Source organism: Patagioenas fasciata, chromosome 13 (assembly GCF_037038585.1).
Source record: "Patagioenas fasciata isolate bPatFas1 chromosome 13, bPatFas1.hap1, whole genome shotgun sequence".
NCBI classification, from domain to species: domain Eukaryota; kingdom Metazoa; phylum Chordata; class Aves; order Columbiformes; family Columbidae; genus Patagioenas; species Patagioenas fasciata.
This window is the reverse complement of record NC_092532.1, coordinates 11,250,587-11,394,765: the sequence shown is the minus strand read 5'-3', so window position 1 is coordinate 11,394,765 and position 144,179 is coordinate 11,250,587. Positions and strand designations below refer to the sequence as shown.

The 144,179-nt window shown below is 41.0% G+C and overlaps 1 long non-coding RNA gene across 2 annotated transcripts; it reads left to right on the top strand.

Annotated features, from left to right (window-relative positions):
• The first annotated feature begins 49,971 nt into the window (after positions 1-49,971).
• LOC136107488 (uncharacterized) lies at positions 49,972-130,387 on the top strand. 2 transcript variants are annotated; one of them, XR_011741201.1, is made up of 6 exons: positions 49,972-50,026; positions 71,564-71,643; positions 122,083-122,917; positions 124,965-125,064; positions 125,890-125,991; positions 128,585-130,387. It is a non-coding gene; the product is annotated as an uncharacterized lncRNA (long non-coding RNA). The 2 variants fall into 2 exon arrangements; XR_011741202.1 differs by lacking the exons at positions 49,972-50,026; positions 71,564-71,643 and adding an exon at positions 120,153-121,582.
• Positions 130,388-144,179: the final 13,792 nt, after the last annotated feature.

Here is a 144,179-nt window from a genome sequence, read left to right as displayed (position 1 = left end):
TTGCATTGGGAGTTTGATGAAGTCTGGCACTTTTGAGGTAAATGAAGTAGCAAATTTTTTGGGGGTACATTTCCTATTTTTGGCTAAGTTTGTATTTTCTGCAGTGAATGTGATACCTAAAATGCCAGCAACATTTGGTTTCCATTCTCCCCAAAGAGACATTTGTCTCCAGACTAATAAATCTGAATCTTAATGTGCAGCCTGGTAAAAAAACTGGTGCCAACATGACCTGTTTATTTCTTCCGTGTCTCAGTTTTCTCATTTGAGGAACAAACTTTCTGTTAGAAGGTTTTGTAGGGATTAAAAATGAGATTTTGTATGGGCTAGGGGTTTCAAATCAATACATCCACTGAACTAGACAAAAAAGACACATGCAAGAAACTATTTCTTGTATAAATGAAAGTATTTTTATGAAGGATCTGTCACCAAGATGATTTGGATGGTTTCGCCTCAGCAAAGTGCTGGCTGTTGAATATTTTCTCTTGCAAAGAAATGCCTCGACAGCAGCTAGTTAAATATTGTGATTTCATATGGCGCCTTTATTTACAACGTGGCATTATCTTTAACAGCATCTATTTATAATGATCTCTATGAGATAATAAACAGTTCTATCCTATTAACAGAGACCTCAGGGTTCAGCCAACAGCAAGAGGAGCCTGCCAAAAGACCTAGGTGGCCTTCTATGCAGCACAGAGCAGCACAGCTGATGCTATTTTTTTATGCCCCTATATTGCTGTGTCCCTGTTCAAATAAATAGGCATTAAAGGTGTGAAGACAAGTTTATTGATGCGTGTGCAACCCCATGACCATCTGGGGTACTCCAGAAGGGGAACAGTGCCACTAACCCTTTCTCACCAGTCACCTCCATAAGAATAAGCCACTGAGCAATCTCGGACGTTTAATGAGAAAAATAAAAACATATTATTTCCCTGAGAAAACTCTCTGCCTCTGTAGCCACCCAACAGGGAGGAACCATAGTCCTTCACCTTCCCCATCCTGAGGCTGGGAGGTTTTGGCACTGAGGAGATCGAGGATGAGCTTTGCCACATCAGAGGCTTTGGGGACAGAGCCCATCTCTACACTAAATCTCTTCCCAATTATAAAACAGAATAAAAGGACACCTTTCTGCCAAGGCATAGCCCACCTGGAATGTGGAAGCTCCTCGCTTCAACACCAACAATTTGCTGTGAAGGCTGTTACATTTCAGAGGTCAGATAGAGGCAACAGCGATGAAGGGTAGCTATTTTTGGTGTGATTTCCAGGCTTTTTGGGTTGGGAGGTGCTCTACCTACTCCCTGCTGTGGCTGTTCCTGAGTGTTGGGTCCACCCCACCTGAATCAGAGTTTCAGAAGCGGATTGGGCCCCTGCAGCAGTAGCTGTGACAGATGGAGGCATAGGTTGGAAACCTGTCTGTGGCAGAAAGAAACCCCTGTGTTAAGCCAAGCAGAGGGTTCCCCAGGCTGCCCGCACAAACAAGTCCCTTTTCATGCAAACACCTGCCCGGAAAGCTCAGTACCCACTACCAGGGAAAGCCCACCCTGTTCCAGTACACAACGGATGGCATGTCCCACCAGCTTTCCACTCATTCCATCACATTATTTATTGCTTTGTTCCACTCGTGGTGGAAGAGATGGTTTTACCCAACATCTTCCATTTTCAAAGCTAAACAAACCGCTATAAATGCCTCCTGTCACTGCTGGAGTTTATGCGTGTTATATATTTGACATCATCAACCACAGCTAATTGCGACTATAAGCTGTAATTATGCCACTGTGTTACACAGGAGGTTGTGTTTTAATTACAGCCCTAATTCAGCCATGGACAAGCACCTTGGATCTGCTGCTCTTTCGAGTCAACAAGTCCAAACCTTCAGGAGACCTTTCCATATCACACAGCATCTTCCATACTGCACCATCCTTAATACTGAGGTCACCTGGGAAGCAAGATGCAAGCGTCCCACTGAAATGGAGCAATGACCAGAAATTTCCAGCCCTGAATTTACAGGCAGATAGTTTATCCTGAAACAAGTCTGGCAACAGTAAGGGTAGTCATGGGACCAAGCAGCCTGGGGAGGACTTTGCAGACATAGGGCACAGGAAGGGTTATGTTCTGTGTTTCTTCTCAGAGATAACACAGGAATGTTATCTGCATTGTAAAATAAATGATAGCTTGGAGAAATACGCGTATAGGACATAGTTTCCGGGAGTGATCCCTACCAAAAACTGAATTTCTGAATACCTTCAGTTCCTGATGATACCATGGTCCTTTTCTCAAGAGGGTATGTTAATATATTGTATATTAATCCCATTTTCCAAACTTCTTTTCAAGATGAGTTCAGTCCTGTCCAGATCTATAGTGGAAATGTATGAAAATAATTAAAACACTCTCTTCTCAGTTGCAAAGCAGCAATGAAAGCGAGCTGGGAATGGTGGCCAGCTCAAGCACATCATCTTGGAGGCAGCTGAACGGGTGTGCTGAAATGTGCTCCACAACCAGGGGCTTCAGACTGTGCCTTGGGAGCCCATGAAGCACAAGATGTTAAGATGAGGACTTTTTGAGATGGGCGTGGAGGGGATTTATGACCCTTCACTAAGCCTTTCCATAGGTTTCCCTGCAGTTCACATAACAACAGAGTCCTAATTCACAACCCAGCACTAAAAACTTGGATTTCCCTCAAAGAAAATGGAGGAGAGAAAAAATATATCAGAGAGATCAAAACTGTGTTTGGGTTAACATCAGAAATCAGATGGTGGCAAGGTCCTCTGAAGGAAAAACGCTTCAATCTTTTCCTCTTAGCAGTGTCCAACCTGTAAAAATTAATGTGTCAACATCTCCAAGAAAATATTCTTTCAGTGACCTTTCTATTTCACTCAACTGGAGGCGGCTGCTCATCATAAAAATGTTTTCTTTATGTTATTTCACATGATAGATTTGTAGGAAAAGCAATTACGTTAATACGGTGTTAATTGCTTTGCTGTGTAGAATTGCCTATAAAAGATTTTTCTACTCAGGGGCTAAAAAGACCTAAATTCCCCTACAAACCTTCTCTCCTCCACGACATGGGGCCCTGAAATCCTTTTGCTGCATGACTTGAAATATTAATTCTTTTTTGGGGTGGGAGGTAAGTTTATAATGTGGCTGAAAGGATACTTCTCATCTCCTAGCCAATGGTATCTATTTATTTATTTTATTTCTTTTTAATGAGACTCCAGCTGAAGACTAACACTTGACTTTAGCAACTGCTGAGGAAACTTATTAGCAGGGTGATATATGGTATCTTTTTACTTTGCAGATGGGCTCTCCCTAGTTCAAAAGAAAACGAGGTCTCAAGTAGCCTGTCCTTTAAAAAAAAAATAATAAAGCTTGACTTCAGAACAGTGGTATGTGCCCTTAGGACTGCTTTCCAGATCACGAGGGGGTGTGGGAGAGGCAAAAGATTTGCCCTGAAATACACGGGTGAGCTCCTGTCCACAGCCCTGCAAGCGCTGCCATGCAGGTTTGGCAAAAACACTGAAGATCTGCTCAAAAACACAGCAGTCGATGGTATTTGGCCATTGTTTCCAGGGGAAAGAAATCCTTACAGTCTGCAATTAGCTTTGTTCTGACCTAGCATAAATACCCGAAATCTATATTCCCCCGTATTGCAAATTTTGCAGTCCTAAGACTTGACACAGAAATTACCAGATTACTTAGCAGATTGCTGTTGGTGAATTTTTTGTTCCTAGGCAAAATGAGTGTCAAAGAGGTTTGTCCCTCAGTTTCAAACCTTTGTACACTTGCTGGAGTGACATCAGACTTAGAACAAGGGGATACACTTTGCCTTTCCTCTCAGGTTATGGGTGTTCTCAGTGAGCAAGTCAGAAATTCAACATTTCTGCTATAGTACAATAACACTGTCTATTAACAATGCACTTATAAGTAGTGAATAAAGGTTAAGTTTATTTATCTGTATGAAATAGTCATTTTAATACCTGGCAAATCATTTTTATAGAGACCAGAAGGTTGCTTATAAGCCCGGCTTATAACTTACTATAAAAACTCCAATTGGTGTTTTTAAACTGATGTTTGACACATTGTAATCCTGTTTGCAATTTTCATATGAGAATCTCTTAAATATTTATTTGCCTTTTACAGGTAATTTACAAAGGGACACATTACTATAAAATATGACTGCTGTGTACAGATTTCAGATACCTGAATAATTTAATTGTTTATTTGCTCTGTGTTCTCATTTCCAAATAAACTGACACTCCTTTTTTAAAAGAAAAAAATTTTTTTATCTTTTTTTCCTTTTCTTTTTTCATTTAAGGATGGAATGGAACACAAGGATTAGTGCAATATTTAAGGTCTGGACTACTTGTGATTTTGTGCCAGTCTTGTTGGTTAAGGATGTGCAAATTTTTACTGATACTGCTATAAAAGTTGGCCTTAATGTGCTGTGACCAATTTACAAGGGAAATTAGCACCAGTTCAGGCTCCAGTCCACATCACCACATTGCAGCTTCTCCACCTTCTCTCCCCAACCTCTGCCAACCCTGTGCTGCATTTGCAAACTCACCTTGTCTGTGCTATTTTTACACACATCTTACACCAGAACAGCTTCCTCCATGGATAATCTGCACAGATATAACTGCCTAGATGAAATTAAATTCCATTTTAACTCCACTGGTGTGTTTGCAGCCAGTCTTCTCCATCTGGCACCTAGTGCTTTGGATGTCACCAGTAGGATGCCTCCATCTGGCCCCCCAACAATTTTCCACCATCATACAACATTATAGGATATTTACCATCCAGGCGCAGAGAAATCTGTCACAACAGAGAACCCAAGGGCTGCTCTTTGGCTTCTCTAACCTCTCCCTGTGTGCTGAGATGGACCTTACATGGAGCATCCCCCAACATGTCCCACCAGCGCTGGAGGGAGATGGTGCAGTGGATCCCTGGATGTTGACTCTGCCTCTTGCAAGCAGCAATGTAAAAGTATCAGCTCAGTCTTTTTGCCTCCATTTCTGCTGGCAAATACTGTGATGTGATATACTTTGATGCTTAGAAAAGCTTTTTCTCCCTTTTATTTCCTCACCATGGAAAAGCAAGCAAAATCAGGCAAGGCAAGATAAATAAAGAGGACAAGAAAAAAGGGGGAGGAGACAAATCAGACAGAAAATTCCTGTCCAAACCTGGGAACAGGACAGAGAGGGGGGATTTCCACCAGATACATCTGTTCTTTGCTAAGATCCCAACATTTCTAGTGCCTTTCTCAAACAGTTCCCTTTCTGAAGGTTTTTAAAACATGCCAGGGACACAAAGAAGCACTCACAGTGATTTTCTTGTGCTATTTACCTCCCGTGGGTAACACTACAAATCCTCCTGCTTCCGTCCCAAACTATTGCAGGGAATTTAACCTGTCTTTCTTTAAGTAGAAACATTCAAAATTTCAGTTCTTCAAGAAAATTTGATGAGCTCAGGCTGCATGATGGACTTCTCTTTCTGCAATGATCCAAAAGATGAAAAGAGGATTTTGGGTTTTTTTCCCAGGAAAATACACATTTAAAATAAAAGCTCACACTCTAATAGCAGCATACATTATTTTTTCCTTTAACTTGGATCTGAAATTTATCCATAGAGGTGTAGGTGGTGTTGTTACAGGTGAGAGTGGATGTCAGGTGTTTGGAAGGACGCAGCTATACCAGGTTTGGCAGGTTCTTGGGATACAAATTGAATTATATGTTAAGACACTGACACTGTCCAGACGTACAGAGGGATGTGGAAAGTCCAGAGCTGTTCCACAGTACAGCAAACCAACACGTCCTCATGCACAGCAGGATGTCTCTAAGGAGGTTTTAAAAGGTTACTGCAGAGCTATTAAAATTGCTTTTCATTTAACCCTGCCAAGAGAGTCAACACCCCCAATAACCTTTGATTTCATACTGCCCTTATTGAAGTCAGTGGTAATTTTTTTTTTGTTGCTTGCAGTTTAGTTCATGACTCCATAAGTATACAGGGCTCAGAATTACAGAAAGAGCAATTTCAATAAATACGTTTAAAATACATTTTGTAGGCTTGTCAAGGCTATAATCTTGGTGTCTTCCAGAGCTGTAAGCGGTTAGGAAAGCTAAAGAATTTACCCAGGACCAAATCTGACCTCTTGTAAGTCTCCAGTGGGTACAGGGTAGGGCACAAACACCACATGTGGAAGAAATGTAGGTATTTTACTGTGTATAGCTTGTTCTTAAACTTCTGCAAATTATCAGTACTATGAAAAGCTCTTTGTGAGCTGACAAGTCCAAGTGAGAAATATATTCTTCCTGAATTGTTTAGCCTAGAACTAATAATAACAATAACAATAAAAATAAACCTAAGAATTAAAATGGCTGCTAGGGTCTGTAATCAATTCTTCCCTCATTGTAAATCTTGTGTGGTCTCATTTCTGTTCAGCGAAGAAACAGGAAATGTTGTTTTCAAAGGAATCTTTACAAAGAACGTCTTTGTTATTTGTCCATGCAACGTGTCGCACAACGCGACCTTAATCCTGGATTAAGTAGGTGCTACTGTAACACAGTAACTAATTGCATCATGTGTGGGAGCATTATTATTGATGAGCATAACGACAGTAAAAATAACAATATTAGTTGAGGTTTATTAAGTACAAGAGCTTCACCTTGGAAGAAATTTCTCAGGAAATCAGGCCATGTGGCTTCTGAGCAGTTACAGGTGCCAAAAAAGAAGAAGAAATGTCCATCATGAACCCAGCGGATGCCATTTCTGCTTTTCTTCTGGGATTTTACTTAAAGGTTTTGCACTGCTCACATCATGTTCTGCAGAGCACAAAGCTGCAGTGGCTGCTTGTCCTCATGTCTACAAGATTTTTGCTGGAAGGACAAATTTGCATGGAAAGTGTCTGGTCCAGGTAGGATGTGAGAGCTCAGGAACTGAGTTCGCCTCTCTAATTCTCTTCTAAATCTGGGAAAGGGGAAAGGAGTGTTCTGGGCTTTGCCCTGGTGGAACTTTAAATATTTGAATCTCTTTCCCTAATAAACTGCTTTCCTAATAAACTGCTACCATATGTAAATGCTAACTGTTCACTGACTCCCAATACCCACCCAATGTTGCTTGCTGGGGTAGTGCTACCCTTGTACATGACACATATTCACATCACTATAAAAAGTAGCAGACTGTGTCAGTTTAATAAATTACACCATAAATTTTACAGACTTTACCCCAGTGGCTCTTTAAATCTTGTTTCGGTTATGCAACATCATCTTGCAATAGGAAACATCCTTCAAACGTTTAGGTTAGGGGAACAGAATTTAATCCACTGAAGTTATTTTAAAGTGTAATAAATAAATAAAATGTACCCTCTCTTCAGGATGAAATATGACACACACAAAAGGGAGACAAGCAGCTTTGATAGCTGATAATAAGGGTCAGTATTTCATTTCTGTTTTATTCAACATCTGTTTTTTGTCCTAAAAATCTAGTGTCTATGACACTGACAAATTAAGAAGTGAAGTACTGGAAAACTTGTTTTGCCCTGAAATCTTCTAGTCTGAGAATTAAGAAGAAAAAAGAATCAAATTATTTCAATACTGGTACAAGACTCCCACTCAGAATGAGACTTCAATTAATTGTCAGTGCCCAGGACCTGAAGATGAGGAGAAATAGAAAGCTTCCAAGCCAAACGACCACTCTTCTGTGGTCGTCTTCTGTGATCTTCTTTGTGCCCTTCTGTTAGTCCATAGTAGGTGACTATCAGCCAAAAATTGAAGAGTTACTTTTGTCAATGTGGTGATAAATTTTGGGGCTTTGGATGAGCCCATTCTGCCTTGCATGACTGCTACCACAGGTGTTCATAGTGATGGCTCTGGTACTGGAAAGCCTTGGTCTCCACCATGGAGAAATAGGCATTTGTGTTAAATTCAGAGGCAGATGGAAAACTAATCAACCTATAGAAAGCCATAGAAGCCTATGGAAACCAAGACACAGCGCTGAAAGGAATGAGCCTCATGACAAAAAATTTGGCAGATTCAAATTAATGTTGACATCAGGTTTTATAAAGAGTATGGGTCAAATTCAAACCTAAGAAAAGCAACAGGTGTCCCCATTAAGACCAAACCTAAACTTGGACACTATTTTTGAACTCTTCAGAAGTAAATACAATCTCTTCAGCCATTCATGAATAAAAAAAAAAAAAACAAAACCAAACCAAACCAGTAACTGTTGTGACTTTCAACATTGCACTCGATCCTGCTTTCCATTCTGCTGCAGTTCCACAGGCAAGGTTTCTGGGCATGGGTACCAAGATGAGGGGATGCTGATTGCTATTCAGAATTAGGAGGAGGGAGGAAGGAAAAGCTGGTTACTAAATACCATTGCCCACACAAACACATGTGTGAGCAACCTCTCACAGTAAGCATGATACCACCACAGCCTTCTGCGGTTTTTCCCCTTTTTCATAGGTTTTGACCATAATAATATTATTTATAAAATTGTGTGATTGTCAATGGGTTTGCCTATAATTTAATAAACACAGTTAAGAAATTTCATGCTTTTTCCAATAAATGAAGAGTGAAAAGTTTGCTTTAGGAAGATGCAACACTTGAGAGTAAGCAGAAGATGTGTTAAGGTTGCCTGTGGTTGTTTCCACAATAAAATCTAAGAACCACAAACAAATGAAGCAAAACCCTTGAAAAGGCAAGAAAACTGTAGCAGAGAAATTGCTATTAGTGGAGAACTGAGAAGCATATGTGGGGAATAACAAGATAATTCCACAGCAGAAAAGGAGATACACTTCACATGCGGGTCAGACTGACTTAGCCTTGCCTGCTTCCAGCCAGCACACTGATGGACTATAAAAAATTGATCTGAAAGCCATACAAAGAGCAATAGGTGACCTGGGAGGGAAAAGTGGTCCTTGGAGCTTCTGCAAATGTTACAGTACCATGTGGTCCCACTCATACACCAAAGTTGTGAGCAGTAATTACCTTCAACACAACTTTAAACCATCCCTCTCTTCTGAAAAGCACACAGGTTTTTAGCAATGCACCCAGTGTTGACCTTGAGGCTTTTTCCTTTGCTTCAGCAACATAAAGGGGCCTCACCTGGACCTCTAAATCTGTCCTTTGACATAACAGAGTTAATCCTGATCTGGGAGGATTCATTAATTTCATGCACCTTTGTTTACTTTGAGAGCCAGCTCAGGGCTCCCTTTGAGTCCTGCTTGTGACTGTCCTTTCTGTGTGCTGTACACAGTAGTTGGACACAGTCTGTAGACCTCTGTAGTTGTTATTTTTCATCAGGAAGATGGCTTTTAGCTGCAGGGGTAAACCTCACTCCATGCTGGGCAAATGTTGGGTGGAAAAATATTTCACAATAGGAAACAAGTTGGAATAAGGCAGAGAAGAGGAAGTCAACCAATCCACGACGCTGTTTGGTCTTGGTGTAATATTTCAAAGTTCCCTGTTTTGAAATTATTAGACCACCAAAAAAGTGAAAGGCTGCCAAAAATTACTGTAAAAGGTAATAATTGTTAATAACTTGGCATCAGCTTGCTCATTTGAGCTGCATGGTTTTGGCATTCATTAAAGACAACATTGTAAGCAAATAAAAGAGCAACTGCCTGGCACATAAAATTTTTAACCACATCATAACTAAATATTAAATGTGAGGTTTTAATTCAATTTCTACTTTAAATAAGGATCATTGCAGTAACTTTAAAAAAAGGAAGAAAAAGAAGAGTCAACCCCATAAACAGTCAGTCATAACAAGATTTTAAAGAAATAATTGCAGTGTCCTTGACCTTGAAATGATCCTTTTTTCTGAATTAGGACAGGAATTTAATTAAAGCTTAAAAAAAGCTTTCATTTTAGATTTGAGTTACCAAATATTTAGAGATCCAGTGCCCCAGCAAGCCAATGGAAACATTCCTGCTCATTTCAGTGAGCTTTGGATCAGGCCCCACATGGCTTTGGGTATCTCATTTCATGGGATGGACCCAAGGTCACTGCAGGAGAAAATGTTCTCCCTTAGCCCAACGTTATCTGAGGTTGAACATCCCAGGGACTGCAAAAGCAGCTGCGCAACACAAACAAGCCAGGGAAGGAACAAAAGCTGAGACATCTTTATCCATCTTGCCTTACCATTACTCTGTAATAGTTTCAGGTGATTACATGAGGCTCTGAGGACTCTTTTTCTGTGCTTTCCAACAGCTGAGACCATTTTGACCTGCTAACGAGGTCTCTAAATCTCTACACCCAGCTGCTGCCAGAGAAGCAGCTCGTTCCTGCCAGTGAGCCTGTATCTCCCTTTGCTTTCCAACAGTTGTAGGAGTCACAGCTCCAGCACATTAGAGACTCATCCAAAGGTCGCTGATGTCAGGGGACACCTTTTCTATTGGCTTCAATGGGCTTCGGACCAGGCTCTTAGTCACCATTAACAAGTCAGCATTTACCAGAAGTGATATCTGAGGCCTCCAGCTCTTTCCTGTTCCCAGTATAGGGTAAGTGGTGACAGCTGGGGTGTCATCCAGTGGTTGCACTTGGTGTTTCTGACCTCTGCATGAGCTATACATCCCTGTCCTGTATGTCCAGGGCTCTACGCTTCATTATCCAGTTTACAGGAGGGAGGGGAGCTGGTTACAAAAAATGCATTTTTCCTTATTCATCCCCTTCTTATCATAGTCCCCAGCAGAGGACAACTTTTAGGAGGCTGCAAATAACAATAAAAAAAAAAAGTGCTGGTGAAATTCCTGCCCACTTTCTCAAGTCAAGTTCACAATGAACTGGGTGAGAATTCTGCTTGAGTCAGGACAAAATGATGACAAGCTGGGAAGAAGCCCTCAGTCCCAACACACAGTCAGCAGTGTCATCTTTCAAAAGAAATTTCTGCATGCTCAAAAGGATCAATATCTGCTCATTTTGGTTCAACAGAGGCCTGGTTTATTGCACAGCTTTTGTTTTTATTAGTGAAATACACTAAACTGTTTTCTCAAGACTTGCCAAACAGCTTAAAACGTAATACCATTAAATTTGAGGTCCTACTGGGAAAAGTAATGCAAACTTAATTAAAGTTAACCAGAGTTTTCTCGTTCTGCAGCCCCGTGGTTCACTGTGTTGGAGTTCTCTCGTAAAGCACTTGCTTACTCAGACCTCAGGCTGGAAAGGGTGATGCAATTTGCTGAGGACTGGCAGTGGGAGATGGTGAGAAAGGAGGAATAGCGAGGGGAAAAAAAAAAAAGACTGTTTTCTTCCTCTGGTGTAAAACATCCCAATTTTCTTGTTAAGCTTCATGGCATCCCCACAGCTTTCACAGGGATGGGGTCTGGAACGCAGTGTGATGTCTCCGAAGGGGGTGATGGCTCAGACTCCAGAAAACAGCTACAAGGGTCAAATATTAATCTTCGCAATGCAATCCTTGCAATACTAACCTTTGTAATGTTTCTTTTGTAGCATCTTATTATTTCTAGCCTTTTACCCACACGATGTCCACACCGCTTCCTTCGGATGCAGGTACCCATCTGTGCGGGCAGGAGCCTGGCAGACAGCAGGCAGAGATTTCAGGATTCAAGAGGAAAGATGAGTTCTGCCTACAAGAGCCATGATGTTGCACCCCTCAATAAGTGAGCATGGTATTTGGAGGTGATGCATAGATTGCATCTCCATGTTTCAAGTCAGAAATAAAGCTCATACCCTGGCTCCTTACAAAGCATTAAATAAATATCCCCTGGTGTTTTAGGGTGCAGGTATGAATGTGACACCTGATGATTGGCCAGGTGCCAACACGGGTGATGTGATCTTTTACCCATCAAAGATTTGCCTGTTGTTTTGTGATGGGTGCTTGTCCTAGGATCTGCTTAAAAAGCTGCTGTGCAGACAAATTACAGCAAAAAGTTCCCCCTAGATTGCATCTTTTTCCTCTTGGTATTTGTCAGTCAGAATAGAGTAGGGAACCGTGCAGTGAGAATGAGAGAACAATTCAACTGGCCAGTCGAAAAGTCCTGAATGCCATTAACCACCATTGCTAGGACAGGCTGGAAAGCAGTGGTAGGAGATTCTGGAAAAATGCAAGTTATTTTCTGACAAGTTGTTCTTGGATTTTGCCTCATCCTCATCCTCCACCTATTGTTTGTCTTCTGAGCAAAGCTCACTTCTGCCTCAAGCACTGTAGCGCACTTTCTATAGCGTGAATGAGCTTATTACATAGTGTTATTAGCAACATCAGAAAAAAAAAGTGAAAAATTCCCGTAATAAGTACATTTTTAAAATAGAACTCTCTTAGAAGTTTTTCATATGCCTGCTTTTATCACCACTCTAAGGGATGAGTTTCCAAGTCATATATCCTGCAATGCAACAGTTAATGATGAATATATGTGTGGAAAGTTTAATGTATAAGTTATTGAATTAGAGTTCTGCTTCTCAGGTCAGAAAAAATAAAGCTTTACTATGAACTATTTGTCCAGTTAAAATTCCATGAATTTTGAATAATATATTTAAAGTTGTTTGGTTTGAGTTTTTTTGGTTTTTGTTTTGTTTTGACTTAGTAGGAGTAACTAAGTAACTTAAACAAGAAGTATGCAGAAAATAAGCAAACAGAAATGGAGGTGACATTCAGCAATTCTAGGGTTTATAACACCTTAATTTTTATAGAAGATTTTTTTATTGTTAGCCATTTACAGCAGATATCTATAATACCTCCAACCAGTAACTTCCTAACTATCACAATTTCTCAGCTAAAATTTAGAACTATAAACATATGCACAGTATCTTTGCATTTACAGGGAGTCTGGAATACTCTATTACAAAGAAGAGTCTCACTGCTGCTGAGGCTGAGATTTTTTTTTACTGATCGGATGGAAAGCAAAATGATGTGACCTCAGACAACACACTGAATCTGTTCCTTCTCTCCCAAATTGTAAATTGACTCTGCTGTGTTCCCTGAAGGCAGGGGAAGAGGTTGGCTCCGGGTATGCTCATGAGTCACCTGGATGCTGTTGAGATGAGGGTGTAAAGAAGTGTGACATATTTACTCTGTGTAGGCAGAATACATTCTGGAATTAATTTCTTGTAGAGAAGTAATTCATGGGACCTTTTTTTTTTTCCTTGCTGCCACCTCATGGAAACCCAGGGCAGCAGCAGTGGCAACTTGGTTTTGTTTCCCTCCCCCAGCACTTAGACATGTACGCCGTGGAGAGCACTGTATGGTGTCTGCATGTTGATAAGAGGGACAAGAATAGCATTTTGGTGCATAGAAAATATATTTATTTCCTAAAAACTGCAGCCATTGTGAAGCCATCACTTTCCGTTTTACCCAAGCACGGATAACACCAGAGGTGATCAGGACTGAAAAGCCACACGTCCCTGTCTGCAGGGGCCCTTCCTGACCAGAAATGAGTAGTGGGACATCTCTTTCTTTCCACTACCCCCGGAGAACAACAATTTTTTGGGAGCAAACTACGCCTACATGGAAAGTTCCCATTTCCTCCTCAAAACAACACCCAAAAAAAGATCAAAAAAAATAAGGCTCTTGTCTCCTCTGTTCCCCGGCCGGGGCAGGTTCCCTCTCGCGCTGTAGCGTGGCCCTCGCCTTGGCCGGCTGCCCGAAACTCCCGTCTGTTTTCCAGACAGGAAATATGAATCAAAATAACATGACATAAAAACAGTAATTAGCTTTTGTGTGTGAGGCTGCTAAGGCCTTAACGAGGAACAGGCTTGTAATAAAACTCTTGGCTACTCTCTCCAAAACTCACTCGCTCGCTCTGCTTTTCAGTTCATCATTTGTTTTCTTGTAGGGAGAAGTGAGGAGAGAAAGAGACACTATCTGTAAATTGATCCTCCCCACCCTAGCTTAATTATCAGGGTGTCTATAAATGTTTTGACAGATTTCTCCATTTGTTTGGGGCTATTTCTCTCACACCCACAATGCTCATCCTTTGCTGCTTCTCATGGCATCTTGAGAGCTTTGGCTTGAGCAATAGCTGAGATTTTAATGAAACTGGGGGGATCCTACAGGTCATCTGGGGCTACCACACTCTCCAAGGATATTTTCTGGATAGTTGCTCCATCACGTGACCTGGGGTAGTTGTGGTGTCTCCAAGCATCCTTGTGCCTTTGAGCAGAGTGAAGGATGCTGTGGAGCAGTAGGGTCACCATGAAGCCCAGGGAACTTTGCCAGCACCAAAGGGTCACCTCATTGAGCACCCTTTGCACAGAAAACTGTGGTTTCAAAAGGCAAATATCTACTCCAGCTCCTTGTGTGCATGAATGAGTTGAATTTCTGCAGGAAGAGGTTTCAAGTTGTAGTAGTAGACTCTTGTCTCAAAATCTGGCACCACGTGGATTCAGATTAACATGTGAAATGAGACCTGCATTGGAAGCAACACTGCTAAGAGTGCTTTCTGCGAGGACTCAGAGGTGTGCAGAGGTTTGCAAACTCCCGAACTTGTCTTCAGCAAGACAACAGTTTGCTTATAAAAACATCTGTGCCTCCTTCCCAGACAGATGTTCCTAGTGACGAGTGGCATGATGTTATAACTCTATAGGAACTAAGAACCAATAAACACCCTATTGGTCTTGGTCCAAAGTATAAACCTTACTTTGATACCACTTTCCTTGATATAACCATAACAAAATCTCTTTGTACAGATCCTGATAACTTTTTTTTTTTTTTTTGTACATCTCTTCCTGTACCACTATAGGCTCCCCTCCAGTTTTAATGAGTTGTCATTTAAAGGTGATGTCCCTTCATGGTCAGCCTGGTCAGAGCTGTAGGGCACTGATGTGAACCAGCTGCACAGTTTCTAGTAATGAATAGTAAACTTTTCTAGGATCAGTCACCATCCATGGACCTAATGCCCTATTGGTAGCAGATCTAACAGGGTTCATCAAGTGGGAAGAAAGAGAGAAGTTGTCTCCCTGTTTCCTGAGGTTGTTCTCTCACTTCCCACTTCTTTATGGGGTGTTTGCTGGGGTATAACATGGCAAAACACATCAGGGACTGCAAGTTGCAAGTAGAGGTGTTTGGAGAGAGTATCCACAGATCATCTACTTCTGTGGAACAAACTATGGACCCTCCCAGAGAGCTTCCTTCCATGGTGGGACTAACCTCATGCCAGTGCTCTGTAAAGTGATGCTTACCAATTAATTAACCATCTGTAAGAGCATGTTGGCTGCCGATGGATATTTTCCAGTGCTTAGGGCTCTACCTCACAGCTGATAAAGCCCAGAAGTGCTGCTGGAGTCGGACAAACTGTGTTCTGGGCGACCTCAAAATGTGCTTTAATTTCAAACTCCAAGTGCTGCTGCACATGACAACATCGGGTTAGAGCTAGCAGGCAAAAAAAACTTTCCCTGGCAATTTTTCAATGGAAAATGCCATCCTGTTAAAATCAAGACTTCTGATCAGAATATGTTGTTGTCAATGAAGCTTTGTTCCAGTTTTTTTAAAATAATTGTTTTGACTAGGTTGAAGTATTGTGTTTGGACCTTGTTGGAGTGAAATGACTTGATTGTCAGTCCTAAGTGTCTTTTCATAACAAAAGTTATTTAATTTTATGCTTTGAATCATGTATGTTAAAAAGAAAGATATTATGTTCTAATTTAGTTTTATCAGAACAGGCTATTCTAATTAACCCCATTTTTTATGTTGTTGAAGACAAAATGTGATTTTTTTTTTTTAAAAAATCAGATTTGGCACTAAACCAAATTTTGAAATGTCAGAATTTCAAGTGGATTTCCAGTGAAGTTCAACCCATTCCATTGTGTAAAACAAGAAGAAAACCCACATAAAACAATCAAATTGATGTAGACATTTATTACTTGTGAGAGTTGTAAAAGCATCACATGGCATTCTCATAAAAAGTCATAAACCCTATTTGCAGTCCCTGCATTATTATTCTAGTAACTAAAACCAGTGACTCTATGAAGTGCATGAGTGTTCAGCTAACTCTCTCACAACCAGTTTGTCAATGCAGAAAATACTTACTGTATTTTACATGTATTTGTTTATTGTGTTTACCTCTTTCACTTACAGCTTGTCCGCTACCCAAAAGTTCGAAGCTATCATTATTTATATTTAATTATAACAAATGCAGAAATTAAATCAGTCAAGTGCACTCATGCTTTTGTCAAAACTGGTGATGTTTAGATTACATGTCAGCATTCAATAGGGTTAAATGCTTGAGCAGAGAAAGCTTAACCCTGGATACAATGGAGCATCCAACACAGCTTCCAGCAGTGTGTGGTTACAGGTAAAATTTATTTGAAACTATCATGAAGTCTGTAAGGCACATGAAAAAAATTCTACAAGGTCCAGGATTTTCCTATTAAAAAAAAAAAAAATAAAAGAGATGTTCAGACAGATTTGTTTGCTGTTCCATGCTCTTAACTCAGTGAAATCAATGAAAAAAGGTCAGCTCCGGAGTGAGAGTTTGGTTGTCTTGTTAACGAGCAGTGTTGCTATTGCAAACACATTGTATTTGGGTGTTGTCATCTCTGGAATAAAGCACTGAAGCTTTTAGGCTGAAGCCAAAGCTTCCCTCAGACGTTCTAATGTGGAGAGCTTTTACATTGCCTGTAAAAATGACACCCCCCTCCTTCTTCAGGGAAAGTTCAAAGCAGCTCTGAAGCAGGATCAGCTGGAGATGTTTGCAGAGTTTTGCTGTATTAGGGGTGTAGGCGAAGGGAAGTCCTGCTCCTCACACTGGCTTTGAACCTACACAACTTGGACTGGTGGAACATGATCCTCTTGACTGCAACATAGCTGCTAATATTTTCTTACTTCTATATTATCCCGTTTATCATCCTTTATGGAGTCAACAAGTTCACCTGAGTGAGCTTTACTGTATGTCAGTGGAAGATCTCGGTGTCAGGCTCTGTCTCTCTATCTCATTTCCCACTGGTGTCACTGCACTGGCATCAGCATTGTCACTCCCAACTACAGCAGCTTTTTATAACCTCGACTTTGTTATTTTCAACTTTTTGCTTCTATGCAGAACCCATACATGAGCCCAGGCCTAAAAATACTTGAATCCAGAATATTTTCCCTACAGATTTGGGAACTTTTTTCTGTTGACTGAGCTGAGCCAAATGCCGATTTCCAGAGCCCAGTGTCTCAAAAAAAGATGAAATATTGGATGGCAGCTCTGGACAGTTTATAGTTCTGTCACCACTCTCCCATGGATGTGGTGTAATCACTCCGTGCCAGCTCACCTCACTTGAGCGTACTCCTGGAAACAGCCTGTGATGATCTGATAAAATTGTTTTGCTGGCTGTTAGGAATGGTTAAAAATATCTGAGCCATGCAAAGGAAACACTTATGTTTTAAAAAATGGTTGAACACCTGGCAGACCTCCCTTTTTCAGACGAAAGGTGTCTCTTGGGCTGCGAGGGTGCATGTATTGCTTTCCCATCCACTTGGGAAAATTCAAAGATAACCATGCCATGTCCTCCTGTACTCTTGCGCCCACCCGCAGCATTCCCTGACTTGTGTACACACTCAAAAGACACATGGTATTAGTCCTTAAGATTCAATTATTCTGCGGTAGAGCTTGGACGTGTGCAATATATTGAAAGCCTTTGGGACACTATCAAAATTTAATAGGGAAAGCATGGCATTTTTAAATTTTTACCTCCAACCCTTGCTGTCAAATGATTTGTTTGCTATTTTTATAAACACACTGCAGTACCACTGGGGAGGTATGGGGACAAGGATAAACTGAGCTGACTAATCCAGTCGCAAAACGTAAGAATGCTTTAACCCCTTGAGTACCACTCACTGGGATTTCCAGATGTTCAAGAATAACAACCAGGTCTGCTGACATCCTGCGGTGGCAAACTGCCTGTTCCAGGTCATGGTTAGGTGAGACCAGTGGGTACATTGATTTGTATCTCAGATGCCCTAGTTGCTAGGTTTGTGGTTAACCATCCATATGGATAATATTTAGTAGACAATTATTCTGCAGCCCTGATTCTGCTGTCACTCAGGGTTTCTCAGAAATAACATTCAACATGGAGATGTTTTCGTGTTGTGCCCTTTCTACCACTGGCACTTCCTTTTCTTCATGCTCTTGACCTCCTCTTTGGCTTGTTTCTCTTGAAATTGCTCATCCAACTCTTCAGTGTCTCCTGGTTCTCCCAAGTTTTTTAAGATCAGTTATTTAGCATCCTCTATCACCGTATTTCCTAAGACCTTGAAGCTTGTGTCTTTCTCCATATGCTTCCTAACCAAAAGTACTGCCTGATCACACAGATGCTCCTTGTTCTGGACAAATGTCCAAATCTGCTGTCTTCCTTCTTTATTTTTTTCCTTCCATTTAGCAGCTGCTTATCAAGCCAAACTTACTCTTTTCAAACTAGTACTTTTGAGGTCTTGTTCATTTGCCACATGATAAAACTCACTTCTTCCTAACCCCTCACCCTCAGGGCCCCATTTATACCTCTGTCTACACAACCCCTCTGCCAGCACCTGCAGCCTTCAAGTTGTCTTTTAAACAGCTCTCTGCTTTCACAATTCTTGCTCTACCTACTTAGACTCTCTGCACTGACATCTGACAGGTGCAATGTGCAAGCCAGAACTTTATTTTACACTGAGATGGTCTGAAGTCCACCCTCTCACTGCCTCATGACTTTTTCCTTTGAAATGCGAAGGCACAAGTCTATTTTCCCTTTCCCGTTTTGACTACTCTTTTATGCTTGGGACGAGTGGTATTCCTCCATCAAACACTCAGCACTTACCCCTTTTCCCTCTTATTCCATTCAATTCACAAGGAATTTGCTACGCACTTCCTTTAGGAGGTCCAAAAGCTACACAACACTAATGTAGAGTTGGACTCGTCATAGGTTGGCAGCAATGAAGTGCCTCTTAGTATTCAGTACATTTAACTGGCTGCTTTAACACCACCTGTTCTCCAACCCGGTCTACTTCTATACCACAATTTATTTTTGTATTAATGGCAAAATACACTGAAAAATAAATTGTGTGCTTTTCATCTACAGTTATTTCCTTGAAAAGATGGCCTTGGAAGAGGACTCTGAGTGGGTCTTTACCTATGAATCACTGGAAAAAGTCTGTAGCTCCAACTGCAAATTTCAGTGTGTAAAGAGGGGTTATCCTTGTGTTTGTGCATTTGTACAGACAAAGAAACATTGACGTTTGCATCTGCCTTTGATTCAAGAAAATGGCAAAAAGAAGCAATATCACTTTACAAAGACTGGAAACAGTTCCAAACCATCTTACGTTTTGTATGATAATGGTTTTGAAAGATGACTCATTCAGGCTTGTCAAATGAGTGATTACATTTGCATAGCTCTTATGGGAACAGTTCAAGCTAGCACAGAAAGTTAAAAAACAATTCACACCCACAGAAAGCAATTTAAATGGCTCTTTGCCTTTCCTCCTTAGCACTTAAGACTGTCTTTGTTTCCCATAAGAGTGGTAAAAGTACAGGTTAAAAATGAGTAAAACAAGTCTCCCAAACATCTTCTTTGAGCACACTGGAGATTTGAAAACTTTTTTTTGCAAACTTTATTTAATGTCACGTGTGTGTAATTAAATAGCAGCTTTCTGACAAAGAAGGAGAAGTTGTTTTTCAGGACACAAGTACACTGACCACCTGATTACTCAAACACTTGTACAATATTGTGTACACATCCAAGCCGTAGCATCAGGTCTTGGCACCGTGACTCTGGGCTCTGCAATCAATCCATAAAACATCTTTCCCAGTGGACCCCGGTTTTCTGCCAAGGCTGAAGTTGAAGGCTTTGGGACCTTTTAAAGCCAGATGTCTCTGTAAACCGTAATTCCTGTTAACCTCTTCGCTTGAACATCTTTGGAATGATGAGAAAGGTTTTCCTAACAAGGATGACAAACTGACAAGAATTGAACCACATGAAAAACAGACTCTGGAGGGGCCGGGGGGGTGCGGCGTCTTGTTGAGTTATTTCACTCAAATCTGAACATTAACACGCGGACCCAGATCAACCAGTCCTTTGTGCAAATGCCTGAGTTACTGCCTCAGAAAGATGCTTTTTGAAGTCATTCCTGCATGTGCTGTGGTGCAAGAGGTGGTGAGGAGGGCTGGCTCACTGTGAGCATCATCTCTGCAGAGAATTTCCAGGGATGAGGTGGGGCTGGATCTGACTCTCTCAGCTGTCACTGCAAAGATTTCCAATTATCTTGCTGGAAATTAGTTCAAATATAGAGCATGATGGTTAGCATAGGAGCTCTGCCCTGTGCTATCTGTATGTCTTGTCACTCCAGCCTTAGGTATGAAAGTCGATGTTAGAAATCTGTTTTAATTACTTTCTGTTCCACTCTTGGAGAAATATGAGTCTCAGTACAAGCAGCGGGCAGAAGAAACAGAATTTTTTCATCATGTCTTGGCATTTGTCTTTCTCTTTTATTCCCAATCTCAATACTTATAACCTTTTTTTTTTTCTTCTTTTTTTCATTTCAGCCATGATTTGAAAAGATTAAAGCATGACGTTACTGCTTAGAAAAAGGGACTCCTTCCAGCAGAGTATCCTGCAGATTGCAAATGGGCAGGAGCAGTCAGTGACTGAAGCTTTTTGAAACAATAGCATGAATGCTTGGTGATTGCATTGCACACAGCCTTTTTTGCCTGAGGATACCAGGGCTGGATTGTCTCTCCCTCACTCCTGCTTGGTAATAGTTTCATCCATGACCAAACCTCAGAAAGACAACTTGCAGAGCAAGGCGGCAGGTAGAGGCTGCCAGGCTGTTTAATTGTGTAACTTTCTTATTTAATGAAAATCTTGGTTCATTTGAGAGTTTTTATAGCATGCATTCATATATATGTAACATGTCACTTGTTTTTGTGTCTTTTTAGTGTGTCTGCTTTGCTTAACCTAACATAAAATAAGGTTTGGGTAGGAAATCACAAGAAAAATGGACTCTGTGGAAGGGAAGAGTATGTTCCGGTGGAAGAGTGGAGAGAGGTGACCAAGTGGTCCAGTGGCTGGAGGAGATTGAGCTGCCCCAGCCAGCTGTTCGACCAGGGCAGTGACCGACTGTTGTCACAACCCTACCAAAGACTTCTTGTGTGGCCACCATTTTAAAAAACCTTACAGAGGAGCTCTGGCAAGTTTAGTTCTTGTTGTCTGAGATCTTCCTGACCCTTGTCTTTCTGCCAAGGATCGCTATCCAAGTAGCAAGTGCAGCAGGCATATTAGCATTGAAAGCAGTTGATTCAAGGGCAAAGCCTCTGGGTTAGTCCTTGGTGCAAAGTGGTGGTGATTAGTACTCCTTCAGCAATATCAACGAGGGTCAAGTATGAGCTGTCATGCAACCACGGGGCTGAGGAACGCATTTCAACTCTCTTCCTGTCATTCTCTGACTCGAAGTGCTGGTGTGTGAAAGCTGGCTGGTTCCCCGATGTATTGCTAGTTCTCTTATAAACTTGTCAGCCTCATGATGTGCTACACTGAGCAGTCCCCTCTGCAAGGGCTGGGAGGCAATCGTTTGTTTATCACTGATATGATTTGCACAGAAATCTCTCCTGCTTGTATCCACAGTTCTCCTGTTTAACAAAAAGGGGGTCTTGTGCTTCAGGTTTCCCTCTGACACCCCCTGTTTTTGCCTTAGCAGTGGAGGGGCTCTCATCTGCCTCAGCTGCTGCCCCACAAAAGTGGGGAACAACGCAGAAGAGCTGGTGAACGATGGCAGCATTTTGGGAAGATGCTGCTGCTGGCTGGTCATTTACATATTTAAATATTTTCCCCCTTTACATTTACATGTCATATTTCATTTACATCTCTCCCTCTATCACAGATCCTCCTTTTAGAGGTGGGGCTTTAATGAAGTTGCTCTTCAACAAGGAAGAAGATATATGAGCATATGTTAGAGAAATAGTCTAACTTCTCAAAGAGGAGGAAGATTCTTCTGTGAGAGGAAGAAGAAAAATGTTTGTAATTTGTTATAAGAAAAGGCAAAAACATTGACAACTCCCAGTGGCAGATAGTTTTACTACAAAGGCAGAATTTTGTGCCCACCTTGCCCTGGTGCATGTTTGTTTTACAGAGCTCTGTACTGCTGCACTGGATCTATTGGTCTCAGGTTCACTCCACCCAGTATCTCCTTACCCCACCAGAACATCCATCAGTCTAATTCATGTAGTCACATTATTTAGACCTTGAACAATTTTTCTCAGATATGGTTATGTACGAGGTCTAAATATTTTCGCTGCGAAGCACAAGCACCCTTTACCCTTCTGCTTACACATCCCCTTGAGGAGCTCACATAAGAAGATTCGATCAGCACCATATTTTGAAGACAATCTCTTTTCTATTTCTTTATTTTTTCTCAGAAAAACACACAGTCTCTGGTCCATGCTCACATTTTTATTTTCATGTTGCTGTTGACACACAGAAACCTGACACGTCAAGTTGTATTAATTTCCTTGATTGGCATCAAAAGTAAATTTACAGCTCATATTTCATTTCCAGTCTGCTGTTTGGAATTTCAGCCCCTTCATGGAGTAGATGCAACCAGAAGAACTTGGTGGATTGTGTTTGTTTAATGAAGACTGGGCTGCTAGAATTGTCAGATACTTATTCTTCCATTTGTTCTTACTCTCCTATTAAAAGCTGGGATTGCAGATCACCTGAGCTGAGGGGTAAAAAAAAAAAGAAAATACTTTTTTTTTTTTTTCAGGAGAAGAGGTTCTTTTTTGTATTTCAAAGAAAACAGATATTGCAGCAACTGTGGTTTTCCTCAGACCCTGGAGACTGTGGTGACCTTTGAGATAGAATTGTGGGCCACCAGAAGCTAAATATGCTTACTTTGGTTAGTTTGACATGAGTTATGATTCTGGAATGCTGAGATCCATGTTCTTGATATATTTAGGTATAACGAAGCATTGTAACATAAAATTAGATCAACAAATTGCTATCTGGCAAAATGAAGGCTGAGAAATTATACATACCACAATGTAATGGAGTTACAGTCAAAACCTGGTGGCTCGTTTGCCCACAACTACAAAATCTGCAACTTTTTAAACTAGTTTTCCCCAAACCCTTCCTCACTTCCCAGCTGATTGGAAATAGCGCATCCTACACAATCCGTTGAGCCAGGTGGGGATGTGGTGCTGAGTCTGCTCTTCTGTCACCCACTGTGGCTGCTCTCCAGATGCTCCCACTTGTCACGACTTCATCCATCTCATCATATTGTCATGAAGAAGAAAAAAGAAGGAAAATCCTCCCTAATCACTCAATACAGTGGAGTATAAACCAGATCTCTAGTGTTCCAGCCAGATGTCCTAATGTTTGGACTCTAAACAAATGCTGGGATTATTCCACTGAAGACTTGTGAATATGAAAAAACAATAATGATTTTTTTTCTTTGGTGTATTAGGACTTTAATGTGTATCATTTCATTCTGAATCTACCACTGGACTGGCCCTCATTTGCATTTGGACTATAACCAGCATCCTCCATAACCTGTCCAAGGAAGACCACCATGGTTCTATGCTACATATGCGGCCAAATCTAAACCATTAGAGTTCTTTCATTTTACGACCACGGGAAACAGAGATGGGTCTCAGTCTGAATCTGCAGGTGATCGTAATATTAAAATCGGTTTCATGGTCATGCCCAACATCTGCTTAGGCTGAGCTTTAGTAGGAATACATTATTTTCCTTGGATTAGAGAAGGTGCTAAGGTTTTCCTGAGCAGTTGTGATTGCAATACCTTTCCAAGAAGCACCAATTCTGACCTTACATCTTGGAAATTAACGTTCTTACACACACTCCTGATCAGGGTGAACATGGGTGATTTAGTGCTTCACATCAGCAAACCAGACTGTTGCTCTTAATTATGTTTTCGGTATCCCAACAAATGCTAGAAGCCTCAGACATGACTGCAGACACCATTTGTCATGTGGTGCAAGAATGCAGGCTGAAAAATTGGTCTTTACCTTCCAATTTTTAAATTCAGCCATATTTCTTATTGTGTGACCTCAAACATTTTCATCTGTTGGCAAAAATCCCCAGGATCAAAGGACAGAGCAGCGTTACAGCTGGGAAGCTTCGTCCTCCTTTGTCAGAAGTTTTCATCTGAAAATGAATAAGGAAAATATCACGTGTGACATACAGAAGCATCCTCCTTGAGCCATTCATTTTTCATCAGGAAGAAAGGGAAAAAAGGCATCCAGCCTGAGTTCACCTTTCTTTCTGTGGTGTACAGACTTTTTTTTAATGCAGCAAAACGTGTTCACCATGCTCAGTTTGCCAGAACAAAACCAGATTTTGGCTTCTGGGTGAGAGAATGACAGGAATGAGGGACAGAATTTCTTGTCACAAGCAGAGCTGGGCAGCTCTGTTTGCTCTGGCACACTGCCCTTTTATTTATATGAACTTGCAGCCGTTTTTCACTGTGCGGGGCCATCCCCTAGAGAGTCTATTTCAGAAAGAAATCTGTCTAGGCTTTGATGAAAACTGTCATATTACCTCCCTCTCCTAATTCGCCTTGGGTATATGCGCCGTATGAAAAATGCAGCCACCCACAAAATGGTGAGACAAAATCCATCCACTGATAATAAAACTGTTCAGTGATTTCTTTTTTTGCACCTCACATCTCTCCGAGTTGCCAACAAGCCAAGCAACAGTAAAGTCATTTGCCAGCAAACAAGGCTGAGACCACCTAATCAACCATTTCTATAGCCATTTGGGCTCCCAGTTTGGCTGGAAAATATGTTTTAAACAAGTTCACTAAGGAAAGCTACCACACAGCAGCCAGAAATAAATGCTTGCTGCTCTGGCCATCTGCTGCTGAAGGCCACTGAATAATGTCTGTTTTCAGGAAAATGTTTAGCTTCTCATTGGTAATACCTCTAATCTAAGCCAAGCCAATAGGGAGATCATATGTTGGCTGGTGGGTGGCCTTAATGATTTTACCATAAAAGTAACTCCAAAAATACACATATCAGGCACACCAGCTAATTCTGTAGCTAGATTTGTCATGTATTAACCAATATAGTATTCAGGCAGCTATTAGTGGTAGAGTAGCAGCATTAAAGGTACTAAAATTGTCATGGCACGAATGCCAGTGTGGTGCCCTTGTTTAAAGTCACACGAGAATCTCCATTTTTATGCTGTTTCTAATATTACCTCCTTTTGGAGAGAAAGCCAAGGAGACAGCATGAGCTACAGGTTCATAAGATAATCCAGAGTCCTTTCCCCCACATTATATGATCACTTCTCCCATTACAGGGATGACAGTGAGATGTAGGGATGTTTTTTCTACAGATTCCCTGGACCTTTAGAGCTTTATGGAAATTTTTGAGGTTCATAGATATTAAGGACCATGAAGGACCCTCTTGTGAACAACAGCTGCAGAAAGTCCCCATGGGGACCCAGGCACAAAGGGTGACTGTGACTTGTAGTATAGCACCTAATCCTGTTTCCAGATGGGTGTCCCATGCCTGCTTTATCCTCTTCTCTGATCTTTTAGTACTTCCAAATTTATCTTTCTCTTGCCATGTTGCCTTCTCAACCTGTCACTGACCTGGTCCCATGTGTGCTAAGTAAAATTAGGAAACTTATTTATCAGATACTTGTATGAACCTCACAAACACAGTAACTGAGAAAAGAACAAGAACATCATGAAATATGAAAGGGTTTATCTCCATTACTTAGGCACATGCTGAGCTGAGCCTGCTAGGGCTGAGAAGAGGTATAAAATCACTGTCAGGTAAATTTAGTTCCACTGTCTGCAAAGGCTCATCCCAAACCAATCCATGGTAGGTACCTGAAATGTGGAATGAATGCTGAAATACACTTCATTTTCGGTATTACTAAGCAAGGTACCTGACTGTCATGATTCAGGGTGACAAAGTGCTACAACACACCATAAACACAAATATGGGGTCAAAATCTAGCCAGTACCAGCTATTAACAGAGCAGCTGGATCACCGGAGGATCTGTGCAATCACCCCTGGAGCAGCACGGGAACCCCACATGCTCACAGTGACCTTGGGGCACGCAGACACATCAGCAGATAGCAGGGCTTAAGCTCAAATCCAGAAAGTACCGTTTTGTTCGCACTGCGTGCTGCTCGTTGCCACAGGATATTGGAGAGAAGACATGGCTTGAAAAAGAGTTTAGAGGAATCCCTGTGGGACTTATCCACCAGTGACCGTGAATAGCAGTGACACACATGCAGCCTCCAGATGAGGAAATCCCTGCACTGGTACCAGCCATAAATTGAGGGAATATTCAAGATACTACTCTTGGTTTTCTGTGTTTTTTGTTTGTTTGTTTGTTTGTTTTGTGATATTTCCCTTAGGTCCTGTCAGAGGAAGGTAACATGATCCTGTGTGGCCATTCCTACATCTTTGCACATGGCCAAATGCTTTGAGCCCTAAATTTGCTGTCATTTTTAGTGGGAAGAAGATGTAGGGCTAGAGGCAATGGGGAACATCTGCTAAGGTGGTGTTTGTGCAGAGTATTTCTCACTATACCTGGGCACGGTCACATCTGGGACACCTTGGGAAACACCTCAAGTGTGTGCACTCTTCAAAAAAAATTGTTTTCCTTCACCTTGAAGGAGTTGAAAATTCTTTGCCATCCCCTATAGTGTAAGTAATACAAAAGGAGCTTCAATGCTGTGAGCATCTGTTAATTTTAGAACAAATGAAGGGGAAAAGGGATATTGCACTGTGCCCCAAGTAACCCCTGGAAGCAAGAAATGTCCCAAATAACCCTAGAAGCAAGAAATGTTATTAATGCTTGTAGTTAGGCTGTGCATCAAACCCACCAGGTATCTTCTGCTCATACAGCGTTTTCACCTCCAGTTTTGCTTTCATTCACAAGGTAACCTCAGTACTGCTGTTTTCCTTACACTTCCTGACATGTTGCCATTGTAAAAGCCATGGGGATATTACAAATACTGACCTAATGTTTAATGAGGCAGTTGGCTAGCTTAAAGGGATATATGTGTGTGCATGTGTGTGTGTATATATATATATATTTAATTGAAGGTATATCATTCTGTTTCTCCTAGACAAGTTACTTAAGGCACATGCATGTGCACAGAGACAATACTCCCTTTTTTCTTCTGCAATACATTTTGCTGTCAGTTGTGTAACCTTTCTTTTCAGTTTGTTAATCAATTACACTTCGGGCTTCATCAGAGGGGTCTAAAGTACAACAGCAGCTGCTATTGTTACAAGGCAAAGAACAAATTGATTGATGGTGGGTAATCAAAGTAATATAGAGACTTGGCGTAGGTAGTATTTACTTTACATCTGTCACTTAAGACATTTTACTGCCAATCAGTGCCTTCAGAAGGCTGGCTGGAACAATAGAGGTCTTTCTACTTAATTCCTCCTATTGACTAGGGCTTACACTGACAAAGTTCACTTGCTATGTAATCCTCAAGGCATGCACTCGCTGCTGCAGCCAAGTTTTTAGATATATATCCCCTTGTGTCAATGAATTGGAAAAAAACAGCTCTTTGGAGCCAAAGCATTGAAGGTGGTCCCTGAAACACAGCCCGTGACAGTGTACAATTGGCGTTGTCCGCTTTGGAGGTGTCAAAGTGATAGGAGGGCTTACAGGAACCCTCCCTGCAGCTGCTGGAGATGTGAAAGGCCTTTGATGGTTCACTGGTGACCACTGTTTGCAGGTCAAGTCTGGCCAGGAAGATCCTATGCAATAACAAATGTGAGGGGTGTTGGTGGGAAGCAGAAGGAGGGGTTCCTTTTTCTCCATTTCTTCTCTTTTCTTTTTTCCTTTTTGTCAGTTGTTTTGTTACTGCAGAGCCTGGCATTTATAAGATGACTCAGAAAAGCCACAGACCAGGACGGGAGTGGGGAAGCAAGAAAACTATGAAAAACGCCTTGTACATTTTCTCCAATATTTGGTCCCTTGTCCCCATTAATGTTGTTTTTTGATGCTCAATGCCAGGACCGGCGGGGTGCCAGCCACAGAAGTGTCATCATCAGGGGGGGACATGAAGCTGCTTTCATCCCTCCTGGTTAAGGTGAGGAGTGTGGTGAGAACTGGAAAGGATGAAAATGTCTCTTTTGAGCTGGAAGTCATCGGTACCTACAGTGTATTCAGCTTTCAGTCAGACACTTCCCTGACCTAGAAAAATGAGGACACCTGAATTAGCGAGCAGTTTAGGATGGTGGGGCTGCAAGGCAAGATTCACTCCTGTTTACAGGGCAGCTGAGTGTCTGATCAAAGTCCACAGGAATTGAATGGAAATCCTCTTTTAAACCAGAGTTTTAGGGAAGAGCACCTGAAGATAAATTAATTTAGGTTATACTTCCGAATATCAGAAAAAATGCACTTTGATGTATTTACAGCCTTAACACAAACACATCCTCCCTCCGCTCCACTTTAAAAAATATTTTTTCCTTTTTTTTTTTTCCCTGCAACCCTCCTGGACATTCATCCATGGGGATTTAATGGACATTTTGCCTGTAGCTGGTGCTGTCTCAGTTTCCCAGTGCTCTTGGCACTTGATTCCTGCAGTGATTCAGCTGCTGGGTTAAACACCAGAGGAGAGCCTTTCGGTTCCGGGCTTTGCAGCTCCTTCTCTTGCACAGCAAGGTTGGATCTCTGCCCCCCCTTAAAACACGCATGGAGCTGCTACAGCCCACTGCTGCTGAGGATTTATCAGACAGGTCACAGTACTCTAGTAATTAATAAATTCAGCCAGAGAAGCCACAGCATTTTCATACACTAAACACCAAAGTGAGAGCCTTGCTGCTCTAGAGGTTTCACTTATTGGCAGCTTTCTGTCTCACAAATGGCTTTTTCTCCTTAATGCACCATCTTGATGCACAATATCCTCAAGAGAGCTGAAAGCAGGGAACCAATGGGGTTTCCTGGGTTCCAAGACCCTCTTCTCCAAAGAGATTTTCTCCCTCTCTCCCCCCTTTTTTTTTTTTTTGTAAGGGTGGTGGGGAAGAAGTGAAAAAAAGAATCCTGGGTGTCTGCCAAAATAACTAGCTAACTTCCAAGACATATCTGTCAGTAAGCTCGCTCTGGAATTTCCTCTGCATGTACTGGAGGGTTCAATTTTTCCATAAAACCCAGTATTATGTAAGGGGCACTGACAAATGTTTCCAGTTGGATCCTGAGACTGCAAACACGTTTGCGGAGGACTGACAAGAGATAACAACACAGGTTCCCAGATCCCTGGAGTCACCCTGGAGTCAGAGCAAACTTGCAGCTCTTCTAGTTCTCCATTAATCAAAAAGAACCAGAATTAAGGGCCCGAGATTTAACCAGTCCAGTTTAGATTATAATAGAGATAAATAGGGCTGAAATGGATTTAAATGGCGTTAGTGTGTAAATGACAACACAGTGACAAAACAGATTATCATGGCACCCAGCTCTCCCCAGCACCTAGAGCTGAGGAGCACGTTTGCAAAACGAGCATGATTGTTCTGAAATATCCCCAAATATTGCATATCTGTGTACAGCCGGGATTTCAGTGTCAGCACATTTTTCAGCTTTCACTGAGGGCTTGGAATGGCAGCGGGTGTTTCAAGGTCAAGGCTAGGAGACATTGGCAGAGCTCTGCGTGGGAAAGCTTGACATTGCGAGATGTCTGGTTGTAACCATCGCAGTCAGACTGACCTCCCCAGGAACCAAATTCATCTTGTAATTAAATGGGGGAAAGTAAAAAACTGGTATCTAAGTTTGTAGCTAAGAAAAAGTCCAACGTGTAATCATATACGTGTATATATAGACACACATGCCATCTCTTCCATAAAAACCACACATATATAAGCATCAGTATGGTTTTCAAAAATAGAAGTGATACATGTAGATTAAATATAGTAAGATAATTGTAAATTATTCTTTGCTCCCTTTCTTGAATAACTATAGGGTTAGCTGAAAGGCTTGAAAGACTGGAGTTGAAGACCATATTGGATACATAAGCATGGGGCAGCTCAAAAACCTGCTTCAGTCTCCTGTCACTATCCCAACAGTCTCCAGGTAGCACTTTGCTGGTTAAAAAAGAAATGTGAGCAGAATACAGGCACTAAATGGGTTTTTACCACCCCTGGTTTACAGTTCCTAAACACATCTTGCAGGCAGTGCTGTGAATCAGGATGCCCCACAGTTCCCACTTCTCAAAGCATCAGACTCAGAGCTGGCACGTGATTTATCCCAACAAAAGAGATCCTGCAGAAAAATGATCAATTCCTTCCATCTCCCCAGGTTAAACACATTCCCTGCGGCCAGCACCATGCAAGCTCAACCTGAGCTCTGGCTGTCACAAACCCTACCGACCCTAGAGACTTCAAACCACACTTGGAGAAAGTCTCTTGTCACCTCCTCTACCTGGTACCATCACCTGCAGGGATGCTACATGAGCTGGCAACTGCTGGGGCTGCCAGGCTCACCCACACCATGCAAAACATGCTTTAATCTGCAAATCCATTCAAGCTCTCTGTGATATTCTCCTATATTTCCAATGTCAGCCCAGAGTGAGCAAGGAAATCACGTCAATTATGAGCTATTTTGCCATGATGCTGTGCTGGAGACCTTTCCCTGACACCATGCAGATCAGGTCTCCACCACTTCCAGCAAGTTCAAGGCAAGGAAAGGGTGAAGCAAGCTGCATTGCTGATAGGTAAAAGGTAAAAGTTCACAAGTCCACACGCACACATGCCGAATACTTCATGAACTTAGAGGGATATGGTTTCAGATCGCGCCGCTGGAATGCAGCCCCGGCTGTGAGGGCTCGGAGCAGACGGGACAAGGGGGTGATAGAGCCAGGGCTTCACACAAACATGTTGCACCCATGGATGGTGCTGGGGAAATGGAGATGGGGAAAAAAAGTGAGAAAAAGGGGACTGCTGGAGTGGGGTAATGCTGTTCTGGTAGATTCCCCCAGAGGGAGAGGAAGGGGAGCACAGGGAGATGTTGCGGGCTGTGCTTGCTCCAGCTCATGCTTAAGTTCTGGTAGTTTTATTGATCCCAAAGGGAACAAGCTTGAGCTTTTTCTGTCTGAATCTACCTAGAAATTATGCCCAAATACCTGGTCCTTGTAGGTTGATCACCCAGCTGATTCTAGTTAAAAATTCAATAGCCATTTCTTCCCTCTGAATGAATAATAGTAATTCATACGGTCATAAACGATTTATTTTTTTTTCTTAAGAAAGCTCTCCTTGATATTCAGCCACTGGTTGTCAAACAGAGGCTCATTTCCTTTCCTGTTAATAAGTACCGTCTCTTTTTTTTTTTCATTTTTTCTTTTTTTTTTTTTTTAACCCAGACTTTTTGGAGCATTACATCACCGTGCACAAAATTATGTCAAGGCTGGATGGAGATAATTCACATCCTGTCAGGTCTGACATAAGAGAGTGGGCTACCTTCCAGCAGGGTAAAATATGAAAGGGAAAGTAAAATGGGTCTGTTCTAGTGTAAATGAGGGTGAGTGAATACCGGACATATGGATTTGGAAGGTAATTGAGGAAGAAGGTTACGTGTTTAACTTCTGCTCCACTTCACCTCTACTGATTATGCCTTAAAAGCTTCATGTCATGACCATTTGCCATTTAAATACCTACAATGAGTTACAACTCGCATTAATACTCACTGGTCATGCAATATGTTTGGATGGTGTTTGGCCACTTTGTCCCAAAACGGAAGGTAAAACTGACCTAAAAATGATCAGAGCCAAAAGTTGTGACCCAGAAAAGGCAAAATGAAAACGTTCGGTCAGAAGCAACATTCAACATTTCCTCAAAACTCTGCAGTCATCATGGGTCCCCAAGCCATGCAAGGTGACGTTTTGTCACCCTCACTACTCGGAAGCTTTTTAAATTTTTAATCTGAGCCTTCCTTGTTGTAAAGCAATCCCATTTCTTCTTGTATCATTGGCCCATGGATATAGAGAACACACCACTCCATGCTCTCCGAAGCAGTTTTTGGGTACTTAGACTTAAAAGCACTGCTAGTATGGAAAATAGCCTGATTATTGTCCCCTTTTAATTGATAGACACCTAATACTGTTTTCATTAGACTCAGGATGAAGCCAGAGCCTGAAGTTTGCTCTTACTCCACAGTTAACAGAGAAAGGCAACCAGAAACTGTAATTTCAGATTCTGCTGCCCACATTTCTCCCTCAGGACTCTGCTCTGAGATTAAAATAAGGAAGAATCCAAAAATCACAGTTTATAAAAGAGACTATTATTTTGCATCAGGACAGTTTTAAATGCAAGCTGTGATTACTTGAAATAAAACTCTTTTCTGGAGATACGTCAGTGTTATTTAATGAGTGGGATTTCTGTTCTGATCTTCCCTGAGATCTCAACTCTATCAGTATAAAATCAGAGAAAACTTCAGAATTTGGGCAGATTTACTTTGGATTTACTGTAAGTAAGGGAGAAGCAATATTGCACACGAATCTCAGCTATAACTGGCAACTCAAAATAAATTCACTAAGTACTTTAGTAGCTTTAGGACGTCACATTTTGCCTGAAATTACTACTATGTGACAAATTTTGAGGGCATCTGAAACAGGAGCAGTTTTAAAATTAAAAATCTTGCAAGTAATTTCTATTTCATGTTTGTGCTACAAACTCTTCAGAGTCCTTCACATCCATTTGGTTCCTGATTTTTAATGAAGTCATCATAAACCCACAGCAAATTTAGTCCAAGGAATTCCAATAAAACCTTTAGGAAAAAAAAAAAAAACCTCCAACATGCTATATCTGAAATGACAAGTGTATTATTACAATCAAATGTAGGTTGACTAATGCTTATTAGGGGTTAGGGAAAAATGGGTTTTAATTCATGACAGCTGATATTTTTTTTTTAACAAAAAGGATTATTTACCTGTCTGAATCAAATTATGTTGTTTGAATCTGAACAGTTAAGGCTAAGGGAAAGGTAAAATGCAACTGAGAATAGTTATCCTCCCATTTTAACATAAGAGCAGTTAAACAAAGAGCCATGTATTTAAGAGTGAAAGCAAGACTATGTCATTATTGCTTGTGCAGAAATGTGCAGAATTCAGTAAAGGCGATGGAAATGTGGGGTTTGCATATGCTGCACATAGGGGGTTTTCATTGTGGAACTTTTCACTACCTCATTTCAGGCACTTTATTGCTCCTCCAATTTCATTTTCTGTGTAATTTGACAAAATTACAAGTTCCTCACCCCCGCAAAGATGCCTTTTCTTTGAAACTGTAAATTCCTGATTTCAAACTCCAGCTTCATAATGCACCTTTAAAACAAATTGAACCCATATTTCCACAGCAAAGGAGTTATGTTAAATAGGAATTAAGGTTTCTTGCAGAAGGGTATGTGTCTGTTCTTGTACCAAAAAAACAAGTAGGTTCCATGTCTGATGATTTTGCTGTTTACAACCATAGGCCCACTCTATGTTTATTAAGATAATCCATTTAATTATGATCAAGCTTTCAGACCTGAAGTGCTAGGGTACATCCTGACACAGCAAGCATAAATTTTTCACAAATGGTACAGAAAACATCCTTCTCCCTTTTTCTGCCTCTCCAGTGATGCTCAGCTATGAGCCATCATAAACTATCCCTAGAAATGCTATTTGCTTTGGCCACTAAAGCAAATGTATTGGAAATATTAATAAGCAGGAAAAAAAAAAATCTTTCCAAGAAATACCCATGTTTATGACCCATGTACCCAAGAAATATCCATGTTTATGACCATGAGCCAGCACTGTGCCCTTGTGGCCAGGAAGGCCAATGGCATCCTCGGGTGTATTACAACGGGGGTGGTCAGTAGATCGAGAGAGGTCCTCCTTCCCCTCTACTCCGCCCTGGTGAGACCCCATCTGGAATATTGTGTCCAGTTCTGGGCCCCTCAGTTCAAGAAGGACAGGGAACTGCTGGAGAGGGTCCAGCGTAGGGCAACAAAGATGATTAAGGGAGTGGAGCACCTCCCTTATGAAGAAAGGCTGAGGGAGCTGGGGCTCTTTAGTTTGGAGAAGAGGAGACTGAGGGGTGACCTTATTAATGTTTATAAATATATAAAGGGTGAGTGCCACGATGATGGAGCCAGGCTCTTCTCAGTGGCAAACAATGATAGGACAAGGGGTAATGGGATCAAGCTGGAACACAAGAGGTTCCACTTAAATTTGAGAAAGAACTTCTTCTCAGTGAGGGTGATGGAGCACTGGAACAGGCTACCCAGGGAGGTTGTGGAGTCTCCTTCCCTGGAGACATTCAAACCCGCCTGGACACCTTCCTGTGCGACCTTACCTAGGTGTTCCTGCTCCAGCAGGGGGATTGGACTGGATGATCTTTTGAGGTCCCTTCCAATCCCAAACATACTGTGATACTGTGATGCAGGACCATCATCTCCTTGCACTGAGGAATATTTATTTCCAAACCTACTAGCAGAGGTGGGTACCAGTCCCGTGCTCCAAACAGGGTTTTGGGGGAGCCACAAGCCAAGATGTCATTTGTGACCACACTTAACAATGCTGATGTTGTTACCATTGTTAATAATATAACTATAGTTTAAATACAGTTTGTTCTCCCAAAAAGGAAGGGGGAAAAGTGTGTTACAGAGGTGGTCTTCATCAAGTAAAATACAGTCTTTACTGGTGGCTTGTTGCTTGGGAACGTAGTCAGGTCTACTTTCAGTTTTTAAGCTAAACCCCTGACTTGTAGATGCACATGGGGTGGTCTGGAGCCCAACGTGGTGCTCCCAGACTTTCTCCTGACTTTTTCTTGCATATTTCAGCGCCTCGAGTTTGGGTCTCAATGGATGTGACACAGTGGGGAGCAGGGCCTTGGAGTTCATGGAGCAGTTTTCCACTTGTCCCCAGATGCTTCTTGCAATTAAATGATCTGCAGCCTCAAAAACAGCTGGTGGATTTACATACCATTAAATTACATTGGGTGTGGATAATTTTAAAAAATGAGGAGTGAAGTGTAAATCTGTAACAGCAAAAATACAAAAAGGAAAACTCTACAGTACCTGCTTTGGAAATTATTCTTTAAATTAAGGGCTATGTGCTTTAGAAACTATGTTGCTGTTATTAGCTAATCCACTGGTATCCTACCGATGGGATTTACTACAATTCACCAGCAAATAAAAAATAAGGTGATTCCAGCTGACATCCAGATCTCTTGCCTCAAGTGGAAGCCTGTTATAGTTACCAGAGACAGTGAAAAGAAAGATTTCATTTCATTTAGCAAAAATCCGGCATAAGATCGTTACCCCGTGGGAGTTACTTATTTGGTTTTAGACATTCACAAAAAATTAGAATTAGTGGTAAAAGCACTTATTTATACCTTTCTTCCCTCCCCCAAATAACTGTAAAAGCTTCAGACCTGTATTTTACACTCTCAGAAATGAATCTGCAACAGGTTCATAGGTCAGTTCACAAGATTTGAGGTGATTTTTTGAACTTTGAACAAGTTACAAATACTTCCTAGAACAGCAAATGCAATAAATATCTCAGCAGAAGCAATTTCTTTGACTTCTTTCCCTGGATGAAATCCAAGGATGAAAGCGGGGCCAGAGCCATTACATGACGAAGAGGAATTTAAAAAGTCAGCTTGGAGAAGCTCAGCAGAAAGCTCATTTCAGGCTTCGTGTGAGTTTTTGATGAACATTTACGGCGTCTTGAACCATTTTACCCATCCCTATTAAATACAGTTTGTATCTGTTAAGTCAGTCAGCAAGGAGCTGTCGTAAATGTGAAAACCAGAAAAGCCCCTGCAGAAGGTTCAGAACCATTTCTCCTTATTTATCATTCTAGGTGAAACACAAAGCTTGTTTTCCTTCTGTCTGGAAATGTCACCTACAAGATCTTCAAAATCCTCCATCCTTAGCACTTTGAGTTTCCATTTGATCGGAAATTTGTCTCAAATCTCAGCAGGGTGGGCTGGTGGGCAATCACCAGCGAGCTTGTCTCCCATGACACATAGTCCTTTTACAGGCAATGGATTTATATCCTATATTTATGAATAATGAAAGCGAGAATAAAGATGAAGGGGGAATGACATATTTTCCTTTACATACTTTGTCACCCAGAGCTGTTAGAGCTCTAAGCAGTCAAATTTGTTTAGGCCTGCAAAGTGAGTGATGTGCCCTTTTCTCTGAGGTAAAGACATATTTGTAGTGGCATGAAACAAGCTGGGAACATTTCTTGTAAGATCGCCCAAAGGAAATAGCACCATACACAACTGGCTTTTTGTATAGAATACTGTATTAAAAGAAAATAGAAAATAAGGAAAAAGAAAATAAGAAAGAAGAAAAAAGAAAAGAGGGAAAAAAGAGAAACAGGGAAAAGGAGGAAAAGGGGAAAAAAGAAGAAAGAAGCAGAAAGAAGAAGCGGAAAGCAGAAAGCAGAAAGCAGGAAGCAGAAAGCAGGAAGACGAAAGAATAAAGAAGAAAGAAGAAAGAAAAAAGAAGAAAGAAGAAAGAAGAAAGAAGAAAGAAGAAAGAAGAAAGAAGAAAGAAGAAAGAAGAAAGAAGAAAGAAGAAAGAAGAAAGAAGAAAAAAATCCACATAGTCTTAAACTATATTTATAAAAAGGGGGAAAAAAAGACAACATATTTCAAGTCTTGTTGAAACGCCTGAAAAGTTTCCCTGTGACATTAAATGATCTAAGTCATGTCTCCAAAGAGTAGCTCATCATTTCTCAGACAACAGCAGGAATTTGTGGCTGACCTCCTGAGGGAAATGGTCAACTTTCTCCATCTTTCCTCTCCATGCCAATGTTTGCCTTTAATTTATGTTGGTCAGTTGAAAATGGAAAGTTCAGTACCAAAGCTGAACTGGGGGAAAAACACAGCATGAGAAAGGATTTGTTTGTGGGACATGTTTTCAAAAGCATTATGGTTTTATACAAAGCGTTTCCGTATTCATTCCAGCCTGTTTATCACCCCAACACCGCGCAATCGTGAGCTCTCTACCCAGATGGAGAAGTGAAAGGCTTCAGTAATCAAGGTCAGTTGTCATCATTACTGTTTGCAAAGGTTTTTTTACAAGTTGTCGGGCCACCTCCATCTGGTAAGAAGCTCCACATCTCTCCTAACCACTGCAGTGTGTTTTCTTTCAAAATATCATAGAGGAAACATATTGCATTGAGAAAGATATAAGCAATTTCCAATGAGAGACGGGTGCCCTGACTGTGACGTACGTTGGTATCTCAGCCATAACTCACTTGTAGATTTGTCTGTTTAAAAAATACCTGAAGGTCACACATGCGGGGTGTGTACCTCAGAAATTAAGCCAAAGAAAATAAGGTGCACAAAAAAGAGAGCACCCAAAAATGACATGGTAGAAATTAATACTCCAGGTTATGAGAAGCAGAGCTGTATGTTTGGTTTGTTGACCTTACTTCGGCGGAAGGTGTGTGGGGTGACCCTGGTTGCACATCTCCTGTCCACATTGAAGGAAGATCTGAGGAACTGCAGGGACCAGCTACAAAGCTACATCCATGAAGCCTCCAGAATAGCACAGAGGATTTACTGCTCCAGGAAGGCACATCTGCTTCTACCTTTACTGGGCCAATATTTAATGGCAGAGCAGAGGGCCATTATTTTCAGGTGGGCTGAACTTGCTAAACATCACGGCCACGTACAAGCAAGCTTCTGCTGTGACCTTTTTAACAGTTCCACAAAAAACAAAACAAAACAAAACAAAACAAAACAAACAAACAAAAAAAAAACCACCACAAACCAAATCAAATCAAAGAACAAATGAACAAAAAACCAAGAAAAACCATCACCACCACCAAAAAACCAGTAAAAGCCTCCAAAGAGCAGCCAGCAGCTGCTCAAGCAAGCAATCTGAAGTGCCAAGCTAATAGTCAAGAATGACAGTTAAAGATTCTGTGTCACTGGAAGGAGCTTTACAGTGACACCATTTGCCAGACAGCAAGAGGTACGGATTTTGTCAGACAGTTTTGGAGACAGATTTAAGAGTTGTGCTCTGGCATGATTTGGGACAAGCCTCCATCGTATGCATATTCATTAGCTTTGCAATTCCTTTTATATTTGTTGTTCTGGTAGGGAGCCTTAATCAACAACCCATGTGTTGTTTTTATCATTTCCAACAGTTTTTTGGCAAAACACAGGGAGAAACAGCTTGCAAACTGGGAACACACCAAATACCCTCAAGATTTGCTTCAAGAGCAAGGTATATACAGGCATGGTGCATGTAAATACGATTTAAATTGTTTAAAATAACATCTAGCCCAAGAAAAACCCTCGAATGGTATTGTTTTAGCAACTTAAGGAAAGTCTGTATTGTCATGAAAAGCTTTGTTTCAACAGACCAAACCCCTTCCAGCCTTCAGATCCTAATGAATAATCCCAAATTGTGTAAACACGAATAGCAAAGGGGTCGGGTTCTCTGTTTGTCTTCTGCTGGTTTGTTTTTTCCTCTTCCTCTGAAACCCAGACAGATCGTGCTGTCTCATGCTTTTCCACACCCAGGACATTGGAAAGCGGTTACTCAATAGCTCAGCTCCTGCCAGCAGCTCTCAACGACGTGGGACATGAGCTCAATTTCTGGGCTTCCACCCAAGATTGCCACTACGTGACACCTCACTGGACTTTCTCCCTGATTTGGAAACACCTGACTGTGCCTGCAATGCACACCTGGACAAAGCACAACTGCTGGATGGTCAGTCCAGATGAGGGAAAATCAGAGATGTTGGAACAATCTCAGAGTCTTGGCCAAATATGTAACTCTACCCTCAGTCTTCATGCCAGTCTGACAACGGTGGGCTCCCTCAGATGTAAGGGTTTCAACTCTTCTCCTGTATAATCAACCATCCACACAAGCTCCAGATAGGTTGAAGTCATATACCTTTAACCCCTCAGGTTTGCTTAGTGCAATAGGCTTTTCCTAGGAAAGAGTCTCCAACTAAAGAGGTGAAGAAGATGCTCATGTTTCTCAGTAAGACCAACATGAGGACAATCCTCCATGCCCTGCATCACTTTCTCCATCTCAAACTCTAGACCCTGGCTGAAGCAGAGCAGACTCTTTCAGCCCTGCAAACTGCAGGGCTCAGTTAGTGATGAAAGACAATTTTTAGATTTTTTTTTTTTTTTTTGAGGCCAGATCTTTTCCTCTGGAACGACAGATTATACACACAAACTGCTGAGAATGGCAAATTTTCCCAGCCGTAAGTATGCCGGGAGTGGGCAGAGGTTGCTCGTGTAGCACAGGGCATCTGTGCATTGTCTTTAACAGCCCTTGCAGTAGCAAATTGGGGTTTGTATATGAAATATAGTATTTTCACACATCTAGTGAATGCCACAATAAAAAATCGAACGGGTGCAGTTTACGACTGGGCCTCATGCTGCGTCCAATTAAACCTACTGTTTCCAATCAGGTTTAATGTGAGGATAAAGTGAATGCTCCCTGAGATTTGGAGGAGGATAATTTGTCAGTAATAATAAGTGTAGACAAACAGGATGTTCCACAGTGCAGGGGCCTGATTAAAACCAAATGTGTTTCCAGGGATCATCTCGAAACTCCTGGCAGCCACCGCAGCTGATATTGCTTGCAACTTGCAACACTTCTCTTGCAAAGGTTTGCAGTCTTTGCAATTCTTCCTAAATCCCATGGAAAAAAAACAGGAGCCAGGCCATTGGGTCACCCAAGAGGCATCTCTCTGCGTTGTTGTTGGCTTTTGGGATTTTTTTTTCAGTGTGTTTCAGCTTTATAACCTATCAATGCAAGGACATCCTAACAGGAAAGGGAAAAAGTCTTGGACTTTCAGCCTGGCCCTATCCTACTTCCTGACAAGAGCCTGTCTAGCTGGACTTGACATCGGCGAAAATACATTTCCTGATCAAAATGGGGTTTCCTACAAAAGGTGAATTCTTTCTTTATGAACTTTACCATAGAAACTAAATTAGCAGTCATCAGACTATGGTCCAGAAAGTCACTTCAGTTTTGGGGCAGTTTATTGAAAAGAAACAAGGAAGGTTTCAAACAATTCCAGGCTTCGAGTTTTAAATTAGACTCAGGATCATTCTAATAACCTCTTTCCTTAGGGGGTGCAGAGGGTGAATTTCCTAAAGATTTTCTCACTTCTTGGCCAGATGGGAGACTCAGTAACTGAATGCTTGTTAGTTAAGTTATAGTCCCTGAGAAATCAGTGGTTACCTGTTGCTGGAGAACTGCTTTTGTTCATTAGAGACAAACCAGCCTGAGGTCAATGTGCAGAGCAGTTAACATACTAGCAAACCACTAATTAACCTAACACAGAAGCAGGAGCCCCTTTCCAAAACGTGTCTCTAATTCTCCATCACTCGGTGTTTACAGCGGCACAATGGATGGTGTGTAAAGCAGGGGCTGTGGCGAGGACCCGCTGCGGGGGGTCCCACCGGGAGGCCATTTCTGCAGAAATCTAGATTAGGGATGGGGAAAATCACCAATGTAAACGCAAAACTGGGTGTTATGTCCTGCCAACATTTGCCCTATTGCCCAGGAGGCAAGTTGCCCCCTAAAGTGTCAACTCCTTTAGCTGTGGGTCTCTGCCTTGTTCAGATTTACTTGTTTGACCTCAGGACGCTTCTGGCTTTATGGAAAGTTGATGTCTGGACCTTCTCTCTCCATCTGTCCCGGAGGTGCTTGGGTTTTTTTTGTTTGTTTGTTTCTTTTTGTTTAGTTGGTTTGTTTGTTTTGGTTTGGTTTGGTTTTTTTGTTTTGGTTTTTTGTTTTTGTTTTGGTTTGATTTGTTTGTTTTTGTTGTGGTTTTGTGTTTTCTTTTTCAACAGACTATGGGAAACACTGCAATGGTCAAAAATGGAAATTCTTTTGAAGGTCTCTGTGTATGGCCGCGTGTTTGGTGACAGAAGCAGTGCCTTATCTCAAGCAACACATGCTCAGAAACCTGTTTTAATTCCTTGCATCTCATTCCCTAATGAATTCTTAGGAGGGTCTGATGAGCTCCTTTCTGTGTCCCCAGGACCAAAGGCTGCAATGGCTGTTTCAGCAGCCCGTTATCACAAATGGCTTATACATATATGCATAAAATAAAACACATTCTAGACTATAAACAGGGGGAGAATCCTGTCATTTGAGTCTCAAAGTTTCCTATAGATGGGTTCCCATCAAAAATGGAGTGTATCTAGAAAAAAAGTGGAAGTTTTGAAGTCCCAGAACAGCCTTCTGATGTGCTTTGGGGCATCTCTCTGGTGAGAGGCCCTTGCAGGAGAAAAGCTGGTCAGGAGCTGAGGGCCCTATTTCAGTCTCAAAGTGGATAGAAAACTCTCTCCTTCCTTTCAGCCTGGAAAAAAAAAACCCAACAGATACATTCACAGGATTCTTCCCCAGAACACACTTCTTAGGTCTTTACCTGCGTGGAGCTTTGAGAAGCCCAGAAGAAATCAGACTTTGGGAAGATGATGTTTTGGCGTACCTGCATATTTACATGTCTCCAGAATAGAAAAAAGTGTTTTCAAAAAGAAGACTGTGAATGGAGATGGTTGAATAGCATCAGTAAAGAAAGACCCATGGTGGAGAAAAAATAGAAATAGAGATGCCAATGTGACACAGACATCCATGTCTTTCCTTTTCTTGATGAGGAGTGACAACGGCAAAGACACACTTTCAGATGGCAGCAGCTTCTCTGAAAACCACATGATGTATCTTAGCCAAGCTGCCCCAGACAAATAAATGGTTTGATTTAATTTAGAGTCACAGCTTGTTCCCAGGGAAGGGTAATTGGATCCATGGCGAAGAGCTGGGAAGGGAGCCTGGGATGAAACAAAGGAGACAACTCTGCTGCATGGGATCCTTGTTTTCTCCCGTGGAAATTTCTTAAGGGACAAAATCCCTTCTCAGCACAGCAGGGCAGCTTCACTGACCTAATTCCTTGCCACTTTTCCTTTTCCTCTGGTAATGTGGAAACGTGTTGTTTTTCCCCTCCTACAATTAAATAAACAAAGCATAAAATTAATATGGCTGTTCAATGCAAAAAGCCTGCAAAAGGAGAGCTGCTTTGGACTGGAGACCTTTGCTAACACAAGATTATATGGTTATAATATAAGTGTTTCCACCACTACTGTCCTGCAGCTTCTAAGCTTGGTGCATCTAGCTGTTCTGAGAGCATCCCTCAGGTTACAGCTGCCAGGTAACTCTGGGGAGCTCGGAAAGGGGACAAGCTGCCTCTGCTTCTCCTCCATCCTTTCCTAGCTCAGCAGGTCAAAGCTTAACACTAAAAGGCAAATAAAAGGGAAAAAAAAACAATCTAGAAAGAAATCTCAGCCTCACACATGGGCACAAGCTGATTTTGGTACCTACAAAGCCGCAGGAAAATAGCACTAGCGTCTGAATCTTGTTTGAATCGTCTTGGTCAAACTGGTGTCTTTCTGATCCAGAGCCATTTGACAGTGACATTTTCTTGAGTTGTCAGCACTTCGTGCTGGCTGTGGAGCTGAGCAACCTGCATATGCCCAAGAGGAATTTACAGCTTTTGTTGGGGATTGGTGGAGAAGGGATAAAACTGGTGGGTTTTGTGAATCTGTATATAAGTTATAATTATTTTCCTTCCTCCCTCTCCCTGTTGTGTGTTATTAAGTGCTCAGCTCTGGACTGTTCTTTCCTACATTTGCCATATGTGTAATTTACACTTTTTAAAGTAAAGTAAAATCCAAGGCAACCCTGGGTTAAACAAAAACAGTTGTTTGAAATTTTGAGGCATAATATCAACATTTCCCTCAATGCAGGATTTCCTTTTTATAACCAAATACTGTCAATATAATTGTTTTAAATGTGGGCAGAATCTTCCTAACTTTATATACTTTTTCTGTAACTGTGATCAGCTCTGAAGTCAATGTGATCACAGCAAAGAGCAAATTGGAAGTGTTTTTTCATCTTTTTTTAATTCATTGTTTAAATTTCATACCCCTGAATAATGGAACTGGTTCTGTTCACAAGAGTATTTTATCATTATATATCCCCCCACAGAATGAGTGCTCAGCCTGGGAATTATTTTAGGAAGATTACTTTTAATAAGATCCATACAGTTATAAAATATAATCAAAATATATTAACTCTTATTTAGCACTTTGCTTTAGGCTGGAATTCTTTCTGCCCTTTCATGCCTGGAAAATAAAAAAGACGTTCAGCTTTCTTCCCACGAGGGAAAAATACATTTCCTTCAGAGGGCTTCTTTCTTGCACTGCGTTTTTTAGATCCCTTTTTAAAAATGTCAGGTTAGAGCCTGTTCAGTGGGGAAGCTATTGCAATAATGAGGACATCCCTCCAGCACAGCAGGGAAAGCGTTGCAGAGCTTCTCAGGAGTTTGCTCAGTGAAGATGGAAGGTGCATATTAAACTTTTCTCCCATTTTTTTCCCAAAAGAAAATGCACCCAAAGCCCACTAGAGGGTACAAACTCGGGGATGTGCAGCGGCTGCTGTGTCTGGACAGGATGTTCTGGGCTCGGCAGGTGGATGCCCCTGGAACCCCAGCTCCAGCTCAGAAAACACCTGCAGCCGGTGGAAAGGAAGAAACTGATTGGGAAATTTATCCTAATGAGAAACGAATCATTACCAATTGATCTTTGGTTCGTTTGGGTTAGATACTCCTGCAAAAAAGGTGCGTGTGGGAAGTGCAACATCTGCTCCCTCTGGCTGTGCTCATTTCTTTTCCCTGCTCATTCCTCTGGTTAGAAAGCCCTCTAGTCTTTTAAAACTTCAGCTAAGAGGACCTAGTTTTGTTTTAGTTTCGAACTTTTTTTTTTTACAAACCAGAAAAAAAAAAAAAAAGAAGAAAGCATAAAATCATCTGGAGCCTTTGGAATTACTGCTGGCTTGTGCTGCACTCAACAGGTCAGCAATTATAGCCTGAAATATTGAGTGGCAGGAAAATTGATGTCTTACCTCGGCACAATTTTTTTCTTTTGAAAGCACAAGAATATATGAAATAGACCTTTCTGTGGCAGGCTGAGGGCTAACACAATCTAATGTGATTACAAGGCAGGGGGTACTCAGGGTCATTGTGCAATAAACCACTTATTGGCCCATTCATTTCTTTTTTAGCACCTTTGCCAAGACCAAATGCAGAAGAGGACCAGAATGGGGTGGCTTTTATGGGATCACAGAGGGAACTGTCAGAGGCCCTCAGGAATAACAGTTTGGGCAAGAAAAACCTTTTGTAGTTCAATCTTAGCAGTCCATCATCCGGTTCACTGTAATGAGAGCACTCGGTAAACACCGTGGGACAACAGATGGGACCCCATGGAAGGCGCAGCTAAATGCACATCAACAACCTGCAAATATAGGCAGGGGGGACCCGACTCCCATGACTGTGTCCGCCTCCTTTAGACATCTCATTTCCCATAGCTCTCAGAGGACACCTCTGAATTTTGGCCTAAAAAAACCTTCTCGTGCACAGAACGTGGTGCCCTCAAACCTCACTGCCATGAGCAGGGCAGGAGGAGGCCATGATGCTGCAATTCTGGTTTGCATGGCCCTGCTAATGAAGCTAATGAGATTCCTGCACCCAAACGACCGTTCCTCAAGCAAGGCAGATTGCAAACACAGGATGGTAATTGGCCCAAACCGACTGTGATGTATTATTATTTTAGCAAGAGATTTCATCTCTTCTCACTTAACTCAGTGGCAAAATTCGCCTCTGCTTTTGGGAGTCTGGATTTTAGTTTCATTATGGGGATAGGAAGGCAGTGAGAGAATGTCCACAGCCTTGTCCTCAAAGCTGACAGCTACTGGGAAAAACCTGCTTTCTTGTAATCTGGCTCTATTATACTGAGATTAAGTTAAAAAGTGCAAGATTTCTACTCACATCTTAGCCCTGAATTTTCTGTGTGTTGTATCACGAAAGCTTTCACATGAATAATTCAATCCGCTGCTCTTGAGCATTCTGCTACCAGCAAAGTTGTCATATTTGAGGATTTTATAGATTGGTCAAGAAGGGTATCTTTCTAAAAATGTACAGTTTCAATTGCAAGAAAGGGTTCAGATTGCAGCTCTCCCCTGTTTGGAAATGCTGCTTGGAAGACTGATTATTTTACTTCCTTCTGGACCAAAATATACCAATGCTCCCATTTTTCTGCAGCCTCCCTACTGTGAATGCCAGGTCCCAGATGGGGCTGGGAGAGTTGCTTATGTTAAAAAAAAAAAAAAAAAGAAAAAAAAAAGAACACAACCCAAAACAAAACAGAGGACTGTTCAGAAAGGATTGATAGCAAGTGATCATCTACGAGTCTCCTCAGCCTTTTCTTTGAAAGCAGTGCTACAATTTCCATTGACTTCAGTAAGAACCAGACAGAGACATTTATCTAAAAGTCAACGTGTCTTTGGTATAAACACACCAGACTGGGATGCAAACAACCTGTGTTTTAATCTTGTGCTTCACCACTGAAATTGCACCTTGGATAAACCTCTTTTTTTTTTCTTAGTGCCTCAGTTTCCTAATTTATAAAAATGAAAATGTATGCTACCAATCTTTGCACAAAGCTTTTAAATTTATAGGAATTACAAAAGAGCTAGGAAAAACAACAGAACAAACGTCTAGTTACTTCGTAGACTGTTTTCCACTGCTGTTGTTGCATTAATTGAATCTGGTACTCAAGCTGCCTAGTACCCTGCAGTCCATTCTGCATGAGAGCATCCTTAAATAGATAAAACTCTGGGGATACGGGATCATGACTTAAATCTTGTTAATTCTACTTAATCCATGCAGCTCATACCATACTACCTAACAACATGGATCCTTGTAAGTGATGTACACCAGTTTGGAAAGATTTCTCCCCAGTTTCTTCCTCATGGTGTCCGTTTCCAGGGCCCGATCCAGAGGATGCTTCATTCCCAGGGAAACTTGCTTCTGGACCACATGGACCTGAACCTCCCTGCTCCAGGTTCAGTGACAGCTGCAGGATTGGGTCCTATTTTCCTTTTTTTCTTCTTCTGGAATACATATAAAGCTCAATTTTAGCAACAGTTTGTGTATATGGTCAGATGATTAAGGTTACAAAGAAGGAATGACAGAAAACACACCATCTATTAAGACTCTTGTCACTCCACCCAGATTATCTTTTATTTGTTTTGTGGGCAAATAGCACGTTTTTAAGGATTTTAATCCACAGCATGACAACCCACCAAAAAAAAACAAGAAATGGGTTTCTGCTGGCAAGTCAAATCAGACTCAAATCCTCCTGTCCAAAGGGGATTAGATAAATATTTTCCTATAGGACTCGACACCCCCAGCCTCTCTACATGCTAAAGAGGCAAGTGTGGGTTTAATGGCTACATAGATAAGCCCTTATCTAAAGGACACGACACTTAGCTTTACAGTCCGCACACTTACTTACCGATTGCTAATGGCTACTGGGTTTATGGCACTTGTGCCTCAATTAGGGTGCGAACAGCCCCGGTGATCTGCACAGGGGGCTCGCCATGCCCAGGGCGCCCAAAAAGGGACCTTTTTTGGTGGAAAACAAAGGCGCTTTAGGGGGATTCGGGTAGGAAAAAAGGTTTTTCTCACACCAGGCGCTGCTTTAAGCGAGCGATATGTGCGTTGGGCGTTAAAAGCACTGCGCAAGGGAGAGACGGCTGCAGCTGCATTTCAGCCGCGTTTGAGAGACCTTGGAGCTTGTTTAGACTTCTTGGGTCAAAGCGATCACAAGGGTGATTTTATGATGATGATGATTATTATTACTATTATAATTATCATTATTGTTGTTATTATTATATTTTTTTACCGTATTATTTTTTTTCGTGAAAAATTTACGGAAAATAGAGGGGGGAAACATCTAGATCTTTCTCCCAGATGCTGCAGGAGGAGGGATGCTGCCCGAAAAGGGGTGGGAAACGGCACCGGTACCCCAGCCCCGGTGAAGTTTATGGCACAAGGTCCCAATATCCCGGCGTACAGTGGTCACACTGTAAATACGTCCTTTCCTATCATGTAAGACGTTAAGATCGTTAGTTTTGGCTGGAAGCAAAATATATGACATGCAACCCGCTCTGCTAGTGGGCAGAAAATACACACTGCTCCTGTAATGTTTCTCATTCTATTTCCGCTTTGTTCATAAAAAATGACTGAGTTATGGCATAATACAGGAATCAAGGAAGAGGGGAAATATATCATAAAGATGGAAACGAAGACAGCTTGTCAGTTATAAATGTAAGTGAATGCTCGATTTCTTTTATAAAGCGATTCCGCTATAAAACTAATCGTCTAAGTAAAAAAATAAATAAAAAATTCCTATTCTGACTAATAAATACTTCGGCTCCTCCACATTTCACCCAACTTTGAAAAATCTCCAGAAACTCGTCAGAGGGGTGTTTTTGTCTTTCTTGATTCTTGAATTTTCCCCCGAATTTTGTGGGCTTGCGTTTTATTAGGTTAGTAAAACTTGGTTTTCAAGGTTTTGGACGCCTCGGGGGTACAATGAGCTCGGATGTCAAATGCATCAAATAGCTAATGAAGGGATTTCAAAGGTCTCCAAAGTGTCCATAGCAGCAATTTGTAGTGTCTCATAAAGGTAAAGCCCATTCTGGCTACGGTGTGCTCTGTCTGACGGTTTTCCTCCAACTTCGATCTGCTGTTTTATTCCTATTTTATGCCGGTTTTAAATGCCCCAGTCTCGCTGTCATAAGGTTTGTGGTTAAATCAAATCAAACCATCATCCTCAAGCGAGCTCACACCGGTATTACTCAAAAAGGGCAAATGGGGAGGGAAAAAATCCCCAAACGTATCGTGCATCACAAGGATTTACCCAAAGGGATCGAGAGCGTGAAACGACATGAGGGACAATCCTTACCCAAGGAAACATTTTACTTTGTGAAGGTCTTGTTCGTGAGGGAATGGGGGGAAATCAGAAATGGATTTTCCTCTTTCCTTTCCTCTCCTTTCCTTTCTTTCTTTCCCCTTTTTTACATTTTTTCCTTTTCTTTCTCTCTTTGTTGTTTGTTTGTTTGTTTGTTTGTTTTGTTTTGTTTTGTTTTGTTTTGTTTTGCCGTGGTTGTTCTTATTTTAACTTCTTTTCTGCTCGTTAAATACTATTTCTGGGCGCTGAGCTCGGTGCGCAGGCGGGTGTCAGTGAGGGATGGAGAGAGGCTGCGATGGGTCCCCCGGCTGCTCCAGCCGCGGCTCCAGTTCTTCCTCCAATATTTTCCCTTGATTTGCTCTTCATTCCCCCCCATCTCGGTGCTCTTTTACCAAAACAAGCAGCCTCCCGGCCCCATCCCGCATTTCGTTCGTGCGGGTCGCGGCTTCCCCTGGGATTGCGGTGTGTTTGTTTGTGTAATTCTCGGGCAAATGAACTTTCCATTGCCAGTTTTCCTCCGCCTTTTCACAAATACAGAGCTCAATTAACATCGCTGCAGAGCAGTTACCTTTGAGCTAAGCTTCTATAATAAATTACCCGCACTCCCACTTGCAGATAGCGCTGTTTTCTTCTCCTCCCGAGATTTCAGTGGTCAGTAAAGCGGCTCTTGCGAACAGGCCGGTGTCTGCTGGAAAACCCTGCTGGCAGCTCGCTCTGTCATTTGTTACGAGCCCTTCTCGGCTGCCAAATTAAAGACATCACCCATAAAAAGAAAAAAAATAATAATACAAAAGAATCTCTACCGCATTTTTGCAGCCGCTCCTTCTGCTATGGGGGACACTCGGAGCCTCGGCGACCCCCGAGCAGGGGAGGGGACGGGGATGGAGAAGGGCCTGTTGTCACCCTTAAAACAAAAAAAAGGGCTATTCTGGAGCCCATAGATCAGCAGCGGTCAAAGCTTTCCTAAGGCACAGATCTCTCTATGAGGTTAGAACAGCGGTGTTAATCTTCTATTCCGTGTTTACAGAGCCAGCTCATCCGTGGGGTGGGTGGAAAGCGGCCAGCTCGCAAGAGAACGCTCTTTATTAAAAAATACGGAGTTATGTTGCTTTTAGCAGTGACCCCGGAGCGCGTCCCGCATTTTGACGGGGAGGGCAGCTCCTCTTACCCGGGGCTCCCGCAGTTCCGGCCCCGCACTCTCCGGGGGGGCTGCAAGAAATGGGAGTTGGGGGGAAGGTCTCCAGCCGCCTTCGGCAATATCTAGCGGAGCCTCCACCAAAGAAAAACCCTTGCGGGGACTTGATGGGTTACTTTCGCCCAGACGGGAGCCTAAATAAGCCAACCCACCCCCCGGCAATGGGCGGCTGCCGCTGCCCGCGAAGCGCGTCCCCCCCCGCGGCGATGCGGCGGACGCGCTCCCGGAACTTTTATTTATTCATTTATTTGTTTGTTTTTACGTAATGAGGCGAGGGGGTGGGAAGCCTTTCGGTCAGTGTCAGTAGGCAGAGATCATCATTTTCGAAACGGGAAGAAAAGAGAGAAGGAACGGTTGAATCGGGGAAAACTTAGGGAAAGCTGTGACAAAAAAAAAAAAACAAAAACAAAAACAAAGACCAAAACCAACCAAATCTCCCCTTGCTACACTCATAGTTGTGCTAAATGCACTTTTCGAAGAAATGCCAGCACTGAACTCGCTCATTGCTCCATCCTGCTTGTCTCAACCCGTGGGAAGATAATTCTTCGGAAAGGGCTGCACACCCTGCACGGGGGCACAGGAGCTGCCTTTTTGCTCGTTTTGGGGACAAATGAGCTGATGTCGGTGTTTCTGCCGGACAGGCAGCACCCAGGGCGTGGGAAGGGGGTCCCGGCCGGCTCCTCCCGCCGCTGCCCTGCGCTCTGCCGCAGCGAGCAGTAAAACAAGCGAAATCGGGAGATGCTTGGGATCCACGGCCGCGTAGCTGGCCCCGGGAGATACGTTTCCATGGGGTAAAAATGCAGCAGTGAGGGGGGATCGGAGCAGCGCTCGAGGTGCGCAGCGCCCTGCGCTCCCTGCGCTGCGCGGGGCTGCGCGTCGGCCCGCACTCCCCTCCCCGCCAAAGCGCCCGGCCCGCGCGAATTTGTTGCATTTCCCTCGGCTGATTGTTTAGTTAGAGATTTTGCCAACTTCCTGATGGTTCGTTTTCTGATTCTGGAAAAAAAAAAAAAAAAGAAAAAGAAAAAAGAGCCGCATTTCCTTTTTGACTTAAGAGGGAGAGAGAGAGAGAAGCAGAGGCTGGGGGCTGGTGGACGCGTCGAGCTGTATGTACTGGACTTTTTCTCTTCCCTCTCCCCTTCCTGAAACCCTCCTCCTCTTCCTCTTCCTCCCCTCCGAGCCCAGGGTTTGCATCATCCCCTTCCCTGCTTCTGCCTTTGCAAAATCACGAATCCCGCCGGGCTCCTGGAACAAGGCGGGAAGCGGCACCGCTGCTCTGCAGAGCTGCTACTCCGCCAGCCCAGCCCGGAGGCTTCGGCTTTGCTTCCTTTGCCTTAAATTGCTTTAAAAAAAACCCCTTTTTATTTATTTTTTTCTTTTCCTTGTCTTTTATTTCCCATTTCGCGTCCTATCCTTAGAGTTCTTGTGGCTACAAGGAGGAATCCAACTGCTGAAAGAAAAGTAAACATGGAAATGTGTTCCACTCACTTTTATTTGCTTTGGGTTTTCTGTTGTGCTTCTCTGAGTTTATTTTACTATTATTTCAAAATTTTTTTGAAAGCAGCAAAGCTCCCCTTCGCATCTTTTTTAGTACTTTTTTGCCCCCCCCCCCTTTTCTTTCCCCCAGCTCTGCTGTTTTTTACTGCTGCCTGTAATCCTTCTGCTTTTAAAACTGTTTCTTTCTTATGGTTGATTTTTCTCCCTAACCTTACCATATTAGAATATGTTTGAAATAGGTGGGGTGTGTGTGTGAGCCTTAGCATAAGCATAGCACACTTTATAGAAAATTACCATCTGTCCTCCCCATCCACCCTTCTAAATTATTTTGTGTGGCCTGATGTTTATCATGCAAATCAGCACTGACTTCAGACTTGTCTGCATCAGGTCAGGAGCTGAAGACGAGCAGGGCCCTGTCCCAGATCTCCTGAAATCAGCGGGAGTTTTGGATCAGGCCCTACAGAAATAAATTACAGGAAAATCTTGGGTATAGCGTAAAGGAAAATACATACGAGTCAGAGAGAATGGTGCTTTGTTCAGCTGCAACGGGGAGAGGGGGGAGCAAAATCCAAACTGCTTTTTGATAGTTTGACGTCCAGTGGTATTTAACTAGGGCGGAAATCTTAAATCATCTTCAAATTAGGGATTGGTTTGGGAGTCAGTCCTAAAATTTGATCAAACTTTATTTGCTGCACCAGTGAAAACACAGCATAATTTGCTTGAATTGGAAAGAGTTTCCCCTGGGTCTGGTCTATGCCCAAAGTTCCCCCTATATTTCCATACATGTGTATAAAATAACCATGCACGTGTTTGTCAGCACTGATGCCTGCCTATGAATACATATAGAAAAGTATTCCCGGGAAGGTGCATCCACACACGGATGTTTGTAACACCGTAGAAAGCAAATACAATGTGCAAAGAGCAGTTTAAAGCAAGGACGTATTTATTCTCTGTCTCCGCACCCTGAACATGGTTTCCCCATGTTCATCTCTGTGCAAATGGACACTTGTGAGCAATGGGGAAGGTGAAAACGTGTCACGACCACGTGCCAGCGAGCAGGGATTAGCGCATCTGAGTGTATTTGTATGTCGCTTTGTCGGCGGGTCACGTCTCCAAGTTTGCTGCCTAACAGGAATGGGGGATTTCTACGAGGATAATAAATCTAAGCTACCGCATCAGCCGTGCACCCCATAGAATACCAAAACTTGTACTTGAGGCGCCACGTGCATCGGTCCACGAGACAGGGATGAGTTGGGACTGCGTGACTCGTTTCAAGTGTTGACATCTAGCAAGGCAATCAAAATATTTATCCAGCCTTTGCTACAAGATTTTGTTATTCTTCCATCGAAACTATTGCTTTGTAAATCTTTCTTTTTTATTATTATTATTTTTTTAAGCTGTTAAAGCAAAGGAAAGATTGCTATCAGGGAAAAAAATCCCCTGCTCGGCATCTCCATTAGGTGGCATTGCTACTTTGGCAGAGCGAGAGGGACAAGGCGGCTTCATGCACTGGTCACGTATTTCTGTTGCAATTGCAAGAGTATTTATCTTTTCAGCACTTGCTGTGTCCTTACAGTAGAATTTACTTTATCAACACACAGTTTAATAATTTTATTGGGTAGGTTTTTTGTAGCAAGAATGAAAATCAATGTTCTCTTGCCCTAAACGGTGCACACGGTATCTACTTTTTCATGCAGTCAGAGGCGTTATAAAAATAATTGGTTATTATGCGGCACTTAAAAAACATAACAATCAAACCTAATGTATAACAGATTATACACAACCCTTTCCTGTTTTCTAAAGGTTGAAACACCTGAATAACTAAGCCCTTATCTTGTGAGATAGCTGTGTGCACTGGCAAAGGAATTTTGCCTGCTTACAAATTGTGGGTATGTTGTACGCTGTGCAAAGCCATGATGACAGTAAGAAAAAACTGCTTTTTGAATGTATATAGCACAAATTGGTTTTGATCTGAGAGATTCTAGATACAATTTTAAATAACAAAAATAATTAAAATTTTAAAACAAATAATTAAATATAAATCAATTAAGAAAAATATAATTCTACTCACAGTAATATTCTGTCCATGGGAGTTCTGCTTTTACATCTCATGACAGCATTTTTTTAATTGAAAAAAAATCCTTTAGTTGTTAAAAAAACCCCTATTTCGTTTGCAAAGATATAGATTGCTTCAATCAAAATAATTAGCCTAATTTAATTTACACTGGTGAAATCTCATTAACTGAATTAGAGCCAGTCCGTTATTTACAATGAGGTTTAGCAGGAGCAGAATCAATCTCAAACTGTTTGCTATTGTTTGTTTTGTTTTGTTTTTTTCCCTGACTACTTACTGTCATTTAATTTAAAGGGCAGACTTCACATTTATTCTCATTTGGGAAAACTGTTCTAAAGAATTAGATCTGTATTTTAATCTCAAGCCACTCTATTTAAAGGAGTTTCCCTGAGTGGCTTTAAAACATTCTGATTCATAAAGACTGAATTGCATATTTTGTCAAAGTTATGACTGATAAGCTGTATGGGAAATGTTAGCTTTATATATATATATATATATGATGAAATAACTATGCATACTAATGGCTAAATAGATTTTAAAGCGTTTGTGTTTTTTTATGTAGAAAAAAAAAATTAGGCTAAATTTTTTTCGACTTTTGTCTACTTTACTGTACCTTTCTTTTCCTGGATTAATTATCTGAGCAAATGTTAAAAGTCTGATCTGTTGGACTTCTTTTAATAACCCAGACTGCTTTCCTGTGCTTTCGTGGGAGGGAACATTCTGGCTATTTTGACCACTGAAGTTTTGAAAAGCACTTTTTAAATGTGTTGGGCACATAATGGCACTTGTCTTTGTGTATGCGAGTCAGCGACAATTACTAAAAAAAATTCACTCTGATACCTTAGATTTCTAGACTCCAGCAATAATAAATTGTGTGTTCATGTCCTGGACACATTTTAAGATGTCAGTTTTAAATACTTTTCCTGTAACATCTGCAAGAACCACGACGGTGAATTAATACCAGCATCTATATCAATATATCTGAAGAAAAGTGACTTTAACCCTGGGGAGCCCAATGGGAACATCCTAATCCAGTTCTGCACCAGTGATGATGATCAAAATTTTGTTTGTTTGAAGGTCATTTTTTCCCCTTGCAGAGTCAGGAGGGGGACCGCAAAATTGTTGTGTTTTCTCAAGTTGTAGAAACGCAAAGCAGTTTTGTTTTGGTTTTTTTGCTTCCCCTTGTATCAGTTTGCATCTGAAAGCAGAAGGGCTGAAGCCAGGGAAGAGCTAAAACAAACCCCCCGCAGCCAGAGCGAAGTGTCATTTCCAAAAGCAGCATTTAAACACATCCCAGTGGTTAATTCTGCAAGGCTGAGCTCATGGGCATCATCCGCACAAAGGCACAGGCATTTCACCTTCCCATTTCAAGCTTTGCATAACTTTTGCTTTCATTATTTTTCCTTTATATTAAGGGGCATTTACTGGGCTGGTTGTTTGTTTGTTTTCCTGAAGTAACCCCTGTCTTTCATCACCCATGTTCCAGCAAACTGGAATTTTTGTCCTGTGCTGGGTGCAGTAATAATGATATAATCACCCTGAGCTGAAACAAAGCAAGGCTTCATTTTGAGGGCAGGGGGATATGATAATCAGGGAGAAATCAGAGACCAGATCTTAAACTAGGATAAATCGGTGAATTTCCATGAAAAATCAATGAAGAGCTGGAATGATTTTTTTTTTTCTTTCCTCCGGGTAGGAGAAAACTGATATCAAAGTCAACAACCTTAGAGCTTACCCTGGTCTGTGGAAATTTCAACATACATTACCTGCTTTTGACCTTTAGCAGAGCAGTAGAATATGCTGGGCAAACAGAGCGGCACCCAAACAGAGTTTCTCTTTCATACAAGAAAATCAGATGGAAGAAATTGAAATACATTTTTCTGTGACAGTTTGCAACTTGAACCATCCCCTCTTAAAAAATGCATAGACAAATGATCAATGTGGAGATAGGAATTAAAGCATTTTCACGACTTTTTCTAGCACGATGAGGCCCCAGGTTTGATTGTAGCTGAAACTCTTGGAAAGTTCAGCAGAACAAACAAACAAACAGAAAGGGGATGTGTAAGCTCTCAGGGGTCAGGTTACTCCGTTTGCCTATTCATCACCTCTAGTAATTTTTAACTACACTTCAGGGTACTCGCATCCTGCAAATTGTTTGGTTAGACTCTTCTTAATGAGAGAATCAAATATGCACTGTGTTTAGGGGGGTAAAAGATCGTGGGATGAGGCTTGAGAGATTCAGATTGCGGTCTTGGGCAATGATGCAAGTCTAAATAAGTGCTTAAAAACTCCAGGAAAAGTTCTGCACAGCTATCCCAGTTAAAATAAAATAGTAATAATGATAATGATAATAATAATTAAAAAAAAATTGAAGGGCCAAACTCTGCTATAAGCTACCCCAATGAAAATTACATTACAATGACTGTATAGGCCAGTTTATAATAACACAAAGTTGTCAATTTTATTCCCGCCTTAAGACCATATGGGTAGAAATAAACCCCTTACACAATTGTAGAGAAATACATACGGCTCTGCTTTTATTTAGGGTCTTGATGGATCACAGCTTTAGCGTCGCTGCCTTTCCCATCACTATTAGCCTCTTTGAGGCATTTTCTTGTGCTATTCATGGTTTTGTTAAAAAGAGATAAAAACCACAGACTGGCCGTGATGGTAATTTAACGTGCTCGCATCTGCATTCCCACCAGCCTCGGGAGGTGTTTCAATCCCAACGTCTCCGAAGCAGGAATCCCATCACAAGCAAATCTATGCGCTCAAATATGGGGGGGGGCTGAAGTATTAGCTGATGAATGAAAGCAAGGAAAGTATTTTTGCCCGCGATTAAAAAAATAAATTGGTTTTAAAAGACCATATTATATTTATTCAGTTTTGAGTTTGGCTGAGGTTTGTTATAAAAATAGTGCTGTAATTTTTTAAGAAACATTTTCTGTTTGGATAGATTAACTGTACACGCAGGCACTTTAGCTTTTGATTCCTTTCAGTAATATAGGAATATTCATTGCTGGCATCAAAAGCTGCTCTTAATATAAACAGTCTGGGAAGTCTTCCATGCCCGATAGATAAAAATCTCTTTGAAATGTGGGGTGGTGATGAGCAACTGTCAGAATACACGATCCCCCCTCTGCCCTTGGGTCCCAGAGCCCAAGAGGCATCACCTGCAGAAGTGCATGTCCTCCAGTGTTAAAAGCCTGGTACAAACCATGAGTTTGAGAATGAGGTTATTACTGAGCCAGCCGGTTGCAATAGCAAGTGCTGTGTGTGTGCAGGGCAAAAATAATATGGAACATCTCGGTGATGCCAGGTCCTCCCTCTCCCTCCATAAGTTTTACATTTGGACCAGCATCCTATGGCACCCAACAGGACCTGGTGCATCCTTCCCAGCCCACCTTGTCTCCTCGGATCCCCTCAGGCTCTCAGTTAATTTTTTGTGCGGGAAAAGCCTGACTTAAGTTCTGGGGAACCCGCAGAAGGGATGCTTGTGCTTACCCTCCACGCTTGTCTTTGAAACAGCTTGTTGCACCCATTGCCTTTAATCTCTTTAATCTTTTTATTTGCAGCTCGGCAAAGATCCCTCTGATGGCCTGGGAAGCCGATAGATAACCAATAGTTACCTTCTGTCATTTTGTGTCTGTTAAATCAGGGCGAGATTTGTCTGAGTTGAATTTTCATAGTTCACTGGATATCCCCATTTCCTTGAGCTGAGGCTGCGACCCTGAACACGCGGGTGTTGCCGCAACCCGTCAGACCAGAGTCAGCTGAAGCAAGAATTTAAAAAGGAGGAAAAAAAGAAAAATACTGAAAGAAACAAATTTTGCTTTCTATTTTCTGTGCTGGTGGAGGTGACCACCCCAGGAGCTGGCTGGGTGCAACTTGCTTGTGCCACTCGCACGGATCCAGCTCACGGAGCAATTCCCAGCCCTGGAGAACTGGAACATAGAGGGGTGTTACTGGCTCAGATTTTGATTGTAATAGTTTCTGCCTTGCAATGCTCTTCTGTAAATCCTGCAGCATTCCTGAGCTGTTCATTTCAGTCCTTTGTAGAAGTTGTGTTTCGGGGGTTTTCCATTTTTGCAATGTTTTTGCTTCGGTGCATACACGGATGCACTGCCGACACAACCGTGAACGCACCCAAAAATGAACGTTGAATTAAGGAGCGCACTGCTCTTTTGACATTTTAATTTAATTTTCTTTCTGTCACTCCTTTTTTTTTTTTTTTTAAGAGAATTAGTGGTGTCTTTATCTCTCATCAGATTCCAGGATTTTGTGTAATTGAATTATACCTATCTAGGTTCTTTTCTTCTTTCTTTGGCTTTACTGAAGTGACACATAAGATCGTTTCTGAGAAAATTCAGCTCACCTGGGAATTATCTGCGTTTGTATTTGTTTGTGTATGCCCAATAATACCACTTGAACTTCTACAAACCCAGAAAGTTCTGATCTGTTGTTTGTTACATCTGATTATCAAACCGTTTTAATGATGTTCAGTCTTCAGAGATCGGTGATTTGTTACAGCAGCAGTGCTGATGATACTAGAAAAAAATATTAGGAAGCACCACCTGTTTGCATGAGCCTCCCTTGCTGTGCTCCCTGTCAGCTTGAATCCCCTTCTCATCTGTGAGATAGAAATAACCTTGGGACTGCGAGAAATGTGTGTTTCTCATAAGAATGTGGGACAGGAAAGGCTTTTCTTTAAATCAAAAGCAGTTGGTTTTTGCAAGAGCCTTGAGGCAGAAACTCTGCTGCTGGTGTATGTCAGCCCTTCCACCTGCCCACAGGCATAATTCACTAGGGTTAACATCAAACTTGAAGTTCTTATTTTTAATACCGCTCTAATCTGAGACCTGCTGCGAAGCTGTGTGCTTTCCCGCGGGGTCTGGCTGCTGCCGCTGGCCATGGCCAGGTTGTGAGGGTGTTCTTTCTCCCCAGCAAGCACCTCACCTCGGGAGCTGGTTTCTGCTGGGAACCTGGCCCGGGGTTTGCCCAGGGTCACCTTCCAGGAACCACCCTGGGTTTTTTTTAGGTGATGTGTCCCTCCTGTTTCCTCCAGTAACTGCTCCATCCTGCCCATCACAAGGGCAGTTGCAATACAGCATTTTTGCATCACAGCTCAGCCTACACATGAGCTGGTGATGTCCGGACAGACCATTTTGGGTGCTTCCTCTTGGAAGGGAGTTTCACCAATTTTCCTTCTGAGATACGTCTTGTCAGCCAGCCATTGAACTAAGATTCTCTTGCCCTGCGCGATTCTTTCTTTCTTAGGTAAATGGGAGGTCTGTAACCCGCAAAGGAATAATTGGGGGCATCCCTCCATCTTTATACCCCAGCAACTCCCTGCATCCACCACGAAGAAACCCAGTGACGTTACTGGTGGGTGCTGTATTAGCATTTAAGGGTGATACAGCCTGGTAGCCCTGTAGATATCAATACTGTTGGTGTCACCCAGCTCTGCTAGAAAATTATCAAAGCCAAGGACAGGGATCAGTGCACAGGGCTGGGTGTGCCAGGAACGCAGGCTTTCCAGAGCTGTGCAGGTGGATTGGTGTGTGGAAAGGTCACACCTACCAACTTCTTAGGCCTCTGGTGTGACAGATAAAGCCATCTGGTCACCATTTGACAGCTCAAATTGTAATTACACCATTTGGCCTATGAATTGCGGTGAGCCACTGTTTGGAGCTGCAGTGATTCAGCTATTCCAGCGCAGAGATAGGGGATGGAGTCGTTCCCCAGAAGCCAAGTTACTGGAATTCATCTCGCTTCATCTCCTTGGACTGCTTTTTTATCTTCCAAAATTTATCTCTGCAGATCCTCAGCTGTGATTGTGAATTTGGCAGCGGTTGTTTAGCGTAAATAATCACAGTCACCGATAACCAGTAACACCTGCTGGCCCATTACCCGGAACAGGAGGACAAGACGGGTATCTCCAGCGAAATTCCAACGCGGCAATATGGAAATGTTTAAAGGAAGACCTGCACCTCTCAGGGTAGCAGAGATCTGAACCTTTAAATTACAGCCATTCCCGGCCTGACGATAAGTAAATAAACAATTCACAGCTGCATGGGCTAAACACAGAAACACATCTATCTCTTCCAGGCGTGATTGCTGAACAAGTAATTAAGTGCGAAATGTGAGCCCTCAATGTCAGTGTGAGATGATAAAGGTCTCCAGTTGTAAATTAACTGAACTCCAGCGAGACCTCGATATTAACCCTTCAGGAGCCCTTGGGTGGCAATGGGTGCGTTAACATGACTCCAGTGCAATTTGCATGCAATTATTCCTGACATTTGCCCCTGGGAATATGGAGCTGTTATTTTAACAAATTAAAAAAACAAGTGAGGGAGTTGCTTTCTCTCTTCACTCTGAGCTAGCACAGGGCACCCCGTATGATGGGAGATGTAATCCCAGTTTGTGGTTGCTCGTCCATCACATTCCCCTGTGGCATCTTCCTCCTGGAGATAGCAGAGGTGTCACAAACCCAAAATACATTAAAGACTGTGAGCTGTTCAGTACTGAGATAAAGAGAACTTCTTATTCAGATGGGCAGATCACTGCCTCGAAATGAATAGATCATGATTCACCTTTAGAATGAGGATCCAATGAATGACTAATGAGTAATAAAAATATCAACGACTTGTTAAGTAACTCATTAAACAAGTTGTGTGGTTTTGGTTTGGTTTTGTTTTCCATTTTTTTTTTTTCTTTTTTTCCCATGAATCATCATTAGCAACTACAGAGGAGAAGGACACAAGACAGAAAGGAGGACATGGGCAGGAGAGAGCATATAGTGCCACCTCAGCCTCCAAATGCAGACAAAGGAACTCAAAACCACAGCTACAGTTATGCTGTGGTCCATTTTGAGCTCCAGATAACTTGGGACTCCGGTAAGAAGTCAGCAAATGCAATGCAACAGAGCTAAATAGGCTGGGATCATGCAGGAGATAATCTTTTATCTACTGGGCTTAGCACAGAAGTGACCCCACTAGCATTCAGCACGATGCATCCCAAGATAAACAGATAAATCAAGAGGTTATGTTATTGCACATATGAGCCTGTTATGAGTATTTTAACTCTTGGACAAAGCTTGCTGACCTTGGCTTTTGTGCTGCAAGTATTTAATCCTTTTCTCTAAGATTCCCTCTTGTCTCTATCATCTTTCCTAACAGTCTCCTCAGGTGGGTAGAAATCGGTAGATGTTGAAAGGAGGCTCTGGAGCAGCTGCAGTAGGTAAAGACTGTAAACAGTTGAATGATTTTTAAAAATGGGATTTTAGTAAGTTTCTTATAAGAATTATTTGACCTGCTGTAGAAGGAGATATATTAGGTTGTTCCAGAGGTCCCTTCCAGTCCTAGGTCCTGCTTTCCTCTGGCCATGGAAGACAAAGAAACAAGTAACCCAGACACATGTTGCTGCTTATCTCGCCACCCTAGGCATACACTGAGCAGATACAAACACAGACAGGGAAACTTCTTAAAATTCTTTCTCCTTAAATGGGTCTACTTTGCCTGTTTTAACCTCACTAACATGCCATCTTTCATTACTCCATCATGCCTGGGCATTGCTTTTCAGCCTCAGTCCAGGAATCACACACAGCCCACTCCATAGTAAATTTTTATGGGGACCAAATGTATTCTTGTGTTCAGTAGGGAAGGGAGGAAAGCAGAGAGTGTTTAACAGAAGGGAGATGGTACTTCAACCTCTTTCTTACTGAAGCATATGGTTTGTTTGGGCCTGGGCTCTTTATTCTGTATTTCTTCCCATTTTACTCACAGGCTCTTTTCCTGTTTTGAAGCAAGCTGCTTGCATTTCACAACTTTCCTTGAAGCCATGGCAAGAGCTGTACTTGAAATGCTACAATGGGAGCCTGTGTCACAGCTCAAGAGATCAGACATCAAATTCCTGGTGTACCTTGGCAGCTGGGCACCCTCCATCCAGCCCAGCCAGGCTGCTGCCTGCAAACTGGGATGCCCCACTGAGGCAAATCCTGCAAATTCATCACCAATGGTGCAAATAGCAGATGGGGACATCAGATAACCGAGCTAGGGATCTCCTGATTAACCACAAGAACTTTCTCTTTCCCCTGTCCCAAAGTGTCTTTATAAAAATCGCTCCATTTGACACAGCTGTTTTCTTCAGCGCTGAAGCCGTGGAGAAGCACAAATCATCCATTTCAGGTCCTACTTCCAGTGAGGGGCCCTGGGAACTGGGCAGGGAGACAGCAAAATTTCAAAAGCCAAGTTGTGAAGGAGGAAGAACACTCCTAAAATGTCCCTTCAGAAAGGGAACCTCCCTTTTGGGTTTAAAATGCTATCTTTGTTATCACCCGCGGTAACCTCTGGTGTAAAGAGCTGAATGTTGTTAGAAAAGAGCTGAATATGGGTGGGAAGACAAGAAAACAAAAGGAAATGGAAGTGCTGGAAAATCATTTTCCATTTGAATCTATTCTTTTTTCTTATTATTTTTTAATAAGACATTTAATGAAGTTTATTGCACCGCTTTCTATTTTCTTTTGGGGTGTGTTATTTTTTGTGACTTAGTTTAGACTAAAATAAACCTCAGTTACTAATTAAGGATAGAAATGGAAATCCAAAGATTTGCTTCTCATCAATGCCAAGCGGTAAATCCTTTAATGCTCTGGGATTTTGCTCTATAGCTCTAAATTTCCCATTGGTATTTAGTAATCTGCTGATTACATTTACTTCAGTTCTTTGGTCTTCGGAGTTTTCATGTTAAGACACTCACTTACAGTAGCTTTGCATGTTAAGGGCAATGAGTTAAAAGCTAGAGGATTTTTTATTGAATTCCAACTTTGTTTTTTCTATTGAGTTCCCAACTACTGTGTTATATCATACTAATAAGAGTTGTATGCTGACTGGACAAATGGCAGCATATTGCAATGTCCTATGGGAGCCATGACATCATTTTCAATTTGCTTATCTAAATTCCTTCAAAATAGAAGGGTGGGTGGTGAGCAACTGAACTGCATTTCACTCTATCCCACCTCTTCTTGCTCTGACGTTATGGGAACGGTGTCACTGTCCAGATTACACTACACTAAGGATTATGCTCCATGGAGGCCTCGGATGCATTTGTCTCCATCACCTCTAAACAGAATATAGGTGCTTAGTAACCCATAAATCCCTCTTCCCATTCCCATGGACTAAGCAGTAGCTTCCTTTAATGCAAATGTCCCAATGTTTCCTTGAAGGCTGAAAGGCATCAGGGAAATCTTCCAGGCAGTTTCATTATAGGGTCTCTCAACTTTCTTGACACTGGGGTCAACAAGAATAGAGATTGGTGGAACGATTTGGAAACAGTTTAGATACCTTCAGCCATGGTCAGACCGCATTAGTTCAAGAAGAATTTGATTTTTTTATTATTTTTTTCCCTTTAATTTCCTAATTCCAGTTTAGACTGAAAAAGATGTTCTGTTTTCATGGGAGCTGAAGAAGGGCCTCCTGATGGAGATGGTCTAAGCTTTGCTGTGGATGCTTCTTTGCCTATGGAATTGGGGCTGTAGGCAGGAATTTTAGAATTGGAGAGAGGCTGTGACACCTTCCATTTTATTTGTATCCTTCTGAGTAAATAGTTTACATACAGAGAATCTTGGATAAATAGTTACTAAATCATTAAGCACTTTTCTAGTTTAACCTAAACTTCTAACATTTCCTTAAACCATATCCACCTCTGCCCCAGAAAAGATAATCTAGACATCAAGTCTTTAATAAATCTGTATCACTCAGACAGGTGAAATATTTTATTTTTTTCTAATTTTCGCTGGCTGAGTGATGTGGGAAAATAAAATTACTTTGTCAAACTAGGCAGCTTTCTGTAAAACCAGTTCCATAAGCTCCTGAGCACCTGAAACACCTGACTTGACAGTCGAAGTGAGGACCAAAGGCTTCAGCTCCCTGCAATGGGATAACAAAACTGCATGAGGAAGACCTGTTTACATCCCCGAGATAACCTGTTTCTTTAAAAATAGCAAGGTCAGAGAGGCAATAAAGCTGTCAGCATGGATATCCCAGTTGTACTCATGTTCCATCAGCCTGAGGGCGGTGGGGACCAGGAGGGTGTGGAATTCACAACCAGAATGGTCACATTTGGGTAAACAAACTTGTGGCTATAGCAGTGTGCTATTGTCTACTGAACAGCTCTACTTTGCCAGCAATATTTCCAGGTTAGCTCCTCCTAGGCCCATAAAAATTTTAATTTTATTATTTTTGCTGTTTTTTTTTTTTCTTTTTCTTCCTCAATGCAATGATAGATGGAGTGCCCATAAAACCTCACGGCACCACATACAAAATCCCCCATCTCTGAGCCAGGTGTGGAGCAACTGGTCACCGAGCAGGCTTCCACCCAGTCCTAGGTTTGGCTCCTGTGTGTCTATTTTCTGGTCACTGGGTAATGCTTCACTGATTGTTCGTTGCATAAATGAGCATCTGACTGTGGGAATATTTCCTATTGAAGTCCAGGCCAAGAATGGAAAAGCATCAAATCTGTTCAACTGAGCAGCCTTATGAGGAACTCATGCAGTTCAGGTGGGAGCACAGCCCAGTATTTTTATTGTGTTAAGATTATGCGTTCTCAAAAAAGGAAGATGTTGTGTAGGGTTCCCATCCTGTTGGTGCATCGGATATGTTTCAGCTATTCCTGTTTTCCTTCAGATTGCATTTCCCTTGGGTGAGTCTCCAGTTTAGCTGTCCTTGGACAATAAGTCATAGTGATGCAAATGATTTGGGGACAACTTTTGCACACAAGTGTTTTGGGTCAAACTACAGTATTGATACCGATTGTTTATGTGCCAAACAGTGTCTAGGAATAAAACATTTCCAAGTATATCCGGGATGAAATGCAGGCTTGCACCACTGATACCGCATAGCATGGCTTTGTCTGTTAAGCTAGGAAAGACACAAAGTCTTCACCAAATTTGGGGGACAATTTGGACTTTTAAGATATTTTTCAGCTTGAAATGCTGAGAAAATGTCAGAGGTTGAGTTCAGAGATGAGAAAGATGAGACATTTGTCTCCTGGAAGTGAAATCTGGTTGTTGTTAGTGCAGCTGCCATTGCCTAGCACAGTTTTCCCATTCCTGTAGTGGTGATTCAGCATCACATTCAGAATAACTCAGGGCAGTCATAATCTAAAATTCCTGACAATTATGCCCATCTTCTCCCATCCTGTCCAAAATCAAATGGATGAAAAAAATCCATTCGAAAATGAAGCTTCAAATCTAAACTTCCATCGCTGTTAAAAAGGGCTAAAGATGAGATGTGATTCTGAGGAATTGGGTGGGATTGTGGCTGATTGTGGCTGACCAGAAAATTTAGTTGCAACTTAAACAAAACTTTAAAGAGTTTTTTTTCAAATGATTTTTCTTCATTGCATAGTATTTTGTGTGCCGGTGCATTTACTGATTTTAATGGGGGCCATAAACAGAAATACTGTGAATCAAGGCTATTTCCATGGACTATTTTTGTTCTGTACTGGGGAAGGAGAAGGGAAAGAAAAGAAAACCTGTTCTTGTAGGATTTCCAGCTCAAAAAGAAATCAGAAAAAAAAAAATTGTGAGTTCTTTTCTAAATGGAATAGTTCATCTGAAACTTGCCTGTCACCAGGTCCTAATTAACTGTTCATGTTACAGCTAATTACATTGATTCTCCATAGGTGAGATGGACTTCTAAGGCAACGCAGAAATTTAAACAGAATGATTTTTCAGCTTTGGTTCTATTTACAGACTGTGGTATGTCAATTTGAAGAAAAGCCAGAATCTGAAACTGAAACGCCAGTGTTTTCTTCTTGCTATAATTGGAATCTTTCAAGACAAGATTCCAATGTTTGAAGGTGTTCACTGCAAGGTTTTGGTCCTTTCCCATCAAATTTTCAGTGCTGATGTATAAAGCATTAAATTAGATGTTGGCCAACTTCTTCTTTCATTGAACTCAATGGGGATTTTATCCTTTGCTTTCAGGCAGAGCACAATCAGGCCAATGCTAAACAGTTTTGGCTGTCCAAAATACATTGTGGTCCAGATAACCTGCTCTGGATCCACAGGTTGTGCTTTGCGGGTATTACTGGCCTTTCCTGAGTCAACAGTAAAGTGCAGTCTTGACTGAAAATAAGAATTTCTCTCAGCTGAACAAACTAGCAACGGGGAACTGAAACACTACTATTATTTGGTATTTCTTGGAGGAAGCCTGTTTGGGAAGGAAGTTGAATGCTGTTAATTTTTGTGATGATAAAAAAAAATCTTTTAATGAAAGGGCTGGTTTGGCCTACAACTCCTTTGCCTCAGGGACCGGGTGTGAAGTGAAGTAGCTCATCATCCACGGGTTTGCCATGCTATCTGTAAGGACGTGAGAAGAATTGTGTTTGTGCCTCTGCCAAGTTGTTCCCTGCTGGTCCTTAAGAAACCAAGTTGCAAAACACTCTTTCCTGCAGTGTTGCAAGGACTGTCTTGAATTTGGCTTCAGAAAAAGGTTTAATTATTTTCTTAAAATCTGTTTTGCTTCACACTATTATTAAAAAAAAAATATTGCATGGGGCAGAGGACCTGCATCACCTACAGTGATGATGATGGGGGTGTCAATTATTATACTATGTGCTAGAACAAGTCAGCACTATTTTAAATCCATTCTTTCATTCAGTGCAACAGTAATAACTTATGGACGATGGATTTTGGAAAAGTTGAAGTGTTTGCTTTACAAAACAGACATAAAATTTCTCCTTCAAGGTGCTAAATTTGTGCTGAGCTGGTCCAAAACACGACTGCATCTGGCTGTGTCTCTAGTCTGCTACTAAAAAAATGTCCTAAATTCCAGACAACCTCTGGGGCTTTGAAATAAAACTCATTAATCCTGCATTTGAATTTAATATTTGAAATTTTATCCTGATCTTTTTTTCTTCCACATGAATTAACTTTAGAAAACTTGGAAAGGGACACAAGGGTGGTGAGGTTTTTTTTCTTGTCTTTTTTATTTTATATTTTTTCTAGGGAGAGAGAGAACATTCTTAACAAAGGGTATAAAATTAAACTAGATTTGACCTCTGCCTTTAGCAGATTTTCCACCTGGTCTGTGCAGGAAATCAACTTCTATATAGCAGCTCTTTCATAAGAAATAACATACATGAGTCTGTAAGTGACAGTTTTTCTTGGGTGGACAACAATGTTAGTTACTTTTTATGATTAATTGATAAATGTTTTGATATGGTGCCTGGGCTCTGAGTCAAAAATCACTCTAGTTAGATGATCCAACACTTGGGAAGCTGAGCCAATTACAGCTCAGGCACAGTGAAAACAATTCTAAAATATTTGAGCCTAAAAATGTGCATAGTTGTTAAGGAATCTTGCACGTGGGTGTATGGTGGTATCCTGAATTACAACTACTTGGTGGGCCAATTTCTTGAGGAATGCAGGGAAGTGCAGGGATTCAAGACTCTTGCATCTATATTTCAAAAGACCTGGGAAAACAGAAGGACCACATGGACTCTTGTGGCCAGGCACGTGCTGAAGAAAACCAGATTGTGGGCCAAAATGTACTTTAATTCCCTTGGGCTACACAAATCCCTTTGCTTTTTTGGGGAGGCTTTAGGTTTTGATTGTCCTCCTCTTGACTTAACCTTCTTCTCTGAGCTTACTATTTTACTTTTCAGGCTCCAGAACTTCCTTTCTGCACCAGGGTTCCTACCTTGTCCTCAGATTTGCACCCTGACTCTAAGCCCCAATATCTTCCTAAATGATTTGCGAGAAGTAGGACTTGATCGTGTCTGTGGCTTTAGATCAGGTTACCACCACCAGTAGGACAGCCTGGACTGTGAGTTTGTGGTTGCAACCCAGCATCGGCGCAAACCTACACTAGACACAGCTGCTTCTTGTAATGTAGGTCCTCCAAAAGAATAACGTACCTTACAATTAAAGGCTACTTTCTCGGATTATTAGGGGCAAGAAAAAACAGACTGTATTTTTCTTTCCACAAGTAAGTGACTACGGAGGCGTATTTTGAGTAGGATTTTGGGGTCATCAACTCAAAGACCATTTGGAAAAATCCTTATTGCAGGTTGCTAATGACTGTTTGTGACACACTGCCAGCTGTTCCCAACAAAGCCAGTAGAAACAGAATATCTGTCATCTTTTCTGGTTTCGCAGCCTCCGGGACCTAAAATGTTACATGAAGGTTTTGAGAGATGCATGCCTGGAGTTCAGTGCCACCACAGATCTGGAAACTGGGAGGCAAATTCTGAACTTCAGAAATCTCTGTGGCTATTAACTGCTCATCATAGGCCTCTGCATTTTTCGTGCAAGGATCTGATCCTAACTGCAAACGTCTCGTTGCCCTCAGTGGGCAAAGCCTTCCAAGATCAAGACCAGGCCTCGGTTTAGAAAAATTAATGTCTAATGGATATAGCTACTCCTGGAGGCTATTTTACATCAACCCCTGAAGGTCTTAGATCTGAACACCTATTGAAGATTTTCAAATAGACTTATATCTAGATCTTAGTCCATCTTCTTATGACCCTTGGCTCTTGATGCACTGCTGTGTCTGAAGAAGGAGGTGAGGAGAGCTGAAAAATATATTTTCAAATGGAAAAGCATCTTTTCCAGTAGTTCTTTCATTGCAGGTACCACTCGAATGACATGATACCCTCTTCTGACCCTCCCTCCACCCCTGACACTCTGTTTTGATCCCAGCTGCTGGATCTAAACACACTTCTGCTTTCACTTTATTTAACACTGGCGGATTTCGTCGTTGCTGATATGAAAGGAAAATTTCTAACAGCATACTGTAAACTTTACTGCTCACGACTTCTTAATCATGTGGATTTTATTTCATGTTAAGCTAGCAACTGAACTCTTCTAATAAACAGAGTAAAATCTAATTAGGCTACTGGAGGGGAATAGAAGAATTTATACTCCTCCAGACATACAGACATTAGGCATTCTTCCTCAAACATACACACAGGCTTCCTGGCAGCCGTCTCGTTCAAAGAGTGGCTAATGATCATACTAATTTGCACTTAGCTGATACTGTTAAGAGTTCCTTGCAGATGGAAAATATACTTCTTTCATGAGATCATACAGAGTAGCATGGCCTCGTGGATTGTGCATAGAGAAAAAGAAATCCCAGTTTCTAATCCCTTGGCTCACGCTACTTGCTGTGTGGTCTCTCTTTCTCTCTCAGTTTCTCCATGCGCAATCTAACTTATCCAGCTTGTTCATGGGATTGTGATGATTACTCAGTCATTTGGCTGTGATGTGTTTCAAAAGCAGACGGCACAATTAAAGTGCTGAGGCATTGTGATTAGAGACTCAACGGCACCTCCAAAATGCATGTATAAGAGATTGACATCAAAGATTAATTTGGCTGGTTTCTTGTCTCCATTGGGCTCATAATTATTTCAAGTATTGCTGGCGAGAGAGCTCAGAAGGCAACAAATCTGTGCCACATCCAGCCTTGGGGGAAGCCAACCCCCATGCAAGGGGACACCTCTTCCCACACAGAGGCCATATAGCCAGACTACACCCAGCATGTCAGGGATATCTCCATGCACACAATATTTCTTGGCCTACAGAGCCATGGTCCATCCAAAGAGGTGATGCCACCTCAATTTTTTACCCCTTAAAAGAAAAAGAAGCTCACCCAACCAGTGGGTTCAGATTTGGGGTATCTGCTAATTTGAACTGGGATTGATGTATTGTGCAAGGGGCAGAGAGTCCTCCAATAAATTTCCTCACAGTTTCCTGCAAAGCACGTCCCAGATGTCCCACAACAGCCCCAGCTGTCCAGAGAGTCCTGACATCAGGAACTATGAGATCTGTGACGAGAATTGGCTGTACAACTGTGGGCACTGTGGAGCCAACAGGTAAACCCAAGGCAAGCGAGCCTCACGGATAATCAATACTTGAGGTTTTTCCCTAATCCTACATATTTTCCAGTAGCCTTTCTTCAGCTGGAGAGCTGTTACCCCCTTCTCCAAGACTGTTAAGCTCTTCCTACGTCGCTTGTCAGGATTGTACCTTATAAAACCATCAGTCATTTATTGGGTTTGAATGAAGTGCAGAGAGAGAATATAGGAATAAGTATTAAAATAAGACTGGAATAAAAGATGAGGTTTGTTTATAAGTAAATAAGACCTGACTTAGCCCCTGAAAACCCTAGGAGACATCTTGCTATTGACTGCAATAAGGCAAGGTACCAAGCACCTCTGGTTCCTGGAGACGTAATTGGTTCAGGAAGGATCCAGGTCCTGCTGAGCGTAGATTTGTTCAGGGAAGGGAGTATCCTCAGGAGTGGGAGAAAAAGACCTGCCTTTTTCTATTTCGGATTTAAAAAAATGATCACTAAAAAAAAACCAAACCAAACCGAAACAAAACCCCCAAACCAACTACAAAAAAACCACCACAAAACCAAACCAACAAAACACCAAAAAACAACACCCCCCCCCCACCAAAAAACAACCCTGCAGTGGGCTGAAACTCATGTATCTTTTTGTAATACAATGAGTTTTTGTGAACTGGAATCACTGGACTGAAACCTGGAGGCATTGCTCCATTTTGTCTTATACTTTATTCAGGCAAAACTCCAGTTGATGTGAGAGAGCACTGGGTCATATTAGGATTTGGCCCACAAAGACGAAGGAGAGCCAAGCTCGGAATGTCACATAAACATATTAGCTAGATACTTGGCTTCCTCTGAGATCCCAGAGATGGAGTAGGGCTGTGATCTAGTCTTCTGTGAGGCATATAAGGAGGTTAAATTTGTCCTGCATAGAGCATTGAGAGAATAGGATCCAAACATCTGCACAAGCACCCCTCCCAGAGATGCCTGGAATATAGTCCTTTTTTTGTGACAGGTAGAAACCAAGCTAGAATCTGCTTAAACAGTTTTGTGTGGGTGAAAAAAAAAAGTTTAAAAAAATAAAAATCAAACCATGTTTTGTTCATGCTGAAGTCGAAAGCGTGTTCTTTCTGGCGATGAGGTATGAAGAGGGCATATTGTTCATTTAAACCACACTCTATAGTTTTTGCAGCAGCAAAGTATTTTTGAAAGTTTACAGCTGTAGTAGAAATTCCCTGGAGCTTAACCATCAGTTTTCTGCCAATCAGAAAGCTGAAGGCACTCCGGTTTGGGCTCCAAATGTGACATTTTAGTGTTACACGTCTGAAATGTGGAGCGGTTTCGAGAGAGCATCCTGACAGGTTTTGAACTCTGAAGAAATTATTTTCTGGTGCCAAGCTACACAGTCTGGGAAATGCTGCGTGCTGCACGCCACACTTGCTCACTATATCCCTGCCAGAAACCAAAATATACATTACAAAAAAAGTATAAGAAATATGGCCCGGGACTAAGGTTTGTGGGTGCATTTCAAGTCAGAGCTCTCTCTAACATTTAATGTATTAAGTGCTCACACAGCCATAAGAAGTTGGTATAGGAGAAGATCCATGTACATGTATATCATGTAGCGACACTGTGGAGAAAGGGAGAGGAAAAGCAGGAAAGAGATCATCTCAGATTGACCAAAACCCATCCACAATATGGAGGAAATGGTAAAACTTGTGCCATTTCACTGTAACTCTGTTAAGTTAATGGGTTTAAAAGTGACTTTGCGGTGGTTTCTGAAAGGGAAAACATGGGCATCTGAGAAGGTGTAGAAGCTAAAGCATTGATGTGGGACTCATATTTTAGGGAACAAGAATACATCAGCATGTCTTGACTGTCTCCACAAAAATGGTCAAAAGGCTGAGACTGAAGGAAACTTAGAGTTACTGCTTTCAAAAAAAATTAATGGTTTTGAGATGGAAAAAAAGGCATTTGCTTTCTTTTGCTTCTTCTATTTAACTAGAGTAGAGCTGGGAGAGAAACAGGCAAACTTTTAAGACCTTTAATTGGGTTATAAGAATAGATAATCTTTAATTAAGGCCCTGGATGAACCAACTTGCAATAACTAATTTAAGCTGCTAAGACCAGGAGCTGCAGTGCTGTAGGAAGGTTTTTCTCTAGGGACAACACTGAAATGTGATTGCTTACATCAGTCAGGGTTGGAAACAGCTCCCTGATGGGGAATAGCTCAGATGTGGTCCTCACACCTTTCCTTAAGTGTCCTGCACCAGCCAGGGCAGAGCCAGGACACCAGGTGAGAAGGCTCTGAGCTCAGCCCCTTCTGAGGTCCTTGCATGCGGGAAGCTTAATATTTTAAAACATGCCAACATGAATTCAATGGCTTTGGCCCAGTACATTCTGTTTATTGTTAATAAAAGTCAATAAAAGTGTGAAAAAGTACAAAATGTCAACCTATGACCTTATGAAATCCATAGCAGTAGAGAGAAATGTTCTGTCCTTCATGGTGTGTTGGGATCCAGAAGTAGAAATCTTTTCTCCGGACTGGGGCTTAGAAAGGCAAGAATTTTGTCTCTCTGTATTTTCATTACAGTTAGTTAAATCCTTAGGCTCCTGTTAACACTGAACTGCAAGTTGATTTTTTGTTAAAATGCTGAAACATAATTTTCATTTAACAATTTTCTGCTGGAGGCCAACATCAAATTAGTGTGCTTTCCACTGGCAGACCTCAGTAATTTGGTAGGCAGGAGGCTCACACATACTTAAGTTATTCAATACATTTTGTTATAGTCTGTACAAAAAACCTAGTCAGAAAAGCCTGATTTATGATATTCCTCAGGTTTCCTGTTACTTTAAACCACTAACATCCTATGGCCAAGCCCTTCACAGGCAGCCAACACATCTGGCCCAGAGTGGTTCTGTAGCCTATCGCCAAAATGCCATATTTATAATCAAGTCATAATAGAAAAGAAATAATTTACTATGATTTAAAAGAAGAAAAAAAAAAGAAATAGAAAAAGACAAAGTTATCAACTGAGATTTGTAAATATGATTTGGTGTTTCTTTCAAATCATACATCCCAGACAAATCGGAGCATGTAGCATATCGAGCAAGCAGGTTAGATATGTGAAATCAGCCCTTCTGGCCTAATTATAAATTACTAAGAGCTCTGATTTTCCGATTTCACACATTTTTTATGTCTATTTTGTTTTTCATTTATACAGACAAACCACTCCCGGTCGAAGCCAAAGCTACACAGTTCATCTGAAATCCCACCTGAAATTCTGCAGCTGCTTGTAAATAAGTGAGTCTACTTCTCACAAAGCGTTTTTTAGCTGGTCTCCTTAGGGATTTAAGGCTTGTGTAGTCATTGTGGCTGTGTTGTATCTGTGCATCCATCTGTCAAATCTGATCAATGAGAGAAAGTCTCCCAAAATATTAACTTCCTATATGTCTCATAAAAATAGTTAGAGGCAGAAATTTGGTTTAATGTCCTCCTTAAAGGGAAGGCTGGAGTGGATGATCATGCTGTAGGAATCATATGCAAACCCACAGAGCAAGAAATTAAGCTCACAGTACAAATCTTTAATTTTTCTTATAAAACTACATGCTTAAAAAATAGGTATATAAACAAGAGAGGAGAAAGACCTGCATGTTTCAGATGGGTACAGGCTGTGAAGTCAGGGAGTAGTTTGGGGATGCCAGGGTGTATAGGCTGGCATGAGGTTGGGTTTAAGTTGTGTGTACTCCTACAGGGCACAGGCAAAGCTGGCACTATTTTCTTCTTTGGAAGACGCATTTTTGCACGGATTCTAAGGGAGTCATAGAAGAAACATATAGGTGATAACAAACAGATTCTCAGCCATGTCAAAGCTTGGAACACCTCTATGGAAATATGACGAGCTGCAGAGGTTCATCATCTTTTAAAATCTGATCACTGAATATTTCTAGTCAGCTCACTCCACCAAAGGGATATGAAATTTTCCAAATCTGTGCCAAACTCTGATGTTCATGAAGCGTTTCTCAAGTGGATTTGGATGATGTAACCAATAACCATGAAACCCTCCTCCACTTTCTAAATTACATCTGGTTGAGATGAATTTCTGTACGGATAACACAACAAAAATGTGAAAGATCATATTTGTTCTAAACCTTACTATGCAGTTTCGTTTTGACATATGAAAGTCCCTATGGTGACATGACATAATCCAAAACAACTGTGTGTTCACACATAAGAGATCCAACCGTTTTGCCATTTTGTTCCTAATTATCCCTGGTGAATAAACTAGTTGAAAGGCTGAGCCAACTTCTCCATCCTCAAAACCAATGGAGCGATGGCGGTTTACATCAGCTGCAATCCTTGATTGCCATTTACAAAATAGTTATCAATTAATTTCCTGCAGAATTACTCCAGAAACGTATTGGAAGTGGAGCCTGACTTTTTTTTGACCTCCAGTTCAGCAAGCTATCTTCATGCAGAAAATGATTTAAGCACATGTTTAAGTTTAAGCAAATGGTTAAACATGTCTTTGAGCTTCAGATATGTGCCCAGGTGTCATTAAAATGGGACTGTGGCAGAAGCGTCCACCTGGCTTGGATGTTCCCTCAAGATGATCTTTGCATAACTGTCAAAGGACTTACCAGCACTTAACGATAACAATGCCTCTCGTTGCTTCGTTTGGCAATAATTTCGCAAGTCTCTCTCAGAAGAATTAGATCACAGTCAGTCCCACCTTAACTACATATTTGTTAGCTGAATAAACAAGATGAATTTGGACCGATGGTCATGTCTGCTGGCAAAATTGAGCTCTTTCAGTGCCGTCAGACTGGTTCCAAGCGAGTGGGGTATTCAACCAGCCTCTCGCATCCCAGGTTTTGCCTTCTGCCAAAATTACATCCCAGCAAATGTTTTCAGTGCTGCCCTTGCCGTTGCTACCAATAATGAGCAAACCAGATAGACAAATTCATTCTCATTTTAAATTGCAAACTCAGCAATATTAATTGCACAATAAAAAATAAGTTGTTCCAAGAATGCAGCCAGCTATTTATTTGTGTTCAATTCTGAGCCATAAAACTTTAATTTGACATTGAAAGTCTGTTTTAACAAACAAGATTATTTTAATTTGCAAAGTGCCTAAGCAAATGGTTTTTCTGAGCTGTTTAAGCAGCTCTGAGAAATGCAAAGTCTCTCACGAATATTTCACTGCACTAAACAGAACTGTTCCCTATATAAGCCAAACATGTGTTGTTCCTTTATTACGTGAAAGTGCTCAAAACATTACTTTCTCTTTTCAGTGTTGTTTTTAAAGATAAAGAGAAAATAGGGGCTCAAATTTAATTTTAAAGGTAACTGATATGAACCAGTTTCTGTGCCTTCACGTCTCTCCCTGTGTATCAACTTCTGAACCATGTGGAATAATTCTTGAAAATGGAATATTGGGTAAGATAGAGGAAAAATCTGCAGTTAAAATATGGTGCTGAGGGAAACATGTTTTCTGATTCTGTGATTATTTTTGGGGGGGTGACCAAACAAGATATTTAGGTTGTAGTTTCACAAGCAATAGTATTTGTGATGCGTATTACCAGTTCATTCACATGTATGTGAAATGCGGTCATTTAATATCTCTCATTAAGGCAAATACATGTTTAGAAGTAGTGAGGTGTTCAGATGTTGTGGTAATGGGGAGCTAGAAAGAATCGAGTATTGTTAAACATTTTATCCCAGGTTGCTTGATCCCATAAATACTTGTATAAATAATTAAGTATGAAAAAAACCCTCAAATGAAATGTTGCAGTCTTGAGTACATTTTGCCCTAATGCCCAAACACACATTTGTATCTATGAATTTTTAGATCTGAGTAGAGTGAAAGCACAATTGACGATGCCATCCATGGAGAAAGGTGGTCAGCAGAAGATGTCATATTCTCTGTATGTGCCAAAAACTGGACATTTATATGTCATTGATAAATGTAGAATGAACATTTAAATACAAACATGGGTGTTGCACACTCATCTAAAACAGTTGCCCTGAATAGAGCAGAGCACAGATGATGAGACCTCGTTCTTCTGCCTCCAGAGCCAGGACAGACATGAAGAACAGAAGCATCGAAGTGACCACTTGAGGATATCAGGGTAGAGGGAACTTGACTTAAGGGTCTAAAAAGAGTCTTATCAGCCAGGCAGGACTGACAGAGGAGGATTGATGGCATTTGTGTGCTTCCTGGTAATGACCTTTCTGAAGCCATTGCTTTTCTTTCACAAAGGCTTTGGTAGCCTGAGAACAGCAGGCACTTTTGCTTAGCTAATTTTTGATTTACTTCTCCTTTTTATTAAAGAATATAAAGAGATAGTGGCAGATCTTGGATTGTCCATAAAGAATTGTACAGACCGGGTACAAGAAGGCAGTGATTCTGGAAGATTTCTACAATTGATTTAGTTCTGTCTGCCATTGATTTCCTGCCGTTACACCAATTACTCTGGCCCCTTGTGTTTATGAAATACTTTCAGAAAACAAGACTGTACACAGATGTTAATTATCATTATTTTAATGTGTTTTTTTTTTTTTTTGAGGATTCTCTTGCTTTGTCTTCATATGACATACATATGTAGAAGAGTGTGAAATTAATGCACACGCAGGGAATTTTAGAAAATGGTACATGTAATTAAAGACTTCTGACTAAGATCTGTGCATCAACCTGGACCATCCTTTAATGGAGCAAGTATCAGAATCAGTTTCATCTTTAAATTCTCATTTTCCCCTGCTTTTCTTACTTTACTATAGATTGTTGTGGTATGATTTTATTTCTTTCGTTTTTAATTTTTAATAATACCAATAAAAAAGCAGGGAAAAAAAAAACAACAAACTTCCTTGGAAATATTTGAAATATTCTTCACTAGAAAAATAATATCCTGAAATAGATGGATAGTCATGTAAAAACACAGCTGCCTAGCACAACAAAAACCAGCCTGGATTCATGCATTTGAATTCAGGTGGCATAGTGGGGAGGCAGGAGGACTTTTTCAGGGGATTAATATATCAGATTTGTAATTCTGGGGGTGCCGATTCCAGTTTGGGCTCTGGTTGAAGGGAAAATAAGTATGGTGGTCTCATTAGTCCTCATTACAAAAATCAGCCACATGATTTGGTACCGCTGGCAACCCTTTGCTAGATAAATCCAGGGTTAGAATAACAAGGGTTACTCAAGTTAGACTTGAGGTGCGTTGTCCGGGAGGGGAAGTTTGCACAAAGCCTGGCTGTACCCAGGCCAGTGTTAACAACCTCTTTACATTCATTTGCTCTGAATTAACCCATATATTTGCAATCAAAATGGTTATAAAGTCTCAAAGAAAAAAGCGGGGGAAGGGAGAGTAAAAGAGAGACAGAAAGACAACTTTTGGATTATAAAACATATGACAGACTCCATTCACAACAAGTTTTATTGCTGTTCAACTAGATCCCTCAAGTTTATCTTTAAATTAGCTGAATTAAAAAAGATGTAAAACTAATCAGAATACTACTGTTCAGATACTCCTTTATCTGAAATATAGGAACTTTATCTTCTGGTAGAATCATTACATGTGTTATCAGTTATAAATAACCTTTTACAAAGTAATTTGTGTTTCTTGAAAGAATATACAATCACAGTATTTTCTCCCAATTAAGCATTTTCAACATTTTCATCTCAACAAATTGAGTTTATAGAAAGTTCCCTGGATTTCATAAGCATTTTGCAATAGTTTGCTACACGCCGCATCTGAACGAATTAGAGTATATGTATGTATATAGGCGTCGCCCCTCTACTTCCCAGAGAGTCTCAAATAAGCCACATATTCAGCTGATGTAAATCAGTGTTGTTCCAGATACTTTTAGACATGATATAGTGCATTAAATCAACAGTCAGCCTTCTACAACTGACTCCATCACTCTGCCTGGTTGAAGCCGTAATTAAAGTCTGCGTTGCTCAGGAGTCAGTACCCAGCAGCCTCGGAGGATTAATTAGGTCTGATATTTGTTTCTTTTGATACAAAACCCAGATGTGTGCAGTTAAGCCAAAAACCATAGGGAGAGCCATCCTGCTTTTTTTTTTTTTTTCCAGTGGACAGAGGAAAAGCAGTGTTGCCCACCCAGAATTGAAGAACAGAAGCAAATAATTATCATCATGGAACAATTTGGCAGTGGCGCAGTTTCATAATCTGCTAAGCCACTTTACCTGCCTGATTGTGAAATAATTCAGATGACCTCAACCTTTTTTTTTTTTTTGTTACCAAGTATTGTAAATGTGTATATACATACGTGCATTGATTTATTTGTCTGAAAGCTGGGAAGAAAAATACAGATGGAATACTCTTGCCCTCTATGGTTATAGAAATAAACCAGTTTGGTTTTCACCTAAAGTATACGTTCTTCAATGTGTTATAAAAATACCTGTCCATTCAGTAAAGGACGTATCTTAAAATTAATTAATAAGACTGGAAAATAGATAGTAAAACCAGTCTAAATCATGAGCAAGTGTAGTACCACCCTTGTCTCCCACTATGGAAAGCACATCTCCAGCAGGAAAATGCAGTTCAGGTTTAGGAAGATGTAGGATTCGGGGAATTTCTGATGTCTGGCTTTCTGCTGTGGGCATGTCTCTGGCAATAGTATCACTCAGAAAATTCACCAGATCGGGCCAGCATCAGATGAGTTCACATGAACCATGAAACAGCTTCACATGATGTCAATTTGTGCAGCATTTCGTATTCAACCTTTTCTTTCAATGGGAAAAATGATCCACTCCCATGGATTTTTTGTTGTTGTTGTTATAAAAAGAAAAGCAGAAAAAAAAAAAAGGTGCTTTCCAATCTTCAAACCCAACCTAATTTTTGGTGTAGAGGGTTCATTTATTCCCAGCCCGTGCCTCCCCTAGTTTTCCAATGATGAAATGTAAGAAGTAAATCTACAGGAGTAGGGATCACCCAAAAACAAAAATTGAAAAGAAATATGAAAGATCAGACCATTAGGAAATTTCTCCCGTTATTCCATTGAAAAAAAAGCTCTGAACATTTTCAAAATAATGTAAGAAAATTCAAATTGTCTTTCTAATAATTTCTGTTACTCCTTTCTTGTTGTGTACCTGGATATTGATTCAGAGTAATGAGACTCCCCCTAATTTCACTGAGTTTTGGATGAAATCCCTAGGAGAGATTTGAGCCAGTGATCTAATGATAAAAGACTGGAAAGCCCACTCCTTTTCCCTGCTGCAGTTAGCCAGTATTATACTGGAAATATGCAACATTTTTTTCCCTCTGAATAATTCCTATAGAACTTTGTAAAGACTAGTTTTTATCTCTTTTTCATTTATTTCAATTTATTGCATCAGTGTATTTTACAGTATCTTCATATATTTTGGTTTATGAGAAAAAAAATGCAGTAGAAAACAGTAGATCTACTTTAAAAAAAAAAAAGTTTCTAATGTATGTTTTTCAGGTAGACTGTCAAAAGCAGGCTTTTGCATAGTTTCCTGGAGCATTTCCTTACTTCTTTGCACCTCGTTAAACTTCTTTTTTTTTGTTTTTGTTGGGGGTTTTTCAGCCCATCTATGGGGCATCTCACAGGTCTCCGCAGCTCCAAATGTCAGCTGAAAAAACAAGCGCTCTCTTTTTAGCTCCTCCAGTTGATGCACGACACATAAGGACTCAGGCAAAAGGAAAAATAAATTTTAAAAAAATTTAGAAAAGGACAAACCCACTGTATATGGAGTTAGGAACAACTGCTACTGGTTGGTGTCTTTATCCTCCTCCCATTCCAGGTTCTGGAGAACATCAGCCAAACTGACCTCAGCCAAGGGGTCCAATGTCCCTCTCTGCTCCCCCCAGGTCTCTGCTACGCTTAATTCTGTCAGAAAAGTCTCCAACGAACATTTGTAATTGCAGGGAGAAAGAACACTGCTGTCTTTATTTTTTCCAACTTGACATCTATCAAATTTAGTTTAAGTGTTCCCCTGGGTCAGTTGAGTTGCTGAGCTATAAACTAAAAATAATTAAAATAAAATATTAAAAAAACCCTGAAGTTTGCTTGCCAGGAATGTATCGTTGGGATTTAGCAGCTCTCAATCATGTATTTCAGAGTGTTAGAATAGCTGAAATAAGGCAAGCGGGCTTACTACAACATAAAACTGTAATTCTTTGATGTTTTGATGCTGCAGGCTTGATTCTCACACTTCAGGACAAAACTGATTTCTGTGATAGGCATCCAGAATCTAGATGCTTTTTTTTTTGCTTTAATACTACAGTTAATATAGATTTATAGGACCAGCTTAATGAAAAGGAAAGGCAGAGGATGGTAGAAATAATTGTTCTAATTAATATCTCAGATAATTAAAACCTCAACCTGACAATTCCTGTTAGGCAGAAGACAAACTACCTTTTCATACTATAAAAGATGACTTTGCCAATTTATCGACCCCAGCTGATATATCAGCTATCACCAAAATTGGAAATTCTAGTTACAATGACTTAAATTTTGGCTTAAACCCGACCAGACAAACAGCATGTTCCCAGACTGGTCACATTCATAAATGTCATAAAAAACATACTTGTTCTATGACATGCATGAAATAAAATTCTCGAACAAGACATCGCTAACCAGAAAGGCATGAAGCAAAAATCTTTAACCACGTAACAGGGAATGAGGACTGCTAAAAATGGTATTTTGACATTGGTGGACTGCTGAAGTAAAGCTTCTCCAGGCACAGCTTTAACATTGTTTTTATTATTTTTATTATTCTTATAGGCCATAGAAACCACGTGAGGTAAGACAAAAAAAACCCAAAACTTAAAGCATGGTTTAAAATTTTTGTGTAAGATATTCCATTGTAGGGTTAAAGAGAAAAAATTAAGCCGAGGATCATGTTCAGGGGATATGAGTAGAAGCAGCCATCAAGAGGTGCATAATGTGCAAATAAAGAATTAATCTGGGTTGTCCAACTGCGTCCATCTGCCTGAGTGTTTCTCCTTCTCATGATGTATCTTCTGCACTTCATAGATTTACTTTTACACCTGGAGAAAAAATTTATATGAGGTGGTTTTGTTTTGTTTGTTTGGTTTTTCTTTCTTGTTTTTTTTTTTTTCCACTGTAAGCATGTTATCATTGAAACACACTCCTTTCTGGAAAATGACATTTTTCACAAAAAGTTGACATTATTAGTACTTTTATTTTTCTTTTTAAAAATTAGTGACTTTGTATTTTCTGCAAACACTGTTAAATATAACATGATTCTCTATTTGATGATGAGAAAGCCAGAAAGTTGAGAGAATTGCCTGTGTTTCATCTTCAAAAAGAGAAAATTCTTCTTTTCAAGCTCTACAAAATAGGAATAATTTTAATCTTTTTAAAACGTGGTCTTGCGATTAACTCTAAATCAAAACCAGACACAATAGCATCACAAATTATTGTCAAAATTGCTGGATAACACCCTCTGAAGCTTTAAACTCAGTCTGTATCTCACCTCCAAAATAAGCGCACTCCTCTGATAACAAATTACCTCCCCGGAGCATGGGGCCAAGGTCCCTTGCAGAGAGGATGCCCTGGAGTCAAGGGGGCTACACCCGCGGATGGTTTGGTCCATGGCCGAGGATTTGGAAATGAAATGTTCTCCAGCGAACAGACTAGAGGTGGTTGGGAATTTTCCAAGGTACTAATTTGGCGGGGTGTCACAGAATGGCAATTTGTTGAAACTGAAACCATTCACAAGGGAAGGTCTGTCTGAACAAAGCTCCCAACTCAGAGTGAAAAGCAAAAACAGAAAAGCAAGTAAGAAAACAAAACAAAACAAAAAAAAAAGAATGGGGGAGGTTGGGGAACAGAATGCAGTTGGAGAAACTGCCCCTTTCTGACAGTCCTGGAGGAAAATATTCAAGGGTTTGGCTTGATGCGATTCTTACCTTTTTTGCTGTAAATGGCAATTCATGAAGAAGATTTTTTTAGAACAAAATTACAAAGTCAAAGTGGAATAGAACAAGAGAAAGTCAATTTGCTCCGTCTGGTCTCTTGAAATGAACCACTCCTGGACTTTGTTTTAACTTTTGATTTTTCACCCATTTCTGCAGCCAGGTTTTGTACTTGTTGCCAAGAATTGCTAAAATCTAGTTGATCAAAAATACCTGATTCAGCCACTAGTACGTGATTAAACAACTAATACCTGAAAAAAAAAGAATCTGTCAGGCCTATTCTTTACTGGAAAATTGCACCTTTTATAATCTACTTTTTGAGAAAAGTTACTGACTGTTTGCGTTGACTTTTTGAAAAACCAAATATGACTAATGCAGAGTATTTTTGGACTTTAAGGCAAAATGATAAAGAAGAAAAAAAAACCCCATTAGAACTTGTAAGAGCTGCCTCAAGAATGGATTTCCTGAGTTGGTTACCTTAGAATAAGGTAAAGCGACTTTAAAATAATGCCAGAGAGTATTTTGAGTGAGCAGATGCTGCTGCTCACCTTTTTTACAGGCATAACAGAAAGTTTATGGCTCAGTCACGATACGCTTGCTCAGCAACAAGGAATTATGACCTGGCTGGCTGTCCTTTGCCACTAATTTCATTGAGATGTTTTCTGTCCTCTGGGACTTCGCTTTCCAGTTCTTGAAAGGAGAAGAAAAATAAAAGCAGGGTGAAGTGAACATGCACATGGTAAAATCAGATGTGATATGAGCGCAACTCTCCTGACACCCAGTATAATCACTCATTTTTGTATCAGATCTGGTTTTGGTCTTGTGGAGGTTGAAGGTATTTGCTACGGTCATGGCGTATGTCAGGCAGTGAAGCCGCATGGGTTAAAGCTGCTGAAGGGCTGGTCCTGCAAGGTGGGACGATGGAGACCTTCAGCCCAGGTGGGATGTCTACAACAGACATTGCACAAACTGCGAAGGCTGCTGGATGTCTAGAAAAAGACATAACATCCCGAGGGCTGCAAATATTCACTTATTAGCCAGCTGTAGGTAGATCTGGCTGCAGGCAGGTCTGGGATGAGTTTAACCCCTGGCTCAGTTAAACAGGGCTTTAAGCAACTCTTGATCCCCGAGGGAGCACCTGACCCTCCTTGAAAACTGTCACCAAAGTCGCGTTTTTCTTCCTCTTTGTATCCCGTACTCAGTGGAGGGAAGAGCCAGGAGTTGCCATCCCTCTGCATTTGCATGCAAAAAAGGGAGGCAGATTTTAAGGTCTCCTTCCTGAAGAAATACTGTATTTCCTTTCACACCCATATATTCCTTCTCCCTCTGTTATCTCCACTCCATTGCTTTCCTTACCACACGCCCAGAGAGGGAGAAAACAGACAGAAAGAAATAAAGAAAGAAAAGAGAGAAATACGCTGCCCGGATTGGAAAAGTCATCTTTTCCCAGGAGCAGCGTAATAATGTTAATGGAAGGGAGAACGGGAAAGAGGAAATGTTTCGCTAACATGGAGAATTTCTGGCCTGGGTTCTTTCTGAGGCCTGTTTGTCAGGGGGAAAAGGAAATTGGTGGCTGGATGAAATATGAGCTGATGCAGCTGCAATGCCTTTAAATACAAGCTTTTTTAGGCACACTGGTGCTTCAGTTTGGGGATATAAGCAGATGCTGAATGCATTTCCCTGCTTCACATGGGGCCTTTGCGTGCTGTGGTTTTAAGACCAGTGTTCAGGTGATAAAAAAAAAAAAAAGGTGGGGGGGGAATGAAATGTCATTTTCAGAGAGGCAAAAAATACTTCAGGCTCTTTGACGTGTAAGTCATAAAGGGCTTTTTGTGCACGGGTAGTCAGTGCAGTGTCAAGAGAAATCACTTGCACAAGGTGGAGTAACACTATCTGAAATTAAATTCTGGCCTCCATTTACAAGTAACACTTTAAGGAAAAAAAAAATAAAGGCAAAAAAAGATTTTTCTTTTCCGGAAATTGAAGAGAACTAAGAGTCGTCCCCTTCTCTCCTCCAAAAACATACCCTGGGTGTTCTTGCTATCCATAACATGGTAGCCCCAAACATAAGTTAATTAGCAGAAATAATCAGCCAGACCTAATGAGCACACGACAACTTTCTACAGTGGGGTGAAATCTGGGTGGAGGTTTTGGGCTGCTCTGATCTGAAAGAGTTTGAACTGAAAAGGTTTGAACTCTGGTGCTGTTGCTCTCAAGGCTCTTTGAGCCTGATTCCTATTTACACTAAGTTTCCTTTGCATAAAGGGGCCTTCAAGTGGGCATGCAGTGAAGGAATATTTCAAGGCAAAGAGCGTGCAGAGCAGCTCTCGCTGCCCTTCTTGCACCTTCCTTGGAACAAGCCCCTCACTGTTTTCCTACAGGGTGAAATGCCAGATGTAGCTCTAGTCCGAGGTGCAGGAGAAAATCTCTGGCTCTTAGACCTATTGAAACCCTTTTGCACGGCACTGCTATGCTCAAAGAACCTGAATAATTACTTTTTTTTCCCCCTTTTTTTTTCTGGATCTACTTTTTTATTGCAGCTACTGAGGTCCTGATTTCTTATTTTTTCTCCATTGCTGGAAAGACAAAATGTCACCTTGAGCTGGTCGTCCAAGGTGGAAGCTGTGCTGACATGCTCTGCAGATGTCATTGCAATATAAATAGCAAATAGATGATTAAAAATAGTTTGTCCACTTGAATTATTGCTTTAGAATATAAGGATTATTCTCAACTTTTGAGACCTCCTTGGCTCAATCACGGCTGGGACCTTTCATTTATTTTTAAATGCCAGCCTGTGTTTCTTACTCCTAAGGAAATTAAGGTGCATTAAACACCCTGCAAAATCTGACTTTTTGTCCAAAGACAGTCACATAGTTTTCTGTGACGATATTTATGAACTAAGACTCTCATCCAGTCTACCAAAGCCCCCAAAGAAAATGTTTCTTACTATTTATACCCGCTCTTTTGCCAAAGATCTCTCAGACCACAGAATAATCTCCCAAAAGATATACTGGAAACCTGGTTTGGCCTGTTCAATGTAGCTGAACTGATTAATGTAGCTGTCATTTCTAGAACTAATGATTTTTAACAGAAATGGTCTTCTTTAACTCAAAAAGACTTTATCCCAAGCTCTTGACTTTCCTCTTTCTTTTCTTTCTTTCTTTCTTTCTTTCTTTCTTTCTTTCTTTCTTTCTTTCTTTCTTTCTTTCTTTCTTTCTTTCTTTCTTTCTTTCTTTCTTTCTTTCTTTCTTTCTTTCTTTCTTTCTTTCTTTCTTTCTTCCTTCCTTCCTTCCTTCCTTCCTTCCTTCCTTCCTTTCTTCCTTTCTTTCTTCCTTTCTTCCTTTCTTCCTTTCTTTCTTCCTTTCTTTCTTCCTTTCTTTCCTTTCTTTCTTTCTTTCTTTCTTTCCTTCCTTTCTTTCCTTTCTTTCCTTTCTTTCCTTTCTTTCCTTCCTTCCTTCCTTCCTTCCTTTCTCTCTTTCTCTCTTTCTCTCTTTCTCTCTTTCTCTCTTTCTCTCTTTCTCTCTCTCTCTTTCTCTCTCTCTCTCTTTCTCTCTCTCTCTTTCTCTTTCTTCCTCTCTTTCTTCCTCTCTTTCTCTCTCTCTCTCTTTCTCTCTCTCTTTTCATAATTTCTATTGAAAGGTTTTGCTATGACTTGCTTACCAAAAATATTTCAATATTTCATTTTAATCTAATAACCATTTCAGAAAGAAAATTAATCTGTTTCAAAGTATTATGATTTTTAAAGGATCTATTTTGACCTCAGAATATTGAAACTCAGAGTAATTGCAAACACAGGTTTTCAACAATCGAGTTTATTTTCTCTGCAAAAAACCTCACCCATATGCCTGCAGGGAGTAGCTGCATTTGCCAAATCCAACTTTTGGTGCACAGAAGAAGTAGGATATATAAATAGAAAGTGTAAGCTTTTGGATATACAAAATGGGTTTGTAATTTAAGGCCTCCCAGCCGGTGGCAACAATTGTCCATGTCTTGTGGGGTGTCAATTTTCCCTCTTCTCTTTATTTGGCTCAGCAAGCCGCCTTCTGCAATCACAGTTTAAAGTCTTGGCTTCTGCCTCCTCTGTCTCCTATCTCACATCGAGCCGCTGTTGTCCCGGGGAGCTGAGGATGCTCTCCATTAATCTGATGCTGCAGACTCCAGGCCTGTGGTGGGATATTAAAAAAAGAAAAAAAAAAGTTTTCCTAAATGGTATACCAAATTACACATTATTTCACTTCACAAACAAAAGCTCTCTTGTGGTTAGCAGAATGGATCATGTACATCATAATTTTGACAGCGAGTACTGAGGTTGAACTGGCTCTTTAAACAATTTCCCTGTGTACGCATTGCTGTTCCAGTTCAATGCGAGCATATGGCAAACACAGAAACTATACTTACTGATGCCAGGGCATGACCAAAATCTATAATAATGTTGTTTACTTTCACCAGCTCTGCAAGAAGGAATGTAGCCTCATGCACTTAAACGACCTCAGAAGAGTCACACTTTTGCTTAGTTGATAATTTACTTAAAACATGCATTATCCCTTAGAAACAGAAGGACCCAAGATGTTTGCAGCAGCTATACAGAGTCTTGTTTGTCTCCTGGAGAAAACTTAAGGAAATTCTCTCCATGACGTCGGTGAGAGGAGAGGGAGGCAGCGGACAAGCACAGCTTTTGGAGCACACTTGGCTTGTGCTCTTTTTGTTGTTGTCATTTCTGATAAAAATCATAATATTTCAAAGTCTTCTATTGGACAGAGCTCTGCCAGCTTCCTTCTCCCACTAAATTGGCTGTTCTCGAGCGCTGCCAGGAGAGAACATATTTTAGCATCTTGGGGCTGCGTGGTCTGGCAGGCAAGCGTTGGGGTGGTTGGCCACTCCTCTGCAGATGGTTGTAACATCCAGTGCTCAAGGGGGTTTTCCTCTGCACTTTTGTCAGGTACCAAGTAACACAGGGCCACAGGACAGTGCAGGCTTTGAAAGGCTCGGGGAATAAACAAGCTTAGCGAGCTGTCTGTGGAAACTCCAACTCTGACAGGAAAAACATCCTTCTTCACAACCAAAATCAGAATGTCAACAGGAGGATAGTCATCATTTCACTTGAGTCTGAAACATCATAAGGAAAAGAGAGGGAGAGCCTGAAAGGATAGGATCTCTTAAATAAAGACTTGTGTTGAGGGAACAGGAGTTGAGGAATTTGAGCAACATCGCAGCCATTCATTTAATAGCTTGAATAAATTTTCAGTGACAGCAATCACAAAGACTAATGCTACAAACATTCAGGAGACACTGTGTAAATGGATCTCCATAAAGTAGTTTCCCAGTTGCCTGGAAAGTACATGGACGTGGATTTCAACCATCAAAGAATCTTAAAGCTGTGAGGAGCTGAGTTGCACTAACTCCCATTGCAGGCAATGAGACTCAGGAGTTTGCATCTGAGGGAGCATTGACTAAAATAAAGATTGCATCTGCTGGAGACAGTGTTTGTACAAGGCTGAAGCAGGATAACCTGTTGGTGGAATCATAAATATTTATTTATGGAAGGAGAAAACATGCCCTAAATGCATCTCATCCTTTTTATGCTTTCTAATTCACAATGTTCTCTCCCATTTCTTAGTCTTCAGAGCTATGCAGTATACGCACACAAACACACACAGAAACCAACCTGATAAAAATTTGAGAAACCAATAAACTCAGTACCCAAATAGAAATTAGATATTTTTCTAGCAGTTAAAACTCAATTACAGTGCAATCACGTGTTCACTCCACTCAATAGCTCATAAAACGGGCAATGAAATCACCAGGTTCTCAAGTATTGGATGGATGAGAGAGGGCACCACCGGGAGCTAGGCAGACACACATCTACAGGGGCTCAAACATTTGGGTTTTAATAACTGAGGTTCAGCTTGAGCCTTCATCATCTCTAGGTGGAGGCAGAGCTGTACTGGGCTAATAAAACCAGCTGGAGTCCATCTGGATCTCCACGGAGCTAACTCAGGTTTTTCTGCACCCATGTGAAAGTCAGTATGTAAGAAAACAGAGCACCCACAGATGTTCGAAAGTTGATTTGTACATCTGTTTTGACCCAGGAAGAGGTAGATGTTACAGGATCACAGCCATCGTAAGGCAATCCAAGGGTTCAGTCACCAGCAGTTTCATACAAATAAAAAGTAATTGAAGAGTCAGCTGATGAAAGACTTTTACCAATTTATCTGAAGCAGAGGAGTTTATAAATCTTTGGATCTATTGCACTGATGGTGACTCCTTGCATGAACTGAAGGAGGTACCTTCCCTTCCCCTTCCCTTCCCCTTCCCCTTCCCTTTCCCCTTCCTTTTCCCTTCCCCCTCCCTTCCCTTCCCTTCCCTTCCCTTCCCTTCCCTTCCCTTCCCTTCCCTTCCCTTCCCTTCCCTTCCCTTCCCTTCCCTTCCCTTCCCTTCCCTTCCCTTCCCTTCCCTTCCCTTCCCTTCCCTTCCCTTTTTTAATTTTTTAAATTTTTTTTATTCTGAATATGCATTATTTAAAGTATAGGGTCCCATTGTTGTCTCGAGGTGCACACTTCTACTAATGTCAGGTTCTCCAATTTTTCAGCTCAGACCTCTTGCACATGACATGTTTCCATATTAGTAGTCAGGTCAGGCAGAACTTAACTCCTCTACTGTTTTAGCTTCTGTCTTGGAAATCCAAGGGTTAGCAGCGAAGGGATGTTTCTAGCAATTCTAAAAGTTCACGTTTGAAAGTTAAACCACATTTTGCTCACTTGGGCTTAAAATTAGTTCCTCCAAGTTGACAATCTACTCTTTCAACTTGTAACCTAAGATCCTTCTTTCACCTCTTTGGGCGACTCCAAGATGAATTAAGATTTCTCCTCTCCTAACCAAGTCCCAATTCTACAGCCACAAATATTGCTAAAGAATAAGGGATAAAGGGGGATCTGATTCATCCCTTAACAAAATATGTGAGTGAAGAAATAACACCACTGAATTTCATAGACTGAACAGAAGAAATGTATCAAATAAATATTGTTTCTCTATCACTATGTGGTTACGCAGATAAACACAGTTACATTTAATATTTTCAAAAAGTTCAGCCAAGTGATTCCCAGCCTCTAGTTTCTTGTGACTTTGCAGCTTCTTGGTTCCAGCTCCAAGGTGAAGCAGAGGTGCTGAAATACAAAAAGATAGGATATCCTCTTTGTGTCACTTTTCCTACTGGAAAGAGGAAATAATGGAAATCTTGTAAGATGTCCTGTTCTCATGAGACTTTCAGCTTCTTTATTCAGACCAAATAATCCTGGCTAGTTCAGATAAGGTTACTTTGCCTATTTACCCATTGTAAAGTAAATTATCAAAAGTCTTCAGGCTTGTCCACCATTAACAAAAGTTGAGAAATTCACCCTCTTTCCCATGACAGGGTTAAGAAAACAATGTTAAGATCTATTTCAGGATCCAAGAGATGCACAATTCAGTGCTGAAAGGATTCAAGTAAAAAGATAGTAAGTGTCTCCGCAGCTTTTCTACCTATGCACGCGCTTCAGAAGTTGTAGAAGTTACAGTGAAAAATCTTTAGGCCCATGTTCAGTAAGACATCCTGAAATCTTTAACGAATGCACATCTTTTTCTGATGTGATCTTCACTCCTTATTTGTTTTCTCTATTTAAATTGAACCTGGCAGTGTGCTTAGGGCAGTGCTTTGTCTTGGTCGGATGGACTGCACTCCCCCTTACAAAACCATGAACTCCTGGCTGCGCCAGTGAGCAATCCTGCTGCCAGAGGAGGAAATCTCTGCTCGAGGAAAGATAATTCACCAGCCTCCTCTCATACCCTTCCAGACAGTCTGTCCTGTCTCTTCAACTGCACATTACACTAGGCTGAGCTGCTACACCAAACCTCTTCTTCTTGTGCCTTGTCTTAGGGTCTGGCAGAGGAGGAGAAGAGGGACAGTGGGAGGCAGCTGAGGCCCCCCCGGCACTGCCTAGAGCAGAAGTCCATGGAAATACCAGCAGAAGATTTGTTGCATCACTGGGTGATTTTTTACTGCTCTACTGTACCTCTTGACTCAGAAACTCTTTGTTCATTGTATGCCCTTCTAATCCTGGCACTGTCAAAGCCCGGTCCATTAAACTAGCATTATGATGATTTATTAGCTGTGCATGGCTAACATAGTGTTATGACAGTTGGGATGAGATTAGGTTGCAGGTCAACCTGCTCATTAGACTGGAACATTTTCAGGTCTCTTTGGATCTGAGCTTGAGTTTTAGACTGAGGAAGTCCCAGAGGAGAAAGAAAGGGAGGTGTGCAGTGCTTCTCCATCCTACACTCATGACACCTCTGATAAATGGCAAAATAAACCTACTTGTTAGAAAGCAGAGGTGGAAAAAAAGAAAATGGTATTTGATGAAGGCAGAGGAACAGTGCTCCTTCTCTCAAAATAAGAAGCTCCCAGACCAAGAGAAAACACACTCACATTTTCCCATCCATGCCTAATTTTGGACATAATTTATGAGATCAAAACACCTTGGTCATCAAAAGTAGGTTCTTCTTGCATGTTTCTCATTTTTTCCACTTCACTGAAAACAGTTGGGTAGATGTTCAATCAGACTCTTTTTACATGCCAGAAATCCCAGCTATATGTATCAGAACTTTCTCTAAGTTAGAACAAAAATACTCTCTAGTTTGCCAGCTTCTAAGTTCCTTCTTTTATTTTGCTGAGTAATTATCTCTTTGTTTGTCCAGGGGAATATCTAATAACTTCCTGTTCACAGAAGGGCACTGAACTTTCAATGAACCAAAAATAGCCCATGCAACAATTTCAACAATATGCTTAATATCTGATTTGGAGGTGGGAAGAAGGAGGGATGATGGTCCTCTCCTGTCAGTCATCCAGACCCACTGTTGTTCAACACGCACATCCAGTAAATCGTTTCAATCAAGTTGTGGCTGGGAGAAGTATGTTCTGTATAATTCACTGCAGCCTCTTGCCTGTGGACTCTGCTGTTTATAGCATGGCCTTAATTGCTTTTTTTTTCTCTTTTTCTTTTTGCTCAACTGAATTAGTTTAGAAACACAATGTAAGTTAATGGTAAAATCCTTCACCAAACCACTGGTAGATAAGTGTTGCCTGACTGCAGCAGACAAATAGCTCATTTAGTCTGCAATCTTTATGCTTCTATAAGGAGTATATTATGTCTAAATTGTGCAATAATATAGCACAGAGACAAATTATTTAATGGCAAAAGCTTATATATTACACCCTTCTAAAGTGCGACAGAGTGTATCAGGCACTGATTTCTCTTCCAAGCTCTGAAGCCAAATTCCTGCGTAACCAGCACTGGTCGTTCAGCCCCAGTTCCTTCCTCCTCTTTGTCACCACGATGGCACCGCTCTGCTTCCTGCCTGGGAAGAGTAAGCTACAACCTTATTCTTAGCCTATATTTTTATTACCAACTAAATAATGTGGTTTTTATCTCAATAATGATTTCAGATGGCCTTGTAATAATTAATTAAAAATAGCTTGAGTGATATTTTGACTTCTATATGACCTAAATCCTTCTGTCTAATCTTTCAAGTCTACCTGCTTCGGTGGTATCCCAAGGCAGTGAGTGCCAAAGATTGACTATATACACTGTGATATTTTTTCCACAGATTTTAAAGTGTTTCCCTCAAAGGCATTGATTTTTTTTTAAATTTTTTTTTTAATGGGTAAGCAGTCTCATTAGTACCAGGTGATTCATTTAAAGCACAATTACACAGGGAATTCAGCTAATTGATTGGATAACCCTGGATTCATTTGTAAAAACAGAATCCTCAAACCTGAAGTGCTTGGACTTAGTGGTAGTCGTGTACCGAGAAGTTTACTTTGAAAGCAAACGTTTAGGTTAATGGAATCCATATGATATGAATTCCTAATAACTTTACCATGGGTGGGCTTATCGAACTGCTTATCATAACAGAAGTCGGGCCATTTCAAAGGATCTTTCTTCTGAGACTTTCTGAAGACTTTTCTTTCACCCCAGATCTATAGAAAATTCCACTAACTCTCCATTGAGAAAATATTTGAGCTCTCTCTCATGCCATGATTCAAAGGGATTATTTTCAAAATGTGTATTTTTTAACCCTTTGATGGCAGGACAAGGTGTTTAGTAGAGGTGTGTGATTTTTTGAGGGGGGAAGAGCTCTGAGCTGATGATGCTGCTCTCTGGTCCAGGAGTTCTCATTTATGCATAAAAGTGGTTCAGGGCTTGGACTAAAGATGTTACACTTGCCTGTAAACTAAAAGAAGAACTCAAGGGCAATTGGGGATCACTCAGATCCAGGGAAGTCAATGAACATCTTTCAGCTGACCAGTCTGTGTTTCAAATCAGACCCAGAGAGAGATTCTAACCCCTATTTCTAATTACGGAGAGGAATAAATGAGAACAAACATCCCCTGAGGAGGCACTGGAATATTTAGCAACCAAAGAAGTGAGGCGACTTGCACAGTTTGAAGAAAAAATTTTCTACTCAGAACAAATTAATCTTAGAAGTGAGCAGAGAAGCTGCTGCTGCAGTAACTAAGATTTCTTAGTCTATTAATAAAAATTTTAAAATTAAACCCATGTTATTTTGCCAGAAAACGTGTTCATGGAAATGTAAATCTTCTCTCTTCTTCTTAAATTATACTGAAGTTGATTTTATACTTTTTCCTCCAATAGAACTTTTCTGATATATAGAAAACTAAATAAATAATTTTAAACAGCTAAACATGGCTGCAGAGAATTATATAAAAATGTGTGTATGTGCATTTAAAGAGAAATCCAGTATCCTGGTAATCTCTGGGAAAGAACAAGCTGTCATCATCATGGCAGGTAAGAAAATCGCCATGACATTCATTGAAGCCAGCACAATAATTATATCGTTATACCTTTGGTATTTAATTAAAACAAAACCCCTATCACTCAACAGAAGAGGGGGACAGCATAATAAAACATAACCATATGGAAAAGAGTCCTGCAGGGATAGCTACGTGGACTGAAAAAAGATAGAAGATTGAAACTGCTAACTCTAGTCATACTTGGCTTTAACCTATGGGCACATTAAAGTGATCTACAAATGTGTGAAAAAGAGCGGTCAAGAGTAATTATTTAAGATGACAAAGAGGGAGAGAGACAATGGTCCAGTGTGAAGGAAATACCAAAGGTTATGTTTCAAGGAGAACTTCGGAGAAAGAGCCACTTGCTTGCAGGGGGGTTTCCAGTGGCACAGATTGCCGTCACCATTCATTAGAAATCATATTAAACATAAATCCCATGCAAGATTTTGGCACAATGTAACCCAGGGATCTGTGATTCTGTAAAAACAACAAAAAAAAAGGAAGGTGAATACTACTTAGAGTGTAAAATGTGAAACTGAAATTAAAAACTGAAAGCTGAACAACCTGTAGAAGTTTCTAGTAATCTCTGTCATCCTTGTATGCAATGCTTGGTCATGCCCTCAAAGCTTGTATAGTGTTTTCTTTTAAGTCCTTAATAATTTGCTCTACACAACTGAAGTCTAAAATGGCTCAATTTCACTGCTGTAAATGCTACTCGACTGCGATATTATTGCAAGGAGGTGTATTTGTGATTGCTGTATCCCATTACAGCGTGAGGGATAATGGTCTGGCACACGAGGAGCCACGCAAGGTGATGAGAGGCCAGTGCAGGAGCCCCACGTGTTGATGGACTGAGTTTCCAAACATTAACTAGTGCAGAAGGGAAGTCGACACTGGAAAATCTTGTTCTTGACCGTGGTGGGACAGCTGAACACTTCATAACACTATTAATTAATACGCTACAGACACTGGTCTCCTCAGAGGAGAAGGCCAGGTTTGGAACACCTCAGAGGTGGGCATGTCACAGGAAAAGATTTAGGTTTGTTGGCAGAGAAGTGTGGAAGATGCCTGGAGGTTGCTTGTCAGCACTTTGCCTGGCCCAGACCAGGCATGTTAAATCATGAGATGCAAACCCACACGTGGATACACATGGATGGGAAAACAGAATGACAGATGCTCTGCAGCCATGTCCTTCAGACCAAAATGAGGTTTCTTCTTTTTGGGGGATGAGGAGAACATATTGACCCTCTACATCCAGAAAGCCAAAGCCTTTCCAAAAAATAACATGTGAGGATCGCGAAAGTCCCAGAGACTGAATTATCAAAGAATCTCACCTCTAGGAGGCCTCAGAAGTAACCAAAAATGGTTAGAAGCTGCCACCTCTCATTGCTGGGCTGTGAGATTATTGTGTTAGAGGCTTAACAGGCTTGAAAAAACTGGGCTGGAGCAGTAGTGAAAGGGAGAACAGTGTTTATTGAGCAATAAAAGAAACATTATGTTTCATTGCTCAGCCAAACTGCCCTACAGAAGCAAATCCCTCTGCATTATAATACAGGGTGTAATAAATACTAATACTATAAAGGGGTCTGCTGGAAACAACCAGCAGGACCCTATCGCAGTGTAATCAAGCCTCCCGTTAAATTAACGTCTCGCTTGCGCTTGCTGCTTTATTGTCTGATGGGAGCGAGCGCCTGGAGGTTGGAACGTTGGCTCCGGTGGGGTTCACCTCCTGCACGGCTGCACTCTGGTTACCCTCTCTCGGGGACATCTCTCTGGGGCCAAGGGTTAGGTTTCCTTCCAAGGATTAAGTGGTAGGCTCATGTCAACAAGGTGGTCATGGAGATAGAGGCAGAGCAGGAAGGACTCGTGAGGCCAATGGAGAAAGATCCAACTATTTCAAGGCAGCAGATTAATCCTGATAATACGGTGCTGGGCCGTTTTTTTCCCTGGTTGGGTCAAGTTCCCCTAGCAACCACAAAGCCTGCCATTAATAAAATTACAAAAACTCAATCATAATTTCCAACCTCTGTGCCCTTTTCAGAGGCGAAAAGATAAATTGAATATAAAATGAAAGCCCTGCTTTTCGGCCTTTGTAAGCCTCCTCTTGCTTTTTCACTTTCCTCCCCATAATTCTGTGTTGCTGACCTTCTTCCAGTCACGACGGTCTCAATAGTGCATGCAACATATGGACCTCATTGTCCTATAGAGCAAGGAGGGCATGGGGACACCTTTCCCATTGACCTTTCCCTACGCAGGCTGGGGTATGTTTCTGACACAGCTCTACCTGGGCTGGGCTGCAGCGACGTTTCATCTTGGACCTTTGTCTGATACTACAATTATTATCAAAAGCTGAGCTGCCTTCCAGCATTTCTTTGGAACAAAAGAAAGGGCCCTTTTTTCTAACTGAAGTTTTTTGGCTAAAATTGATATTTCTGCTAAGATGATTTAGTTACTGGGTTCTGTAAGGAAGGAGTGGTTGAAAACTGAAAGAGAGAAAAATACAAATATGTCTGAAGATGCTTTAATTTTCAGAAACCAGAAGTAACTGAAGAACAGTTGTTAAAAATTGGAAAAGTGTTAGGTTTGGGGTTTTTGCCAGTAAACAAGAATGTTTCTGTGGAAATTCAAGGGTTTTCAGTTACTTACAAAATTCGCTGGAGAACTACCACACTCCAACCACCTCTTTTTTATTTTCTTCTGGTCATATAACACCAGGTTTCCATTTGCTGGAAATAAATGAGGAAGCCATGGGGTATCCCTGCTCTTTTTATTCATGCAAATAATCCCATTAAAGTCCACAGGAGTTCTCATATCCAGTGGGCAGGTTCTGACCCCAATTGTTTTAACAGTTCTTTTTATTCACACCTCATATTCTAGCTAAAAAAATCTTACAGAGCTTGAGAGAAGGCTTAAGATCATGAATGTATCCAACGACAGAATTAGTGTTATGTGTATATGCTGCTTGGCTGACTTAGCTCAGGTGAAAAAGGGGAGAAAATAATACAAGAAGGGAAAAAAAAGGGTAAACAGATGGGAAAAGTTTGGTGAGTCAGGCTGGTAGTACCACACATTTCCTGAGAAACCATCATCAACCTGCTTTTTTTCCCTCTACACATCAGTTTCCCCACCTGTAAAATGGGATTTATCCAACTTCCCTTTTTCAAAGAGTTGTGAACACGTAGTCAGTGGTAAACTTCAGCTGATTAAATGTAAGAAAGAGAACTGCATTTTTTTTTTCAAATAAATTGTAAATCAGTCCTTTCTGGTGAAAGGATTATCTTTTTATCCTGCTACACTGCTGCTACTCAGAGTCCTTTCCTTAGCAGTATCACGGATGACACTACACTCACGGATGAACTCTGTGCACACTCACACAGTCCTGTGCTTCTCTTTGGAGTTGCATTTGATGTAGAGTCAAAAACAAATTTCTCAAATAATTTAATTTTAATCAAATTTCTTCAGAGCTTCTAAAAACCTTTTCCTTACTGTAGCATATTCCATTATCAGTGTTTTTTACTCTTTCCAAGCTGAATTCAAAAGGAAAAAATTATAAACCTCTTCTTTTAAATGCTATTTATTTATTTATGTGATGTCAAGAGTATATATAGAGCAAGGTCGTCCATTTCAACAATCTTCTTCCTCATGTCTTAAACCTTATAGTAGCCAATCTAATTTTATTTCAGTTTTGAAGGAAACAAAAGTCACCTCTAGGTTCAGACTAAACATGAGAAATTGTAGCCAGAGAGGAAATTTTTTTGTGAGAGTTATGTGGGAAGATATAAAAACAGTGGGTTAGAGTGGAATGACTCTTTCAACTTGAGTTTATTGTGTTTACAGTATTACTCAAGTTCTGAGGAAACTAATAACCATCACAAATCTCACCAACATCCCATATTTTAGAGCTCAAGTTTTCTACATTTTCTGCTGGTTTAAAGCCCAACAACAAAGAAGGTTCTTGATAGAATAAGCTCTAATGTTAAAGCTACTATGACATATAGAGATATATAACCTCCCTCTTGGGTAACCAAAGTCTCCACTGCAACTTTAGCAACAAATTTCTTCCCCTCCCTGCAACCTCTCTTACATCCCATAATAGCCTCTATATTTCCAAAGTAGGGCTCCACATCTGTAGTTTATTATGTGCATAATTTGCACTTAATTACCAACCACATTGATTAAACCATTGTGCAACAATTAAACTTAATTAGGGTTTTTTTTTACAGTGCCTTCACTATTTAACTGAAACATGCCAAGTGTCTTATCAGCTCTAATTGAAGTACTCGCTGGAGATGTTTAGCTGAAAGTGTGATCACCATTTCTTTCCAATTTCAGGTGAAGGCAAAACCGGGGATTAACAAATGTGTGTCAGTCTGTGACCCAGCATGAGCCACTTTGCATTCGCAATTGTTTCCATGTGTATGCCAGCAAATGTTCATCTCAATGCTATAAATAGATGACCAGGCTGCCCTGACCATGAAATTAGACAAGTTCTGTAGCACTTACCAGGGGTTTCAGTTGTTATGAAGAGCTGGGCTGTGACATTCAAAGGGTATCTTGAGTTTTCAGTAATATGAGTGATAATTTGAAGCATAATTTTCCTCAAGAACAGGATTGTTCCAGCTATCAAAAAAGGACATAATTTTGCAGGCTTTAGCTAATGAGGATGTTGAACAAGCCTAATTATGTGTACAAATACTCAGAACCTGGTAGTTATATTTAGGGATTTTTTTTTCTAAATCAGAGTAGTTCGTGTAGTTGTATATTTCTGTATTTAGGAGATTTGATTCTTTTCTCTAGAGCAAGCAACAAAATATTTGGTACCTTGAAAATGTATTTCCTATGTCAGATACTGTGGGTAGACATTTGAGCTAATATTCACATGAAATAAAGTTAACTATCACTTTAATGAAGTGCAGTCTTACCGAGGGTGAATCAGGGGAAAAAATGTAAATGAAAGGAAAAGATAAAATAGGTTCTCTAGCTGGGAGTTCATCACTTTCTGATCAGAGAAAACAGTTTCAAAAATTATATATTGTAACAACACTGTTGTATATCACTTTTGTTAATGGGATTTTTTTCATCTAAAATCTCCCAAATTCACTGTATGTTTGAATTTCTCTCTGGTCCTCTGAATTATTCTAGACTTAGTGAATTCTTACCCGGACTTCTATATCTTTACTTATTGTTCCCTCTGTTTTCCTAATAAGTGAGGACTTTTTAGATTTAATTCATACTCCTACCGAAAAAAAATAAAACAACCAACCAAACAAACAAAAAGCACCAACCAAAAAAACTCTTCTGTAAGCCTGAATAATGCAATAAGATAAGTACATGATGGAGTTCAGAGATACAGGGTGTACTTCTAATTCTGCTTTAAATTTGTATCTAATTGTCTAAGGCTGTCTTTTTTTTTTTTTTTTCAGGAGGTAATACTAATTCTTCTAGTAAATTTCTTAAGCAATATTTAACTCTTTTGTGTTTGGCTTTAGTGTTTTGTTTGTTTTGCTTTGTTTGTTTTTATTTTTTAAGTAGAAAGCTATTCCTGCTACATGTGGTAAGTTTCATTTATGAAGATAAGAAATTTCTGATTTTTCAGTAGCATATAACCAATTGTTTAAAAAATCTGCTTCATTGGCAGGAAAAAGCATTGCAGTATTTTGATCGCCATCAGATCCACCAGTGATTGAAATCTGTTGAATAAATTCACAGGACAATGCTTTTGGCAGATTTTACAATATGTCTGTTACTGAATGATTTGACTAAAATGATATTCATCTCTTTCCCAGCTGATAGGATTGCTTTGGTAACTTGCCCATCCATTCTCGGGGAGAAAAGAAAAATTTCTGTGAAATCTTTCAAATGATAATTTCAAGCAAGAAATATTTTCCTTCAAATCACCCAACCTGGTGACTGTGGAAACTGTAAGGAAAGCTACACTAGGAAAGTTCAGTGTTCGTACACAGTGCTTCAAATCAATAGAAGTTACTTTATTTTTGCTTATATATGTATATAGTTATGTTTTTTAATAATGATTTAGAAATAATAAAGAACCCGCATTATTTGAGTCTGGACATGCCCTGGACACTTCAGCAAAGTGGTAAAAACAAAACTTTCCTCTTCAATGGCCACCCAGCACACCTCTCAGTAGGGTCTACCTTAGGAGATCAGCTGCGGGGTGGGAGCATCCATCTATTTTTAAACAGGAGAGTTCAATACTCATCCCTGGTTAACGCCTGGTTCCCAGTGATTCCTCTCCATGAGCATGAAATGCCATAAAGCGCTGCAGCAATCCCTTCATGAATGGCCTGTTTGTCTACCTCTCCCTTGGCAGCCCTGTTTTAATCTTTTTTTTTCCTTCGTTTTTCACCCCACACTTGCCCAATGGCCCAAAGCAGTTTAGCAGATATGGCAGCTCACATGAATTATGAAAATGTGAATACGGCTCTGTTGACTTGTACCCTGCGTGCTGGCGCTTTGTCATTATTTATTTTTTTTTTTCATTGCAGAATTTCTTCTTTGTGAAAAGGTAGAGGACAAGGAACTGCTTTTATTCCTAGATGCATGACTGGGCACCTCACATGCTTAACCAGGAAAAATAATTGGCCAAAATTAAATAGGCATTTCCCAATATAACCCAAATCCAAAAGCTCTCTCCATCACCAGCAGCTCCAACTCCACTTATGGGTTTGCTCAAACATGCAGTGTCTGGATCCTTCAGCTGGAGTCTGGATCCAGAGGTAATTTCTCCAGGTGGTTTTCATCTCTGAAATAAATCCATACCCGGGAGACAACCAGGATCAAGCTGTTTGTGTTCCCCTCTTCATGTCACCTTCCGAAAGGACAAAAGCGATTTTCTGTGCACTCCAGGAGAGAGAGGAGCTTAAAAAATGTTGGGAGAGTTTGTTTAATTAGGTGGCCTGGCAGTTCATTTCAGAATCATTGCTCCAAATCGCCTTACCTTCTTCCAGGGTTGATTTTAAAATCTGTTTCCACATTTTCTTGCAGGGGAAAAAAAAAAAAAAGGGAAAAAAATTTTATCTTTCACCCTTTCCAGCAAGCCAGGAAATCTTGAAACTGAAATGGTGGCTTTATGCCCAGACAGAGAGGAACTGAAATAAATACAAGCAGGGTTAAGAATTTACTTTATTGAGAGCACCTGCTCCAGTTTTATATGTAGTGTTGCTAAAAATTCCTTCATTACGGTGTGCTCAGCTCTGTGGGAGTTCAGTGAAGCCTTTGGTGCTGAGAAAACCCAAATGAGTCCTTTGGATTTCTCCAGGAAAAGGTTTTCCCCGCTCTCCTCCAAACAAATTGAATGTGTCCAAAGGTAACACAATGATAGAGCTGGTGCGATGTCCCAAGGACAGTTGCAGGCAGAGTTGTGTGTCTGGTCTTCCTGTGGAAGAGTTACAGGACAAGGAAATGAAAAAATAAACTGGTAAAACTCCTCTAATTGTGGACTTTCATGCAAAATCGACAATTTCTGTTGTTTTTTGGAAGTAGCTGCATGCCTCCTGGGTATATAAGGTACACCTGAAGATCAGCAGAACCTTCTTGTACCTGCTCAAACACCTTCTCAAACAGAGTGTGTCAGAGGAGCTGGGTTATGACCTTATTTTGTGATACACTAAGTCTTGATGTTTTGTTGTTGCTGCGACAGGAGAAAGACAAAGGCAAAGCAAGGTTTTAACGATAGGCAATATATCCTTATTAATCAAGCTGATGTATTATAGCTGGAAAAGGCGTACATCAGATAGGCCATATCTCTGGGTCATAATCAAGAAATTTCAAGCTAATTTCTGGGCAAAAATAATAATTTCAAATTTAACTTAATGTTATTAATCGATTAGCCTGAGATGTTGACTGAGACTGTGGCATTCTTTTGGCTTTTGTCTGAGGGTAGAACAATTACGGACTAATCCTCTAAATTGTATTATTTTTGGAGTTGAGGTTGATTACTCATAGACCACTCAGGCGTTCTACTACTGCTGTCAAAGTCTGGCTCTCCAGAGGTCTTCTGCTGTAGTTGTGATAATCCAGGGACATACAACTTATTTAAGAAAAGGCATGTCCTCTGCTTACAAACCCACTTCCAGCTAAGGTATATTTCAATATTTTTACACAGCCTCATGAAAAGAGAGGTGGTCTTTGATTTTTGAAGTTTAATCTCAGTGTTGACAGTGAGTCTCTCAGTGGCCCTGGCTAGGTTTCTTGCTTTATTGCACCTTCCTTTCCCCAAACAGATGATGACACCTTTGTTAATGGTCTGAAAATAATATTAACAATAAACTTCAACCAGGTCCAAGCCTTTAGATGACAGAAGTGCTTTAGGAAGTGCTGTTTGAGCTGTAATAAAAACGTGTAAGGAAACAGCAGCAAGCTGGAGATGGCCAGCAGATTCAGGCAAACTACTGTGATTTACACAAAATGCCTCCTATAGGGGTTCCACAGATTGACTACCCCAGTGAATTGTCACAAGGCAATTAAGCACCCCGTAAATCCGGCATGACTCTTATGGGGCACTGCAGTGGAGAAGACGACAAAGATGGCTCTGCATGTGCTGAGAAGTGGAAGAGAAAGTTTGGAGGTGTAGAGACAGGCAAAGACTCACTGCGGTGGGAAATGGTTGGGGCTTCCTCAAGGTTTTTCTCTTTTAATTTTTCAAAAATTTTCAAATTTTTCAAATTCAGAAAGTCTGACGTCAAATTGAAGGTGAGGAGGTTGGCTGTTGGCAGCAAGGATTCCACAATTGCCACTGTAGCTGTGGTGGGGCAGAAGGAGATGATCCACACCAGTAAAAGAGGGAGATGAAAATGTTCACCAGCATTCTGGCTGATGGGTATTCATTTATTCTAGGGGCATGACTTTGGCTGACTGTGTAGTAAACACAGGAAAAATCTAACACTGGGAATAGGTCTTTTCTGTTGTGAATCGTGGTGTTTTCAGAAAGATTGCCTCGACAATAAATTTTATCTGAAGGGCTGGCTCCCTCGGGTCCCCTCTACGTGCTGGAGTAAACCTGTCCCAGTGTTATTAGACCAACTCTGTTAAATACCACATTTTTTTCCAAGCAATGGTAGTTTAGGTTCACCAACAGAGCAAAATACAGTTTTCCATCTTTTTATTTTTTTCCTATCAGGTCTAAAAGGCCACAGTCATACCCCACAAAACACAAATCCAGTATAAACTGGGAAATGGGACAGGAATGCTGCAGTGAACCCACACCTGACCCACAGCCAGTATCTGTTGCTTGAAGGCATCTGCAGCGTGCAGACCCATGGAAATTGCTCCTGCATGTAAATATGGGCATGAACTAAGGGTGGAAAACAAGTTGCTGAGGCTGTCTGGATCAGCTACTTCATTCAGATGTTTCCCCAGAAGCTGACACAGACTAAGCCCAGGAACTGGCAGGGATTTTTGCTTTACTGGGACAGAAGTAACATTCTTGAACTTACAGAAATCACAATGCTTTACTAGGGGATAAATCTAATCAGATTATATCCAAATGGTCTATCTATAAATTTTAGCCACAGATGTATCTCATTTTCTTAATACCTAAGCAGCTTAGAAGCTTTAGCGTATTTATTTTCCTTTCACCCCTGCAATGTGGAGATACACTATCCCTGTTTCACAGCTGGGGAAGTTACTCACAGAGAGACTTAAGTGTATGTATTCACGGCAGTCACTGAGTAGAACGGAATTCAGCATGGCTGGAAAACCCACCTGAGAAGTTGGGTAAATACTTGGGCAAGTAGCTCGGTGGTCAACGCCAGGAGTACCCGCTTGAATTCAGTGCAAACAGGTTTAAGTGCATCTACTTGCACTCCCTGCAGGGTAGAAATGGTTTGAATGACTTGTGCGAGGTGTTGCGGGCAGACCCAGGAGCTGATCTGTGTCCCTGCAGCTGGTGGTGGCTGACGCCTCCTCCTGCCAGCCCAGAACACTGAATTATGCTGAGTTATTTGAGACTCCACCAAGAGTACTGTGTCCAGCTATGAAGCTCTCAGTATATGAGAAAGGAATTTTTTACACTGATGGTGGTGAAACACTGGCCCAGGTTGGCCAGAGAGGTGGTGGATGAACCATCCCTGGAGACATCCCAGGCCAGGCTGGACGGGGCTCTGAGCAACCTGAGCTGGTGAAGATGTCCCTGCTCATGGCAGGGGTGGCACTGGATGAGCTGTAAAGGTCCCTTCCAACCCAAATTGTTCTATGATTCCATGCAATGGGAGCTGGATATGAGGTGGAGGCACTAAAGGACACTAAAACCTCTGTTTTTTGCATTCTCTCCTCCTTTTCCCCTGTAGCTGTGTAAGAAGCATCCATCAGTCCAGACCAGGTTACCAAACCTCCTGTCCTCTCCTGTCTCCCAATCAATCAGTCAAGCTCAGCAAATTCACTGTTTTTCCTTGGTGATTCGAACAGGACCTTCTAGAGAAGAAAGAGCACAAGGATAAATCAGAGCAGCAACACGTGCACAAATGTGGCACCACAGCAGAGACCGTTCCTTGAGTCCCAAGTCATAATTCTGTCCCTGAAGGACAGAAACCTGACAGGAAATCCAAAATCTCCTTGCAATCCACTAAATATTACAGGAATGAATGGCTGGCAAGGGGGAAGGAATGTTGGCTGGAAGTGAAGCTTTTTGGTTTGAGCTTTTCCTGGGTTGTGTTTATTCAGTGTATACCTCGGAGGCACTTGCTGTTTCATATCTAGGAATATAAGTAACACAGATAGCATTGCATGGCAAGATGGAAAGGTTGCAGCTCAGTCTACTGTTACCTGGAGCCGATTTCTGCACCTGCACAAGGCCTTGGGTCGTGTTTAAAGCATTTAAAGTGTTTAACTGTGGGTTTAAGCTGAACAATTCAAAATGTGGCTGCCATGCTGGTATTTGTATGCAGACCATGAAGTCCAAGGTGTGGTTCCTGATGGCATTTAATTTTCTCTGGATGAAATGGAAGTAAAAAGAAAAAAACAAAACAAAACTGAGCCTTCGTCCTGCCAAACAAAAAAAACCCCACTGCACTTCAGATTCAGTTTGCCTCAAAGAATGGGATGAGAGAAAGAAAAGATATATGCTGCATGATGTCATAACCACTACCAGAGGATGTTCAGTTATAACATGGTGCGGGTCCCATATGAAGTAAAGTAGACCATAAATTTTTAGCCTCAGTGAAATGATGCTGTTTCACAACAGCTACACTTTGCCCCCTTCCTCAAGAGCTCTGGCCATGCTAAGCTTTAAACTGCAACCATTTTTTGTCTTGGGGTGACATTTCCCATCCTTTTTCCCCTTATGAGCCACCCTTGGGCTTGTTTGAGAGCATCACTCTTTGCCAGCTCATCTCTGCTGCTCCTTGGCCAGGCAGGACAAACCACCCCGTGTAACTTCAAATGCTGGATGCCTGTTCTGTACCAAAGCAACAGACCTGAAATAGCTGAGGGCTCAATTTTATGAGGCATCACCAAGCCCTCAGTGTTGAAACGCAGGTGATGATTTTCCAATCAGATAAGGCGATGGTAATTCCAGATGACCCTGCCATCAGTTGCAGGAATTGCCATGCGGGGAATGTCGGGATTAGGTTTCACTCAGAGCCTGGACACATTTATAATGTTTCAGTAAATGAATAGGGAGTACTGTGACCCAGCTGGGAAATTTATGGCCTTGGTTGTGGCTCTGACAGGACTTTGGAGTGAGATATCGTGGGCTTCGGGGGTGGAGGCTCATCTTAAACTTCAATTGGGATGGGGGTAGGGGTGAGAAGCAGAGATAAAGCAGCTGTTGAAAAGCTTAAGCTGTGTGTCTCTGGCTAAAAGCAGCTCAAGACAACATGCTTGCCAAGGTGTCAACCATCTATGAAGTACCCATTAATTGAAAAATATTCCAACTGGACCCTGAAGGACAGATCAGGTCCCATGTTGGGAGGTCCAGACTCTCGCTAGTAAAATGATTGCAGTATTTGTAGAAAGAGAAGGAACAGTTTCGTAGGAGGAGAGGTTGTTCCTGACAATGTGCAGTCACTGCGAGGCTTGAGTCGGGGAGCTGAGCAACACAGGGACCTTTCACTCCACCGTCTGCAGTCACTCAACTTATTTTCTCTCGGGGTTGGACCAGGGGATTTATTGCACCTTTTGGATTTTCAACAGCATCTGTTACATAATCTAAAATGAACTCTTCGAGAAATGGAAGCTAATCTTTGCCTAAGCTACGTATGATGATATGCTGTGACCTTCCTGAGTGATACTTGGAAAAACTTTGCTTAAAAGCAGAGAGTGAAAAGCAGGGTTTAAAGATTTACTGGGACATTTACAAGTGTGATAATGTTTTTCAGCCTGTTTTGTTTTATGATAAATCATTTTTTATTGCCCCAGAAAACCTGGGAGATGATGACCAGAAGTAGAATATTTTTGGCTTTGTCATTGGAAAATCAGGCCCAAAGTGTTTCAGCTATGAATGGAAGGAAATTTAAAGCACACAACAATCTGAGGTAACCAGTCTAAACACTTGCTGTGGCTATCCAAGCAAAACCAAAAAATGCCTAGAAGTAAACAAAGGATGTATTTTGTAGGCCACTGAGAAGGCCTTTATTTTTTTTCTCTTTTGATCGTGAAGAATTTTTTTGAATTTTTTCCAAAGAAAGTAGTGAGGTCAAAAAATGATTTTTTTTTTTTTGCTTTGAAAAATATGGATGTTTGGAGAAAAGCCAAGTGTTCATGATTTGTTTGATTTGAAAAATTTCAACCAGCTGTACCTATGAAACTGGAAACCAGGTAAAAATTGCCCTGATCAGGGTTTTTTTAGAAAGTGAAAAGTCAACCAAGGTTCATCAAAATGGTTTTTGAGTTTCCAACAAACTGTCCTAGGCTTGCAGAAGTCTGGACCTGTATAACAAAATCATGGGAAATCATGTGGACTCAGCTGAGTTTCACTTTCATTTTTGCAGACAAACCTGAAATCCCGCGTTATGTGGCATTTGTACCAAAGGCAAACTCATATTTATGCAAAACACTTTCCTGGCTAATTGATACCAAAAGGCAAGTTGCACAAAAATGAAATTGTGGTTGCATCGGAGTAATCAGACTTTTATTCTATGATTCTGTTATTCAGTGACTCTATTTCTAGTAGTTAATTCCTGATGCATGAGTAGAGCTCATAAGCATTAAGCACGATTAATTAGGTACACAAAAATAGCTCAATAATAGAACAAAAGCCATTTTCAGTCTCAATTCAGTTGCAGATTTCTGTGGGCCTTTTTTCAGTGCCCATAGTCTTGCAATTATAATTTGAGTAGTGAGCTACCAAAACCTCGATCAACTTCAGGACCCCCTATTGGATAGTTCAACCGAAGTGAGAAAAAGTAGTTGATATTTTAGATACACTGCAAACTGAAATCAAAGACATCAAGTCTGTTTTTTCAGGGCAATCTACACCTATGCAGTAGTTTTCCTGGAATCTGAACCATCTCAAACAGCACAGAACACTGAATCCCTGCCAGGAGTGATAAACATATCCCATTTTTCTTTCCTTATCTGTTTGCATTTTGCTAATATCACCTCTCATCCCCTTCCGCTCACTTCCAGTGGTTATTATCAGCAGACAGCAAAGAAATCCTTCCCAGGCAACCTGTCTGCAACTTTTATGTGGGAAATTTTCTCACCCATGCTCTCTGCATACATGAGATGTGATTTACACAAGTGGTGATACAGGGATTGATTATAGAAGTCTAATTAAGATCAATCGTGTAGCAGGTAAAATATCACGATGGAAGACGACAGCTTCTTGAAACTCTGATTACATGAGAGTCGCAGCAATATGTTGCTACAGAAATTGAGAAAAACATTCCTTTGACTTGTTGAGATGAGGTTTAACATTAGTTGGAAGCTCCTTACTAGTATTTGTTGGAACATTGATGTTCATTGCTAAACAGGCTGCATGTATTACAGTAAAAATGAAAAACCTTGACATAGGCTATTGATTTTCAATCCAAATCAATTTGTTTTGTATTTTTTTTATTATGTTAAATGCATGTGTGCCAAAAAAAAGAGAAGTTAATGTATTCTGTTGTATCACATGTCTGAAAAAATTGGAAAGCTCTTGGGTAATCTGTAGAAATAAATTTAAATGAATAAACCTTTTTTACTTAATCACCCATATTTTATATTCTGTGTGGAGGGAGTAAATTTGTCATCAGTACTTCTTCATTTAGTGTGCAATATTAATTTGATAGATGCACCCCAGAAGAGTGTGCAGTTTTGAGCCTGATAGGTTCCCAAGCTTAAGTCAAGCTATGAAGTATACACATCATTAATAATTATATATATGAATTAATACAAATTTTTAATGCTGCAGATGCCATGGTGTTCAGGTGGGAATAAGAAGTTTTTAAAATAGTACACTCTAGATAGAAACCCAATGCAATAATGTTTGCTGCAAACATGGGAGTTGCTGAGGGAGAAGCCAATATTGCATTCCTCAGGTCTACAGCAGAAAAAGTGGAGGAGTTAAGATGAAGTACAGATTTTCTTCTAATCAAATCCAGAAGACGTGCTGTAAACCTTATTCTAAGAGATCCACCAAGTCTGCAGCATGAACATGACAGGCAGGCAGAATTGTGGATTTGATCATTTAAAAACCTGTGGATTCCTGGGGTTTTGGCCACGTTAAAGACTCTAAGAAAAAACATGCTGAAAATTGCTGAGGAGTGTTACCAAGCCAGGTTGCCAAAGGCTTAGTCTGCCCCAGTAATACAGAGAGCAGCTGGTTGAGCTAACTCCCAGTTAATTACCTCTTCATTTCTGCAATCACTCTATACTTTGTTTAGGGCAAGGTGGACTGGAGATTTTGGTGCCCAAATCATTCAATTTATTCATTTGCTATAGAAAATAAAAGTTGGGAAATAAAGACCTCACTATTGTACATATTTTTTCATTTAATTTGTTATGGGCATATTACAAAATGGCTTTGTAATTTGGGTAATCATACACAAATGTTGGGGTTTGCTGCAGCATATTCAGATCAAATACTTGTTTGCCTGAACCTGGCAGGCGATACTGGTGCAAGCCCAGCTCGCTTAGAGTGTGGAGGTGATTGATTAATTGCTCCTGTAAATCCTACAGAACCAGATCCTGATGCCTTTTCACACTCCAAATGGGGTAAGACTTTCAGCAGCCAGGATATGAAGGGCACTTTTTCAAGTGCTTCATCCCATTTGCTTTATATAAGTACTCCATTGTAGGTTTTAGGGTAATAGCAAAGTATGGCAGTCCAAACTTCCAGTGTGCAGTATAATCCCTGTAGATTATCCTAAATAACTGCTCTTTTTCTTTGTCTTTTTTTATACAATACAGAATTACAATCTCATACAGTGCCAGCCTTGTTTTAACTCTGCAGCACATCTAAAATCAGCATTTGAGGAATGTTTAAGTTGTAAAGTCAAGCTCTGAGATTAGGAAGTGCTTGGATCTAGAATACCCAAGCAACCTTAAATTGGCCCCATTCTATAAAGCCTTTAAATATCCGATTGCTACAAGTTCATGCCCCTTCCAACTACTGTGAAAAAAGAGGCGAGACCTGCAAAAACTAGACCATTTCAAGGCACAGCCTGGATTCATTCCCGCTGCACTTTCCATCCAAGGCTTTCAGTGAAGTAGGGGGTTGTATGGAAAAAACACAGTGTGATCATGTAATTAACATTTCCTTGCGTGGAACCACAGCAGTCCCTCGCAACAGGGGAGAACTGATGGAAGAGGGTTCACACCCCAAATTTGACAACTTATTGTGTGAAATTAGCCCACCCTTCTCTCAGAAAAGGTCTTGAAATGCTGATATTTATTAATTTTGTCTTACTGATGAGGAGTTCTGATGGGACATAGAAGAGCCACATTTGAATATTTGGTACTCTCTTAAGAATTTCTGTCTCTTACCAACTTTACTCCTTCACCTGCTATTTTTCCTCATAAAAAACAAGCTTGAGTTCCTTCAAGAAAACACATCCCTGTTCTTCAAAGGGTGTAGATGTTTCTTTCATAGAACTTTTCATCTTTTCTGGTCCACACTGGGAGTTAGAGACAAAATGTAACATCTCTTCCAAAATTGGACCCACTTGTCCAAACTATCAGATGCATCTCTTGTCCCTTCCATTTGCATTCCTTATTTTAGTTCTAAGCTTAAAACAAAGCCAAAAAAACCCAAACAAGCCAAAAAAACTAACCAAACAAAAACAACAACAACAATGAAACCACACCTCAAAATAACCTCCTTTGTTTTGTTCTATTTGATCTGAACAACCTTTTCTTCTAAAAGTGGTGGCAGGGAGGTCCTCACTAGTCCTTCCAATATCTGACTTGACATCTGTTTTCTGAAGGACTTACTGAATTAGTCTGCCCAACGAATGATCCAGCTGGCAGCATGTTCTTTGATGCTGGATTATAATTCATCAGAGAGGAAAGACATACTTGTGGGTTTGACATCAACGCAGAGCCAGAAAATGCCATTTAGTGTGAAGTGTTCCAATGCCACTTTGTTTGGGAAACCAAGCAGGGCATTGTAAGAAAGATGACTATTTTAAACTTAGATCTCTTCTGTGTTCTCCACAATCCTCCTCCCCATCTCTCCAAAGAGGACAAAAAAAAAAGGCAAAATACACTAAAACACTTTTCATGTTGTATCTAGCTATAATCCCTGATAATTCCAGGCTAGTTCTGTGGAAGAAATGACCAATATTTCTTCACTTTATGTTGTGAAATTTTTAAAAAGTATGTTTCCAGCTGACTTTCCTAGTGCTGTACTGGCTTTGCCTACAATGGTTTTGGCTTTCACAGTCTGGGTAGGTTCAACGTGGCCACGAGGGGTTTGGAAGACCTCACAGGGAAGACCTCCTACATTCAGTGGTGAATGCTGTCCCTTCAGTGAGAAAAGAGCTTCTTAGCTTCAAGTAGGTATTGAGTCAGTGTCCCACAAGAGGGATCTGCTCTTGGAAAGGTTTGCTTTCCTTGAGCACTCTCAAGATCTTGACCACTATTTCACCAAATGGCTTTATGTGAGCATTGTGCCTGTTCACTCCAATATCCTGTCAACATCTGAGAGTGTTTCCATCTAGAGAAGGGATAGTTATTTCCAAAGCTAAAAGTTCTTTATGGAGAAAGCCTTGTTCGTTTCCCTTTGTTCAGAAATTATATATATATATATATATAAAAGCGCATTGCTTAAACCATCTAGAGCTTTAAATGCCAGAAATCCAACTGGAGCACAGCTCACAGGCCTCTGGTGTTACTATATTGTTCCAGTGACAAACCCAACCCATGAAGTGGGTTGACCAGCTTCCAGTTGATTAAAGGTGTTCTCCAGAACAACAGTCTAATTTGGAGTTGACAAAGGCACAGAAACTATGTCTGTTTCCAATAAAACTCCCTGCCTCCTTGCCAGGCACAGAAGAAAAAAGACTTGCCTTCAAACTGCTGGCTGCAAAATTGCTTCATGTTTTAGCTTCGCCATTCTCCTTTCCTTCTTGCTGCAAACATTGCTAAGAAATTACTAGCACATCATCTGCATGCAAAACCAGTACGTTCTTCAACATATTGTCTTGTTTCTTTCCCAATCCCAGTAGCAGCACATTAGTCTGATCCAGGCTGCAGGCTACTCCTCTCCTTTTATACTGGTCCAGTAAACCCCAAAGGCACAAACTGGAAAGTGGTTTGGCCAGAGGTGTTATTCATTCCTCTGTAGACATCCCTAATTGCACCTTTAAAAACCACTTTGGAAGAAGGTGGTGCCTTGAAGCTGGTTATTGCTTTCTGATGACAATGCTGAAGGTGATGATTGCCCCGTAGCGCAGCGCATCATGTTGGATTCATTTAACGTATGTTACGAACCCTGCGGTCTGTGATTCATTTGCTGCATTGCAACGTGCTTTTTGGAATCACACTCCAGCAGTGACTTTCTGACATGCGGTTCAAATACTCGTTTCTTTTCAGACCATACTTTTATTACAGTGAGTAGTTCTGTATATAGCTTTAGACTGCTGCAAATTTCCAAGGGCCACGTCCCAACAAGTATCGCTTTCCAATTTCATTCCCCTCAAGAAATTCTGTCAACAGTATCTCCCAATTCCATTAATCTTGTGTTTTACCATCTCAAAGCGTCCCATTCTCTCAGCTTCCTTAAAGATGTGACCAGTGTTTCTCCTTGAGTGCTGACAATTGCTTTCTCATTCTTATGTGGAACTGCTTTCCCTGCTAAGAACCACATGCAATTTTCAATAATACCTATTCATCAGTAATGTATGGAGTGAGCCAGGTCTGGATTTCCACACTGAGGTACTGATGTATTTTACATACCTTTCCTTTCTCAAAAGGGATTTTCTGTCTCTGTACACTAAATATGAGAAGCATTTTTCAAATTCTTTGACAGAATGCTTTTAACATATCAGCAGGGTTAATAAATCTTCCCCATTTGTTTTGCTCACTTTTATTCATAGTGAAGTATTGATCAGGAACAAGCAGGGATTGTGAGGACAGTTCTCAAATGAAAGTGATATATGGTGCTACCAGGACGCTGATACAAATGGTTTTACTTGGACCTGTGGGTCATTGGCCCTGAGGATTTTCTGCCAGCAGCAAGGAAACCCAGAAAGAGAATATTTAACCACACCAGACCACCAACCTGTCGGAGCTCTCTGCTGCATTAAGTTCTCAGATTTGCTTTTCTTCACCCCCTCTTTCACTGTGGTGCTCGTGAATAACAAGAGCATTTAATCTCTCCAAAGTACAAGTAACCAATGGGGTCAGAGTGACTGATTTCAAGCAGGGATGGGGTGACATAGGGTATAATAATATTGATACCAAAGGGAACACCTTGGAAACTCAATTTCACCTTCTGTCCGCACCCTAAATCTGGAAAATCCATTAGGTCATCCCTGCATTGGTATAATTTTCCCTGGGGCTATCTCTGGGTATGAGTACTCTTTATGGATACCTTACAGTCATGCAACAATTAAATCAGTTTCTCCTCAAACAGACAGATAGACATCTTTGCTCCTGTGTGTCTTGGTTGAAAGATAATTTGTGAATCCTGCAAAAACTCATGTAAAACACCAAGCAGGCATATTACCTTACAAATATCAATGAAACAACCCCACATTTCTTATGGAGAAAGTCTCAAGATCTGAAGTCCTTTAATGAAGATGGGGTAGAAAGACGGGTGGTGATGAAGTCCGTGATATGAAGGGAGAGGATGTTGTTCTGAAAGGAGAAATTCAGTCTAAATGTCAGAAATACTGGGAGATATCTTGGGTTGTGGATAATCTTGTCAGATCCTGATAAGAGGTTTCTCATTTAGGTCTTCTAAACCAGCCAGTGCCAAAGAGGATTATATTGAATTGGCAAAGAAATAGCCTAGATGATCTAACTAATTTTCCATTTCTAGTTTCCATGAGGCTGTAATTCTGTGAATTTTTTTCTCTGTTGCTCTTCTTAAGAAAAATCTCCATGCACTTTTTTTTTTTTTTTCAGAGACATCTGGTCATTGGAATTCATGTTCAAAATTTTGGTGACACATTGTGCTTTTGTCAGCCTTGGCAGGGAGGCAGGGACAGCACGTGTGATCCACCCAGGAGAACAGAGTGTCAAAATGCAGCTGTAGTACAAGAAGAGTCGGCGAATTTTGGAGCCTGGAATCTATTTTTAGTGGCTAAAGATTGTTCCAAGGTTAAAGGAACACACAATTCTGGGGGAAGGTGGAGGGAATATTTGCCCTCCCTGGAGGGAATCCAAGCGGATTGCAGAATCAGAGGTCAGAGGAGCAAAGGGAGGGGAGGACTATCTCTGACACAGCTGTTTTTGAAAACAGAAAGAAAAAACCCGTAAGTTGGATGGTAATCCCTTCCATCGTATCCCACTGAAGCATTTTTTCAGCATGGTGGAGTGGAACAAATGTACAGTCATATTTAAGGCATCGGACCACCTACATCTTAACAGATCCGCAAATTGACATTAATGAAGCCATTTATGTTTAAAAAAAAAAAATTTAAATTCAGCTGGAAAAATAGAATGAATGCTGAAACACTGACTCACTTGTTCAAACCAGCTTTCTAAAGCAGTATTTGATACATTTGCTGGAGGAAAGAGCAGAAAGGACAAAGCTGTCTAAGGAAGATGTATCTCAGGCAATACTTTCCTTCAGCGTGTTTCTGACCAACAGTGGAAGACCTGAGCTTGTATTAGTGACAAATGCTTGCACACAAAAAGGGAAACAGCAGCTTATTTTTTGGCAGAAAAATGAACATTTGGGCAGTGCAGGACACTTTTGGAGGCATTTACTGGAGATGAAAACTGCTAATACAGCAACATCTTTTCACTGTAAATTAGTGATGTCTAAACTGGGAAAATACTGTGAATTTTTTTATATAAGAGGCACTTGCTAATTAGGTAAACCATGTATGTTTTTTCCCCTATATTTATTTAGAAAATTAAAACTAAATTTTTTTTTTTTCCTGTTCAACTATTTCATTTACTCATCTTTTTGAAAGGAAGGATAGCAACTCAAAATCTGAAGCAGGAAAAGGCACAGGAGCCGCCCAATTTTGCTACATTTTTCTTTTCCTTGAGGAACTGAAAACTTTCTCCAGGGAAATGAATAGTGAATGATTAAACTACATATAAAAACAAAACAGGGTGAGTTATTCAGTACATGCTCAAGTCAAACTGCTTTTTAGGCAGGTTAAGAAGGTGCTCAGAATTATTTCTTTTCACCTGTCAATCCACAGTTACTCACACAAGTCTTGGATGTGCTTATGAGGCTTTCAAAGCTTATCCTCTGTAACTGAGGATAGAGCAGAAAGCCAATATTGTTCACTTAAGGGCTATTTTTAATGGCTACATACAGAGAGCTCTCTAGAGTTGCCATAAATATCCTGTTTGCTTTCTTTGTTTCTCTTTCATTTAGCTCCCTTGGTATCAACCAGACTATTCTTTCTAAAATGTTTTACTATAGCCCTGCTGCTCCCTTTGCAGAAGGAAATCAGGGAAATACATTTGCAGGAGGAAAGCTATATTTATTCAGCAATGAGTAACTTTTAAAAATAGTTAAATCAATTTAGAACAAACTTTCGACAACGAACGCTCACCTTTGGACAGAGATCAAGAATGGAAACTCTCAGACCAGAAGGAATTTGTGCAGGATGTAATGAGGAATTATATATATATATATATATATATATATGAGTCTGGGGGTTACCAGGACCAAAATAACACCAGGTCACCCCAAACTGCCAGGCAACCCGTTGCCTTTTCTCCCTCTCATGCTGCACACAAATGTATAACATTTCGCTGAGAGTGTGAAGTGCAAATCCAAGCGCCCACACGGATTCATTTACATGCCCAAGCGGGGAGCTGTGCTTAAACAATGAGGCTCTACCCTGAAAGTCCTTCAGTATATCACACATACACACAAATCCATATGCAGGCATTCGAGCGCCCACAGAGCATTTCCTTGTTGTAAAAGGCACGTGTGATATCGGGCTCACTAAGATGAAACACATGAAATCAGATCCTCCTTTCTTCCTGCTCTGTTCTGCCTTTCTTTCTGCTGAGTGTCAGAAAAGTAGATTACATTCATCCAACTGGTGCCTGCAGCAACGGAGCTGAAATTTATGTGTATTTACCTTCTGGGTTTTTTTGTTTGTTTGTTTGTTTGTTTGATTGGTCGGTTGGCTTTTTTGTTTTATTTTGTTTTGTTTCATTTTGTTTTGGTTTGGTTTGGTTTGGTTTGGTTTTTTGGGCTTGTTTTGTTTTGCATTCACTTTGTTTTGATTTTAATTATTCACTCCCTTATTCAGAAGCTCCAGAGAGAAATTCTCATAGTGCAGAGAAGCATTTATGTACTCTATCAGTAGGCTTTTTTTTTTTTTTTTAATAAATAGACGTTACATTTCTTATAAAAGCAGTGCTGACCTTTTTCCCGTGCCCATTCTCCAGACTGGCATGTGTGGGCTCCGGGAGCTCTGCTGACCACTGTTCGCTGCACCTGGGGCTGCAGAACCTGCCCTCACTGGGGGGGTTCGCATCAGCCTCCCCGACAAGCTGGGAAAATGCCTTCCAGCAGCTCCTCTCACCTCGTAAAAGCTGGGGTGTGAATTGCTGGCACATGTGGGAAACCCCACAGACTCTGGGGACACCGAATCTCTTCTGTTCTCCCACCACCTCTGCCCTGAGTCCTTGGCAGATCCTTCCCATTGCCATTTTGGCAGCAGCACCATTACCTCCCTGGGTGCTCTTGTGATAGCACGTGCTGCTGGGGAACTGCACGTGATGACACCAGACAAGCAGATCTGTCCCAGCTTCCTATGTCTATGAGTAGTTTTTGGTGCACACAGCCCAGATGATCATCAAGCCTTTGGTTTTTCAGGTCACTCTCGGCATAAGCGGCCGAGAACAGAGACAGGGATTTGCAGCCAGGTGGTGGTTACACAAACCCAACCATTGTAGGTGCTCTGGGTAATCACTGCCAAAGATCTCAGCATCTCTGGGGAAAGCCAGAAATTGCCATAGTGCAGAAACACATGACAGCGAAGGACAAGACACAACACAAAGTCATGGCCATGTCAGATGTTTGTGCTCCTCAAGGACAGACAGCACCTGCCTCCCCAGAGAAAAATCCAGGGGAATTGTAGATGCCTTTGTAGCGTTGCTGCCTTATGAGGTTAAAGGACTCCTGGCCTGGCCTTTGCTTGTGGGTATCCCATTCCTCTTGCCCAGCAGGAGCTGAGGTATGCTGAATTAAGATGATATGTTCTCTGGACAGGTGGAGAGAGGAATCACTTCTTCAGACAGGAGGTAAAAAAAATGGTTAGAAAGTTTATCCTATGCTACAGAATAGCCATATCATTGGATGCCAGGGAGTTTTACATTTTTTATTATATATGGTTTCCTTTTTTTTTTTTTTTTAAATACTTCAAAGGTTAGTTTGCACGGTGCGTTCGCGAAACAGAGATTTGTGGATCCCAATGGTAATTATACATACCTGCACACCCTTGTTCATCCAGGATGGACAGGCAATGAAAGGATGACATTGCCTGAATATTTTCTTCATCTAAATGTGACGAATGTCAAACCCCAGGTCTTGTAAAATACAAAGCCATTGTTGCCTTTAACAGTGTGCCTGTTAAGAGAGGTGGCTCCTGGAGGTCTGGGTGTTACTGACCTGCCTGGGAGAGGGTGAAAGAGGGAGCGGGGAAAGACGGAAAAAGGCAAAAATTCTCAAGTGTTTTATGGCTTCAGAGGCCAGTGGCTCAGGCAAGGATTTCGGACCTGGCCAACAACATCTCCATCAGATACCCTGCTCCCTGGCCCAGATGTCCCTTTCCCAGCAAGGGAGACAACGAAACAGCCTCTATTAGCTCTTGGCTGTGGATGGTGGGAGGTGTTGGTGCTCCTTGGGGGTTAGGACATTTGCTTTTTGGGAAGCTTTACACTTTGCTGAAGAATGAAGATTCCCTGAGGGCTGGGTGAACTTGTTTGGGAAGGACTGTGCTGCTTCAAGGGGGTCAGATGGCCAAACAGGATCATTTCTGGCAGCTAACCACACTGGAAGGCTTCATCCTTCTCAGTGGGGCCTTCATCTTGGGTACCAATAAGAGATGCCATCATGTCAGTGGCCTCACAATTTATATTGCAACAGAAAATTTGCTCACAACCAGTCCCCACAAGGAAGCCTGACAGATGTTCACCAGCATCCATCCATCACATGTGCAGGGTAAAGGCTCCCACCTAAGATACTTCACTCCACCAGTGACAAACCACAGGCATCAATGAGACAAAACACAAACCTTTTGAGCTCTTGTCATTGCTGTCGGTGGCTTATAGGGAAATGTGGGCAGAGTGTGGTGCATTTACATTGTATGCAAATAAAAATCCTTCTCTGTGCCCCCCCCCCAACGCCATTAGCACTCTGAGGAGTCAGCAGATGAACCGGAGTGGTTAAACTCATTAACATCAGGTTAACTCCCATTGTGAAGCTTCTGGCTCGACATCAGAGGGCAATAAAACACCAAGCGCAACATGATGACTGTTATGATCAGGAAATTTGGGACATGTGTCATTAGAGGGAACAAACAGGGCAGTGAAGTTGTCTGGCAGCAATGCTGCTGAGCGTTCATTGCCATTGACTCCCCCTCCATGTGCCTCTTATGCCCTTTATCAGCTTCCTCCGACACTGGGTGCAAACAAAGTCTGGCCCTTACCTGAGGGTCAGAGAGATGAGAGACAGTGTTAGACAGGATATTCCCAGCATTTTCAATGCTTCCTCTTCTCCGCATTATGAATGTCTGATCAACATGGCCAAGCGAAAGTGCTGCGGGTTCCCGCAGGACCCATGTGGCTGTAAAACTCACAAACATAATAATAACAAAGCCATAAATTCTGACCTGTGGTACAGTCCGAGTCGAATAACAGCTCCCCAGCTGTGGAATATGTGCCCTTGCTGTGTGAAGGTGGCAGACCTGGGGGCAAAGTTCACCTCGTATTTGTCAGATTGCGTAGAGCCAGGCCCGTTTAATGATCTCAAAGCAGCCAAAAGCCCCAGCGGCAGGACAGATGCCCAACTGTGTTTTTAGCTTGTTATGATTTACTGATTATTTTGTGAGGAGGGAAAGCTTAAAAAAAAATAGCCAATGAGAGACAAATAAGGGAGCCGGGGCAACAAGTGGTGGAGATCCTTTTGCAAAGGGTGGGTTTATCCCCTTCAAAACACCCAGGAACTTTTATCATCAGAGCTTTACCCTGCATCTCAGTGTCTTCATGGCATGAGGACTGGATGCAGCCCAAGAGGTGTAATAGCCCAAGGCTGTTTCTGTTTCTTTCTGTAGAGATTTCTTTCCTGCTACAGTCTTGCAGCCCCGAAAGCCTGAAAGACATTAGGAAAACTCCAGACCTTACGGAGACACGTAGAGCTGCACTGAACGAATATTAGGGAAGCCTGACAGAGCTGTGAGCCAATTCTGATCCTTTCCAACAGACTAGAAAGAGAATTTGACACATGGAAAAACCCTCAAGTAGCCCATGCTTGCCTTTGAGATGTGCTGAGATGGGCTGGTAACAGTGAGATGAACGTAGGAGAGGTTGAAGAAAAAGTTTGGTACCACCAGCCATTCTCAGGAGTGGATTTTTCAGGGAAAAGGGACTTGAGAGATGACTTCTTCATCCCCCCATCTCCTCTGTCAGGCTGGGATCGCATCCACCTCAAACCTCAGTGACAAGCAGGAACGGGCTGCTCGCCATCCAGAGAAGGAAGGACGAGATGATTTGTTTTTGTGTGTGTTTTTCTTTCCATGTCTGCTACTTGGAAGGAAACATGTCTGCTTTTAGAGAACAATGCTGCCCAGGGCCGTGGGAGTGAGTTACTGATGTGTGCGAATCCTAACCCGGACCCCGTTCCCAGGCCAACCCTTGGTGGTGCTCAGCTGTGACTGGCCCCTTTGCAGGGGGTTAAATCTAAATGAGGAGGGCCGGGGACAATTTGGAAGTGCAGCTTCTTCCCCCCTTTATGGAGATGCAGCGTTTGCTCTCCCTGAGCTGTTGTAAATAGGGATGATATGGGGCTTCTTGAACACTCCTCAAATCTCCAGTCTCCAACTCATGACCTGCCCTCCTGCCTGTAATTCTTCCTCTTCTTCTTACCCCAAATGCTTTCCCTTGACTTTTCTTATAGCTATTTCTTCTCTTCTTCCCCATTCGTACACTAATGGACTGATGGGGACATTAAATTGGGATGGGACAGCTGCCAAACATCCTCCTCTGCAACCAAGCACCGTTAAGTCAGATCTCCTCATCCTGAGACAACACAACACTTTTGATGTTTGTGAAATTCCTACATTTCCCACATATCTATTAAGCACACCAAGTGTGACACATCACCCTTCTCCAACACCTGCATTCGGAAGCAGGGAAGACTCCATGGGTTGTTGCAGCAACATTTCATTCCTGCCAGCCTCTGCTCAGGTCACGTTTTGTGCTGGTGCTTTTTAGATGTCAGATTTTGAAGTGAAGCAATCTGGGCTGCAACCTGCTAGCTCCACACATAATGACAGCTTCGCTGTAGCTCAGGGGTACAAACCAACATTTTAAGGATTGACAGTCAGATCTCCAAACAACCACTCTGGCTAAAGCACTTGGTATAAATTAGGCAATTCTCAGATAGGCTGTAATTTCCATCTATGTGTAATTTCCCCTTGCAGGATTTGGAGTAGGTGGTGTTTTAGAAGAATCATTCTCAAATACTATGAAATTGGAGGTATTGAGGTGAAAGGCAGCAACAAGAACTGCAAAGATACCTTTGGCAGAGTTTAAGGCACTACCCATCATCTCCAGGCAAGTCTTGCGTTAAGAAAATAACATGTCAGCAACACAGACTAACCAGGTATTTTACTTATTTTATGGCATTTATCATCACCTTGCAACTCTGCTGTTAATACATTGAGGTCCTTTGAGTCCAGCTGTGCCCAGCGGTGGGGAAGGCTGTGGAGGGATGTTGCCTGCTTTCCCAGCAAAATAAAGTCCATTTGAGATATCTTAAGGTGATCCTTAAGCTCTAGAGATCACCTTTAATAAAAACTGTCTCATTGAGGCATCAGGGAGCGCTTAGACAAGGCACCTTAACATAGACCCTGTCTTAGCCCAGCGTTATTCTGCCATCCGCCTGCCTGAGCCCAGCTATCACAGCCTTGAATGGGAGCTTAGTTTTAAGGATAAACACATCCATCACAAAGCTGTTTGGTGTACACCAGAGCTGGCACTTCTCATCCCCTCCTTTTTTGAGGACTCTCCGTCTGGACACTACATCTCTGCTCTGGTTTCCATTTCACAACCTTCTTTTTCCAACAGTCCCCAAGCCCAGTCCCACAGTCTACCAGCAACGGGAAGAGACGCGGGAAAACAAGGGACACTTTAACCCCTATTTTAAAGTTATAATTCCCTCCTGGTTTAGTATATTTAGTTTGGGCGCAGTTCTGAAACAAAAGGTATAAAGAAGCCAAGCTGTTGGGGCAGGGGGAGGGAAGAAAGTTGGTTTGATTTTGAGAGCCTTGGAAGATCATTAAAATTTCATAACAGGCAGGGAAAAAAAAAAGTTTGTTTGCATATAAGGTCTCTAGTGTTTAAAGAGCTAGAGACAAAACTGCCGAGCAGTATATTCCAGTTTATCCTGTGGAATAGGAAGGAATGGCCCCAGACGTAATTACAAGTAAGTAGTGCAGCGAGAGAGGGGAAAAAGCTCAGGAAATCTGATGTCTAAGAACTTTTTTTCACTGATGTTTAATCAGTTTGCCTGGTTGTTTATTTCTGGGTTTTTTTGCAATCTGCCTCAGCCATAGTGTATTGGATTCTTTGATGGTGAAAGTGCGGGACGGGAAGAATTTTTTGCTTCTGCAATGCGGTTCAGCTTAAAGCAAACGCAGGGGACAAGGGTGAAATGTGAAGCTTGTTTTGTGAGTTTGCTGAGCCGAAAGCCAGAGTATGAGGTTTCAGTGGTGGTCTCACTGCTTATTGACTTGTGAATTTTTATCCACTGAACAAGCAACATGAGAGAGATTTTTACAAAAGTAGGGAAATGATATCCCATTAATATTGCTACCTAGAAAGAAAAAAAGAAAGGAATAATAACATTAGTGGTTAAAATGCAGCAGGGAGATGATGACGAATGTTTGGCTGCGCATGAAAACTATACAAGGCTGTACAGTTTTCAAAACATATGTGCTATATTTGTTCTTTAGCTTCACTCCTTAAAAATATGTTAACATTGAAATGGAATTTAAAAGCCGAATGACAATGTTGGCAAAATATTTCTCTGAAACACAGAACTCTTGATCTGAAAAACAAAATTGATCGTAAATCACAGAACACATTAACAGCCACAGTATAGAAACCGAGCATTATGAAATATTATTCTCAGTACAAAATAACACTAAAACCAGTGCATTATAGTGATACGAACATGAGTAAAAGTGCTATATTACTGTTGAGGTTGCAGATATCAGTTCCATTTTAAAATCGCAATATAGTGTTTTAAAAAATCATTAATAGTGAAAGCCATATTCTATGTTACATCATACCTATTTATGAAAAGCAGAAACTTATTGCATTATATTTTATTATGAACCTACTTCTAGTTGCCTGTAATTTGTACAACATTACTATATTTGAAGTAATATTTCTTGCAGTAAAAGATATATATCATAATTTCATATTTTATTTTACAAGAAAAAAAGCAGAAAAAATAATCTTACTTGTAATTTCCTGTAGTTAAAATAATTGCTAGGTAACCTTCAAGCTGAACACAAAGAAAACATATTGAATTGTTTCTTTAAAATGCATATTTTCTAGTTGTTTTAATGAGTGTAGCACGTTATCCTTCCTTTGTGTATACCTAATATGCATACTCCATACATATAGGAACAGCATTTTTAAAGGTATATAGCTGAATTAAAAGAGAAGTCCTGTTACCGCTTGTGGGATTTGTGCTCCTAAAATCATTAAGTGCATGAAGTTGGTCCTCTGTTTTGAAATGTTCACCCCACAAGCAGAATTAATTGTTTTCTGTTAGGATACAGTTTTCTCCTCATTTTTCCATCTCTTGGGAACAGATCAGCTTCCTTAGTTTTCAGCCTTTTCCTAGATGATTATGCAAATAAAACAGAGAGAATAATTCTATAACTTGTACATATGTAAAATCTCGCTGTGGTTTTAAAGGGTTTCCTTCATAGGAGACTGATCCAAACTGTATTGAATTTAATGAGTCATTTCTATCTGTTGTAAAGGGATTTGGATCTGAACACTGGACTCCTTACAAATTGGAGACTGTGTTTTCATAAAAACACGAATTTTTATCATTTTGCAAAATCAGGAATAATTACCCATGGAATAGTTGAGACTATAGTTGGAGAGTGCAGTTTGGTCTGATAATGATATCTTCCTCCATGTACTTTGGACTTCTTGCTGGCTTTGTGGCGAATGCAACATGTGTCAGCTTATTTCTTACCCAAGTGTTAATAACACATTGTGCTTTGGCATGGTGTTTGCATAGAAGAACATAATGAAGTTTTAACCCAACTTCCATTTTATTACTTTTCAAAATAGGACAATGATGTTACTCATGTAAGAGTTCGTTCCACATTCTGGTAATTAACAGAGAAGCCTTAAATCTCATTATGCTTATTAGAAAACAGAGAAGTCTGAGGGTTTACAGCAATTCTGGAGGCAATGGAGGTTCAAGTGCTTTTTGCCTCCTTTTCTCTGTTGCTTTTATACATTTTATTCCTTGTTGTTGCATTGCATGCGCCTTTTCACAAAGCTTTTATTCGGAGCAGGGAGGAGGGTCTGTGAAGGGTTAGCTTAGACTAAACATGGGATGGAAACAAGGACTATGTTGTCACATCAGGTTTGCTCAACACTTCAAATCTGACTTGGGTCTCCATGTCCTGCCATAATGCAAATGAGAATGTTCTTGCTGGGAACATGTCATTCCTGTGAACGTTAAATGCTGTCATGCAAACCTCGTGGGAGCAAGCTGCAGCAAGTCCTCCTGATTTAAGAGCTATTACTGATGCTGCTATTAATATTATTACTTTCCAGGAGTACAGCAGGGATTCACAACCTCGGTTCTCAACCTTTCCCTTCTTTCTACATGGAAGGAAGCAAAGTGGCAAGGCTCCCAGCTAGAGACATTTGTCGTCCCAGTATGAAGGAATAATTGGAGGAAGATTCCTGTTATGGAGTTTCACTCCTATAAGGAACCTCCTTCAGGTTGTTTTTCAAACAGAAAGATTTAAAAATATGACTCCTGTTCAAATGCTCCAAAACAAAATCAGTGGGTGCACTTATTTACGTATGCTATAGAAAACATCATTTATGAGGCCAGAAAACTTCTGGCTTTTGCCAATCTGGACAGCTAGGGGTATGCAGAGGGTCTGACCACTGCTGGTGGGAAGGGGAGCTGGCCCAATCTGTGCCCCATAACTTTTCAGTCTAGGCATGTCACCCCAAAAAGTCATTTGAAGATACGGTCAAGGGCCAAGCTTGTATGGGATAAGTGAAAAGTTGGATTCTACTTAATTTCTGTGCTTTCTATGGGTTGATGCAGGTATGATTCAAAGGCTCCCAGTGTCAAAGAGTGCAGAAGATGCCAGAAGTGTCAGGGGCAAAGTGTGGTGCACCATTCCCAACAGCATCCCTGATACCACTGACTTCCCACTCAGCTCACACCCCAGCCTGTGCTGGCTCAGGGATACAGTTTGCAACCTCTCTGCTCCAACACTTATAAATAGAGACCTCTTTGTCTCTGGGTTTTCATATTCAGAAGAAAATTATCTGTGGTCATAAAAAAGCATATCTTTCAGTAGCTCTGCTGAGGCCATACCAGCCCAAGTCTTCAGCATGGCATGGAAATGCGTCCTGCAGACTTGAAGCCATAGAGGTGACCTTTTTCTTCCCTTTATCCATCACACTTCATCCTCACACAGCCAACCATATATTGTTCTTTCTAGAGGGTGGCAACTCAGAAAATGCCAAATATCTGATTTATTTCTGGTTAAGAAAACGGTCCCTGCATGAGCTGAAACTTTCCCTCCTTTTTGTTACAGTACCTGCCAAAATCATTAAACTTTCAGAAACTTTCCTTGATACTGGCATTGTTCTTGCAGCTCCAGCATCCCTGGAGAGGCTGAATCCCCTCATCCTTACATGTCCCTTAACATAGGGCAGGGGATGGAGATTAAGCAGATAAATGAGGTTCTAATGGATTTGGGACCGGCTGTAAAATACAAACTGCCGAATTTGGCAGAGAGGCAGCCTGCCCTTTCCTATTCCCACTGTAGTCTTCTCCTTTTGGCAATTTGTTGAAAGAACCTTCATTGTGTGTTACTTAACACATCTGTGAGTTTATTGCAAGCTGACGCTTTCTGTTTTATATCTCAGTGGCACAAGATGAAGATGCAGAAGGACGATTCATCACAGATCTCTGACTCCGCATTGCATCCAAATGTGGTAAAACCCTGAAAAGCACTGACGTAGGAGAGCCCTGCTTGTCCTGGCCTGATCCTGAATGACACTGACACTTACTGACTTTTCCCCGTAACAGATGCTTGGGGGAAAAAAAAGAGAGAAATTGAATAAACAGTAGAAAAAAGCAGGCTTATTTCCAAATACATCCTTTAAATACAGGACATTGTGCATGTATGGCAAGGACTCAATACAACATTGACCAGATTCTTCATGTGTGCAAGCCCAGTTTTGCTGACTTTTTCACCCTACTGTTTGCCCGATGGAGAATATGGAGAAAGAGGAAGAACAGAGTCTTCTCAGGAAAGAATAAAGCTCAAATATCAGCTTCTCAAACTCAATAAAGGAACAAGGAGGGATGGTGCACTGCAGAAATTTTCCCTGGACAGTTATCCCACCTGTAATCCTTTGCTGCTTGTTGGAACACCTCTTGGTGCTGCTTGCCCTGGGGCAGTGAAGAAGAGGACACTAAAGTCAGCCTGTCCTGCTTGTCTTCCCCACCAGCAATTGCACTGGAAGATGACTGATGGCTGTGTTGTGCTATAACGTAGGCATTTTTCAGCCGGACACCGTAGGGTGTCTGTATCCTCATGCCTTCCCTTGCCCTTCACCTTATTTAGCCCTTTGCAATAGGCTGTAGTGAAATAATCTTCACAACAGCAAGAACACCAAATAACTCATGATGTGCCTCAAACTGTGAGAAAAGAGTATCCGATCCTCCCCAAACACAGACCTGCTCACTTCAAAGAGGGTAATATTTAGATAATAATCAACATCGTGTTTTATTCCCCTTCCTGGCCCAATGTGCATATTTGCTCAGCCATGTTTTCTGCCTGTCGGGAAAATTTGCTGTGACCGATGCGTAGGGTGGGGTGAGCATGGATCCCAGGGACCATTCCAGTGGCTCGGATGCCATGGGGTTGCAAGCCCTGCCACCCCAGTGCCAGGGATCTGCTCCTGGCTCATTTTATTTATAACCACTGAGTTTGGGCTGAGCTACTGTTAACCCAGGTTTCAGTTTTTTTCCACCCCACTTTCTAAATTAGCACTTTCTCCCATGTAAGTGAGCAAAGAAACATCCTCCCTGTCTCAGGGATGGGGAAATAGGAGCAAGTAATCAACTTGCAGTCTGAAAGTGAGATCTATAACCCCTAGAAGGCATCTTGCCTTCCTTTGCTGACTTCAGCGTCTCAGAATGACTGAGAAGAACCAAATTTCTTCAGTTCTCAGATACTGTGATAAATATTTAATAAAAAATCAGATTAAAATCGAATGTGGCTTGTATTTTTTTGTTCTTAGGTCGGCATCTGTAGCTTCTCATGTTGTTATTTGTGAAACAGCTTTATTAACTTATTACGAAAACAGGCATTTGTTATGCAGTAAATTTAAGTTTTGTAGTCAATGGATGTTTTGTGGCCTGGGAAAAAGTAAACATAAATTGAAAAAGTCACTTATTCCTATTCTTGTTTTGGCCCAACAAGAATTAATATCAGATGTGTAAAGGGTGAAATTCCTTGAAGGAAATGCATCTCCTTTGTTAGTGATTGTTAGTAGAAACACCAGAGCCTCCGATGATGTAATAGCCAGACGTCTGCAGACTTAAAGAACAATTGTAATTTATTTCCAGGAATAAGAGGAAATTTCTTTCTATTTTTCTTCCCACATCACTCATCCTAGCACGGAAGGATGCTTTCCAAGGCATTTCAGCAGTCACTAAGGCTATAGATCTGCATGGGTCACTCCGCTTGACAGATAGACTGGGGTCTAGCAGCAGTCCTAGGAAAAACTGAAAAGAAGTTATACTATGAGAGTGGAGACAGACTGATAAGAATACAATGATGATAGTACTAAATTATTCACGGGCTAAAGATGAAGGCTGACTGTGATGAGATGCCACAAATCCATTTGGAAGTATATGACTGAGTGATAAAACATCAGGTAAAATTCAGGACAGATAAATCTCAAGTGATGTATATAGGGGAGGAGGGTCCTGAAAATCTTCTGCACTAAATCTAACTCTGTTATGCTCTAAACTAACTCTAATAATTGAGGAGAGTTAGGGGTATAACACAGAATCTTATAAAACTGATCATACTGTGAAATGCATTTTATCTGCAGCTCTCCATAAGCTAAATGAATGTTAGATATTACTAAGAAAGACATGAAGAATATATATATAAAAATATATATATATGCATATATAAATATATATATGTTGTGTTATTTTGTAAATATTTGGTGCATCTTCACCCAAAATACCTCAAATCTTCCAGCTCCCAAAGGAACTAGTCAAACTGGAACAGACTTGGAGAAGGCCACCAAGGATAATTAAAGACTTTGAACATCTTCAGTGTGAGAACGATCAAGTGGACCAGGTTTCTTCAGTCAGAAAAGATATGACTGAGAAGATATGATGGAGCTCTCAGGAATTATAAGTGACAAGGAAAGAATAACAAGCAGCTGTTTGCTGTTTTTTCTTCTAAGACAAAAAGTCAGAAGCATGAAATCAAGCTGGTAGCTGGCAGTTTAAACTGAGAAGAAGCGATCCTTCTTGATACCATGCTTAGTCTTCTTTTGGAGCTCCTTGCTACAGGAGTGCTAAAAGTTTACTGGATACATTCATGAAAGAAAAATCCATCGTAGGTTTTAAAAATCCATTTGGGTTTTGTATTAAACAGAAAGATGCCACATCTGGTTCAGAAAGTGCCTGAGCCAGAAACCACTGTAGGTTGGGCAAGTATTTGGGGGGAAGTATTGCTGTAGAATTGACATATTAATACATTTGTACTGTTTTCTAGGCTCTCACTACAGTTGCAGATAGGAGGTTATTTGGTATGGACTTCCAGTCTGACCTGCTGAAGCTGTTCATATCTTCTTGTGAGCCTAGACTTCCAAGTGGTAAGTGATTCCAGACAAATGTGTTCCTTATGTTCTTTCTTAAATCTAATAATAATGTTAACTATTAAATCAAGTGATGACAAGACAATGTGTAGTGCCCTCAGGTCTTGGACTTCTCTTTTCCCAGTTCCGAGTTTCCTTTGCAATGGGCTAAGATGACTTTAGAGCAGCCCAAATGTGCTAGGAGGGCATGTCCACACAGGTGGACATCAATATCCTATGCCGGTCTTGACACCACGTACCTGTAGTGTCAAGAGACAAGGTGATTTAGCTAATGCACAGTAGGACACTAACAAGGTTGATGTGGTGTCTCGGCTTACCTTGGTTTTCCATTTGAATATCACAGGAACAATGGCTGGATCTGTCCAATCAAGGAGTTGTGCCCAAATTTTCTACCACTTTAAACAACTTTGATGTGCTGATACAGCAGTTGGGGCTCAGAGGCTTTTAGCAGGGAGGAAAGCTGGTTTAAAAACATTGCTTTTGGCTCTGAACTAGCAGAAGACCACCGTAAGAGGTATTGACATTCTTGTGACCAGCTACTCCAACTTTAATTGCCTGGCCAGGAAGTTTAAAATAGCTACATTGGGTTCTGGGCAAATATATCCATATTTTAGTGAAGCATTTGATAGCCTCATAAAATCTTATTTGAAAGATTGACTCAATCTGGCCTGGATATAAGTACATGTCTGTGGTCTCTGCATTGGCTGAGATGCTGTAAACTAAGGTGAATTTTAAGAAGTCAGGTTTGAGGCGATGAAGTAAGTACTAGTGGAAGAAGAAAAGGAGTTATGCCTAACTTAATCTATTTTTTTCATTAATGAGCTGGAAGAAACAGCAAAGAAAATGCTCATTGTGTTTGCAGATGAAGGGGAAACACTTGTAAAAAACACTGGAGCTGAACGTCTGAGAAGCCCTCAACTCAGAGTAAGTAATCTCCTGCAGAAAGAGCCTAAAGGCATGTAAGGGTATGTGACCACCAATGGGGCAGCACATTTGATCTCTGCTGGTTGTATGATATGGCAGCAGAAAACTTGTCACTTATGGAGACTCCATAAAGAGAGATGAAGCTTAATTGACCAGAGAGAGAACAGTTTTCCAAAGTGTGGTAATGGTGATTGTCTAATTTCTTGAATGCTGTTCCATCCAGGGAACGTCAGCAAGATATCAACAATGCAGAGAAAGCTCAGAGGGGGAAAAAATGGAAAAAAGGGGGAACAAAATGATGAAGAGCCAAATGGGACTGGCTTATGAGAAAAGATTAAGAAGACCTAAATATGTGTCAATTGCCCAAATTATGACTAAGAGATGACATGATAACTGTCTGCATGTTTATGAGGTCTCTAAACCACCAGGAAAGGAAAGAGATTGTTTCGCTGGCATGAGAAGAAATTTAGAATAAATCAGATTAAATTAAACAAAGGAAAATGTTGAATAACAGGAATTGTTTCTAATGGTAAACTTGATCAGAATTTGCAAAACTTTTTATATAAATCGGTCTGAACAAAACATCAAGGAGATGTAAGAAAGCTGCTTGGATCCTAGTTATTAAAGATATTGGCTTCTAGTGCTTCCTGTAGCAACACAAGAAAAAAGAACAGTCGACAGCAAACTCAATGGAAAGGGTTTGGCTCTCTCTTTTCTGGTGCAGGAGACCAATGATTTTAGAAAGTCCTGCCAATGGTCTCGTTCTTAAAAATGCAGCTAGTGCATCCAAAAAGCTCTCAGTCACAAATGAACATGGGTTTCTGAGAGCTTATGCCTGCATCCTCCCTCCTTCTAGGGTTTCAAAATATTTCTCAGCAAACCCTGCCAGAACCCACCACCGATGTGCTGTAGTTGGGAGAACACAAGAAGGAAGAAGCATTATTTACATTCCCAGCACAAACATCAGGTGATGCAGGACAAGCTGGTCCAGGTCCAGTTTTCTTGAAGTGGTTTTTGACCAGAATTCTCAGTGAGGTGCCCAAATTTAGGCACCAATTCCCATGTTGTCTTTGTGGTACACCCAAACCACAGGTGGAGTCTATATGTACAGAGGTATGTGCAGATGACCATATGGCCTTGCTCTGTTTAGAACTGGCAGAAGGCAACGTAACATGGGCTTCCTACCTGGCACCGGGTCCCATGTTCCTGCCACAAAACCACTTCCATTACAAGAAGCAGAGAGCAAGAACTTATACACTACAGCGTGTACCATGGTGTGCTGTGTTTCTTGAAGGGAGTAAGACCGTCTAATTGAGGTCTCCATGGGGTTTTCTTTTCCAACATGGCCTGTACAGCAGATTGAAGGAGAGGCTTTCAATAAATCTGTTGCACTATGATTTGATTAGGGCCTTGAACAAGTGGAAGAAGCTTCTTAGCACTGAAATGTTGGATAAAAAAGAAAAATGCAGATAGGTAGATGAGATCTTGGATATCCTCAAAGCACCAAGACCTTTTATTGCTAAAGTCAGCAAGATCAAGGTTTTTTTCTTGAGAGCCTTGAGTTTCTAAGCCACTGTTTGCTTCTGAAAATAATATTTTTGGTCTTAAACAACCTGATTTTCCAAAGAACATGAAGACTGAGCATTTCCATTGAAGCTTAAGCAGGGAAGGAAGAAAAACTCAGCATCTTTTTGAATCACTGCACAGTTTGTGTAATTTCATTACCACCTTATGAAGTCTATGCTCTTAAAACAGGTCTTTATCCAATCCCTGGGTTGCTGCAAGCAAATCAGATACATATAGGTGGCTGGCATCAGTTCAATAATATGGGTTGTATCAAGACTCAGGATTTTCATATTTCAAAGGATGTTATGATTTTTAAAATCACAAACAGGAACATATTAGTGCGCAGACCCATGCTGTGTGCTACATTATCCACTTAGACTCATATTACAAAAATAAGCTGTAAACACTTTTGATGAAAGGATTGGAAACTTTGTTTACACCCTGAGAATGGACTTTTGTTTTAATGCCCAATTTCACTCTGGTATTTAACCTTTCCCCTCTGTTTTACATATATTCTGTCATTTAATTCCAGCTTGCTATTTATTTATCTTTGTGCAGGGAAAAAACAAGGAATTTTTTTTTTTAAAAAGGATAAGTAAATACATTTACAAAAAAGGTGTTCACTCAGCTCTTAGCTAAATGTATGCAGCAAATTACAGTCTGTTTACCCTGAGAGTGTTTTAGTTGGGGTCTTAGGCGATTTCCACCAGTAGTGAATGAGTGTTAGCTAAAAGCAAAATGAAAAACCTTTTACCTGTCAAGACATTAATTAAAGTTTAATTAGCTCCTGTTTGCATAGTGCTTTGAAGATGTGAAAGCGTTTTGGAAATCCTGGGCATACTAAGGCCTGCACTGGCTACTTCTGGAGTAGCTTTTGGCATTAGAAATACCCAGTATGGAATTGGGGCTTACTGCATTGCGTCAAGGTCTTGCTGTCTAAGGCCTGTTTGAGGTTGTGATGATAACACAGAAGAAATGCACATCCTGGCAGGTCCATAAAAGCAGTTTTTCTGTATATTTTTTAAAGGCTGGAGTCCATCCTAGCTGGCTAAAGCTTTCCCACAAATTAAACCTTGCGTCAAGGCCATGCTGTGCCAGAAGAAATGAGTGCAAGCACCGTGTCTCTCACTGAATGACCCAAACCACCCCAGCAAGGATGAGGTCTCCATCACGGGGTCCAGCATCTTAGACACCTTATGCAACAGAGACCATCTTAAAGGCACCTAAAATAGGGCAGAGGATGAAATTTTGGCATATTTAGTGCCCTTTGCTCTTGGGGCAACCACACCGAAGGCCTTCCTTCAAAGGTGACTGCGCAGAGGAAGAGGCAAGTTGGTATTGGTCAGGAATATTGTCAAAATTATTTCCTCACTCCAGGAGGCCCAGCTTTTTATGGATTTTATTGTTCTTTGCAGGCACTGTGGCAGAAGAAAATGTTAAAGGAGGGCTTTGAAGAAAGGAAATAAGCTAGTTGGATGGATATTTGTGGTAGGATCTCCTCCCAGCTCTGAGGAATAGGTTGTGAGAAGGAACATGTAGGAAATGGGGTGATGGCTGGTGCTGTTACAAGTGGGTGGCTGTAGGGTTGGGTGCTTGATCACGGAAGAGAGAGACCCAAGAGTGCCCAACTGTGACCTGCATAGAAAGAGAGAACCAGCACCTTGGGCTGAACAGGACAGAGAAGGGGGAATCTCATAAAGAGATTTAAAAAATCGGGTTACATATTCAGACCAGGACCTTTTCAGAAAACAGAGTATGAGGGCCTCCTTTCACTGTGTTTCAATCTGATTTCTAGAGGGATTTTCCATAGATTTCTGATAATCACCTGAACTCTGACATTTTTCTGAACCACCAACTTTTTTTAATTATTATTTTTTTTTAATTTAATTTTTTGATGTTTAGCCATCACTGATTGCAAATGAACGCTTTGGCTGCCTTTTCTCCCAGACTTTTAAACTGCTCAGGCACGATTAAACAGTAAAAAATGTCACAGAATTCACAGAGAGAGAGAATAATAGTGAAATCTGTTCCTCATTTTTTTTTATATTTCATATGGGATGCAAACCGTTTACTCCATAGTAATTGCAGATGTTAGACTGAGACTGTAATAATGTAGCTGGCAATAACTCTATTGCTTTACCACAAAAAACTTCCCAGTAGCATTAAAAAGACAACAGAAACAATAGTTTCAACACATTCATATGTACTAGTATTCTGGAAGCACTCAAGCTACTGATTTACCATGTAAACTTTTGCTGGTGTATGCATGAACTCTGAATATTTTCTCATACTGTTGTTTAAGAGACAACAATCCCATATCCAGTCATGCAGTCTCTTAAATTTGCACATAAGTTTTCCTTCTAATGTGTTATAAAGCTTTTTATGTCTTTTATATATCGTTTTCTTTATTTTTGCCTCTTTTTTAACATCGGTACATTCTGGTTTCTCTGCCCATTTCAATGTAGTGTGCTGGATTGCAATTTTGAATTCATATCTAAAATTCACTGCGGTTCTTGAAAACAATATAATAGGTTGCCTGGGTTTTGAGCTGCTTGTGTAACAGGAATATAGGTGGTACATAAAGCAAATACACCCTGAAATCAACCTCTCCAAGCTATGTGGATGCTCTTATCACACATTTTCATATGCAAGACATGACCAGGCGCATGTCACTGTGCCTTCAAAGTACCACATTTTTGTCACAGATGTTTTGCATAAATAAATGGTGTCATACAGGCTGATTAAATCACTACATCTGTATCAACTTGCAGTTCCTGACAGTGTGTTCCAGAGGATATCTTCTGCTCCCACTGTACCCTTTGAAATTGTAGATATAAACAAATAATAATAATAAAAACACCTTGTTTTTCCCAGGTTAGCTTTTCATCTTTATCTAACAATAACAGTAGCTGCTCTGATTATGGCAGAGAAAAATAACACAGAGATAATGCGGATGAAGCTGTTTCAGCACAAGGTTATCCAGTCTGGTGGTACTTTAAACCGCAGCTCAGCTCCAGTGTCATCAGATCCCCGAGCTGGAATGTTCTTGTACTACAATTTAGGTTTTCCAGCCATTCCTTTCTAATCCAATGCTCATACGGAGAAGTCTTGTTTTCTTTCCATCCATTGTTGCATATTTGTGTGTTTGGTACAGTAGTGTGAGATTAGGAAATTTCAGTTTGAAAAAGGGCCTGGGGGCTGTGGTTTCTGGTTGTGTTTGCATTGCAAGGAGGTCACTTCTCCATTGATACTTGCTGAAAGTAATGAAATTCATAGCATGCCAGTAATAATATCACGTTGTGTATCTGTTCTGTGTGCCTGGATGTCTTCAGACTCTTTATCTATCGTGTGTGAGTTTAGTAATGGTACTAACAGTGTGAGATCGGGACTGGGAAGTGGGATTTTAGGGACTTTACAGCTACCAGGGGAATAAAAAATCCCATAGATAATGTTCACAGTTTTCTATTTAAATTAATAGCAAGTAAACAGAGGAGTAACATATGGTAAAAATAACAATTTTTGGCACAGAAAACAGACTCCCATTAGGATTTCAAGATCACGTTCTCCCCCGACTGCCCACTTCTGCCTCCGTTCCTGGGTTTCCATCGTTTATGGAGCACTTAATGAACTCGTCTCACTATGTCACTATGTGTCTGTGCCATCCCTAGATGCAGCAAGTCAAGTCATCTACCCAAACTCAACACAAGCTGCTATCAGGCTGAATTTTGGACCCCTGCTGCCAGCTATACTGATTAGATTTATTTTTATATTTGATTGTAGTTGATTTGTTTTTGAGAATAGCCCTAAGCCCCAACCCTGTATCCGCAAGTTGATGAGTATTAGAGGTAATCATGAATAAACCCAGCACATGGCGCACCAAGGCATAAGCACTCTTGAAAAAAGCAATATCAATGTTACCTCTGGCTTTTACATGTCTTTGGTGTCAGATATTGCCAGGACCTCATACAAACTGAAAAACAAAACAAAACAACCCTCTTGGAATCAGACTAGACAGGTTAAAAGTACTAATAGTCAGGATTTCTCAACACCATTCTCCCACAACTATTTTTAGGTGGTTTACAGGGTCAACAGCAGAGACAGCATCTGAACACTCTTTTTATAAAACTATAGCAACATAAAGCTATAAATGAGCAAACAATTTAGGAAAGAATGAGTGAGAAAATGTATCTTCCCTCTCTCCAAAGATATGACGTTTTTTGGGTAGCTGGGATATTTCTGCATTCATTATCTGCATCTTGGCTTGGCTTCTCTTCAACCCCCAAGTTCTACAGAAATGTATCTCTGTATCACTGTGACCTTCCAAAGACATCAGTCTGGCTAGGAAATCCAGAGAATTTCTGGCGTGGAGGGTACTGACTCACTCATTGTTCCTGTTCATTGTCAGTTCAGGAATTTCCTCTGGTTTGGTTGGTAGGAAAAAATCCAGCCAATGGCAGTTGTTGGTATTTTGCTGTTGTTTGCCAGGAGTCTAAACCCCAAAATATTTTCTCTTCTCGACAGCATCATGTTTCTGATTAATCAGGGTCAACTCTTCTTTTTCTCACCTGACCTCTAGTAGTGACCCCAATGTTCCTTTTAATTTCCTTGATCTATTTGCTACATTCCCAGCCAGGTCTCCGGAGTGTTGAAGGTTGAAAATAATTTCCAAACACCTTCAGCTGAGTTGTGGTTCCAGTTAAACTGGTCTGAATCAAGACTCACTCTGCAGTAATCGCTGGGCAAAATTGGCGTGGGAGCCAAACCACAGTTTATAACATTAGGGATTATGTCTTTCAAGGGGAAAAAGAAAGCTCTCACATAATTTCTATAGTATTTCCCTTGCCTTACTAAGCCAGATGCCTCTCTGTCTTCCTCATCAGCAGAATGTCCTCTTTATAAAGACGTTTTCCCAGCTTCCTTCATCAAAAGATATCAAGACATGAGAATGACTGTATTGGATGGAGCATGGTCATGGGATGTGGGATCTGCTGCTGCATCTCTGGATGGCTCCATCTATCCTCTTCACCATGAAACCCAGACTGACAACAGGGACTATTTTTGAGACATGCTTCTGGGGAAAGAGATGGAGCTGGTCTTATTTTAACCAAAAAAAAAAAGTAAGACAGCAAGGGAATGGCTAACATCCTCACTAAAACAGATATTTCAAGCTGGATGTCACCTTTCCCGCTAACCATGCCTTCTCCTAAGGATCAGTTCTGATAGATGTCTGCTGTTTCACTTGGCTGCATCTGGGAGGTATAAACTCCATCAGAGATGAGCTCAAGCTGTGAAGTTCGAAGAGTCTGGCAGGGTCTGAGCTTTTGAGGCCATGCTCAGGACCTCAGGAGTCAGATACTGCTCAGCAGCGTGTGGGGGATCTCACTTTGACACAGAAGGTTTCTGCATGGGGAGGCCCAGATGATGGATTTGGACTTGAAAATGTAACCATAATATATTTACACCATAATGTATATAATGGGTGTGTGTATGTGTGTGTTCGTGAAGGAATGTTGGAAGGGGGTTCATGCAATAAGGCATGATTTATGTCGGCTGTGTAGAGGATCTAGCCTCTTTTTATCCCATCTGAAGAACCGTCTGGGAATTTCATCACAGTAGGAAAACAGGGAGGTGAAAAGGCATCCTTGCTTTCGGTGATCTAACCCAAATCCAGCTCGGTAGCATCTGAGAGCAGGTTACCACAAGCATAGTCCTGGTGCCAGGACTTCAACAGTTTCCATTTCCCCATAAAGACCAGCTCACATATCCAGCGGAGATGAACAAAATTTCCATTTGCCATGGTGGGCTCATTAGTTACAGGTAAAAGCTTGTTCTCCTTGCTGGCTAAATCCTTTAAGGGTACTTTGGGTCCATTCCTAGTCCAATTAAAGTCAATAGGAGCAGGATTGGGCTCCAGAAGGTATTATTCTTAATTTAAACATTAATAGTTTAACTCTCTGTTGTTAATAATAATAACCCCTTGGAAAATTCGGGCTGAAATCCGTTTCCTTGCTGAATTTCTTTTCTCCCATCAGGCATGCAAACTGGTTTGTTATTGTTGGGTTGCTCTTGAGTGTTTTGGGTTGCACACACTGGTTTGTTATTGTTGGGTTGTCCTTCGGCTCTGGGCCGAGCACGCTAACTAATTTGTTATTGGAGTGTTGCTCTAAGCTACACACTTCAGTTTATTACTGATGGGTTGTTCACTGTGTGTTGGGTTGCTGTCCTTGTTTTACGATTATTATTACTGAGGTCTTTTGTGAAACTCCTACCCACACAAATGGAAGGGCAGGAACTGTGGCAAATTTAACGCAATGTTTTGGGTTTAATGCATTTTGCTTAACTTTTAAAAGGGGACTAATTAAGGCTTTCAGAATTAGGAAACCAGCTTCTTATTTTAATATGGTTTAGAATACCATTTCCTTCCCTATTTCCCTTTCTTCCCACATCCTTCTTTTGAAACATAACTTTTTATAGGTATCCTATCTTCCATCTTAATGCTCCTGTTAGCTTACCACTGGCCTTACAGGAAAAACTTCTTTATGGAAGATTTCCTTTCAGGTTCAGTGCAAAAGCAAATATTCATGACCCTTAGTCTTAATACTTACTTCTCTTATGTCTTCATCTCATTTTTGTTCATACATTGATGATAGTCAGGAAAATTAAAAAAAAAAAAAACAAAAAAGGATTGGAAAATACGTGTTGGACAAGAATCTGGTATAATTACATGATATAAACCAAAATTCTTCATTACCATTTTTACTGAACAGTGTAATATTGGATACAATTTTAATTTTCTTGGTTCCACAAGCAATGCCATTGGTGATCTTGCAATGTAAATTTGGTGAAACTGAACTGTTTTACCAGGTCAGAAGTAACTGTAAAATAAAACACTATGGTATAGAACAACCAAGACCTTTCAAATTACCACTGTTTGCATCTTATTTTCTTTTGCCAAACATTTTTTTTGTACCATTAAGCTTCTCTTGGATTTAAAAAAAAAAACAAACAACAGTTTGAGTGGAGTAGGTATAACACTCTTTGGCAAAGGTGAAATAAAGGAGCTATGAAGTGAATAGGGCTGTTTTCCACAGCAGTAATTATTTCACTGTTATATTAATATTTTTAAACAAAGAAGGATAGAACTCTTGGGTAATTAATGTGATATTACCTGCAAGACCTGTCTATCTTCCATGTATACAGCTGGGCTTGTGTGTGTTTTCAATCCAATTAAATGACTGTAAAACCCCAAATGTGAGCCGAAGAGACCTCCTCATTGCTACATCTAACTGCCTGCTATCAAAGCTGACCACATCAGTCTTGTTGAGCTCCATCTTGAAACCAGTTGGGATTTTATTCTGCATTCCCTGCTCCTCTGGGCACATCTGGACAGCGGTCATGGACCGGACATTCACTGCAGACACGAACATGGAAATGTCCTGAAATTTTTTTCTCCACATTGTCCACTAAACCCCAGAGAATGCATGTTTGCAGCTTAGAAAGGGAAGTGATCATTAGGTTTGTTTTAAGAGGCCAGCTAAGGCACAGCAGTTCAGCCCTCAAAGTCATGGGCAGATTGGGAGGAGAGCAACCAGGGCTAAGCAGTAAATCTCTCTCAGACTGGCTTCTCATCTCTGGGCAAAAGCTGACCAAAGACTAAAGAAGCATTTTCACCATCCTGCAACAAAAAAGTTGCACTATTGGTGTAAAAGCCCTCACTGGTTGGAACATTTGCACCACATCCCAGCTCCATTCTGGGAAGGAAAACACATTTTAAGCACAAATTTCCAAATAGCAACATGACATGCTCCCTGTGGATGCTGCCTGCTCCTCAAAATAAAAATAGCAGTATCTTTTGATTTCCCTAGCCCAAACACCACTTGCTTCAAGTCTTTATTTTCCTTTTGATAGAATTCATTTTCTGAGGGCCGCACGGGCATGGCTGGGGCGGTTGCCTTCAGCAGCATGCTCCATGCCTGAATAAATGGAACAAGGGGGCTTGGTGCCAAATCCTACCCTCAGATAAACGCTCCCAATGCTCGTTGACTTCTCCGCAAGCTGCCAGTGCATATCTTGAGGGCAGCGCTTGGCCTACGGATGTGTTGTTTTGGTTATTTTGCAATTCCAGTGCAGAAATGGGTTTTTTCCTCTCTGAAGGAACTGAGTTCAGTGCCACATCCCAGCCAGCTGGTAGATGAAGCCCAGTGGGTTTATTGGTGATGACTTTTAACTACTGGGCTGTGTTGGGAATCTCATGTTTTACAGCCGGGATATAGGATCTCTGATATGAACACCCCAGGATTTATTGGTCCCACAAGGACTTGGGGTTTTGCTGGCAGTGCGGTTCAGAGAGTCAAGAGAAGTCAAAGGTTATCTTTTGTAGGGTAGTATGGGATTTACCAGCTGACCCTTTCCCCCTCCTCTGGTTCATCTGCTAGAATCATTAACGAGCTTTCCTTTACCCTCCAGAACTGTTAGTGTCTTTTTAGCACTGAGATCAAGTTACTGACCTTTGCGTTGCCAATATACCTTGAGGATTTCAAGAGCTCTGGGGTATTTTCAGTGTTAAAAGGAACAGCATGAAGAAAGATGAATAGGTGGCTCTCTTGCCCAAAATCAAGCTTCATGTTTTTATCGCTTGTTAAAGTGAGGCCTTGCTTGTTTATATGTCACCATTTTGAGGGATTTTTTTGTTTCAGAAAAAGCTTCCCTCTTACAATGTGTTGAAAAAAAAATGGGGAGGAAACTGGGATGTAAAAATGAATTAATGCCGAACTGGGGATGGTGCTCTCCATCCCAGGGAAGCAGGAAGATGCTGTTGGTCCCACTTAGGAATGATAAGGAAATTATTTTGGGGTTTAACCACACTGCTGGAGGGCATTTTACATCTCTCACAAGCTTTCTACAGGTGACACACAGGGTCTGCCGAAGTCCTTCCCTCACCCTGCCATGCTTGGAGGTGGACAGCAGGATTTGGGGGAAAATCAGCAGCAGAGAGTTGCTGTTCCACTCTCCAGACGGGCTTTCACCCCTCCAGCACCTCCATCAGGTCTCCTTGCACAGGTTTCAGCAAGTTTTGTTTTCAGTTAAACTCGTTTTGGAACAAGGCCACCACAAAATTAACAAAGAAATAATAATGATCCTGCACTATCTAGCTGAGCTTTTCTGACTGTATCAAAGAGCAGCTTTCAAAGGTCATTTAAGGCCTCTCAGTGATGTCCCTTCCTCTCTTCTCCCATCCCTTGCCCCATACATCAGCCACCTAATCACTTGTGAAACCCAAAGCAGGGGGCTCTGATGTTATTGCATTACAAAATCAAGATTTATCTGAACATGAGAACCCTCACAGGGTTTTATGATATGCGTGGCGCCATTCCTTTCTGTTAACCTATTTGTTACTTCTATACTTGGGAACTTTTTGTCATCCTTGACACCCCTCCATCTGTTCCTCACCATTCAGAAGCTGGGGGTCTTGTTTCATAGGACAGCAAGGATGGAATCACTTCATCTCAATCATGGGTTACAGTAATTAAGTAACTGTTTGAACACTTGGATTTTGATATGCTTTTGGGATAAAGTCCCTGGGCTTCCTTTTATTCCCATCCTTTACAGAATTTGTCTCCCTTACAGCTACTACTCCACCAACTATTGACTTTAAAATTTAATATGTTTTCTTTTTTATTCTAATAACAGAAGGAATCTGAATATCACACTTCTTTCTTGTAAAAGTAAGGCAGGGGACAAATGTTCTCAGGCATTAATTATACCAGATTATCTGATATCAGGATCCAGAAAGTAGATTTTTAATGCGTAGTATAAAGTGCAAAAAGAAGTCAGGGAAAAAAAATCTCTTTGTTTTCACAGCAACATTGAGCCATTTGGAACCTGTTAGCAGAGCAAAACAGTTCCAAGATGCTATTGGTTAATAGCAATTATAGTGATGCAGCAACCAGCTCAGTGACATGACCAACACCTTCTTGCCAGAACTCTTAATGATCTAGTTAAAAAGTTAAACTCTGTTTGCATTACATGGAACCCATCAGGAAATTGGAAAATATTGTACATGCTTCAAGCTCTACTGATTCCAGAGCCAGACCCTCTGTGCATGCTGCTTCCCTGCAAGCCTGTATTGGCAAAATGCAAGAAGTTCCTGCATGTCATTCCTTAGATGACAATATGCAGATACATGAAGAAAGGCTCATGGATAGAGCATTTGCTTCAGTAAATCTGTGTGGGTTTTGCACTCAGCTCCAGCCCAGTGGATCCTGAGCTTATTGTGGAACTCACCATCACAGAGCACATCGCAACTGCATAGCAATTGTCCTGCAAACATCATCTGCTCCTTGTCTAGACCTGGCTGGAGCTGACGCTCTTTGCAGACCCTGGTGTCTTCTCATTGAAGGTCTCAGAGGAATGACAGAGACTGGGTGACTTCACCCCACAAACCAAGATCTGCCCAGAGCTGCTGGGCAGGTCTTTGACCAGCAAATGTTTTTATTAATTAGGGTCAGGTATGTACATGTCAGGTATGGAGCTGTAAGAAGGATTATAAAAGTGTCTATACAAAATGTGAGTGTAAATACAGCTAAGTATCTGCCAGGTCCTCAGCTCCTTTGCTCCCAAAAAAGTATTTTCTTGCCTTCAGAGGAAATATTTGTAACACAAAGATTGGCTCCACCTGACTGTAGATGTAAATGTGCTGCAGACACTGATGTTGAGCTAAAACGTGAGAAGTTCAGAAAGTTAGTAACTCGGCACGATTGAAGGAAATTTTAAGTCTTTTGCTAGATCTTAGTAATGTGTCTCTCTGCTGGCTTTAAAGTTCAGTTTAAAAAATTAGCCTCTTCTGCCTTATTTAGACTCTGTGCCCCAGCCTCACTGAGCAAGAGAGCTGGGAGGCACAACAATTTAGAGAAGTTCAAATAACTAAACTGGCCGTGACCTGAACTAAAACTAATAGTTTGTGTTTGTGATGGCTACGAGAACGGCATCTGGCTTACATTTAAATAGAGGGCTATTCAATAAAGCCACTGCTTCTCAAAACTGCACAGAAGCAAAGATTAATTATTGCAGCTAATGACGTTTCAGCCATTCATGCACCCAAGGGAGAAAGGCAACCCCCTGCCCCAAGAAGCTAATAGCAACAACAAAATCTTGCAGAAAGCCCAACAAGGGAGAAACACCAAGGACATGTTATTGTTCCTGATACTCTGCCCAGGCATCCTAAACATGGAATTAAATATAATCTTTACCAGCAAACTCTTTTTGCTTGTTGTCCTCCCAAAGGAGAACCCAGAGTTTCAAATTGGCTTTTAATAGCAACACTGAGAATCCAGCCTCTATGTCTTCCAGCGTCTTAGGAGATCATGTTTCACATTTCACTCATTCCTCAGTGTGTTGGCACAGCCTAACACTGGCTTCAGACATTTGGTATTTGAAAAAGAAAATCTTGGTGTTTCATTCCTTGCCTCACTTCTCTCTGTGTTTCTCCAGCATCATATAATATTGACAACCCCTGCCTGTAAAGAAAGGCCAGGTTTTCTCGTTTATTCAGCTGCAGGCTTTAAAAATGTAGAATAGGGGTTTTGTTCACAGGAGAGAGCAACTGGCAGTGAACTTTTTCCTTCTTTACATAAAAGTAGGATAGCACAATAAACAATGGTAAGAGAAGTGGGACCCAAGGTATGTATGCACATATGTAATATTCAGCTGGCTAGCTTTTTAGTGCCCCCATTTCAGGGTACGAACATGCTCCCATTTGTGTGAGCAATTCATATACTTTAATAATCTCAGGTCTTGCACTTTCATACATCAAAATTTGTAGGGAAAGATCTGGCCATCCATATGCCTCATGGTTTGGTGAATCATATACTGAAGCATGCCAGTGACCACAGTGACCTATACTTTTTAAATGCAGCATTTCTTGAAGTAGTGTTTCAGCCATTAAGAGGTTGACTACCATTCCATCGTGGTGACAGGGAAAAAAATTAATCACATTATGTCTCTGTGGGTATAAAATTGAAATCAATGAAGATCTATTGCTTTTCCTTCATAGAGGAGCCAGTCTCATCTTCCCCAATTCCTCTGTTCAATCTCCATGTCCCAGCTGTTTTCCTCACCTCCAAACCCTGGATGAGCCAGACTTGGATGACTGAGTCACGCAAAGAGGACACAAGTTTTGGACAGACCTTTTAAACGCCTGCTGTTCAATAGACATGACTTTGATGGGCGTACGAGTAGGTTGAGCAGGTGCATTCCTGTAACTGTGGTCCCCATGGCTGGGTGTGACATCCCCCATCTAAAGGAGGGTCCAGAGGAGGGAAGAAGGGTCTGTATGGAGGAAAGCAGAGATGACACCAGCGTTGCTCTGAGAAGTCACAAGGTGCCAGCACTTAGACAGCAAAAACAGGAATAAAATTGCAGGTCTACGATGAGTGGTGCTACAAAAGCACTGAAGAGCTCCATTTGTGTAATCCCAGCCTCGTCAAGTGGTGGGGAGCAGAGAGGACGGAGCACACTGACATCATCTCCCAAGCATCGTTACACATGATTAATACTGTTTCCCTCTGCTTCTGATCTTCCTTTGGGGAATTTTCATACTCCTTTTGGCCATAAGCACAAAAAGGATGAGAAATGGAAAAAAGGATTTTGGATGTCTACTGCATCTGTTGTGACAAATGTATAGCAAAACTGAGCTTTAAAGTGAGCTGTTTGCTTGTTGGAGTGTAGCAGCTCTGGAGCTGTCATCGGGTGTAGTATTGTCTAAATATATATTCAGGCACTTCTTATGGAAGTGGATATGTGACCCAATAGGCTTTATTTAGCTCCTTCTGGCAACTGTGGGAATGCATTTTTTTTGGCATATCCAAGAGCAATCAGAGTAGATTCAGCCCTGTAGAATTAAGGATGTAAGAGGGATGTAGAGATAACAAGTGCCTCATTTGGAGGCCGAGGTTTTGCCCAAGAGGGAGGTGAAGTCCTGAGCCACTACAGAAAACGGGCTTTTTTTTCTTCAAAGCAGGTCAGGTTTTTCCTTCATTGCTCAAGGTAGCAAAATGGTGTAACTCTGCACTGTGGGTTAGTATGGAGAGATCTGAATTTGCTTTACACGGAGGCTTCAAAAAGAGAAATATCCTGTGGAGGTCCGCTTTGCTACTTACCATCTCCTTTGGAACTGCGGCAGGGTCCAGATGAGACATCTAGATGTTCTGAGGTCCTGGGGATCCAAAATGTGACACTTTGGGGCTGCAAAAAAGGTCCAGGTTTGAAGATTTTAGGTAAAAGGTTAATTTTTAAAAAGCAGAATGTTTTGATAAAAACAGAGATTTGTTTTCAATGAACTAAAAATTACTTTGGGCTGAAGAATGTTCTTTACAAAGACAATTGAAAGGTTAGTTTTATATTAGAATAATTATATCGGTTAATAAATATATTAATTTTACGTATTTATATTTAGTCAAAACTTGTTTGATGTTATTTGAAGAACTCATCACAACTAGCTTTAAATTTGAGATTGCTCCTTTTCCCTTCTTTTACTGGAAACTTGGGTTAACTTAAAATTCTCCTTTTCTGATATCAAGAAATAAAGTATTTAACAGGTCCCAAGAAATTAAATAACATCAGAAAAAAAAAAAATCTAAAAGCTCTTACTGAGCTTTGTCCGAAAAATCTGACTCTGGTGCACTTCCTTTCTTTAGTCTGATAACTCGAAGTTAGAATTAAATAAAAACATTGATAAGCACATCCCAAAGGCAGGGACAAGCAGTAGGTTTCAATAGTCACTTTCTGGAGGTCTCTGTCTCAGATATGGATCAGATTTCCTCCTGTTTACATGTAAGAAGGTTGTGAAGATCTGCAATTTCAAGATACATCTGGTTCCCGCATCAAATTAAACAGCAACTAAAGCCTGGGCGCTGGGGCAGATTTTAAAAATGTAGGAATGAATGTGTGTTTATATAGTATTTGCATTAATGCTTCCTACGGTTTATTTTGAAAGTGAAGAAAGAACATTGCATGGTAGGCAATTTAACCCAAACAATATCGGTTTAAAGTTAGGGGCATGCTCCTTGGAATATTTTCTTAGTGTTTTGAAGTGTCCACTTGAAGAAGGAGCGGGAAGGGGAGGGGGAAGAAAAGGATTGTTCTGTCTTCTGCTCTGTGTTTGGCCTGGCTCAGTAGGGCTATTGCTGTTGCTCATCTGGTATGGATTAGTCCTTCTCTCTCACACTCTGTCAACTTGGGTGTTCTGCATGCAGGCTGTTTCTGCAGGGGTCTTGGTTTTGCTTTTTTTAACGGCAGGAAGTGCCCCACTCAGACCACATGTGAAATTGTGTGGGAACAGTGGGGGGGGATGAAAGAGCCCCATCAAACATACCAAAAATGTGGGTGGAGAGACAGGGAGCGTAAGCGGAGAGATACCAGCTGAGTAATTTAACCTCCTGGGCTGGCCAGGCTGGGGACACAGTGGAAGTTTGCTGCCTTAAAAGTGTCTGTCACTCGTGACATCAATTTCTGATATTTTTATATCGAGGGGCTGTTGGAAGTGTGAGGGATTACAGCTGCAGCTTAATTTGTTCTAAATTTCCTGCTAGCCTCACCAGACATGTACAGGAAATAGGCAGTAAATGTTTAATAGGTAATACCTAACTGGACAATTAACAGGTGCTGTCACATTGAAAATCCGAGCCTGCGTGCGCGGGTGCACCTTGGGGACGTGGAGCATCGTCAGCAGCGCTGCCTGGGTAGCATCCGCACGGAGCTGCATCCCAGCACAGTGGTACCCAGCTCAGAGATGCCAGAAGTCCCTCACATTCCAACATTCCCCCCCATTCCAATGTCCACGCTTGGATCCAAGAAGATTTTTTTATTTTTAAACCTCTATCTGTTGATTTTGCTGTTTCCACGAATAAATACAACCACAGAAACTGGTCAAGGCTGCAGTGTGGGATGCTAGGAAGTCTCCTTGCATCTATTTAATGTTCAAACTCCCTGCTTGTTATTCACAGCCTGGAAGAGGAAAATCCAATGCTTACTAAGTGATAGAAAATGGTAACCTGTTTTTCTGGATCAGAATAAATGTGTCTGTCCTGCCACTCCTGTTCTACCAGGGACCAGCAGATGCCTTCAGAAAAAAATAAAATTGCAGTGGGCAGGGTCTATTCAATTATCTTTCCCTTCTGCACTTTCTCAGCTTCTGGCAGCCAGCAGGTATGGGGCTTCCTGATCCAGAGTCTGTATCTGGGCTTTTAATAGTCATTGATGGATGGTTTTTTCCTAGTTTCAAATTAATTTTTTTTTTTCTGCTGTCCATAAAATCCTGCGGCAACAAGTTCTACACGTTAATAGCATGTTCTGTGAAAAGTACTTAAAATTATTTTAAATCTCAATGTTAAATGTGAGTTTAATCAAATAGGGGTTTTTATCAGTAGAAAGTAATTTCTAAATAAATTATCCACAGGCTTTTCAAGATCATGAAAATCATATGGTGTCAACCAGACACAGTTCCTGGGATTGACTTCTCTTTCTTAAGACGCCCATTAAATAAAAAAAATATTTTTATTATTACACAATTTCTATTTATATATTATTATTTCTATTAAATTCTATTACATTATAAATACTATTATACTGCAATTATTTTGCTGCAATGGCAGTAATCTTTTTCAATTTTGCATTTATCAGCAGATAAAATATTAGAGAATAACCCTTTTTCAACCTTCAACCTCCTTTAATGTTTATGAGCTTACAATTAAGTTCTGATTGTTCACAATAATTGTATTTCCAATGAAGGTAGAATTAGGTTAATTGAATTGCTATTATTACCTTCAGAGCAATATTGTTTTAATATGTTTGACCGACATAAAGCAAACCTCTCCTTTCAAATTTGGTTTTATTAAGTTCAAGTCCAATCGAGTTCAAAAGATCCTCCTGTAAAACCTAGCTGTCCCCTAATAGTGCATGACTAATGTCCTACACTTGGCTTTCCTATAAATTGCTCTCTTTACTGAGCAATTTCTGTGTCAATACTCAGACATCCTTATCAGCACTTGATGTTCATGTAAACCAACTCTTGTTAATGACTACACGGATGGGGAGGGGGGAAAAAAGTAACATTGCACAGACCTCGAGACTCCTGCTCCATCTGAACTTTGAAGTCCAGCTGTTAATAGCAGCGTTGACTACTTACATAAAAATGTGTAGTAAACCAAACTGACATTGTCTGATTTCAAGTGATTGGTTTAAACCATCCCAAATGGCCAAAGCTTCCACCCTTTTTTCATCTCTCTGTCTGGGAGTCTGTCACTCAGGATGATTAACGTTGTTTTGCGATAGGAAGGCTATTGTCCTAGCCTGAAAAAAGTAAACATTTTTACAGTTGGGAGCAAGAAAAATTTCAAACAAGTTCCCTTTCGCATGAAAAAGGGATCTCCAGCTGCTGTTTATTATCTCTCTGTTTACATCACACATGTGCATGTGGAGGACAAAGTAGTTCAATAAATTACTTCTCTACTATCGGGCTGGCCATTACAGGCTGCCAGGAACAAAAGCATTTAATGGTTTGTTGAATGCCTCTGAATGTTCCTACAGTCATTTTTAACTCTCACCAAGTAGCTGATCTGCTCTCA